This window comes from Melanotaenia boesemani, chromosome 10 (genome assembly GCF_017639745.1).
Source record: "Melanotaenia boesemani isolate fMelBoe1 chromosome 10, fMelBoe1.pri, whole genome shotgun sequence".
Classification (NCBI taxonomy): domain Eukaryota; kingdom Metazoa; phylum Chordata; class Actinopteri; order Atheriniformes; family Melanotaeniidae; genus Melanotaenia; species Melanotaenia boesemani.
Window position 1 is genome coordinate 4378480 of NC_055691.1, and position 144179 is coordinate 4522658.

General features: G+C 39.1%; 4 protein-coding genes and 2 long non-coding RNA genes across 10 annotated transcripts; 3 read left to right on the forward strand and 3 right to left on the reverse strand.

The window, feature by feature from the left end:
- Window positions 1–8460: 8460 nt before the first annotated feature.
- Window positions 8461–17605, forward strand: asb15a (ankyrin repeat and SOCS box containing 15a). 2 transcript variants are annotated; one of them, XM_041997022.1, is made up of 9 exons: window positions 8461–8508; window positions 8838–8994; window positions 9434–9565; window positions 11216–11374; window positions 11478–11723; window positions 12408–12579; window positions 13263–13806; window positions 16089–16242; window positions 16330–17605. In XM_041997022.1, the coding sequence occupies exons 2-9, from the start codon at window positions 8853–8855 to the stop codon at window positions 16485–16487; spliced, it is 1707 nt and encodes a 568-aa protein (XP_041852956.1). In that variant the 5' UTR covers window positions 8461–8508; window positions 8838–8852; the 3' UTR covers window positions 16488–17605. The 2 variants fall into 2 exon arrangements, with proteins under 2 accessions (XP_041852956.1, XP_041852955.1); XM_041997021.1 differs by lacking the exon at window positions 8461–8508 and having other exon boundaries at window positions 8538–8994.
- On the reverse strand, window positions 14220–41182 carry LOC121647512. The gene is made up of 3 exons (XR_006011855.1): window positions 39204–41182; window positions 22297–22301; window positions 14220–14498 (listed from the first exon to the last, which is right to left on the reverse strand). It is a non-coding gene; the product is annotated as an uncharacterized LOC121647512 (long non-coding RNA).
- Window positions 18845–23042, forward strand: lmod2a (leiomodin 2 (cardiac) a). Of its 2 annotated transcripts, none has more exons than XM_041997026.1 (3): window positions 18845–19275; window positions 19776–20918; window positions 22852–23042. In XM_041997026.1, the coding sequence occupies exons 1-3, from the start codon at window positions 19006–19008 to the stop codon at window positions 22870–22872; spliced, it is 1434 nt and encodes a 477-aa protein (XP_041852960.1). In that variant the 5' UTR covers window positions 18845–19005; the 3' UTR covers window positions 22873–23042. The 2 variants fall into 2 exon arrangements, with proteins under 2 accessions (XP_041852960.1, XP_041852961.1); XM_041997027.1 differs by having other exon boundaries at window positions 19782–20918.
- On the reverse strand, window positions 23007–31303 carry LOC121647509 (zinc finger protein 2 homolog). Of its 3 annotated transcripts, XM_041997024.1 has the most exons (4): window positions 31000–31303; window positions 28966–29172; window positions 25711–27068; window positions 23007–23017 (listed from the first exon to the last, which is right to left on the reverse strand). In XM_041997024.1, the coding sequence occupies exons 1-3, from the start codon at window positions 31106–31108 to the stop codon at window positions 25723–25725; spliced, it is 1662 nt and encodes a 553-aa protein (XP_041852958.1). In that variant the 5' UTR covers window positions 31109–31303; the 3' UTR covers window positions 23007–23017; window positions 25711–25722. The 3 variants fall into 3 exon arrangements, with proteins under 3 accessions (XP_041852958.1, XP_041852957.1, XP_041852959.1); XM_041997023.1 differs by lacking the exon at window positions 23007–23017 and having other exon boundaries at window positions 25006–27068; XM_041997025.1 differs by lacking the exon at window positions 23007–23017 and having other exon boundaries at window positions 25008–27068; window positions 28966–29154.
- A 1232-nt stretch (window positions 41183–42414) lies between the features above and the next one.
- smpd3 (sphingomyelin phosphodiesterase 3) lies at window positions 42415–85642 on the reverse strand. The gene is made up of 9 exons (XM_041997020.1): window positions 85207–85642; window positions 84802–85053; window positions 83758–84709; window positions 59866–59941; window positions 55519–55680; window positions 52927–53016; window positions 49005–49068; window positions 47278–47446; window positions 42415–45167 (listed from the first exon to the last, which is right to left on the reverse strand). The coding sequence occupies exons 1-9, from the start codon at window positions 85506–85508 to the stop codon at window positions 45066–45068; spliced, it is 2169 nt and encodes a 722-aa protein (XP_041852954.1). The 5' UTR covers window positions 85509–85642; the 3' UTR covers window positions 42415–45065.
- Window positions 85643–85803: 161 nt separating this feature from the next.
- LOC121647696 lies at window positions 85804–93637 on the forward strand. The gene is made up of 3 exons (XR_006011876.1): window positions 85804–85953; window positions 89030–89186; window positions 92336–93637. It is a non-coding gene; the product is annotated as an uncharacterized LOC121647696 (long non-coding RNA).
- The last annotated feature ends 50542 nt before the right edge of the window (window positions 93638–144179 follow it).

Below are 144179 nucleotides of genomic sequence, written 5' to 3' on the forward strand. Positions count from 1 at the left end.
CATGGTTGTCCAGCCAACTCGACTCATAGCAACAGATCCAACCTGCATGTTTCAAGGTACATGTAGTGTTGGTCTGAATGCCCTGTGAAAAATAAATGTTTTTAGGATTGGGTTTAACTTATGGGTGCCACACACACACACACACACACACACACACACACACACACACACACACACACACACACACACACACACACACACACACACAAACGACCATGTATGCAACATGAGATCCTCTTTATCTTGAGAATGATTTACTGTGTTTAGGATGGAGCGTCACTAATTCCAGTCCAATAGTCAAATCTGTTTTTTGGGAATCTTTATCACTGATTGGAACAACCTGGAAGTACATGAATAGCAGCCATGTCAAAGTTCTCCAAATACTAAGAAAAAGAACATTTCCTTTAAGATCTCCATCCTGGAATAGACAGGACTATCTTTGATGACAGAAAGGAGATACCTTTGTCCCACAATTACTTTCAGCTACAACTTCCAGAGGAATGCTTGACTATGTCCATCCAGTCAGACAGGGAGGTGGATGTAAGCAGACTAACAACAAAATGTTTGAATTTCTTTGACTTTTTTCTTTCTTTATTACAAACCTTAAAAATGAAATAGTATTTTATACCTTCACGTACTAATATGATTGTATTAGATCACGTATTTCTGTAGAATAATCAGTGAACATCTGTCGTGTCAGAGCTGCATCTCAAATCAGTGTGTGATCTGACTCATTGCAACACCATCTTTCTTTCCCAGTCCTTTTGATTTTCTCCTAAAAGAGCGAGCGAGAGAGAGAGAGAGAGAAAGAGAGAGAGTTTCAGACTGACTTCTCCTTAAAGGTTGTTATCAATCAGGCCGTTCAACCGGTGCTTCTGCTGTGCTGTACAGTATACTGATAATAACTGTTTAAGATTTCATCTGCAGTGGTTTATGATTTTGAGAGGTGATCAAATAGTTTTGTTAAATATTTGTATACTTATAAGAGTTTTTATGTACAGAATGTCTTTTATTTAATTCATTAAAACTATTAAAATTTTAATAAAAATGTCTGCGTATTCGCAATCTATATCATGGCAATTGTGTGCGAAGAAGACATCAAAATATTCTTTTTGTTCATAATGATGTTTCTAAACTCACTACGTTGATTACTTTTACATGAGTAATGACTCAAAACTAAACTAGAATTTGCTGTTCCTGCAAAACAAGTGGCTGAATGAATGCAGCCTGTAATGCTAAAGAAAGAAGTCTTGCTTAACCCCTTAAAATCCTTCCATTTTCTAACTAAAACAGTTTTTTATGGATAGAAGACTCGTTGTGGACCAACTATTTTACTGAACTACTTTTACTGGACTCTTGCTGATGTAACAGGACTGTTTTTTTATCATCTGCTACTGGAATACAGGCTGGTTTAAAAAAGGTAAATTGCATTTGCAAATGGTCTGAAATAAGGGTTAACTGAATCCACAGTTATGATTGTAGCCTGGAAGGGTATACATCATTCAGATTTCGGGAATCTTAGCTTTCCAGTGGTGTATAACGTGTGTGTACTTGGAAGGGAGATTGAGTAAAATACATATTTATTTGTCATGTCTGGAACCAAGGGGTTAAAAAGCTGAAGACCTGATGCTGAAGTTTTGCAGAAGCAGTTCTGGAGGTGAAAAGAAAATAGAAAATGTTCATTGAAAAGAGAAAACAACAGAGCAGCCCATTGATCTCCACAATTCAAAGAACAAAAGTTTGAGAGAGTCAATTCACTGACTTGTGAGTCATGATTCATTGTTTCTATTAACTTGTTTGCTGACTCATCACTGCTACCGCTAGCCAGCTATCTGTAAAGACAAGACTAGACATGACATTGTTTTGTGACTGCAATTCTACTGCATTTGTATAAAATATGTCAAGGTAATCGCTGTATTAGTGGGAAAAGCAGCAGCTCTGTTTCCCTCCCTGGTCTAGGCAGTGAATGAACAAATCACTCAGTTGCTCACATCTTTTTCTTAAAGGTGATCAGTGGTAGTTTTAGTGGAATGGTACGAGCTTATGTTCACATATGGATTTCTACACACTTTTGATGACCAACTCTGTACAACTCAAAAGCTGCTTTATGGGGCTATTATTGTAGCAATATTATCTACAAATCCGTGTTGAAAGTCACAAATGCATACAGAGAGTCGTGTATCCGTATCTTAATTTGTGTGTGCACAGTTGGATTCGCAAATGTGTAAATAAATCCACAAATGTGTGATGAGATTTCTGTGTCTGTACAAGAATCTGCAAATGTGTAAAACAACTTGTGTGTAACCCGGTTTGCAAATGTGTAAAAAAATTCCACAAATCTGTATTTAAAGTTGCAAATGTGTAGACCAATCTGTAAATGCGTGCTAAGATCTGCACATGTGCAGACCGATCTGTATCCACAGAGAGACATGAATGCCTGGAGTATTTCAGCTACAAGACCCAGAAATACAGACAAATCGCTGGTTACGAGTCAAGCAGCTTCTGGATTGGCTCTCTCTACACACGTGGATTTTGCTACACTTGTTCCGTGAGAAATCCACAAATGCGTGTCAGGATTCGTATCCGTAACGCTTGGGTTTGCGTGCCCTGACCGCTGGCTCACAGGCTGCCTCACTCCGGCTGCCGTTGGTTCGCTTGCTCTGCTGCTGGCGGTAATATAATTACTGCGGTCAAGCCAGCCGCCTTTCGTTTTCGCGTAGTCAAGCCAGCCGCTCCTACATTTTCAGTGCGCACCTACCGTCAGTTTACGGTAAATGCAAGCGTACTGCTGCAAGGAAATTATTTCCGGTTCACAAAATAAAAGCACGAATTTAAATGTGTATTATCAAGTGATGTTTTAAGAAACTGATTCACGTTAACTGTAAACTATCGGGGTATACTGCTAACATTTACACTAAATAAATACCTTAGAATGTATGGAGTTGAAAACAGTTTTATCTATCTATCTATCTATCTATCTATCTATCTATCTATCTATCTATCTATCTATCTATCTATCTATCTATCTATCTATCTATCTATCTGTCTGTCTGTCTGTCTGTCTGTCTGTGCTAATAAACATATACTGAGGCCTTAAAGCAAATACTAAGTGGTGTATGTTGACCATCCTTGACGGCACTATCATTCTGGACTGCTTTGGGGTCAATAGGTCACATGACCTCAAAGCTATTGAGCAAAAATGCTCATATTTACACTTTAAAAATCATTTAAAATATATTAAGACCTTAAAGCAAATACTAAGTGGTGTATGTTGACCATCCTTGATAGCACTATCATTCTGGACTGCTTTGGGGTCAATAGGTCACCTCAAAGCTATTGAGCCGAAAATGCTCCCATTTGTTATGTAAATTTGATCAAAAACCAATAGAATAATGAAATGAAATACAATATATACAGTGGTCACACAGTAAAAGGACTTCAGATATCTCAAATTCAAACCTTTTTAAAACAAAAACAATTCTTCAACATGTGTAACTTAAGCATTGTGGGGAAAAAAATTATGATAATGATATCTAACATTAAAATGACCTCAAAAACAACATCAATAAATACACAATGATAATAAATAAAAATCATACTAGTAATAATAACAATTTGAATTAGGAAATGACCATAAAATAGTTAATATATACATTTAACTATTTACACATGTCACTCTCAAAATGTCTATCAAAATATATATTTGGAAGTAAAGTAGATCTAAAACCAATAGAACAATAAAATTAAATAAAATAAATAGAATGGTCAAATGGTATATGAACTTTTCAAATAGTTTTAAAAGAAAAATAATTCTTCAACATGTGTAACCTCATCACTATAAGAACAACAATAGTACCAATAAAATTGAAAATAACAACAATAATAATAATAACAAATAAACAAAGACAATAATATTTAAATGACCAAAAATGGTAAACATATATATATTTACTGTAACTATTTACACATCAATATCAAACTATCTTAAAGGCACTTTTCAAATAGTTTTTAAAAAAAAAACATTTCCTTAACATGTGTAACCTAATTACAACAACAAAAACAAAACCTGTTCCTCCTCTCTTGCTCCTCTCATTACCAACATCATTCATTCCTCTTTACTTTCCGGAATCGTCCCTCCTGCACTTAAAACGGCTACAGTTACACCTATCCTGAAAAAACCCGGTTTGGACCCCACCAATTTTAATAACTTACGCCCTATGTCCAATTTACCTTTCATTTCCAAAATTCTTGAAAGGTCTGTTGCCTCTCAGCTTCATAACCACCTCATCACAAACAATATTTACGAGCAGTTTCAGTACAGTTTTCGTCCCCTCCACAGCACTGAAACGGCACTCCTCAAAATCTCCAATGACCTTATAGCTTCAGATTCTGGTTTACTGTCCATTCTCATCCTTCTTGACCTCACAGCAGCATTTGACACTTTCTCACCGCACTCTTCTTGACAGACTGTCATCTATCGGTATCTCCGGCACCCCTCTCACCTGGTTAACTTCTTACCTCTCTGGCCGCACACAGTTTGTTCAACTTAAATCACACAAATCCAACCCTTACCCTGTCTCTGCTGGTGTGCCCCAGGGCTCGGTCCTGGGGCCCCTACTATTCATCATCTACATTCTTCCACTTGGCTTCATTTTTCGTCGACATAATATTCATTTTCATTGCTACAAGGACAACACCCAGCTTTACCTCTCTACCAAACCATCTTCCTCACTTCCACCAACCTCCCTTACCCACTGTCTCCAAGAAATTCATTCTTGGTTTTCTTCCAATTTCCTAGAACTCAACAGTTCTAAAACAGAAGTCCTAATGATAGGCACGCCCCATATTCTCTCCAAATCTAATAGTTTCTCCATTTCCATCAACAATTCAACCATCCTTCCCTCCCCTCAAGTAAAGAGTCTGGGTGTTGTCCTTGACAGCACACTCTCTTTTCAGTCCCACATTAATAATATCACTCGGTCAGCATATTTTCATCTGCGAAATATTTCCCGTCTCCGTCCGTCTCTTACCCCCCATACCACTGCCATTCTCGTCCATAGCCTTGTCACCTGACGAATTGATTACTGTAAATCACTTCTCTTTGGTCTCCCCAACAAAGCCCTCCAAAGACTGCAGCTCCTTTAAAACTCTGCAGCTCGAATCATCACCCGGACACCCTCCACTCATCATATCACCCCCATCCTGCAACAACTTCACTGGATTCCCATAAAAAAAAGAATTAATTTCAAAATACTCCTTATCACTTTCAAAGCACTTCACAATCAGGCTCCACCATACATATCTGAGCTTCTACACATTTCCATTCCTGTCCGCTCACTCCGCTCCTCCACCTCTCTTCAACTTTCTGTTCCCCCTGCCCGCCTTGTCACTAAGGGGAGTAGAGCATTCAGCCGCTCTGCTCCCCGTCTTTGGAACTCCCTCCCCCCTGATCTTCGTGCCATAGACTCTCTCCCTCTCTTTAAATCTAAACTGAAAACACACTTGTTCAGACAGTCCTATGCCATCTAGTTTTTCACTCACCATTACACTGTTGTCGTCTGTTTTGCTTGTTAGTGCTTTGCTTGTTAGTTTTTTGTATACTTCTCTCTCCTATGTTTTTAAATGTTTTCATTCTCCTGTAAAGTGTACTTGGGTTTTTTGAAAGGAGTTTTTAAATAAAATGTATTATATATATATATATATATACACACACATATATATTTCATGTTATTTCAAAAGTTATTACAATAACTCCCAGGTCATGTGACCTATTGACCCCAAAGCAGTCTAGAATGATAGTGCTATCAAGGATGGTCAACATACACCACTTAGTATTTGCTTTAAGGTCTTAATATATTTTAAATGATTTTTAAAGTGTAAATATGAGCATTTTTGCTCAATAGCTTTGAGGTCATGTGACCTATTGACCCCAAAGCAGTCCAGAATGATAGTGCCGTCAAGGATGGTCAACATACACCACTTAGTATTTGCTTTAAGGCCTCAGTATATGTTTATTAGCACAGACAGACAGACAGACAGACAGATAGATAGATAGATAGATAGATAGATAGATAGATAGATAGATAGATAGATAGATAGATAGATAAAACTGTTTTCAACTCCATACATTCTAAGGTATTTATTTAGTGTAAATGTTAGCAGTATACCCCGATAGTTTATAGTTAACGTGAATCAGTTTCTTAAAACATCACTTGATAATACACATTTAAATTCGTGCTTTTATTTTGTGAACCGGAAATAATTTCCTTGCAGCAGTACGCTTGCATTTACCGTAAACTGACGGTAGGTGCGCACTGAAAATGTAGGAGCGGCTGGCTTGACTACGCGAAAACGAAAGGCGGCTGGCTTGACCGCAGTAATTATATTACCGCCAGCAGCAGAGCAAGCGAACCAACGGCAGCCGGAGTGAGGCAGCCTGTGAGCCAGCGGTCAGGGCACGCAAACCCAAGCGTTACGGATACGAATCCTGACACGCATTTGTGGATTTCTCACGGAACAAGTGTAGCAAAATCCACGTGTGTAGAGAGAGCCAATCCAGAAGCTGCTTGACTCGTAACCAGCGATTTGTCTGTATTTCTGGGTCTTGTAGCTGAAATACTCCAGGCATTCATGTCTCTCTGTGGATACAGATCGGTCTGCACATGTGCAGATCTTAGCACGCATTTACAGATTGGTCTACACATTTGCAACTTTAAATACAGATTTGTGGAATTTTTTTACACATTTGCAAACCGGGTTACACACAAGTTGTTTTACACATTTGCAGATTCTTGTACAGACACAGAAATCTCATCACACATTTGTGGATTTATTTACACATTTGCGAATCCAACTGTGCACACACAAATTAAGATACGGATACACGACTCTCTGTATGCATTTGTGACTTTCAACACGGATTTGTAGATAATATTGCTACAATAATAGCCCCATACTGCTTCTCTTTGGTGAATGATTAACTTGAGTCAGTAAAAATCTAGTTTCTCCTCACTAAAGGACACTGCTTTAATGCTCTCCAACAAATTAAGAGAACACACAAGTGGTGGCCTAATATAAGCTTTTTATAATGCAAACCTGTGCTTGTGTGCAATGTGGTCACTGTGGTAATCTGTGATCCTGCATGTGACTTCACTCATTGTGCAACTTTGCCCACAAGTCAGAGTTATTCCAATCATTTTAAAGCAGCTGTAGCGACTATCTGGTCCTATCCTTTTAGTCGCACTGGGTGTGGGGGATCCATGTCATAACGCGCTTCGTTAAACCAATGTCCAGACTGAAAGGTAAGTTTGGGGTGTGTTCCCATATATTGAACAAATGACTGATGATCTGAGGTCCAAGATGGCGGTCTACGGCAACAGAATGGATGGAGGTATGGTGGAAGCCGCGTGGAAAAGCATTGAGAAGCGGAGAAGCGGTGGAAACGTTAAGAAGCGGTAAAAACCGTGCAGCCTCCCACTACCCAAGCACCCCATGCACTGTCACCTCCATGCCTATATGCACTTCCCCTCAACACCGCCACCAATGGTCAAGGGGAATATAGGTCACCAGTGCCATTCCAAACATAAACAAACACCACCACCTGAACCTGAAGAGAGGAAAAAACAAAAAAAGTAAAAGAGGAAGAGATAAGTGTCATCGTTGTACTGGACCGGCTGCAAAGAGCTCAGAGAAGAGACAGTGTGCAAGATGGATGCTCTACTAGGTTTTACAAGGGGCCACCAGATTGAGAAAATCTGGTAAAATTCAGGAATTCTTTTTAATGCTTCAAAATTTTAGAAAATGTTCAGACTATAAAAGTTGAAAACACTACAAAGTCATAGCCTAACTCCCCAAAGATACCCTGAACATTTTAATGTTTGAATAGTTTAAAAAGCAAAAAGTATGCAGAATTAGTCTGAAAAAGTCAGTTAGCTTCGTACTGGTCATGGATGATCACAGCTACGTGAAAAATATCACACTTTGAGCTTGTTTTAAGGCTAATGCTTACCTTTAAGCCTTTACATGACTAAGTAAAACTTTAGCCTATCAGTCTGCTACAACTCATTTTTTAGAGGCCATAAAACTTGTGTATTTTTTTAAAAGTATGAGCTTAAAAGCTATAAAAGCTGTTGCATGGTCTCTGTGGTGTATTTAAATGCTATTTAGTTTATTTTCTCTGACCCTTTTTTCATTGTTAGTTTTGTAGCTGACCTCTGGAGTAATGTCCCTGCTCTCTGTTGAATCATAATGAGAATAAAAATTCATACAAGTGGCCAGCTGACTATTGTTTATCATCAGCTGATGGAAATGTGTACAGAATTACACTCCATTCGCTGCTGTAGCATGACCTACATGTTATCTACGCTTGAACAGGTGATACCTATAAATAGCTTGGATCAGTGCTTGTGTGTGTTGACTGTACGTGAGGGTGGGGGGCAGTTCAGCCATGACACAGTGTGCTGCTGCTCCTGCTTCGATCTTTGACTCCAACACTGACACATTTAACAGGTGAGGCAGACACATTAATCCCATTTAATCTTTGTTTCAGTGGTAGTTCCGATGGGAATATTTAGCTGCTGATGTTAGAGCAAAGGTCAAAGAAGCTGAAGGAAACTGTTTACTAAAAATATATCCTGCATTTGACCTCAGGTACTCAACATGTGTTTGTAAACAAGCATTGCACTTTTGTCCTGTTCGCACAGTCATGCATGGCCATTTCTAACAGCAAAACTTTTAGACTTAAATCAGTCAATCACCCAAATATCATGAATGGATCAGCATTTTGGACATGGATGGGCTGATTTCCTGTAAAGTTGAGTTTTACATGTTTCTGCCAGTTTAATGTCTGAGGGATGGATGCAGCTGATGGCATGGATGAAGATGAGTTTCTGGACCACGACGTTCAGCTGATCATTCAAGAGTCATGCCAGAAAGAATATTCCATTTCCACATGTAGAAGTGAAGATCTAGAGCTTGTACGAGCCATTAAACAAGGTAAAGTCCTGATGTACGGTTGGTTCCACGCTGTCCACTTTTTCCAAACTTTAGGAGATTTTTGTTTATTTATTAATTTTATAAATAGAGACTAGGCATATTATTGTACATTCTCATGTAAACAATGCAAGATTATTATTTTGTTTTTATAAAACATAAATAAATAAAATAAAAAAATAAAATAATGCAAGATTATAACCAATGACTTATTTCCATCTTTAGATGGACTAACAATAAAGTACAACGACATAATACATAAAGAATATATAATAACATAATAAAGATAATGAAGAACAACATGGCGGAAGCATAACTAAGCAGCACTGATGACAAATGAGAATTTTAAATAACCACTGGCATAAAACAGATATAATTCATCCTAACTGGGCTGACGTGTTAAAACCACTGAAAATAATTAACTAACTTTCGCTCTCTGAAGGGGACGTGCTGGCTCTGCAGGAGCTCTGTGATTTTCCAGCAGCCTTCAATCAGGCAGATGAGAACGGGTGGTATCCTCTGCACAGAGCGGCGGTCCAACCCCTCGTCCCCGTCCTGGAGACAGTGCTGCATGGTGGGTAAGATGTCCAAGCTTATGTTTCACACAACAGAAATGAGGTGAGGTAATACACAGTTTATGTCAGGTTCACAATTAAAGGAGATGGCAGTCATTACCTGTACAGTACAGGTACACGTTGAGATCTTAGACACTTCTTAGTCCATCAACTGAAAATGGTTTCTTAAAGATGAGATATTTTCTGGATGATAATGCATGTTGCCATGGAGCTAATAGCACTAAAACAATTCTTTAGACAATAATTTAGAACTTAATGGAAATGGCCAGCAATCAAACACTTCAGATCTCTATTAAAGTTCAAATTAATTGTGGAAATTGAAGGTTAAAGTTCCTTGATATGATTTTACTTTGCAAAGTGGATGATGGAAGTCGACATATCGCAGAATAAAAGCCGTCATAAACGTCAGAGGAGCTGAAAAAACTACGGTGTTTTGTTTATTGGTTCATGATATCCCATTTTCCTTCTTCGCTGGTGATTGCAATATTTTTCCTCTACTAGATTAGCAATTTGATTTTTTAAAAGTATTTTTAATATAGAAGAGAGAGCAGACAGCAGCCCAGAAGGTTCAGCTGTTAGGTGAAATAGTTCTGTCTCATACCAGTGATTTGTGTAATAAACAACCAGAGTGGTAATTCTATAAGTGTTTCCAGGAGTTGTATAAGAACACTAATATGGTCATGCTACTGTATGGTATATGTCCCTAAATAGCTACTCTTTGCCTTGGAGACAGCTTTGCTTTTACTTAGTGATATCTTCAGCATTGTGATGTGTTAAAGTTTTTGTGCATTTAAAGCAACCAGCTTAGTACGCGATCTTGTTATGAAACAACCACCACTATCATATTAGTAAAGTAACATTATATAAGCTACCCTGTAAAGAAATTGTTTTGTACATCAGTTTGTGTCAAATCTTGTAATTTTTTATTTTATATGAATTGTATTTCATTATGAAAAACTACATTAATACATGACCACTGATAAACGGACTGGTCTCCAGTAGCACCAGACTCAGGAGGGGCAGATCTGCTTCAACTGATTGGGGGTCGACAGGAAAGAAGGGTCAGCCAAGGATGACTGCTGGGAAAGAAGAAGAGAAACACAGCAATGAAAACAATATCTTACATTTATACAAGAGGGAGCAGAGCTCAGTAACCTACATCATGGACGTCCCCCAGGAGTCCCCAGAGTCATCAAGCCGGACCTAAAGCAATGCTTGGGGTGGGGTTTCGCTGACTCGGTAGAGCAGCCACCTCAGACAGAGGTTAGAGCTCCGCAGGGCACCAAGAATTCTCTACTGCAAAGTTTAAAGCTCTAATGGAGCTTCTTCATTAAGAGTTTTATATGTGAAATATATGGATTTGATCATCCAGAAAATTAAAAAAGTGATCATTCAATTCAATGTATTTATTTCCACTCACACTGGGGTGATGGAGTCGGTCAGTCTCATGATCCAATCTGATGATTATTTGAACATGTTGCCAATGATTCTTAGTGTCCAACATTGCACGAGGTTTTAAATATATTTGACTTCATCTGCAAATTTATTCTGTCAGTGTGTGCTGAAATAAAAGTGAAAAAAGTTTCAGAGTGTTGTTTTAGAGGTGAGTTTCGTGAAATAAAATGAAACCTTTTAAAAATCTTCTTCAGCATCTTTCAGCCTGACCCTGGAGGAAAAGACTCTGGAGGGGGAAACCTTTCTGACACTGGCAGTGAAAGCTGGTTTGGTGGAAAATGTCAAGATGTTGCTGGCACATGGAGCTTCTCCTCACACCACCAACAGCAAAAAAGAATCCCCTCTGCTCTTAGGTCAGAACCATGACACTGACATGAGAAGGGGAAAATAAAGAAGAAGAAACCTAGCTTGTCCTCTCTCATCATCACTTCCTCCTCCTCTCATTTCCTCCCACAGCAGTCAGAGCTGGATCTCCTCAGATAGTTTCCAGTTTGATAACTGGGGGTGCTCAAGTGAAGCAGGTGTGTCTGAAAAAGTGGACGGCCATGCATGAAGCTTCCAGGGCCGGATGTGTTCACGTTATGGAGCTGATGTTGCAGAATGGAGGTCAAGTCACAGAGCCAGACCAGCATGGAGTGACTCCTCTGGGCATTGCTGCAGAGTACAGTCATCCTGACGTCATGGAGCTCCTCATCAAACACGGTGAGCTATATACAAGCACATAGCAGCTACATTAACTACTGCACTAATTCACATTTTCATTTCAAGTATATTTCAAGACTGAAGACTAAAGACTAGTCTTTTACACAGGGACTAAAAGTCAGATTTCTTTTCTATTAGGGCTGTCAATCAGAAGTTTGATTATGATACAGCATCACATCAGTTTGATGGACAATGATTTGATGTTTCACTCAATTAAATGAGAGAATTAGTTTATAGCTTGTTCTTCTGCTCCTCTAAATTTCAGCATTCAGCTTTAAAAAAGTAGCTTTTACACTTGAGTTATGTTTCAAATGATGTTTTATAGTCAAAGGCTGAGTATACCTTGTACAGTATTCTTTGTTTTGCACAGAACAATGTTGATCTTTCTGGAAAATAATACAGTCATACAATACATTTGTGTGATTTAGCAAAAAGGGATATCCATCAAAGACCATGGTGCTTTTACAGTTGCTAGAGTCATAACTTTGAAATGTCAACATCACAACAAATCAAGTTTATTATCTTAGACTTCACAAAGAATGTGCAGCTTCTTCAAAGGCTGAGTGAGACCCTAACTTCATCTTTATGCACAAAACAGGAGATGTGCTTATAAAATATCTCTTATAGGAATATTTCAGCTGCCAGACGAGCCATTGCATTAAATCTTTTCCTTTTGTGATTAAGGTGCTGATGTGAATGCCCAGGCGCCCAATGGCGACAGTGTCCTGTATGATGCTGCAGGTACAGGGAATCCAGACTGTGTCAACATCCTGCTGCAGCACGGAGCAAATCCCAACATCCGCAACCTGAGCTCCCAGCTGCCCATCCATCGAGCTGCGTATGAAGGACATTACCTGTGAGTAGGTTGCCGTTCCATAGCATCAGCCTGATGATCATCAAGCTTTTGGCTCATGGAGTTGTTCTCCCTGTGTATGCATGAGTTATCTCCAGGTACTCCAGCTTCCTCCCACAGTCCAAAGACATGCATGTCAGGTTAATTGGTCCATTTCTCCCTAGGAGTGAATGTGTGAGTGGTTGTTTGTCTCTCTGTTTTGGCCCCATGATGGACTGGAGACATGTCCTGGGTATACCCTTCCTCTTCCCTGCTAATTTCCTGGGATAGGCACCAGCTTCCTTGCAACCCTGAATTGGAATAAGTGGAATATAAAATAAATAAAATTTTTATCTTGTGTGTAGATAACTGTCATTGCGGGGTGGGGGGAGGGAAGGGGTTGTTATTGTGTGCTCTGCTATGTTTCTTGTTTAAACTTATAATGACTTATCTAAAAGAAAAATAACTATTTGAAATGCATGATTGATCCGCGAGACTTTCTATGCATATTTAATTAAGTGTCCCTGAACTGCAACAGTTTTCTTATTCCTGAAAAACATAATTTCTTCTGGTTCATTAAGCTGCATCAGAGATATGTTGCATGGAAGGTTTCTTCTACATCCACATGCTGAGAAGCAGTTATATCCAATTTTTAAGCCTTGTTTCTGATTGATTTCATCAAATAATTTATCATTTTTCTTCCTCAGAGCTTTAAGGATTTTGATCCCGATCACCACTCGACGAGCGCTGCGGCTGTCCGGTCAAAGTCCCATTCACTCAGCTGCAGATGGAGGCCATGCCCACTGCCTCGAACTTCTACTAGAAAAAGGGTTTGATGTCAATGCACTTTTAGCCCCTCACATGTCTGAAAACTATGGAGACATGAGAAGAAGCCCTCTCTACTTTGCTGTCTGCAATGGAGATGCTACATGTACTGAGATACTGCTGAAGATGGGGGCAAAACCAAATCTGGACCCTTTAAATTGTCTCCTAGTGGCAGTCAGGTCCAGCCGTTATGAGATTGTAAAACTGCTGCTGGCAGCGGAAGCTGATGTGAACTGCTACTTCACGGTGGTGAACAACACAGTGTTTCCAACAGCGCTGCAGTACTGCCTGAAGGACGAGGTGATGCTGAGGCTGCTGCTCAACAACGGCTACGATGCAGAGAAGTGTTTCTGTTGTGATCATGGTGACATCTGGGATGACCTTTTTGAGTCTGGGCACTCACAAGATCAAGAGACAAAAGTTACTGTGAGTTTCTTTTATTTATAATTATCATAGATCTATTCAGAAAAGAGTTTAATAGAAACTCCAGGTATAGGCCAGATGCTGTTATTTTATTTTACTTTTCTTACTAAACATGGATTCTTACAACACTAAATACTCTGAAACTGATATCAAAGCTCATAGGAGGTGCCACTTTATGAAAAATAGCACTGAAATCACAGTATTTTTCTACAGACTGGATTCAATTCAGCTTTATTTGCATAGCAACAATTCATGTTCAAGTAATCTCAAGGCACTTTTACAGACACAGTCCAATTCAGTCATTTACTTTGTAGTCCAGTTATAATCACATTAAATAAATCCATTATTTGATCTACAGTTGTCCAGTTTACAATAATTATATTCATATAAACCAGTCAATAAAAAATTACCTACCTAAAGAAACCAGTAGATTGCATTGAATCTTCTGTTTGATTCAATCCTCCATCCTGAGCTGCACTAGAGACAGCTGAGAGGAAAACTTTTAACATGAAAGAAAACCTCCTTCAGCAGAACCAGGAACAGGAAGGACAGCTATCTGCCTGAGTTATTGCTACTTAGCTCCTCAGGTAATCTCTGCATGAGGTCTGGAGCACATATAGCAGATACAGTACCAGCCAAAAGTTTGGACACACTTTACTATTGAATCTAATTGGACAATATGTCCCAACTTGTAACTGGTAGTGTATCTGCATTCTTTTGTAGCTCCACTAAAACAAGTGGGCTGCAATGATCTCTCATTCTCTCATTCTCACATACTGAGCAGTGAGCAGAAGAATTGCTGTGGTAACCCTACATTGTGTAACTGTTCAACTTTGAGCAGAACCTGGTGAGAAACTCTCATATTTAACATTTAATCAGGGTTATACAGTCTCTCCACATGTACAGACCTGTTGGTTCCCTTCGGTTAATGAAAGAAAAACTCACAATGGTCACAGAAGTAACTTAAATCTGACAGAAGTAAAAATAAATAAAAAGTCTATTAAATCTAACCAATGAAAGTCAGACATTGCTTATCAACCATGCTTCAACAGAATTATGTAAATAAAATAAACTCATGAAACAGGCCTGAACAAAAATGATGGCACCCTTAACTTAATATTTTGTTGCACAACCTTTTGAAGCAATCACTGCAATCAAATGATTCCTGTAACTGTCAATGAGACTTCTGCACCTCTCAGCAGGTATTTTGGTCCACTCCTCATAAGCAAACTGCTCCAGTTGTCTCAGGTTTGAAGGGTGCATTTTCCAGACGGCATGTTTCAGCTCCTTCCAAAGATGCTCAATAGGATTTAGGTCAGGGCTCATAGAAGCCACTTTAGAATAGTCCAGTGCTTTCCTCTCTCCTGTTGCAAGACCCCTGACCTGCAACTGAGACCAAGCTTTCTGACACTGTCCAGCACATTTCTCTCTAGAATCCCTTGATAGTCTTGAGATTTCATTGTACCTGAACAGATTCAAGACACCCTGTACCAGATGCAGCAAAGCAGCCCAGAACATAACAGAGCCTCCTCCATGTTTCACAGTAGGGACGGTGTTCTTTTCTTCATATGCTTCATTTTTCTGTCTGTAAACATAGAGCTGATGTATCTTGGCAAAAAGTTACATTTTTGTCTCTTCTGACCATAGGACATTCTTCCAGAAGCTTTGCAGCTTGCCAACATGTAGTTTGGCTTTTTTATGGTTTGTTTTCAACAATGGTTCCTCCTTGGTCAAAGTCCACTTTGGCTCAAACAACGACGGATGATGCGATCTGACACTGATGTTCCTTGAGCTTGAAGTTCACCTTTAATCTCTTTAGAAGTTTTTCTGGGCTCTTTTGTTACCGTTCGTATTATCCGTCTCTTTGATTTGTCATCAATTTTCCTCCTGCTGCCATGTCCAGGGAGGTTGGCTACAGTCCCATAGATCTTAAATTTCTGAATAATATATGCAACTGTAGTCACAGGAACATCAAGCTTTGTTACTTCTGAGAAAAACCTGCAATAAACAGATTGTTTGAAAAAAGAAGAAGAAGAAGGAAAGAAAAAGCTCATGTTATTCTACCAAAGACTGGATAAAAAGAATAGAATTAATCTTTAAAAATTGCCAAATCAAATTCCCATTCTTAATTCAAGAATAATATTTTAGGAATTGTCTTCTTATTAGCCAAAATTAGCCAAATTCATGCGATACAAATTCTAAAAGTGACATTAGCTGTTGTTTTTTTTCCAGATGTCTTCAAACAGTTTGACTTGTTGTATCATTTGAATTTTTCTGTCCTTAAGTTTTGTGACTTTGTTGGTGTCTCCTGGCTGGTGAACCTGGTGGGCAGAATTGTGTCAATCCTCCTTGAATATGTTGGCCAAGTTTCTCTCTGCGGCAAACTGGCAAAGATGCTGAAAAAACACAAAGAGTGGCCTGACATCTGCAGAACCACCTGTGAGTTACCTGCAGGGAACGTACCTGCTCTTCCTTCTTTGTTTGAAAAAGCACGGTTTGTAAAATCTGCTGTTCTCTGTGATCCAGGTAACCCGCGCTCTCTGTCTCATCTGAGCAGAGTCGTGATCAGGAAGCATCTGCACTGCAGCAGCCTGAAGTCCATCCAGCTGCCCAACAGACTGAAGGACTACCTGCTGTTCAAGGAGAATGACCTGTACAGCAAAATAATTTGTAGAGAGGAATGAGGATGGAAGTCTTGATCCTAAAAACTCTTAAATATCTAAGATTGATCTAAGATCTAAGATCACTGTGTTGTATACTATATCAGCGCTTATATTAAAAAATTGACTAACAAATGACCTATTTAACCAAGTTAGAAGTAAGATTTTTACTTAGTGAATTTGAATTGTAACTCATTCATAAAGTTACTTAGGAATAATTTTTTCAAATCTATTTTTGATCACTGATTAAAACACATGTATAGTTAAAGAACATTCAAATAGATGCAAGACTTTACCTTCTATCAATAAACTTTCTGGTCAGCATTACATGTGTGTTACCTGCTGGTAGCGATCAGGTAAAGTAAGTGTGGGTTCATTTAGTTTGACCGTTGCTCACACACTAACTATCAAAACAAAACAGACAACTTATTCGGTTTTATTTACAGCTTGTAGTGCGGAAATGCAACCCTTGATTGTAGGAACAGACCCTCCTTTCAGCTAAAGCCTGGTCGTAAATCCCTCGTTGTACTGGCTCTTTTTCACCCAGCAGTCTTTGGTGACGATACACAAATACAAACGTTGGTGCAACTCTGTGGCTGGCTCCCAAAAGCCAGCTCCATCCGTTGCTGTCTGACTGTTGTTTCCTTCAGGTATTTGAACAAATGTAACTTTCCCTCACAGCTGAAGAAGCGTTTCCTGTGTGACATGTTGACACTGAAAACCACAGCAGTGTCTTCCGCCTTACACTGAGCAGTGAAGCCTTTCTTCTTGTGAAATGTGCACAACCTGGAAAAGATGACCAACCACTGAGTTCATGAGAAGCAGAAACCTGTGCAGCAGATTACCCGTTCTCATTTGTGACAACAAAAACAGATCAATATTAAAAGAATGCTGGTTTAAAGCTTCAATATTGAAACAATTCAGTTAAAAGGACCCTGACCTACCAATCTGGCCTACATTATGATCCCAAAAATTGGAATAAAAATTATAACCAAATAGGGCTTATAAACATTAGAATGTAAACTGTAATAATTTATCCTACATTCGAAAGGTTTCACATCATTGAAATTGAAAAACTTTGTCTTTATATTTATGATAATGCTGTCACTAAGAAGCTTTTTACCAGCTCAGAAACATCAACAGAATTAAAAGTTTAGTCTCCCAAAAAGACCAAGAGAAACTCATCCATGCATTCATCTCCAGTAGGCTGGATTACTGTAATGGTCTTTTAACAGGACTTCTTAAAAAGAGCATTAAACATCTGCAGCTCATCCAAAACGCTGCTGCTAGAGTTTTAACCAGGACTAAGAGATCTGAACACATCACACCAGTTTTAAAATCTTTACACTGGTTTCCAGTCAGTCACAGAATAGATTTTAAACCCTTCTGCTTGTTTACAAATCCCAGAATGGTTTAAGTCCAGAATACATCTGTGCTATGTTCAGAGAATATAAACCTAGCAGAGCTCTTAGATCCAAAGACTCTGGTAAACTAGTCCAGGCCAGAGTCCAGACTAAACATGGAGAAGCAGCATTTAGCTGTTATGCTGCAAACAAATGGAACAAACTGCCAGCGGAGATTAAACTTTCCCCAAATGTAGACATTTTTAAATCCAGGTTAAAAACATTTCTTTTCTCATGCGCCTATGCATGAAATCTGCACAGTAACTTTTTAACTTATCTTGCTTTTAATAATTTTAATGTAATTTATTATTTTATTGTGATTATGTGTTGCTGTCTTTTACTATTTCTAAATATCTGTAATGTCTTTGTTTTATGCAAAGCACTTTGAATTGTCCTGTACATGAAATGTGCTGTACAAATAAACTGCCTTGCCTTGCCTAATGTCTTTAATGCAGTTTATAATACCTGGTCCTTTCTTTTCCTTTGTTTTCTAGAAAGCCTTTAACTGGGTTGGATTCCTGCTCTTCTACGTTTTGATTATGTCCTACATAATTTTGTTGCTGAGATAATTCTTATTACATGTTTGTAAACAGCAACACTGTCTTGTGTTGCATCTCTACAGTGTGAGCCAAACCTGCATTTTGCACATTCCCATCATCCTGCAGGGAAAACAAGTGGTTCTACAAAACCACCACAACCAGGCTGTGTCTGCCTGTCCTGACACTTTACATAACCCTGCCCAGCTTCGCCTCTGATGTTGATCAACAACTTCCATTCATTCAAACCACAAGTCCCTCATTAGCTGCCAGCACAGGGCACTAAGAGGGCTCACATTCCTGAAGTAAGCTTATCTCATTGATCCCTTGACCTCAACATCCTAAATAAAGACAGGCCCATCAGAGGCATGGCAGCCCTCCCCTTTCTCCTGCCAGAGTTCTTTGGAAGCTGGATCCAGTAGATAAATGTGGATTCGTCTTTTACGTACAGCATCCTTTATATTAAGCAATCTAATAGAAAATAAGTTACAGAACAAATTAAATGAAGTGAGAAGAACCTAGGGAAGATTTTATCAACTGGAACTTATAAAAACAAGAAAAGAAGAATTAAAATCTTACAAGTCTTGCAACCTAAGTTGGACTATGAGTACCTTTGGGTACCGCAGAAAGCTCGATAAGTACGAGGAGGTGGATGAAGATAACCTCCTGGCCACACTGTCCTCTGAGGAACTCCAAGAGCTGGAGAGGGAGCTGGCTGATCTGGACCCTGATGACAATATCCCTATTGGTCTGAGGCAGAAAGACCAGACCACCAGAGATCCAACGATGACGTTTGATAGAGATGCTTTGCTGAAATATTGGGAGGACACAAAAAATGAGCTGGAAGAGAAGGTGGAGTCCAGGGCTGTTCAGGTGAGCAGGGACATGAACAATAATCTTTTTTACAACACCAAGAGTGTAAATGTCACATCTGCTGTTCAACGAATCAGTGGAGAAACTAATTTATAGTACTGCTATTTTTATTTTTATTTTTATTTTTGTGATCCTGAGGCTCTGTTCACCTTTTCAAGCTTCTTGTGTGGTTTAATGGTAATTTATTGTCTGGGTTAGACTCACTGCAGTTCTGTTTTTTGGACTAAATAAGATTAAAGGCAAATATTGACTGAATGATTGTCAGAGATATGAAGAAAGTGACTTTGATGAGGCTTTTTAAACTCAGACCAAAGTGAGAGTCCTTAGACACATCACATGTATCCACTTTACTTGACTGTGTTGCTGGACAACGGTCTAAAAATATAGACTGTCTGAGAAATGCCAGCATTAATGACTGTCTGCTGGTGTTGGAGGGGGTCCTTAATTAAAGAGCAGGGGCTGGAGAATGTCAGGGTCAACCTAATTTTCTGTTCTGTCAGCTACAGGAGGGAGAACCAGATAAGAGCTTGACTCTAGTGAATACCACTGATGTCTGTGAGGCTGTGGACAGAGCCGGCAAAACAATTTTGTACAAGGGAAGGAGATTTGAAAAATGTGTGTTTGACAGAAGAGGTGCAAAGGAAGATGAAATGGAAAGGGGAGATGACTGTACAAAATCCCTGTGGAGTGGGCTGTCAAAAGGCTTGAGGAGGACTGAGACCACAAGCCAAAAGCTGGGTGTGACCCCTGAAAGCCCAAGTGTGAACCCCACTGTTATCAGCAAGGCTCTGGAGCAAATTCTAAGCAATGATCCCAACATGACTGAAGTTAATCTCAACAACATTGACAACATCCCCCAGGATACTTTGCTTAGTTTTGCAGAGGCCCTGTGTGTAAACAATCATGTCCATGTTTTTAGCCTGGCTAATACCCACGCTGATGACAGGGTTGCCTTTGCCATCGCCAAGATGCTCCTTGAAAACCACTCTATCAAAAACCTCAACATTGAGTCAAATTTTGTGTCAGGTCAGGGTATCCTGGCTCTTATTGCAGCGCTTCAACACAACAGCACGCTTGTGGAACTTCGCTTTCACAACCAGCGACACATCTTCGGAGGGAAGGTGGAGATGGAGATGGTCCAGTTACTAAGCCAAAACACAACTCTGCTCAAGCTTGGTTACCAGTTTGATCTGCCGGGCCCGAGAATGACCGCAACCACCATTCTGACGCGTAACCAGGACCAGCAGCGACAGAGGAGACTCCAACAAAAGAAAACTGTGCCGTCTCCCACAGAGACTTCACCAGAAAACAAACCACTAGATAATTCCTCACAACAGAGGAGAAATCCCTCTTTTACATCTCTGGAACCACCAACAAGGAAGATTGCTGAATTGGTCAAACAGCGTGAAGGCTCAAGCAGCATAAAGGCTCAGCTGCACCAGAGGAAACCCAAGATGAAGAAGGTAAAGAACAGTTCTAACGAAAAAGAGAGTGCAGTTATTTTCAAAGAGCTAAAGAATTCCTTGAAGCCGTCACTGCAGAAGAGACATGATGAACACCCTAACCTGCAGCCACCACTGAGGTCAACCCATGACGACCTGATGGCAGCAATTCGAGGGAGCAGTGTCAGCTCCTTAAAAAGGGTAAGACTTCACACCGGTCTGCCACTGACTAATCTATGATTGTGGTTTGGGGCAATTTTGCTTTGCTGCATCACAGACATGATTTATACTTTAAAAATCATTAGACCCCCACTGTGTGAAAGCCTGCTGTCATCACACAGCAGACTGTCTGTGTCACAGATTATAAATAGTTTGACTTCACAGCTGTTTGATAAGAGTGAGAGGTTGGTAAGTCTTTAGGAAAACAGCAGACAAGCTGCATTAAAAAATATTGTTTTGGTTTCCATCTTGGTTAAAAGACAGTTTCAAACTGAAGCTGTAAACTTTATCAACACATGTTTAGTCTTTTATTTGCATGCAGCAATGTGTTCACATCATCATCATCAATGTATATTGGTTTCCAGGGTTGAGAAACCTGTTTGTTGCTAGGCTGCAATGTTTCTGGAACCTCCAATGCAGAGACAGTTCAAGAGGTCAAACTCAAAAGATCAGGCTATAATAGTCGAACAGTTCCTAACAGCAGCTGGAAAAATTACAAAAACCAAGAAAGATTAACCAATCATGAGTCAATTTACATGGCAGGTATGGAAGGTGGCAACAGCACTGGCATGTAAACTGAAAACTCAAGAGAATGAGCTGAAGCAAGAAAGCAGGTGTGTATCTCAAACCAGGAAACCTAAATATGAGTTAGTCAGCTGTGTTAAAAGGAATTTGTTGCAGGATGGTCTGAAAGTTTAACTCATAAGTATTTTTTTTTACTGCAAAAGCTGGATTGGTTTTCCTTTTGTTTTGTTTTTTATCTTAAATTTATACTTGAATTGCAAAAAATGTACACTAACTCCTGATAAACAAGATTAATGGACAAAGTTAAGAGAAAAGAGAACTCTGGACTTATTAGGGCGTTACGGTATTTTGTTGTCTTGAATGAATCATGAGAAAAGAAGAGTCCAAAATCACACCTGTTTTAAAATCTTTCCACCTGCCTCCAGTCACGCACAGAATAGATTTTAAAACCCGAATGCTAGTTTACAAATCCCAGAACGGTTTAGGTCCAGAATCCATCTGTGATATGTTCAGAGAATATAAACCTAGCAGAGCTCTTAGATCCAAAGACTCTGGTCAACTAGTCCAGACCAGAGTCCAGACCAGAGTCCAGACCAGAGTCCAGACTAAACATGGAGAAGCAGCATTTAGCTGTTATGCTGCAAACAAGTAGAACAAACTGCCAGTGGAGATTAAACTTTCACCAAATGTAGACATTTTTAAATCCAGGTTAAAAACATTTCTTTTCTCATGCGCCTATGCATGAAATCTGCACGGTAACTTTTCTTTCATCTAGACTGCTGTTTGCTTAAAAAAAAAATCTGCTTTTATCAAAACAACTGTTAATTCCTCACACTGTTACTGTGACATTTATTCTATTTTAGATTTGTTTCTTGGCATCCATTTCTGGTCTGATCTTTATGCTATTGCAGCTTCTACTGGGGAACAATAGGGAAGACGAGGTGACGCATGAAGTTCGTTGATCCTCGCGTTCAGGTGTCTGCCACACATTGGGTCTGACATTCGTTTTTGTTGTAAAAACAGAACTAAGACTTGTGGCAATGACTGCATTTTAGTCTAATTTTAGATAAGGTGTTTCTGCTTCTGTTCACATCATTCAGAAGGGGAAACATAAACTGCAAATGTGATGATAAAACAGAAGAAGGTGGAACACTGGAGGGCCAGACTGGGTGAAACCTTTGCAGAGATGGCCAGATCTATATTTGTTTTAATTTAATTTAATTTGTATTTTAGTATAATGAAACGATCATTTACCATAACAGACTTCCATTTATTTTTATACATTTTGTGCTGACTTATTTGTTATCAGAAAATCATTTAAATAAAATGTAATTCATTCGTTGTCGTTAGGTCTGCTACTCATGAACGTTTATGTCTTTTGCTATTTCAGGTGGATCTACCTCAGACCTGAGCTGCCCGACTGACACACACCTGAGCTGATCTTTGACCTGAGATTTTATATCACCATCACTACTTTTAATCTTCATTTTGGGAACACATGGAGTAGCATGTCTGTAGGCTTCAAATAATACGTTATTTTATTACTGTGTGTGAACCTACTGTAAATACACGTATATAGAGAAATAAACTCAGTATATTAACCGAGATACGTTTTATTTGGTCTCTGTAATGTAATTTGTAACACCTTTGATAAAAAGGTTGTTTTCAGAACTTAGTGGCATGTGTATCTGCCTACAAGCAGTGTGATGGCTTTTTATGAGAAAAAAGTCTTAATTTTTCAAAAGAAACATTTGTTTTCATTTACTTATTCTGAAAGTAAAGGGATGTAGGCTTCTTGATTTAAAAAGCACACATATTAAAGAGAGAGCACACATATTGATGCCTCTGACACACATGTACACACGAGTCTAGCAAAGACCATCATCTTATCAGGTTAATATGTTGCCCGGTGACAGACGATTGAACAAAAGAAAGTATGGAACTACTGCCTCAGCTAAATTCCTGGTTTAAGCAGTTATATCATCACAGAGATGGAATCTGACTGGTTTCTTCCAGTATAAGCCCTGGAGGAGGCTCCTCTTCATTTGCTGCATTCAAGTGCAACTTTATACTGTTTTTATTCTAAGTATGAAACAGTTGTTTTTGCAGTGTTAGGAGAGCAGTCAGGCACTGCAGATATCAAAATATGACTCAGGCAATCATACTATGAGGATAACATTATGTAAGTTATTGCACCTACTTAAGTTTTGAAGTTGTAGATGCCATACAACCACTGTTGCTACAGTTTATACCACAGCTTCACTGAGAGCAGCGTCAAGTTCTTTACTAAAGACCAGCCACACAGGGACTCCTTCACAAGCACAAGCTGGGAGCAGCAGCAGCTGCTGCTGACTGTCCACTGACACACAGATGAATGACGGGGAAGACAGCTCTACACTGTGTCCTTCACCTTTTAAACTACTTGTTTTGTAAATAGTTTCTAGTGACTTTCCCTTCACTGTTTATTCAGTAAATTCTGTTATTTTGTTTTTAATTTTGATTTCTTCCTTCATCAATGTAGATAGCTGAATTCTCTCATTGTGGCTTGAACTGTTTTTGGATATTAACAATATTGTGGTACAGAGCTGTAAATCACATCTTACCAGTGTTTCTCAGTCCAGATAAACATTTTTTATCTAAATGCAGGTAAACAAAAGAAGTTTCAAAGTTGAAGCACTACTGCCCTCGTGTGGCAGAGGAAAGCTAAAACAGATTTCCTTGCTGAGGGAACTGTTGCGAAAGGGAACAGAAACAATCATACTCGTTTCGCTGTAGTGGAAAAACACTGGTCTTTATCACCTCAAAGACACGCTGCTTAACGTCTTTTCCCTTTAATCTCACACTGTAAGTGTGAACATGGATCAAAGATTGGCTGAATTAAGATTACATTCAGCTACGTTTGTGTCTTTGATCTTCTGAATCCAAATCATGTTTGGATCATCTCGTAAACAGAACTAACGGGACAACAGCTGAGTTCATTGTATGTATGTAAGTACCATGGACAGTGTTGGTACAGTGCTGTATTCAACTTCATTTCTTATAAAACTAATACCTGGAGACACAGTTTCCCTAGGAAAAGAAGTTAGTAGAAAAAAACGTGTCACACACTCCTGCTCAAACGGGAACTATATTTACCTTCACTGATACAAACATCAGCAGGATCCTCAGTTTACACTCTGGAAAGGAGCAAAATAATAGTCATCTCATATTCCTAATGATCTTCACTATGCCACCATGACACCACCCACATTAACCCTTTATTGCTATGCGTATCATATGTGATATCTAGCCTACAGTTTCTAGAAAATATTGCGTCATTTTACAAACACACCCGTTTTACATGATCTGATACTTGTAGTACTTCCACTAGTAAAACAGCTCAGCACTTCAGACTTCAGTGTGAATCTGGTCTTCTTACATTAAAATTTACAAAGCTTTATTATTGCAATGAACACAAGAGATAAAACAAAACAGACAAAAAAAAAAAAAAAAAAAAAACAGCGTCCACTGATCGATGTGTGAATTAGATAGATAGATAGATAGATAGATAGATAGATAGATAGATAGATAGATAGATAGATAGATAGATAGACTTTATTAATCCCAAGCTGGGAAATTACAATGCGTACCATTTACTACTATGAATTACTACCATTATGCTCATCATTTATTTCATCAAGCACTGAGAGAAGTATTCTTACAAACTTCTGTAGATGACACAAACTACTTGTACAGAAACGTTTACATCATATCATACATCATCCACAGTATCTTAGTGTTGCCTCCAAAATTTATTCTACTTAAAAATACAAAGAAATATAACATGAAACTAGAACATTTCTAAATCTTAATGGTTCACACGGTACCTATTTATTAAGTTAGGGTGTTTTGCATTAACATGGTACAGTAGGTACAGTTTATTTATAACCATCCAAATCCTTTTCTTCACATTCACAAACTCAAATGTCTCAGGCAGATTTTTTATTAAAGGGTGACAACTTAATTTTCACATACGAAGTCTGAAATCTTTAACAAACAAATTTTCAACTGAAAAATGGTCATTTTACATGATGGTCACTTTCACACCTCTTCGGGTTCTCGTTTGTGTCAACAAATAACTACTTGTGCTTAAAGATTTTCTAAATACTTTCTTGTGATGGAGCAAACTGCCATTCATTCTGGTAAAACGTGGAAAAAGTTTGTCACGTGTGTGTGAATTGTCACGCGGAGCAACAATTTGTTGTAAAACTTGCTCCACGTTCTACGGCTTCTTCCCTGTGTGAACTTTTACGTGGGATGTTAAATATCTATTTGTCGAGAAACTTCTTCCACATGTTTTACAAGAAAACGGCCTCTCACCTGTGTGAATTCTCATATGGTCCAACAAACTACTATTTCTTGTGAAACCTTTTTTACATGTTTTACAAGAAAATGGCTTCTCGCCTGTGTGACTTCTCATGTGGGTAGATAAATTACTATTTTTACTGAAACACTTTCCACATGTTTTGCAAAAATATGGCTTTGCACCTGTGTGAATTTTCATATGGGCTGTCAAACTACTATTTGTGGTGAAACACTGTCCACATGTTTTACAGGAATATGGTTTCTCACCTGTGTGTGTCCTCATGTGGCACAACAAACTGCTATTTTTCATGAAAACTTTTCCACATGTTTTGCAAGAAAACGGCTTCTCACCTGTGTGAATGTTCACGTGGAACCTCAAAGCGCTGCTCGTAGTGTAACTTTTTCCACATGATTTACAAGAATACTGCAGCTCACTTGTGTGAATTCTCATGTGGGCCGATAAGTTATAACTTTTATTGAAACGCTTCCCACATGTATTACAACGATACGGCTTCGCGCCTGTGTGTATTATCATGTGGGCAAACAAACCAAATTTTCTGGTGAAACGTTTTCCACACGTCTCACAAATATAAGGTTTCTCGTCTGTATGTGTTGTCATGTGACGCAACAAATTACTATTTGTTATGAAACATTTTCCACATGTGTTACAAGAATACGGCCGCTCATCTGTGTGAATTCTCATATGGGCCAACAAATGGCCGTTTTTCATGAAAGGTTTTCCACATGTTTTACAACAATATGGCTTCACAGCTTTGCCAGTTCTCAGCCAAACAGTTAGTTTACTCTTACTTGTCCTGAATTGCTTCCCATAGGTTTTGCCAGACGACTGCCGCTTATCTATGTGCTGAGTATTACAGGGATTTTCTAACAGAGGGGAGTTTTCTCCATTATTTCTAGTTCTTTGGTAACTGTTCTTTGGCTTCAGTTCTGCATATCTTGTTGGACCGGAGCTTTCAAACATGCTTCCCTCTAAATGTGACTTTTCATCCACAGGTTGGTCCCTGTTTGGTTTTTTATCACTGTGGTCATTTTTCTCATGAGTAGGAGTAATTAAACTCTCCGCCTCTTGCTTCAGTACAGGTTGCTCTCCCTCCTGACAGGTAAGGAGCTCTTCCTGTTCTTCTTTAATATGCAGAGGCACTGCTTCAACCTGATCAGGACTGGGGTTGGACTTCTGGGCACACTGCTGCTGCTGCTCAGCTAGAAAAGCCACCTCCTTACAGGAATGTTGACGTGAGATGTCTGGAAGGGAAAAGTGGGGGAAATAAATGCTGAGTAGGCTGTCAAAAACAATAAAAACAAGAACTTGCAAATATGCTTGAAGTGACGATTGTTTTCTTTTAAATTGGTTTCATATCTTTGTAAATGCGTGTTGTGAATGGGAGACTGGAGAGCAATTTTCAGCTCGTCTCAAAGTCAGAACAAGAGGCTCGGAATAAATGAAATTTAACGGTTGGCTGTGTCTGGCCAGTGAACAACCTATAATCCTCCTGCTTCACTTGAGCACTTAAACTATTGATTCACTTCTCAGAAGAACTAAATATTCAGAGCTGTAACACAACAGTGCAGAATTTACAATGCTTTGTTTTGGACACATTCATGGTGGCATATAAAATACCTTTCAGCTGACTGGTCTTGTTCAGGCAGTCAAAGAACCTGTTTACATAACCATCAAAATCTGATATGTGATTAATCAGATCATAGTAATAATCTGATCTATACTTCAGGTTTAAAAAGCCCTGGTCTACATTCACTAGTCTATTATCAGATTCATTTTTGATGTAACTTCCTGTTATTTTCATCTTTGTAGTACATGGCGATGCCTGCGGTCTTAGCGTTATCTGCTAATGTAGGAGCTAAGCTGCTAATTAGTCAAGAAGTGAATGTTTTATTACATTTATACTCCGACTTCCTGCTGCATCATGTTTTCCTTTTTTGTTTATGTTGTGACTACATTGCTTCTGTCTTTTTAACAGAAGACCTTGAAAAGACAGACGTGTCAGCTTTTTGCACATGCAGACGTGAAAATACTAAATAAATTAGATATACGAGTCTACATGCACAAAGATATTGGAGTATTGGGGAGAAATCTCCTTGTGTTAAACTGATCTGATAATGGTAGTAAAGTGATAAAGGGTATGAGACTCTGCTGTCTGCATGACCACTTGAATAATCTGATGACTCCAGAAATCAGGTGATGATCAGATTTATGGTGCGTCTGTAAACAGGCTTAAATAGAATTAATAGGGTGTAAGAACCTTTTCCAATGGAATTCAACTACTACTGGAATTTACCACCAGTAGTACTTACAGCTATAACTTGAAAAAAGTTACTCAGATGCTGCAGGGAACTGAAAATCTGACATTATCATAATCACAACAATTAAAATACTTTTAATCTGAAACATGTCTCCTTTACAATGGAATTAAGGTGCAAAGTGGATTGTTGCTGATTTCACTAACTACACAATAAAAAATAAAATATCCGCTTGCTAGCGCGTGACACGGTGCACAAAGCAAAAATCAGCTGCAACGTCACGCAGCATCCAGGAAGGAAAACATGAACACGGTTCCTCAGCCTCGGGAAGCAGCTGGACAGCGACGGCTCCAGAAATACACGATAAATGTCACTGTGCCATCAAACAAGCCTGGAACACAGAGTTTTATGTACCTAAAGATACATACCGCGTCATTAAGAAGGTAAAAAATATCACCGAAAATGAAAATAAGTAAAAGCCACTCATTTCATCGGTACAATATGTTGGAAAAATATAATATATTTATCATTGAGGATTTTATTATGGTCTTAAATTGGAAAAAGAAAACATTAAAATCCTGATTTCAAAAGCTGTAAATTAAGTCTCAGACTGCATGCGGTTAAGAGTGGAAACAATCTTGAACAATTAACTCAGATCTTTTCATTCAGGTTTTACAGCAATTCAGTCACTCTTCTATGTCTTCAACATACTGTGTGTTTTATGCTAAATGTTTCTGCTTTTAGGAAGATAAGCTTAGATGGTATTTCTGTTTAAAACACAACTGTGATCCTAAAAATAAACGTAAGATAGACCTCTGATTAGTATGATCCATAGCCCATATTAATGTGTTACGTTAATTCAGACCATTGAAGTGTTACAAACCTATTCTGTGTATGACGGCATCTTTCTCCTGTTTCAGTGAAAACTGCTCTCCTTCCCGACTCGTATAGACTTCATCCTGTTCCTCTTTAATCTGTGGAGCTTCTGATTCTTCTTGGTCCAAACTCGAGTTCCTCTCTTCCTCACAAAGCTGCTGGTCCTCCTCCTCCTTACAGGCATGTTGTGGGAGTTCTAGAGGGTCAAAAGAAACTAAAAAAGTTTACTTAAGTGATTATTTAACATTGAACAGGCCTCCTTGTTGTCTGTTCTTAAAACTCTACTTAAAACCCACTTATTTTAACATTGAGTAAATGACAATTTTTTTTGCCTGTGTTTAAGCATTTTGAGATATTAATCTGTCAAGTTAGGAAGTAAAACTTGTGAATCATTTCCACCTGCTGTTCTACAAATAAGAGGCTGTTAGAAAGACAACCTCTATAAAAGGAATGCTCCTGCAGGTGGTGGCCACAGACTATTTCCCTGTCTTCATCCTGTCTGGCTGATTTTTGGTCACGTTTGCATTTTGCCAGTGCTCTCACCACTAGAGGTAACATGAGACAGTGTGCAAAGGTAGTGCAGCTCATCCTGGATGACACAACATTGTGTGCTATGGTAAGGTTTGCTGTGTCTCCCAGCAGAGTGCTGAGAGTAGCAGAACCGCTATCTGCTCCTTTGTGCAAGGAGGAACAGGAGGAGCACTGCCAGAGCCCTACAAAATGACCTCCAGGAGGTCACAAATGTGAATGTTTTAAGCAAACTGGCAGAAACAGACTTCATGAGTGTGGTATGGGGGCCCCACATCCACAAGTGGGGCTTGTGCTTACAGCCCAACACTGTGCAGCCTGATTGGCTTTACCGGAGAACCCCAAGATTGGCAGATTTGCCGCCCTGTGCTCTTTACAGATGAGAGCAGGTTCACATTGACGACATGTGACAGACGTGAGAGTCTGGAGACGCTGTTCTGAGAAAGTTATGCTGCCTGCAGCATCCTCCAGCATGACCGGTTTGGTAGTGGGTCAGTGATGGTCTGGGGAGACATATCTTTGGGGGGCTGCACAGACCTCCATGTGCTAGCTAGAGGTACCCTGACTGCCTTTAGACACAGGAATGCCCTAATCCAGGTCTGGGAGGAGATCCCTCACAAGAACATCCATTGTCTCATCAGGAGTATGCACAGATGTTGTAGGGAGTGCACACAGGCCACACACACTTCTAAACCTCATTTTACACTGTCCAGAGAAGTTGTCCACAGCCTGTGATCTGATCTTTACATTTTTATTTCAAGTACGACTCTGAATCCAGACCTCCATGGGTTAATGATTTTTATTTCCATTGATCATTCTTATGTTATTTTGTTCTCAACACATTCTACTATGTAATGAATAAAGATTTTCAGCTGGAATATTTTATTCATTAAGATTGTTGTTTATGTGTTCCCTCTATTTTTGGGAGGTGTTTATATACTTACTCCGTAGCACTGAGTGCTTTATAGATTAATTGGATGATAGGAAACTATACTTCTAAAGTTGTGCATTAAGTGTGGTATCTTTCCATAGGGAATATGTGTCTTACTGCTCTGAAACCTAATATAATCATGCTAGAAGGTCCAATAAAGTTCTGTGGTCGACAACAGTTTCCTCTATGACATGGCTAAAACAAATCAGTGGAACGGCCTGGATCCGCTTGTGCAGCTGGTGTTTGTTTAGAAATAAGTCTGCTGGAGATTCTTATTTTCATCTACTGGATTATTCAAGGTTTGCATGGTTGGTTGTTTCTCTGGTGGACTGAGGACTCGTCCAAGGGTGACGAATGGGGGCGTGAAGACCTACATATGTTATTTTTGGGCTCGTGGCTAAAAAAGTTTGGGAACCACTGATGTAGAGGAATCCCACCAAACGAGGATAATACCCACTAAAACAAAGAGGGCTGGCTTGACCACAGAAAATTTCCTGTGTGAGAATAAGAATGTAGCATTGAGCTCTGACTAGATTTCCTTCAGTTATCCTCATGTTTTTGTTCATTGAAACCATTACATACCTATTCTATGTAACGTGATTCTGGGGTTCCAGGAGCTATCCAGCAGTCTGCGCTGACGACCAATCTCTTCCTCGCTGATAAACTCTGTCAGACACTGAACTGAAGACATTATTGCTGCACACACCGAAATATGGATGAGATACAACTACATAACCATCTCTCAGTCCACGAGAAAGTTCTTCTTCTTTGGCACACAACGATTTGGTGCATTTCTGCCACCAACTGGTCAGGAGTGTGGACCGAAATGTCTTCTTAAGCCAGTTTTAGTAGTTTCTGCAATCTCTTCTGGCTCTGTGTACACAACAACGTTTCCACGAAAAAACGCAAATATTGATTTAAGTAAAAAAAAAAAAAAAAAAAAACTATGTCCGTGCACGAAGAAACGCAGCAAGGACCAGAAATGATGTCGTGCGCATGCCAGGCCTCTAGTGAGCAGTGGAACTTTGCAGCGACACGCCCAGGTGTGTACAGCATCCTCATAAAACCGCAAAACACTACACAACAAGAAGTGTTACGTGTCAACCGCTAGTTATCTGGCGCATGCAGCTTATGCGTCTCCGCTGACAGTAAGGCAAGACAAGGTAACTTTATGTGTATAGCACATTTCATGTACAAGACAATTCAAAGTGCTTTATATAAAACGTTGCAGCAGGGTGCAGAGAGCAATACAAGTGCATTATAAAAAACAAAGATTAAAAGAAATACAATTAATTAAAAAACATGATCATGTTTAAAGATTCCAGCTTAAAAGAAACAGATGCAGATTTGGACTTCTAAATAAAAAAATATGAAATGCAGCAGAGAACAGGTGGGTCTTTAACTTGGATTTAAATAAACTGAGTGTTTCAGCTGATCTGAGGCTTTCTGGGAGTTTGTTCCAGACATGTGGAGCATAGAAGCTGAATGCAGCTCCTCCATGTCTGGTTCTGACTCTGGGAACTGATAAGAAACTGGAACCAGATGAGGGTTCTGGCAGGTTCATACCGGGTCAAGAAGTCACTGATGTATTTTGGTCCTAAACCATTCAGAGTTTTATAGACCAGCAGCAGAACTTTAAAGCGTATAAGCAAAATGTAATGGTTCCTGAAAGTTGTTCAATTGCTTATGTCCATGCCCATGCCTTATTTAGTCCTACCCATTGTCCCTTCTCTGCCCTCTGCTGGCAGTATTCAGCCCTTAATTAACCTAACCTGCCTCACCTGCTCCTCTCTCCTTATAAGCTATTCTCTCCATTTTTAATTTAATTTTTTTTTTTTTGCCAGATTGTTAACATGCCGTTTAGTACTGATGTGCAGAATGATACAAAAATACCGATAGTACTGATACCAGCTTTTTTATGTTCTAGAATCAATTTTCATGTTAGAATATTAATATTTTAGTGTTTTGGAGTAAAAATACAGTTTTATCATGAACTGGAATATAGTGGAAAGTAACAATAATATCAGGATCTTCTCTAAACTATACCCCGTTCACTGGGTATACTCAGCATCACATGCAGAGCTGAATGGGAGCAACGGTGCGATGTATGATGTGTGTGTGTGTGTGTGAAGGCTTAAGGTGGATTTATGCTCACATGGCGTTTGTGTGTGGTTGGCCATGGTGTAGCTGACGCTGGTGAGTTTGCTCTCGCACTCGAGCGTAGGGGGTACACGTAGTTTTGGTGTTGTGTTGCAGTTTCTCCTCCTAATCTGAAGGTGGCAGCGTCTGGTTCTTTTGATGGTTCACTTCAGTTCGGTAGGTATTTTCTGTTTTAAAACAACAATGGCGTCCAGTATGGTTCAGTGTCGTTATTAGCTTGTGGAAGAAAATGAAATAATTCGATCAGCCTCTCATCAACTTGATCCATTGGTTGTTTTTTTTAAAAACGGTAGTTACCTCACAAATTCAGCAAGAAGATCCAGCTATCCAACCACACGGGATCCCAAAATGACCAATCACAAGTGTGTACCTACGCGTAACCGTCTGCGTGCACGTCGAGCCTCTGCAGATCTACGCTGAGCCTACGGCGGTTACGCAGACGGCGGACGACCATAAATCCACCTTTAGAGGTATTGTAGCAGCACCACAAACCTCCTTAAACATCTGAGAGTCGACCATAACACAGAACATAATTCAATTATGGTGAGGAGGAGAGGAGAGAGACAGGTGCTATAACGGTGAGACACGTCACTCTTGCCCCCAGTTTTCACCAGGTGTGTGTGCGCTGAGTTACGGCTGTGCTGCGGTTTTGTTCCGACCTCCATGGCGATCCTCAATGGTTGCGGAGCGCCTGCTGGTGCAGTCCGCTTAGGTGGATCCGCAAGATCACGAAATCACAGAAGAACTGGAGAATCTTGTGGTTCTCCGTTTCCCGGATAAATCTCTCGTCGTCCATGATTTAAAATAAAAACAAAAAACACTGACCGATTAATGATGTAATGTTTACATGGTTCAGCAAGTGCAAATCTGCACGAGGGCTTTTATTTTGAAAAGTACCAGACACTTTTACATTGCTTACACTGTGTTGACAAACATGCAATTATTGCAGCATTTATGAATTTATTTATGCATTTTACTGGTAATTTCAGTTTGAATCACAAAACATTTTATGAAAATGTAACTACCACCTCCTTTCCCCTCAGCATGGGCTGCTTTCAAAGCGACTTTCCAAACACATTAAGTTTCTGTACGAGTTTTGGTATCGGATGGGTATCGCTGGTACTGGCTTGAGTTTTACTTTGTATCAGATGGTAAAGAAAATGAGTGGTTTTGCTCATCACTACCCTTCAGCCATCTGCACCCTGCACCTGTCTGTTAATTTGATTTAACCTGTTTTCGACCTGATCCTCATCTTTGCCTCTGGCCCCTCTGGATAACATAAGTTTTGATATCTGACCCTTGAACGTTTTCTAACTAGGATTTTGGATTTGTAGATTTGCACTTCCAAACTGGTTCTGACCCTGGACTTACTCATTTTGTAAGTATACTACTATTTGGAGTTGGATAACCTTTTTGTCTACCGTGGCTTCTGAACCTGACTTACATTCTGGATTAAGGATTTGGATATTGCCTAGGATATTTCTCACTATTTGGATCCTGGTTAACTTCCTTGATTTTCACCCATTTACCCTCACAGCAGTTCCTTGTTTTTTATCTCCATAGCTTTAACCTGAAGCTGGTGATCTTTTTCATTCCTGATCACACATCCCTCATGATGTTCTGCTGGATCTGACTTTCTAACTTTCTCCTGTAGTTCTCCTTGCACTTTGTTTTGAGTTCTTGTATTATCTTCAATAACTCCCTGTGTATCTCCCCTGAAGGCTTTCTTTTACATTTTTTGCAGCTTTCCTAAAGGAGGCAGGGCAGAGGAGCTTTATGAATTTTTAACATTTAAATAAATCCAATTCTCTGGTGGAGCAGCTTACAATTGTTGGAATGTTGGTACTGTAGCAGAGACGGAGATGTTAAAGTCTCCAGAGATCGCAGTGAATGCGTTAGGATGGTGTGTTTGTAGCCTAGCAACGACAGAACTGATGTCACAGGCTGCCTCTGCAGCGCCGGTACCATGGATAATATAGGCCACTACCAGAATAACACAGACAAACTCTCTGGGTAAATGAGGACAAAAATATACAGCTAACAGTTTAATGTCCTTTGTGCAGGTGGTCTCCTTCATGGTGACGCGTCTGAATGGTACCAACGATGGTTAAAAACCACTGCAGTCCCACCTTTGTTTAGCTTTCCTCTGATTTTCTTGTTGGTCTGTTTGTACAGTCTTAAGGCAGTGCACAGACACATTAGAGTTGGGGATGAGTTCATGCATCCACGTCTCGATAAAGAACACAATACTGCATTCCCTGTATTTGCTTTTAGACCAGTCCTCAGAATGACTTCAGTATGTTCAAATAATGACACAAGACACAATTCAAGAGGGAAAGTTCTTTTGTTTTTCTTTTTTTTCTTACAAAAGCAGAAGAAAATAAGCAGTTGGAGAAGCTTAAAAAGAGAAAGCTAGTCATCCCTCTGCCATGTTACAGAGACCAAGATAGACAATCCCATCAAGAAACAATCCCCAACAAAGACAAGAATTAATAATAAAAAAGATAGAAAATCAAATAAGGAAAAGATAGCAAAGTGAGGCATTACTTCTAAGAAGACTACAAGCCTGAAGCATTATTAAAGTACATGCAGCCATGTAAGCTTACAGCTGAATTCTTTGATTAACTTCTGAACAACTCTGTCCTTGACACAAAAGGGGAGAAGTTTTCTTGTAACAAAATACTCAAATCATTTCAAGTTTGCAGTCAGAAACTGATGCACTGGATTCTTGTTTCCAGAAAAAGATACAAAAAAGAAAATGATGAACTTGCATGAACAGTCTGTACTATAATGGTCAGTTTCACAGATTATGAAATAATTGCGTTCTACACTGTTTCAGCATCTTTACTGTTTTCACTGAATAACAAGTCAAGTAAATATTAGGATATTCAAAATTTTCTCTAAGTGTTGGTTTCAAAATAGCTGAAATGAGACAAGTTGCCCTGCTTGGGTTATTATGACAGACTTTTGATCCATAGGGTCAATCAAAACTTGGAAATCCTTCAGTGGTTGCTTGATTGTCAGTAACAGTGTCATAGATACTGGGTTAAAGCCAACATTGTTGTACTCTGACCAAAAAAAAATCAAGTTAAATTATAACACACTCAATGTCAACACAAATCAATAATGGCAGCTACAAGGTCAGTTTTTGATAATACACTTATTGTGTACAAGATCAATCACTTTAAACCCTGTATAATACTAATTTATTATCTAGCTGATGAAATTACTGTACACTTGGCAACTCACAAATCCAGCCCTGCTAGAGGACCATCAGTAATTACTTTATGTACATTACTTTTTGAAATGAGCATGTTTTTTTCAGAGGACAACATGTAAATAATCTTACAAACTGTTTATTTTGGTTATATGCAGATGACACACTCATTATCATACAGCTCGTTCTTAAATTACAGATTCAAAGCTGTCTGCAATCAGGATCTTTTTATCAATGAATATCTATGAAACTTGGTTGAAATTAGATGTTTAGGACTTTAAATCAACATAATTTACTTATAATTCTTTTACCCATTATATGAATTCCAATCTAAGGGGTCATTACCAGTTGATTAATTACCCCAGTGCTCAGGTAAGAAAACAAATTGTCTATCATCCCAGAACACGTGCATTTTACAAAAAAGAAAAAACCTGTAGATTTGTTGTTTTAAATTTAAACATTTACTAATGCATTTGCATACTGTATGTCTTGCATTTGCACTTAAAACCACCTTTAATTTAATTTAGGTGATCTTATTAATTTATCTTTATTTATTGCTGTGCTGTTTGTTTTTATTGTCTGTCCTATAGCACTTTGGTCAAAAGCACTGACCTTGTTCTTAAATGTGCTATAGGAATAATTTTGACTTGACTTTACTAGAATTAATGTCTTTCCTCTTAGGCCTTTACTTGTTTTTAATCCGGTTCTCCAGAGTCCTCTGCTGGAATGTGGAAAGCTTTGGTTTGTGCACATCTGATATAGAATTGTGCAGTGAGAAAGGTTTGAATTGTCAAAGGGCAAAATTTGGTACCATTTTATAATTGACAAGACAATAGAGTACTAAAGATAACGGTGATGCAAATGAAGGCGTTTTTCTTCCCATGATTTTTATCTATTTATTTTTTATGTATTTGGTCCCAAATGACTGTGCATATGGTGAATTTATATTGAGGTGAAGCAATTTTTATTCCCACCTTAAATTATGACATTCGATAAATGTGACTGAAACAAACTTGATAATCTCATATAAGATATATAGGCATTTATCACATTTAGCCAGTTTCAGCAAGTAATTATAATATTGACTGGAGCCATTAGTAGTTGTTGTGATCAGACTGCTACTGATGTTATTTAGTTCTAAAAGTCTTTAAAGAATCAATGTCCTTATTAACTTTAGGATTTATAAATATACAAAGTGTAATGCACGGTTATCAGCCTTTATCAAATCAGTTGCAGACTTTATTAACTTGGACTTTGCTATTTCTTAGATTATACAAAAATAAAGACAAAAAGGGAACTGAGTGTCCCGTCTTGTGTTGTTGTTATAATTTGACTTGCAGTCCTGCCTTCGTCACAGGCTAAATGTAGGCCACAGTTTCTTATCATGGAAACTTACTGTAAGGATTCTAAAGATAAAGATGACAAGTAGATAGTCAACAATACATATCTACTTCTTCCTAGGCTGATTGCTTAATTGATTTCTTCCATTTGATATAAAACATATTTTGCATACATCTTCAAAATGTTTTAACAAGCTTAATTATATTAAAGGGGTCCTGCTGTAAAGCTGAAATAAAAATAACAGAATTTCACTTGGGCTTTGTTTCTGTCCACCTTTGTAATAGATTTATTTTGTATTTATTTTCTCTTCCAGCTCATTCAATACCTGGTTGACTAAAATGTCACCGTCCCTCTGGTTATAGTTCAGTGCTGAAGCTTTGCAAGAACTTTAGTTTTACACCTTTAAATCAAAAATATGCAAAGACAACAATGCAAAAGGCAATATTTATGACATTGAGGATATCCATCTCTTGAAATTACAATGTCTGACATTAGTCCTTCCGTTTATCTCTCCACACTTGCTAATGAAATGTTCAGCAGTGCTCAGGTTTCATGTAAAAAGTGAAGGTAAAATAAATAAATAACATTAGTTTAGGCTGTACTTCCACCCAAAAACCATATTTTCTTTACTTACAGAGCAGATCTGCAGGTACACTGCAGCACTTTTCTGTCACATACATGAGTTTTAACAAATACTCTGGAATTTGATCAAATTTATTTAGCTTACTGTAAACACACAACTGATATTGTGTTTTGCTAAATAAAAAAACACGAAGAACAGAAGCAAACCTCAGTGATAAGAAGAATATATTAGTCATCAGAATAAAAAGTCAAAAAAGACAGATGTGACTATGCAGCCAGATGGCTTGTGGACTCATACTGTGTGTATAAAAAAAATAATATACATAACAAAACAGCTGTTATGTTTCTGGCTTTGACTCAAACATACTACAGGCAAACATTCGGATACACCCAGTCTCACACCTGTACTTCAGGTCCACATTTCTAAAACATTGTTCATTTTATTAGATTCTACTGAAAACGTATAAATCCATGAGCTGCCCAAATGAACACATGTGCAGTCATGTTGGTTAAGTGACCAAGAAACAGGCAGAGTTAAAAAACAGCTGTAAACATCGTTCACCCTGCAGACCATAGAAATCAAACAGCATCTGTAAACCTAAACTGTTTCTGTAGAGGATGTTTTATTCAGAGAAATAAGCATCCAAGACTGTTTTACAGAAAATCTCTGAGACAAATATATAGCAGGAATTGATGAGAGAATGGCCTCAACCCAGGACGCTGGAGATTTCTGCCAACATGTTGCCAGTGGTGGGTCAGGACTGGATTACCAAACATGGCACGTTCATTGAGGCCTGTTAATACTATAACAGCTACAGAAAACATGGAGCTTTTGAAAGCTATTTGAATACATCAGTGCCACTGAGGCATTGTTTTAATGCTGCTGAATTTAGAGCCTGGTTTAGGTCAAAACAAAAGATTTCCCAGATCTCATTTGGTCTTGTTGATGGAGTGTGCAACATATATAATGTCACTGAAAAGTGTGTCTATCTTATGGAGCTTAATGGTTGTGGAGCCATTACTGAATAACAAGTATATGGTAAAGAGAAAGAATATCAAAGCTATTAAAGGGTTAAAGCAAGAATATGCGCTAAAAAAACAAAAAACAAAACAAAACAATATCACATTACCCTTCAAAGAAATTTAAAGGTGAATTCATAATCATTACCAAAGTTTACTCAAGTTCACTCACCTAGCCCACTAACAAACTGGTTTTCATCTGTTTAACTTAAAATTGAGAAATCACACATTTTTGGTAGCCAAATGTTCTGGTTTCTTAAACAGCACCATCTGAGAAAAAACTGTTTGGAAAGATGGTGTCAATCTAAAAAAAAAACAAAAAAAAAAACAACAAAAAACACTTGGTTGGAGGTTGAAGAAACAATCTTACTATCAGTGTTTATCACAAGTGATGGTCACACATCTTTCTCACCAAAAGATGTGCTCTTTTAATTATAGATACTGGATGATACTCTGTTTGTCAGACACAAACCTTCACATTAGTTTTTACCATAGACGTGCCCCTTTTTGACACAAATGCAGCCGCTCTATAGCTGCGTCTTGCCAATAGTCGTGCAAGTATGTGACTCATGTTGGAGTTCAGTCATGACACTGTTTTTCACTCTCATTTTCTTTTTATTTTAGCTTCCGTCGCTCATCTACTTGGTTAATACATCTTCCATACAACTATGTTGTGACCGTTAGGTTACCAGTTCAGAAAATCCTACATGTTCAAAGGTGACCCTTTAGGAAAACCCTGTGGATTTAAAACAGATGAAATGAGCTGCAGCAACTGTGGTAACTTTTTCTTGAGCTGCCATTGCTGACAGTTGTAGGGCACTGGTTGGTCTGAGCCACTGTGCCTTGTCCTCAAACAAAACTGTGATGTGATAGAGAGCTGAGCTGAGAGGCAAAGCTTTGATTTACTGGTCTCGTACCAACCCTTGTCAATGGTCAGAAACATGTGATCGCTGATACAAATGGGCGAAATGAGCCTTTTTCGCAAGGTGGCCGTACTCAGTCAGAGATCAGGTAAAGAGCACAAACATCCAGAGGGAGTTTGGTGTAGAACCGCTGCTCCTCCGTATTGATAGGAGGGGTTTTAGGCACCGGATTAGGATTCCTTCTGGTCACCTCCCCTTGGATGTTTTTCAGGCACATCCTACTGGACCGATATGCTGGATAAGACCCAGAACTCACTGGAGAGATTTTATCTCCCTTCTGGCCTGGGAACACCTTAGAATTCCCCAGGAGTAGCTAGAGAATGTCACTGGGGACAGGGGCGCCTGAAAGTGTTCTAAAGTCCAAATTTTTCTGATGGAAAAGCAGCGAAAGATAAAAAAACAAAAACAAACTTATCTGAAGAAAATCTATCAACAAGAGTTTTCCAAATAAATGACATTACTGTGATCTTTTAAACGCAGTTTTATCATTTTGAGTCATTGCTGTTCACACCCCTGCTCCTGTTTGTCACCATGGTCTATGTGGCTCCGTTACAGACTGGGAGACAACACAACAGATTTATTTAGCGTAAATAATCTGTAAATTGCAGACTTATTACAGAGTAGGCATGAATTTACCTTTACATTACCTGATGTCCAAATAGAGGTAAATACTGTAACATAAACACACACACAGGTAAAAGAAGCATACCTCAGAAGGCGTGTTTGAACCGAAGCATGTGGTGAGAATGTGACTGTTGCACTGTTTGATGTCAGTTAAAATCAAATCATGCCTTTTCCCATAAAAAAATCTCAACAAGTAACAAGTGCTCTCCGCATTTAGACCTGCTACAAGGCAACATTTGTGATTTTAAGATTAATAATTTCAATATGACTTATTTAAGGATTCTGAGAACTTTTACTCTTTGTTGTTCAGTTCTTAGATAGCAGCTCCTAAAATGAGGTGAATTTAAATACAGATTAGCTATTTTCAACTGTTTATAAGAAACCAAATTAATAAAACATTTTTCTTTTTAAAAATGTTTTTGGGAAATAGAAAATATAGAAATGGAATTTGTCATTTTTCATGAATCAACAGATTTTTATGTGGTCCCTGAAGAAGTTGTTTTTTGTGAAATATGTGCAAGATCTGATTTCTACGGAAGCCGAGAGCAACTGGGCTCACATGTTTTTCTAACATAATTTTCTCGTGATAACAGGATAATTTATCTCGTTATCTTGAGAGAACAAACTTTGTGTTCTTGAGATAAGAGATTATTCAAATGTGGAGTTGTGAGGGGTTCTAGAGCTGCTCCTGGCCCATCACAGAACCAACACAGAGACAAACATGCATGTCTTTGGACTGTGGGAGGAAGCCGGGAGAGAATTCACATGCATACATGGGGAGAACATACAAGCTCCACACAGATTCCCCAGAGAAACCTACTTTTTGTTAACATCCATCCATCCATCCATTTTCTGCCGCTTATCCGGAGTCGGGTTGCGGAGGCAGCTGCCTAAGCAGGGAAACCCAGACTTCCCTCTCCCTGGCCAGATTCACCAGCTCATCCGGAGGGATCCCAAGGCATTTTCAGGCCAGCCGAGAGATGTAGTCCGTCCAGCATGTCCTAGGTCTTCCCTGGGACCTCCTTCCGGTGGGACGTGCCCAGAACACCTCACCAGGGAGGCGTCCAGGAGGCATCCTAACCAGATGTCCGACCCACCTCATCTGGCTCCTCTCGATGTGGAGGAGCTCTACTCTAAGCCCCTCCCGGATTACCAAGCTTCTCACCCTATCTCTAAGGGAGAGCCCGGCCACCCTGCGGAGAAAACTCATTTCGGCTGCTTGTACTCGCAATCTTGTTCTTTCGGTCACTACCCACAGCTCATGACCATAGGTGAGGGTAGGAACGTAGATCGACCGGTAAATCGAGAGCTTTGCCTTTTGGCTCAGCTCCTTCTTCACCACAACAGACCGATGCAGAGTCCGCATCACTGCAGACGCCGCACCGATCCGCCTGTCGATTTCCCGCTCCATCCTTCCCTCACTCGTGAACAAGATCCCGAGATACGTGAACTTCTTCACTTGGGGCTGAACCCTATTGCAGACCCGGAGAGAGCACTCCAACCTTTTCCGGCTGAGGACCATGGTCTCGGACTTGGAGGTGCTGATTCTCATCCCAGCTGCTTCACACTCTGCTGCAAATCGCTCCAGTGAGAGCTGAAGATCACGCCCAATGAAGCCAACAGAACTACATCATCCGCAAAGAGCAGAGACCCAATCCTGAGGCCACCAAATCGGATCCCCGCAACACTTCGGCTGCACCTAGAAATTCTGTCCATAAAGGTTATGAACAGAATCGGTGACAAAGGGCAGCCTTGGCGGAGTCCAACCTGCACTGGAAACGATTCTAAATTACTGCCGGCAATGCAGACCAAGCTCTGACACCGGTCGTGCAGGGACCGGACAGCTCGTACAAGTGGGTCCGGCACTCCATACACCCGGAGTACCTCCCACAGGAGTCCCCGGGGGACACAGTTGAATGCCTTCTCCAAGTCCACAAAGCACATGTAGATTGGTGGGGCAAAATCCCATGCCCCCTCAAAGACCCTGAAGAGGGTGTAGAGCTGGTCCACTGTTCCACGACCGGGACGAAAACCACCTCTCCTCCTCAATCCGAGGTTCGACTATCTGACGGACCCTCCTCTCAAGCACCTCTGAAGGAGCTCTGCAGGGCTGTAGCTACGTTTACATGAACAAATATTTCATCTATCCGACTGAAATCAATCTGATCAGAGATTCCTGCTGACATGTTTACATGGGTGCCAGATAAAGTGATCCCGTCATTTGTATTTACATGATGGACAGATTTAATACGATCATAATGCTTGACATGTGCAGTGCCTGCTAGTTGGGAAAAAGTTTTTTTTTTACATTTTTTTTAACCTTTTGAATGCCAAAATCCACAATAATCCTTAATTCGTTCAATTTCTATTAAGAACGTATCCACCAAAGTCCTGTGTTCTGCTGCCACCATTGTTCAAGTCTTCCCGGATACTCATTACGTCACATAACCCCCACGTGGTTCAAGCATGTGCAGAGGCAACATCCACCACAAAACTATCGGATTGAGTGTAGACATGGTTAATTTTTCCTGCTGATCCGATCGTGAAAAGGTTTTAACCGCCTCTCCTAATTGGATTGGAATCATGTTTACATGAGGCATTTTCATTCTGACTGGATGTTCGACCGGATTAAAAGTGCTACGTATAAATGTAGCAGGTGTTCGCGGGGGAACAGAGCTGTTCTGTGCTGGGATGCCTCAGTACAGCAACAGACGTCTGATGTCAGATCGAGTAACATCTATCACTGATCAATACGTCCGATTTTACTTCTATCAAGTCTGACAAAGGCTGAAATTGTGACTGTTTAACCAATCACTCATTCACACAGTTGCACATGTACAAGATGATGTAGTCCTTCCCATCAGGTGTCATGGGGTTTGTTTTGATCATTGAAATCAGGTGTCACACACTTACTTTTGAGCACAGCTTAATCATCTCGTTATCTCAAGAAAACAAACTAAAGCATCCTGTTAGCATGAGAAAATGTTCCTCTTTATCTCGAGATAACGATTAAAAAAAGATATTAGCTGATAACAACCACTCTTGGCTTCCATAGATTTCAACTCTAGTTCTTACTCTGAATTTTTTGCAGATTTTTCTTTCCATCTTTTCACAACAGTCTGTAAAAGTTTGTTTTGATCCCAGTATGAACACACCTTAAACTGTGTTGTTTGCTAGTTTGACACTTCATCATCCATTTGTGTGCTAGGTTTGGATTTTTTGTGTATTTTTGCGTGGGCTGTGTCAGTCTTTGCAACAGTTTTGAACTACATAATGTATGTGTTTGTTAACGTGTTATAGTGCACAGCCTAAAGGTGTTCAAATGTTACAGAGATTTGAGGTTTTGCAGGTGTGTCAGTGTTTCACAACTCGCTGTGCTCAAACAAAAGAAAGATGAAAGAAAAAAGAAAAAAAAGGGCTTCAAACTGTTTCTGCACATCAGCGATGGCTTTTTAACCACAGCTATAGCTGTTTGTTGCTGACTAAAAAATAAATAGAAAAAAAACAAAAACAAAAACTAAATTAACTCTCTCACAGATGGCCAAGTCACTTGATGATGATGACCTCAGATATGGCCACCAGTTACATCCCCTGAAAGCCCTCTGCACAAGAAGCGTTTAGCTGTGTAAAACCTTGTGTATTTGTGCACAACTTTGTGTGTCATCAGCAGGGTGGTGTGCACATGCAGAGTGTGTACTCCAGGGCAAAATACTTCTTGAGGCATCCAATCTCAAGTCAGCATATATCAAGCCACCGTATTAACGCTGTAAACGGAAACCATTTCCCCTCATGCATCTGCAAAGCTTCATCAAAAAAGGGATTTCTAATTTGTTTTTATCAGTCATGGCTAAAAAAAACATGCTATAAGCACCACATTGCATCAAACAAACAACTTTTTTCCTCTGGTTTCACGTCCCTTCATACAACACATCTTTTTAGAAACATACTATTTAGTATTAAACAGGCATTTAAACTTCCTATAATATAAAAAGTGTTGTGGCAACAATAGAAATTGTATTTCATTTTTCTGCTTTTAGAAAGACTTGTTTTGTTGTTTTTTTTTGTTTGTTTTTTAGAAAAGAAAAGACACTTGTTGAGGTTCCTGGGACTGATGTTGGGGCAGTAAGGTGAATGATTGACAGCAGAACTGACCAATAGCTTTTCAGGAAGAAGTACAACACAAGGACACACACGGTCAGTGTAAAGGCCAGTTAGTAGCTGTATGCTTCACTTCAAATATATGTTTTCCTTTTATACACTAAAACAACGAGCATCCAATTGTCCCTGAAGGTAGAGTCATTAAAAAATAAAATAATCCTTACACTACGGCTAAAACAAATCCGATAAAAGGAGTGTGTGTATTAGCTACATGAAACACTTCACTGTAAATAAAACCCTCAGGATTCAGTTCAGCAGGGTGTTGGAGGAGAGGCCAGGTGATATTCAGCAGTCTAAACGTCTCCCGTGGTTGTTGCAGTATTTAGTGTGTTTGTGTACGTGTGGGTGATTTACCCAGGAAGATGAATATCTACTGGCTTCCTAATCTGAATTCCTCCACTTATCTTCCCTCTCCAGAGTCTTCCTTTCTCGCATCTCTCCTCTGCTTCCTCTCATCTTCCTTCTTCTATCTTCTAAGTGCACCTCTGCTGATTCATCCATCTACTTGCCGTCTCCTTCAATCTTCAGTCGTGCTGCCCCATAAACTAAACTGAGAACCTCCCCTCTTGGTTGTTAGTCATTTCTCCATGGCAGTATTTAGAATAAAAGCTCAGGTGGTCAATCTAAGGCTCCTCTTCCCCGGTGGAAACAGCCAGTCGCATGGCCACAGACAAGTGATCCGTGAGGCCGGCCAGCTGGGTAACGAAGCTGTACTCCTCGATTTCCTGTAAAACAAAGAAAGACAAAGACTACCTTTTATTCTGGAGAACTTCAGATTACATGATGGTTTCCAAAGTGGGTGGGAACAGGCTGAGTTCTTTGATCAGATATGTGGGGAAATAACTGAAAGCTGTATCATGAGCCACAAACAACTGCTTTGTTCACTGTTGCTCGCAGCGCCAACGACTTTAAAAACATGTTACAATTAGTTTCTAAATGATCAATAATGTTTTGAAAAAGTTATTTTGGAAAATTTTGGACAATGCCATGTTAGTTTGATGAATAAAAGATGGTTTGAACAAACATAAAAGTTGTGAAAGATGTGAAGATACAAGATAAGCAGATATAATAATGAAGCTGAAAACAGCTGTTAACTTTTCACTGTGTTCTCTTGGGGGAGTCGGTGGTCTGTTCACCTTTTATAGTGTTTGTTGTTTTTTTGCTTGTAGTATTTCTCTTGTTCTTCAATCTTTTTGTTGTCTCTTCACCCAAACCTATTAAGACAGATTCTCTATCCTGGTTTGGCTCTGTTGAGACTTTCTTAAAAGGGATATTTTTAATTTGATAATGATGGTGCATGAGTTCTAAAAAGGGAGAAACGCAGATGTCCGACACTCTGGCTCATCCTGGGCTGATCCCAAGGTATTCTAGGTTAGAAGGGAAAATGTGATCCCTCTTGCAAGTTCTGGGTCTGCTTGGAGTCTTCTTTCAGTAAATCAGATGCCTGAATCACACTCCCGCTGGATGCACGCTCTCCTGACCTTATCCCTACGTCTGAATCCAGCAACACTCTGAAGGAAATTAATTTCACCCATTTGTATCTTATTATTATTTATTTCTACTCGTTTATAGCTTATTTAACATTTTACAAACAATTTTATTTAATTTTAGGTAGTGCTGTGGCACTTGGTAGAGTGTTTTTTTTAGAATGGCTGTGGCATGATTTTGCTGACAAATAAAAAGCAAGCCGTCGAACTAAATGATTAAAATAATAACTACTCTGTAGAACTGCCAACTCCACCCTCTGTTACATGAGAAACCTTTTTGCACTTGACTTGTTTTTTGTGCACTTGACTTAATAAAGGCATCATCATATTTATCAGAAGGGCCTTCCCCAAGCTGCCGAGTTAAATGTCACTGCATTGGTTTTTCTGAAGGGAGTTAAGCCTAAACAAACATAAAAACCTCTGAGCAAAAGAATGCAGATAGTGTATCTTTTGGTCATGTGGGCACTTTCCAACAAATACTCATCAATAAAACAGTCCACTGGATTTGTTTTATACTTTCTATATTCTGCCACAAGGTGGTGCTAAATTGCTGCAGTTTGAGAGGAATAAATAAGAGCCAGGCAGAAGAAAAGGAGAGATGCCCATGCAAATCATGTGATTTGGTTTTCTAATCCCTTGCATTGACTTCTGATACATCATTGTTCTTATTCCTTTTCTCGCAAATTGTGTGGCTGTAAATGAGAAACTGTTCACACATCCAAATCAAAAGAGACATGTTGATGAGAGATACACTTTAGATGAAAGGCTGTGCTCTTTGTAGAGAACAGGGAGTCATTTTGGTGCTGAGTTCTGCTGGTACTGTTGTGCCTGAAATGGATGCAGTATTTATTGTGCATCGGGGTTGTAGATTTCATTATCTGTGGTATTGATGTTGTAGAAATCAACTTATGAGTTTGAGCTGCTGCACTTCTGTTCAGATACAAAAGTAACCATGCATCTGCAAATCTGTAAACAGAATTTTAGCTTTTGTGTAAATCTGCTGTAACTTTAGTCATGCAGCTCGACTGAGATTGAATCAATGCTTTTAAAAACCCTTCTTGCACTTCACTATTAAACTTATTTTTCTTTGTAGCTAAAGTTATTAGTTGTTTTTGTTTGTCAGCATGATTACTGAAAAAGTTTTGGTCTGAAAACTTTATCAGATGTGCTGCAGGATAAATGCTTGATGATGATTCTGGTAGAATCTGCGTATCAGCCTGTCAGAGCTTCTGAACAACCATGAAGCATAGAAATGAGGAGGCTTTGGATAAGTGAAATAAAAATAAATGTCACCAAAAAGAACATATCTGCACATTGCCAGCTTTGTCTGCAATCTTCTGAATCGTACCAGTTTCCAGTCCTGCTGCAGGCCCTCATCACTGTGGAGGATGTAGTCAATCCGGCGTCCGTTGCCTTTCAGTGGGATCTTCCTCCCCTTCTGACTGCTGGCAGGACACTGGTTCTTACTGGGAGGAAACACCAGGTACTCCTTCCTTCCCTCCTCATTCTCCATCAATCTAGAAGAGACATTTGCTAAAGTTTAGATACAGATACACTGGAGGATACAAAGTGGTGCACAGAGACAGCTCCAGCTGGCTGTGTGCCTTTCACCAGCATCATTTTCAAGTTGGAAGAACTTAGTGACAAACACAATCCTTTTACAGTAACTTCTGCCAGAGTGCATCTACTGCAGGCTGGATTACCAACTGTGTAACCAAAGCAATCCTCTAAAACCCTCCAGTGCATGCAAAGACATTCTGACATTTTTCACATATTTTGGATTATCACTAAAATTGTCTTGGGTTGCATGTGTCATCACTGTTGACCAGGTTCACATAAGTCAGTAGTGTCCCTTATATTATCATGGTTCATGATGCTATTAATGGATAGGATATTAACAAAGCCGGTGGTATGGACTGCATTACTGCAGCACATTTAAAATATGCCATCCATAGACTCAGGCCGCTGTTTACTGGATTTCTGGTTATTGTCTGTAATGTTGATGCCTGTGCTGAAGGACAAGGCTCTATAGTATAGACAAATATCAGCCTATTGCATTAGCCAGTATCTTGTCTAATGTACTGGAGAGAATACTCTTGACTAAATTAGAAATGTATATTCTTACTACTGACAATCAGTTTGGCTTTAAAAGAAAACATGGTACTGACCAGTGTATGTGTGCACTTAAGGAAATTGTATTTAGATGCGCAAGCCTTAACTCATCAGTATTTCTATGCTTTATTGAAGCGTCTGAGGCATTTGATTGAATCTACCATAAAAAATTACATTTTAAATTACTAGATAGAGGTGTTCCTACATTTCCGGTGAGTTTTAGCTTTTCGGTATGCCCATCAAACATTCTGGGTCAAATGGAAGAATGTTGTATGTTCTCCATTCTCTGTTAGGAATGGAGTTCGTCAAGGATTAATCTTATCCCCTATTTTATTTAATGTTTATATGTAGGAATTATCCTATCAGTTAAATAGGGAAAATGCTGTTGTCCGTCATCTTATGTATGCAGACGACCTGGTCCTGCTCAGTCCATATAGTGCTGGTCTACAGAAAATGTTGAAGGTGTGCTCTCAGTATGGCATGATTATGATATAAACTATAATGTTAAGAAAAGCCAAATAATGATAGTTAGAAGCACTGGGGAAAATACTGTGGTCAAACTACAGGATAATGAGTATGCAGATGCTCAATGTAGCCTACAATGACGCAATGAGGTTGCAACTTTGTGTCCCTAGGTGGCATAATGCCAATCAGTTGTTTGTGACCACAAGAGAGCCAGCTATTGAGGTGCTCTTAAGGCAGCTAATGTTTAGTTTAATGCATCGAGTGGATAATTCAGACAACCACATAACAGAAGCCCTAGTTAGCCCTATGTTCACTTCTAAACTGAGACAACACTGGTGTAACAGTTTGTATGTCATCTAATGTGCACTAATCTTTTTCGGTATTTCTTCTTTTATTTATTCTGTATGTTGTGTGTATATTGTAGGTTTGTGTTGTATGAACCTGTGTCTGCAAATAGTTTTACAATTTACAATTATAACTTAAAAAATTGTGACTTACTTTTGTAAACTTTCAGGTGAGCTGACATCGTCGTCATAAAGGCCACTGGGATCCAGCAGAGTACCTATCCAAAAACACATTAAAGTTGTTGATTGTTGTCATTGTTGAAAACACAGTAAAATAAACTCTTTGATTCTTTGCTATTCTTATTTGTCTTTTTCCAATGTGCCTACTGAGAGAGGATAAGATTCGGTGCCACATGAATGAGTGTCTAGAACAAACAATCTTTTCATCCTGCTTGCTGTGTGTTTAGTTGGACATTTGCCAATCCTGCATACGGGATCTCTTCTCTGTTACTCTGAAAATTTTCTCACTTTCCCCCCCTCTTGTGTAAAGAGTTTTGCTAAACCTTCCAGCTGAGCTGATCACTTTCATATTCATCTGCACACATATCTGTCTGTTTACATGTTTGAGTTTGTAGATAAATTATGGTTTTTGTGCATCTCCATCTTATTTTCTGAAGCAGAAACATTATCAGGAAAGCCACTTTTTAAAGCAGCATCATCATGAGCTATTCATATTCAACAACTTGGATTATATCCATGTACATATGAAGATATTCCAAGTGTTGTATCAACAGATGAAACCTGTTGCAGCAAACACTCTGCCCCTCAGAGCACCAGCTGTTTCTTGACTTTTAGCATGTTGAGTTGTCTTTTAATCTCTGGCTCAGTCCACTATTTCTTTGTGTTCCTGTTGTGTGGATAAAATGCAGCCATGGTGATGGTGTCACCATGGAGAAAGTCAGCTTCAAACACATTAATAAACCAGCTGGTTTTGATGAATGTACTTGTGATTAGTTCAGTAGGCAAACATAAAGGGATTTCCATCAGTGATGTAGTCAGAGTAATGCCAAAACAAAGGTGGTTAATCTTTACGATTGCTTTCTAAAATTAGGGTTTAAGTCATTTGATAAGCAATTTAGGTACAATCATGTCAAATACAGAAAGTAAATTGTCCTTCACTTCTAAGCTTTTATGTATCAGGATGTAATTAAAGAATAATCTGTCCCTTACCAGGTCTTATATGGTTACAAGTTCAGGTCATTATTCATTTAACAAAAACTAAGCTTAAATGCAAAAACTAAGTACACATTTTCCTTTTTTGACTAAAATTATGAAGGTAAAAAACAGCCAAGTATTGCAAATCCAATGCACTTTAATAACTAAACATCATCAGTATGAGCACCTCAATAAAAGCAGAAGCTGAGGCACACATTCAGCTCTGTGTTTACACAATGCCAAGGAGGAAACACATCAGCAATGGTTTTAGAGAAGCAACTGTTGCTGCCTATCGATCTGGCAACTTCCAAATACAGGATACTTCCAAAGTATCAGGAGTCCATTGGACTTCATGAAAGCTGTACATAGACAAATGTTGCAAGCCTCAACATCGTAAAGAACAACAGATCACCAGATCTAACAGATGGTTTTTTCTATTTATTTATTACCGCCGCCAAGGCGGAGGTTATGTTTTCGGAAGCATATGTTTGTCTGTCTGTCTGTTAGCAACGTAACTCAAAGAGTAATGGACAGATTTTAATAAGATATTAAAGAAAAATCTCCAAAATGGAATGATAAACAAGTGTTTATATTTTAGGGGGTGATCCGGATCACTGTCTGGATCCAGCAGTTTTTCAAAGGATTCTTTACTATTGGGGCATGGGGATAATTTTGCCATCAAAGCTTCTAACTTAACAGATAATGTCCAGAATCTTTGGAATAAATAAATAAATAAATAATTACAAGATGGCACCATGGTAGACGGTATAATCCGACATTGTTTGACTTGGATCATGTTAATATTCTGGCTCTGGTGATAGAAATATAGAGGGTACTGGGTGGGCTGTCGGGTCTTTTGGGGATTCTCTCAGTGACCCTGTGGCTTGGTGGAGGTCTGTGCTCTAAATGCTTCTAGTTTATTATGCCCTGACATGAAAAAAATCTTAGAATTCAGAAAACATATTTTCTATTTCACATCACTTGAGGTTCAGGTGTACAGGAATTTAGGGCAGAGCTTTTTTTTTGTTCAAATCAAGAGTCCACAGTTAAATTAGGTTGTATCTTCAAATCTCATCTTATAGAGAACTACATAAATTTCCAAGCTGACATGTTTAAAACCACCCAGTGGTTTTACTTTGATTCATTTCACTGGTACCTTGTGAATGAATTACCAGCTGAGCACTGGTATTTGTCAGTTGAGCAGTGATGTGTAGAGTCTGAGGGGCTGTCAGCAACAGAAACGTTGTTGTGACAGTGTGAAATTGGTGGGTGGGTTATGTGTCACTGTTTTGAAGAGCTGTCAAACAGCTGCTGCTGCACCACAACATCTGTATGACATTTGATGCTCAGATGTCTGAGGTTCTTCAACCTTTATTCTAATCTCCAGAAGTCATAATGAACAAGCTCTTGATTTCAGAACAATACCAATAATTAAAATAAGAAGTGAGAAACAAACAGCTGAATGAAGCTGAAATCTTGGCCAATAACACATTTCAGGCCACATAAAGAAACACTGAAACATTTTCCCTCTTTTTATTTGTAGCTACATAACAGCAAACCATTTCCGCTGCCTCTTTATTGATCCAGTGTACAGTTTATAATCCTCCCCTCACTATGGTGACCAGCTTCTTTCTTCCAGTAGAGCTATTCACAGCCTGGCATCAGCGGATGCTGTTCAGAGCACATACCCTCAGACCACAATCTGTTATCATACAGCAGCGAAACATAACAGCAAGTGAGAGATGAGCACTCATGGATCCTTTTGACAATGAAACTGCAAGGCCGTAGGCTGGATAATGTGGTTAAAAAGCTCCATATGAAGTGAACATCTCTCTGAAGTCACTCCAGTCAATTCATGAGTGCTGGGAGCTCTTATGAGAAGTGGGAGTCTAATGTGCAGACAGCATTTTTCACAAGTCTAAAAGCAGGTTTTCAGACTACAGAAATAAAGATGGTGAGCTGTAAGGTGGGAACGCTGGTCTGCAAAAAAAGGTGGGTAACATGACCTCAGCTTCCATGGACACCACCTGCGAGCTGCACAAAATAAATGTTCCTTCACATCAACTCTAACCGCACTTCCTAAAATACACGAGAAGCCACAATTGCAGCGCTCCATGGGTTTCAGCTTGTTCACTTGAGCATGAACTCAAATGCATCATGAAAAGAAAGTGGAAATATTTTAAAAACTTTCATTTTCACAGCTTCAACCATCCATGGATTTTATTTTAGCCCTAATTCCCATCTGATTTCAGTGCAGCACAAAGGCCTTTATATGAAATCTCCGAACAGATTGTCTGTAGAGCATCTGAAAGCAGATGAAGACTCCTGCATTTTTTTCTTTTTTGGCTCACCATTGCATTCACTTAGGCCTAATCTGCTTTGGATAATCTTTATAAAATGGAATAATCTTCCTTCTCATTCCTTCATTGATTCCTTGACCCATTCCTGTTTTCTAGCTTCCCAACTAATAACGGCTACACGGGAAGAGCAGATCTGTTCTTCCAGTACAGTTCTTTTCAGTACTGTGAAAAATATTCCCATCCAAGCAAATAAGCTCTTTTTAAAAATGAGCCCTTTCATTCTGTCCTGCCCACACTCTCCCTGAAATACCGCTGGCCTAAATAACGTTTCACATTCAGACCAAAACCCTCCAGTCCTTACGTCACTAATGCCTGTGTATCAGCCCAATGTGCTGGCTGTATTTTAATTCACACAGTGGGAGCATCCTTATTTAGTCTGACAGAGCCAGATTATAGTGTCCTCCACTTTGCAGTCACTGTATGGATCTGAGTGTGTTTACTGTAGCAACACCTGTGCTTCAGAGTGCTTGTGGTGTTTATGAATATTTTACTACAGTGTGTGTGATGTCTGGCAAACTTGTGTGCTAGATTGTGTGGATTTCTTTGTGTGTGTGTTCTTACCCAGAGCCCATGGTTTGTCCTCCCCTGGCCCCAGGCGACATGGGTCCTTGTATTGAGTAAAAAGTGCATGCTGCTGCTCCAGCTTGTCCTCTGGAAAAATACCAGCAAGTACACACACACCCACACACACACACAAAGTGCAGAGTTATACACTGTTTCAGTATTACTCCTGTAATGTAGCAGAACATTAACAGCACCAAAATAACACATAGAATCCAAAATCTCACTGAGAATTTAAAAAAAATGGAAAGAAAACCCCACACAGCATGACAGTTTTTACTCGATGTTTAGTCGCGGTAGCCAGCTATGTTATGTTAAATTACATAATTAGATCTACTAAAATGCATCCTAATAATCCAGTGCATGTCATGATCTGTGGGTTTTTGATTTAAGGTTTTGTAGTCCTGTCATGTTTAGTTCTGTTTTCCTGTTTTTATTTTGTTGAGTTTTCCCCTTGTGTATTCAGTTTTGCTTTCTGCTTCCTGTTCTTAGCTCACCTGGTTTTAATTGTTAACTCACTCCACCTGCATCTCGTTTGTGTTTCAGTTATATACCCCTTGGGTTCAGTCAGTGTTGGTCAGATCCTTGTCGTGTGTTCCCTGAGGTTTTTTGGTTCATTAATTGTTAAAACTTGTTCGTGCACCAGTCTGCCTCCTACCTGCCTACCTCCTTCTATTGGGACCTCACCTCCGCCGCACTGTGATAGTGCATCAGATAACCACTACGACACACGCTTTTTAATTTAATTTAAAGCTGACATTGATGGCTACTTTATGCAAAAACATGTTAATATGAGGGAAAACACTTGACTTGAGAAGTTTTTGTAAGAATTACTGACATCTAGTTGTAAAGATGGACATAGCAATGACTCCAAGCATCAAGCACAGTTGTAAATGGACGGTGGCTGTCAGTGGCCTAAATTCTTCTAGACACAAACATGTTTCATCTGCAAGTGGATCCAGTGGCCTCAGGTGCAGCGATGACTGCACTACAGGTAACAATACTGCTCAAAACTATCAAGGGAACACACATCTTGGATCTTGATGAGTGAAATATTCCAGTTGAAAATCTTTATTCTTGACATGCTGATGTGTTAGGTTGTGAACCCAGCCTCTATTTGTGGATGTGGGGCCCTCATACCACCATCATGGAGTCTGTTTCTGACAGTTTGAGCAGAAACATGTACAGTAGCTGGAGGTAATTTTGTAGGGCTCTGGCAGTGAGCCTTCTGTTCCTTCTTGCACAAAGGAGCAGATAGCAGCCTTGCTGCTGGGCTGCTGTCCTTCTACTGAAAACCTTTTTGCTACTGCTCGCGTTCATGTGCCATCCTGGATAAGCTGCACTACCTGAGCATTCTGTGTTGCAGACACCGCATCATGTTACCTCTGGTGGTGAGGGCACTGGCAAAATGCAAACGGGACATCAGCCAGAAAGGATGAGGACAGGGAAAGGTCAGGATCAGGACAGGATCGTCTTACTAATTGCCTCTCATTTTCACCTGTTGTCTGCTCCATTTGTAGAGCAGCAGGTGAAATTGATTCACAATCAGTTTTACTTCCTAACTGGACAGATTGATGTCGCAGAAGTGTGACTGACTTTGAGTTACATGGTAATGATTATGAGTACTTAGTGTGCCTTTTTACAGTATCTTAAACATATAGCTTCACTCTGGCTGGTGTTGTTGCTTGTGGAGAGTAGACAAACACATAGAGAAGTCTGTCTTTGTGAAAGATACAATGTGATGTCAAACATTGTCTCAGTAATATAATTTAACCTAATATGCATGTAAAATAACCTCAAGAAATAAAAAATGATTAAGAATCTTACTCATTCTGCTTTTGCCTATAAACCTTAAAAAAAAAAAAAAACGATCAAGAGACTTTTTGGCTGGATATAATATTGTTTTTTTATTTATTAGACTCGGTTAGATAACCAACTTTTGCAGCATATTAAGTGATGCCAGGATACCTAACAGCCTCTAAGTTAGTTTCCGTGTCCTCCTTTTTTTCTTAGTTTTCAAATGAACCCTTTCACGAATAAGAAACTAAACTTCTTGGTGCAAAAACAATTTTTAAAAACGTGTTTTATAGGACAAAAACAGCCATTATAACAGACTAATTTAACAGAGTAATTTAGATTTCTCGGCTTGATTTGACTGAGAGAGTCGTCAGTAAAGAAGCAGGTGTGAGATTTTGTTGCACATTTCCACATAGTCCAAACATGAACAATAAATAGATATAACAGTAACTTGACAGTTTTTCATTAGATTGTTTCTGGCTGTAAAGAACTCGGCATTGATCATATTTAAAGAAATTATATTATTTAGTTACTGTGATATTAAGGTCAAAACTATAAACTAACACATTATTCTTGTGGAAAAAAGGGGTCAGCTGTTTCTACAATGTAGTTTACCTTCAAGGTTTTATTATTAATGAGAAGTACATCAATATCTTATGAGTTTCCACAGTAGGAAAGCTGGCACTCTGCACCTACCATCTGTCTGCACTGAGTTCGGCATCATGTTGGCGGGTAGATGATTATAAATGACAGGTGGGTTTGGATGATATTGATTTAGCCTTGTAGACCACATACCTGAAGAACAGTTGTCAAAATTGAGGTCTCCCAGGATGACATCGAAGGCTACCAGGTCTTCCAGCACCTTCTCACCTTCAGGTGGTTGGGATGAGGATTGGCGAAACTCGGCCCCCCACTGGAGCAAGAGGTCCAGCTGCTCACAGCGGACTGACGCGTCGCCTGGACAGAAACACGAAAACAAAATTCTTTATCTAATTATCTGGTTTGTCAGTTTACTTGTAATGTTACTAATATTAGTGACATAATATTGAATCCCTTTTGGTGCTGCATTGCTTTGGCAGCGCTTGCATTTGTCCGCTGCTGCCAGTAAATCTGATGAAGTGCTGTTAGTTATGCAGGGAAGGGGGGTGAGCAGAGAGGCGGCAGGTAAGAGCATGCGAGGGAACAGATGAATAGTGGAGAGTGTGAGAAACAAAGAGGTGTCAAGATATTGGAGGGCGAGTAGGTGGTTTTGGCTTTGATTACTCTCGGCTGCAGCTCGAGTACATGTGATTTTGTGTGTGTCTCTGTGTGTGTTTTTACTGATTTCTTTTTAAAAAAAAGGATGAAACTGAGGGATGTGGGGGCGTGTTTGCTGTACATTTGCCTGTGTATGTGTGAAAGAGAAAAGTTTAGTGTGAGCAGAAATTTGTATTTAGAACTGAATATTAGAATTTGTGCACTTGTAAGGAAACATAATTATATTTTAATCAAATACCAAACCTATATAAAGTTAATTTATAAAGTTATATAAGGCTTCAAATCCAGATGTTTCCTCCTTTGGAGGAGGCCTCTTGTCGTTGCTCACAGCTTCTGAAATCTTCACTTCTTTTTACAGTTTTTAAAATTTTTTTATTGACTTTACACAGAAATCAGAAATTTTATTTATGGGTTAGAACAGTGTTTTTATCAATCCTGGTCCTAAGGGACCCCCCCTTGCTTTGCATGTTTTACAGGTTTCTGTACTGACACACATGATTGAAAAGAATGGCTCATTAGCAGGCTTGCCAAGAACTTACTGATGTATGTCACTACCTCACCGTCAATCCTACTTATTACCTGTGCAATAACCTGTGCAATACTAAACTATGTGCAATACGAATTCATTTGAAGCAATATTACCACCTGTCAAATACTCTACTTACACCTTATTTAGTCCTACCTGCACCTTGTATTTTATTATATTTTATTATATCATATTTTATTATATTTTTACTATATTGTTTACTTATTTCTCCTGTATTTTTGCAAACTCTTTTTACCGTGTACTATTAATGCATGCTACTAGTACTTTTTGATTATTTTTTGTCTAGAAAATAATTAAGTACCAATTTTAAATCTATAACTAAAATATTTAAGATGTTTTGCATAAACTAATGGATAATGGATTGAATAATATGAACTGGACGCCTGGGATTTGTCATATGAGAGTGAACATGTTCTCTAACACCTTTAAAAAGTAATAAAGTGATCAGGGTGCATAAAGAAACTAAGTGTTTCACACACAAACTTGTATTCTTTCAGCATATATACAATATGTTGCACATTATGTTGTAGCACATCTTTCTTGGCAAAACATCTTCTACCACAGTGAAGCCTGTTTATTTAGCTTTTGCCACATTTGTTAGGGAACTGCATCTGTGGGATGAAAGCAGAATTGAGTATTTGGGTTGTACCCATGAGTAACTTGCCAAATCTTCTCTAACCATTCCAAATAGATGATTCTGCTAGTGATTCCTCTTTGGTGTCGTATATATACTTTTTTATTTTAATGATTAAAGTCTGTAGAAAAAAGACATACTGGCAATTTAAAAATTTATTAATACAAGAAATGGAGACCTCAGGAGCATGTGGAAGGCCCATACACAGCCACAAAAGCCTGGCACCTCCTCCTCATGCTTACTAGCTTAGTTACACACCGCTGAAGGATGACCTCCCATTCTTTATCCAGCATTTGTCAAAAGTCAGCCATGGTGGCTGTGTTGGTCACTGGCATGAACAGCACACCCAAGCTGATCCTACAAGTATTCAGTGCTGTTGAAGTCGGGGCTGCTGGTAGGCCATCCCGTCCTCTTCTGGAGTTAGTATCCGACTCCGCTTGGTGGAGCTTAGCTTCATCTTGGAGGACAGAGTTCAGTCCCAGACAGTGATTGCCACTGTCTTCAGAATCTCATCTTGACATCCCTCTGCAGTGATATCTCCTCCAATGATGGAAAACCTTTCTTTTCCAGTGAGGTAGATGCTGCCCCATACCATCACACTGCCTCCACTAAAAGCTGTTACACTATCAGTGCAGCAAACAGCATACTATTCGCTGACCACAGGAGCAGGCCCCATGCTCACAGGTGCAGCTAATCAGGCACCTGATTGTCATCACCTGCATACAAGAAGCTCAAAGCAAGAACCAGCAGCAGAGTAAACAGTTTGATATTGGCAGAGAAGATTTGGTAAGTTCTTCATGGATGCAACCCACACACTCAACTCTGCTGCTAATCCCACCGGTGTGACAAACGGGAAATTAACATGCTTACTAATGGTTTAAGATTTATTACCAAGAAGAATTGTTACAACAAAGAAATTATCCATCAAACAAGAATGTTCTTACTTTTAATGCTTAGTTTAGATGTTGTTTCCTCCGACAGCAGAATGGGTATAAATACACTGAGGTTGATATGGTATATGATGCGAATTTCAACTCTTTTTTATCTGTTTTATTTGTCCTTTATTAACTCAGGAAGGTCCTTTTGAAAGAGAGTCCTGGTCAATATCACAGCATAAGACACATAATAACTATTGTTTCTTATAAATGATAAGGTTGAAAAACACAGAACCACACTGATTAAAACTTCCTCCAGTTTAATCTATGTAACATAGCAGCACATCCCATCACCCAGCCTGAACACCAGGAACATTTAAAAGATCTTTTATGATTGATCTAGTGTCGTATTTGCTGGTGGAACATGATAGCAGGCTGGAAATGTCAGTAAGTAGTTAGATAAACACTATCTTTTCACCAAAAAGCAACATGTGGATATTCTTCTCTACTCTGGAGACGCCCATCATAAAGATTCTTCCAAGCTGGAATTTTAAGTGCATCACTCAAGTTATATTTTTGGGTGAAGGTGCACACAAATAGATAATACTCCTTTAATCCAAGAAAGAAAGAAATTAACACTGTATATTTTTCTGGCCCTAAAAGGAAAAAACAACAGTAATCTACAGCAGCAACATTAGTAAAATGTCTTGCATTGCAGAATCATCTGCATTCACTTTTTGTTTGCTCATGAGGTAATCAGCTGATGGCAATTATGTCTAAGTTGTCAATAACTTGCCCAGTAATTAACAACCTAATACATCTCAGACTATTTTAAGTGGGAGTTATTGGATATTTAAAAGCATCAATTCTGAATAAAATGAAAATGAGATAGTTTCCGATGCCACAGACTTGAGTCTGGAAGCATCCTTCATGTGATAGATTTTGTACGCATCATTATAGTGTACAAACATTTAAACAAGAAACTTATTCAGTGGCAGTAGTAATGGTTTACTCTTTTATGAGAGCTCAAGCAAAGAAAAACTTTCATTTCAGTATCTTGTGTCATCAACAGGAATCCCACTTGTTGGATCGCTCTGGGCCCAACAAACAAAAACTGTAGCTTGACAGTTTTTAGTCCATTTTTTTAGTAACGAACAGGTGAACAATAAGATAAGTTCTTGACTCACCAGTACTAAAAGTGAACAGTGACTCAAAAGGTGAGGCAAGTGATGCATTATTAGGTTCAGTTTATGTTTTGCTATACTGGCAATTTCTCTGCATCTTGAATCTTGAACTCAACCCATAAAGTTGTTTCATAGACAACTCCAAGTACTCTTAAAATAATCAGGTCTCTCCTCCCTCTTTTCCTCTCCCTGTTCTCCTTTGCTTACCCTCACATCCCAGTGCCCTCACCTCCAAGGGCTTTATCTTTGATGTATCTTTAGAAACAGCCCTGGCACTGCTATATTTAGACCTGCAAAAAGCGTAGGAGAAGACCAGAATAGCAGGCAATAAGGGGGATGTGTCTGTGGTAAAAAATGAGGGTGGCATCAACCGGAGGCTTTAAATAGGGCTGTGACGCCTTAAACAGCTTGAGGCAGTCACTATGGGAACAGCGGAAGGAGGTACGCTCAGGTTTTGATCCGTTCATTTATGTACGTATCTGGATGCAGATGAGCACACAAATAGGAACAGTCACACATAAAACTGAGATGTTTTCCCCCTCAGAACAAAATAACCCTGGCAGGTGAAGAGTAGTTTCACAGAAACCTTACAAATACTTCCATTTGTGAAGATTTTACACAGACAGAAACAACACAGGACTGTACCTTCTATGGCATGGAGGTGTGTGCACGCGAGGTATCCCACAACTCTTTGCTCCTGATGAGAGGTGCCCACGTGAACCTGCAGGGACCAGAGATGAACATGAAGTCATGCTGCTCTGTTCAAAGGAGCATCATGGAAGCCAGTTTAATGAGTGTGTTTGCATCATGCCAAGTAACAACATGAAATCATTCCAGACGAGCTGAAACCTTGTTGATCCTGTGGAAAAAGTCATCTTTACAACAGTAATTTAATCTATGTATTATGGAAGGAGTGTAAAAAAAATGGAAAAAAATCAATACAAGTAGTCATTACCAATAATTGTGTATAGATTGTAACACAAATGGGAGAACATGCTCACACTGACATAAATGATGGCCTAATTTCATCATAGGATCTTTGCTTCAAAAGGAATATTTTTACATACGTTTGAGTGTCTGATTTTATGGTCAATAAAAGAACAGAAAGAGTACAACCCTGTCCCTTTGTTTGGGGTAACAATAGATCTCAAAGCGTCTCATTGGGTTCACTGCAGTGGATTCTCCCGGTTCATCCCAGCTCAGTCTGGCCTAATCTCCTTCACCTCCACCCAACTTCAAGTTCAGATCATGCTGCATTTGCTGTCCCTCTAAAGTATGAAATAAAACTCTTAATTTTTGACTCTGGTAAATATGTGCAACGTCATCAACCAGAGGACAGAAACAACACCCGTGTTGGTTTGTTTGGCAAACAAGAGACAGACAGGACAGTTATCTTTATCAATTGGCTAAAGAGATGGATAGAAATTATTCAGAGTTGCAAGCAGCTCACACTCCTTATTTAATTCTCATCAGACAGAATAAGGTGTTTGTGTAGCTGACAGAAAATCTTCAGAAGACTGGATTTTTGAGGATATTTGCATTCTCTTGTGCAGCCCATCCAGAACATAAGAAAAATTCAAAATCACATCTGAATTTAAATCTCTCATAATGTTCACATTTCAGTATCTACATATTTACGATTTGTATGGAAATGGACTCGGCCAGTTTGTTTGCAGTCCTCGCCCTCTGCACTGATTGCGCTCTAATAGCTGATCTAATTGCCGGCGGCTGCAGCTGAAACATTAGCAGGTATTTTGCTGCAGCTGACTGATGTTACTAAAAAAAGACAGAACGAAGCAAGCATAGCTAGAGGCACTGTCCTCTATGAGCCATGTAGTCTCAACTCCAGTATACACTTGTGCTTAGTTTCAGACAGCATAAGCATCTGTGGTAACGAAGTTGTGATTAATTCCTTAATTATTTCCTCTTATATGGCCAAGCTCGCCATTTTTTTTAACTACATTGTGTCATGATCTGTGGGTTTTGATTTAAAGTTTTGTAGTCCTGTCATGCTTAGTTCTGGTTTCCTGTTTTATTTTGTAGGTTCATTCCTCTTGTGTATTGTGTTCTGTTCTGCTTCCTTTTCATTAGCTCACCTGGTTTGATTTTCTCATTCACTTTAATTGTACCTTCTTAGACCCTCAGTGTATTTATACCCCTTGGTTTTCAGTTTCATTGTCATGTTTCCCTGTTGTGTGGTCCCTGAGGTTTTTTTTTGGTTCATTCTTTAAAACTTGTTCATTCACCAGTCTGCCTCCTACCTGCCCACCTTCTCTGTCCTGCTGTTGGGTTCTCACCTCCACTGCACTGTGACTGATTGACTTATTCAGTCCAGACTAAGTAATACTAACTCTTTACAAAGCAAGGGTTAAGCCTCTGAAAGCAAGATCTGGTAAATCTTAAGATGATAGTTTATATTTGTCTGTCACCAGCCAAAACTTATTCTATAATATCAAAGATCATTCTGCAGATAGAAACTTAAGCAATACAACTTAACTTTCCGACCTTTAAAACTCATGACGAAATGAGAAAATGGCAGAGCAAGCGATAAGACAAAAGTCAACATTGGCCTGACTTTTACTGGCTGGAAGAACTCAGAGAAGGGACTTTATGCAAGACAGATGCTGAATTAGCCTTCGTTAAGAGTGAAAATTTGTCAAAGTTCAGTATTGTCGCTTTAAATTTGACTTTTCAGCTCAGCTATGAAATGGTTTTGACATTTAAGCGACGGAACTGTTTTGCCAGCATGGAACCCTGATGGATTACATAAGTCTAAATGATCTGCTGTTTCTGGCAAACTGCAACAAACTGAAGTAATCTAAAATAATAAAAATACAGCAATCCTTGTTCATGTGATTCCACACACCAGAAAACTCCTAGTTTAAGCTTCACTCACTGTGAGCCTTGAAAATACTCCTATAGTAGAAATTCTGTAAATAGTAATATTTACTAACGGTATGTTTACATTTCACTTTGTACATGTTGGTTTGCTGACATTAACATTTGGTGCAAAGCACCACTTTGCTTAATTACAGCCTTACAAAGCTGTTTTAAACAGCCAGCAGCCTTCTGGGTCTCTTATACTGTACATATTATCTTAACATAAGAAAATAAGCAGTAAAGAAGCCCTTGTCTTGCACAAAAATAGTGCTGATCAGTATTTGATCAGCACCCACTCCCCCTAACAACAGCACTCCTGACATTGTATGCAGCATTATGAATGGTCTGCCATGGTCCCAGGGGCAAGAAATATTTTTGTCAGCAATAATAATAATAATAAAAAAATAAATAAATAAACACAAAAGATGTTTTTCTTTCTTTCTTTCTTTCTTACTAATACTACAGCTATATTTTCCATTTTTGTGAGGTTCTTAAACAGAACTAAACTAAATGATTGGAATGAATGGAAAAAATACAATGGGATTCAAGTGTCATTTGAAAGATTTAGAAGCTTGACTGAAGTGATTCAATCAGTGTGAACAAAACATGCTACTCAGGATATTATTTTTTTAACACCTCCACATACACTTTATAAATTTTTAATACCTCTTTCCGACCTCAATTCACCACTTCCTAAACAGTAGATATAGTGAACAATGCTACTACAATGCTACTACAACAAAAGACTACTCGATGTTTAATCCGACACCTTCAGCATCAGTGTTGAGGAGTCCTGAAGGACAGGCAGGCTGTGGCTGGCAGATTTGAAGTGTCAGTGGGTAGATGCAGACTGATGATGAGGAGAGATAAAGGGTTGTAGAGAAAAGGGAGGTGGTAATTGTGGGGTTGTTAGCTTAAAGTGCGCATATGTCTGGTTGGAATATATCTATCATAGACTGACTAGATTCCTGCTGGAGTTCACAGCTTAAAAACAGCTCTAAACAAGTGTATTAACAAGATAAACTGATCTCAAAACATCCCCAGCTTCATAATCATTGAGGAATCTGTAGAGCCGATCATCAGTCATCGGTTTATATTTCAAAGTAACTACAGACTGTTGTGATGCAATAATAAATAAAAATGCTGCAACAAATGAAGCCTTTACATGATTGCTCTAAAAGCTCACTTGATTTCAGTGTTTTTGATTTGAACAATCAAATCAATTTTAATTTCAAATTTTTCTTTTACTATTAAATGTTTTTATTTCTTAATACATCTCTAATTACCCTCCTATGTGCCCACCACCCAAGGGAAGGTCCATGGAGGTTGGGTGCAATGTAAATTGCATGGTGGCCGAAGGCGGGGATCCCGGTGGTCCGATCTTCAGCTGCAGAAGCTAGCTCTAGGGATGTGGAATGTCACTTCCCTGATGGGGAAGGAGCCTGAGCTAAGGTGCAGGGTTGAGTGGTTCTAGTTAGATATAGTTGGACACACAACTTGGGGTCTGGAACCAGTTTTCTTGAGAAGGGCTAAGCTACCTTCCATTCTGGAGTTGTTTCCAGTGAGAGGTTCTGGGCAGGTGTGGGCATACTCAACGTCCCACGGCTTGTTGTCCGTACGTTGGGCGTTACCCCTGTGGATGAGAGGGTAGCTTTCCTCCACCTTTGATGGGGGGTGGTGGGTCCTGACTGTTGTTTGTGCCAACACCTCAAACAGAAGTTTAGAGTACCTGCTCTTTTTGGAGTCCTTAGATAGAGAGCTGCACAGCGCTTCTCTTGGGGCCTCCTTGTTCTGCTTGTGGGCAATGCTTACATGGGCAATGACAATGAAACCTGGAAGAGTATGACTGGGAGGAACAGCTCCTCCGATCTAAACATGAGTTGTATTCAGTTATTGGACTTCTGTGCTCATCATGGAATATCTGTGATGAACACCGTGTTCAGGCATAGGTGTGTCCACAAGTGCACCAGGACACTCTAGGCTGCAGTTCAATGATCAACTTTGTAGTCATATCACTGGACTTGCACCCACATGTCTTGGGCACTCAGGTGAAGAGAGGGGCGGAGCTGTGAACTTATCACTACCTGGTAGTGAGTTGGCTTTGCAGCATCACGTGGACATTGGAGACAGTGCCTTTAGACTGACAAACTGGGGTGATGGTTTCCCTCTTTAAGCAGGGGGACCGAAGAGTGTACTCCAGCTGCAGGAGGATCACACTTCTCAGCCTCCCTGGTAAGGTCTATTGAAGGGTCATGGACAGGAAGGTTCATTGGATAGTAGAACCCTGGATGGAGGAGGAACAGTGTGTTTTGTGCACTTGGAAAAGACATTTGACTGTGTCTCCTGGGGTGCTCTAGGAGTATGGAGTACCAGACCCCCTTGTACAAACTGTCCAGTCCCTGTACAACCAGTTACAGAGCTTGGTTCACATTTCCCACAGTAAATCAGATATGTTTCCGCCAAGGCTGCCCTTTGTCACCAGTTCTGTTCATAACTTTTATGGACAAAATTTCTTGACACAGCCGAGGTGTTGAGGGGATCTGATTTAGTGTTCTCAGGATTGGGTCTCTGCTTTTGCAGATGATGTGGTTCTGTTGGCTTCAGCAGGCTGTGATCTTCAGCTCTCACTGGAGTAATTCACAGCCGAGTGTGAAGCGGCTGGGATGAGAATTAGCACCTCCAAATCCGAGACCGTAGTCCTCAGCCAGAAAAGGGTAGATTGCCCTCCTCAGGTTGGGAATGAGGTCCGGCTCCAAGTGGAGGAGTTTAAGTATCCATGGGTCTTGTACAAGAGTGAGGGAAGAATGGAGCGGGAGATTGACAGGCAGATCAGTGTGGTGTCGGCAGTGTTGCACTTTCGTGGTGAAAAAGGAGCTGAACCAAAAGGTAAAGCTCTCAATTTACCGGCCGATCTACATTCATACCCTCACCTATGACCATGAGCTGTGGGTATTAACTAAAATAATATCACAAATACAAGCAGCTGACATGAGTTTCATCCGCAGGGTGGCTGGGCTCATCCTTAGAGATAGGGTGAGAAACTTAGTTATCTTAGTTATGGATTCTGCAATTACCAGCTGGCCTCTTTTTGTGTTGTTCTTGTGCCTGCAAGACTGTACTTTAATTCAGTCCAAATACATGTATGTTGGGAAACAATTCCATTGTTCATGTGCATCAATTCCCTACAAACTTCATTAATGCAATCTATATAAAGGATGGGTATGTACAATATGAGGAGCTTGATTTTTGACAACTTGGTGCAGTGTGTAACAAAATCAAAGGTCAGTGAAAGAAATTTTTAACATATAATTAAAACATCTTTTTATTGGTATCTAATCACTTTACTGAAATAACTGTTGTGGTTTTCGTTTTGTAGAATGAACCATTTATATTTACTTGCTGTGGGTCCAAATGTGTGCAATGAAAACTCTTTAAGCTTTAAACCTGCAGCGCCAGCTTCATTTCATAGGTGCTAGAACACTATTTGGTTTAAGTCCTACCTTAAAAGGCACACAGAAGAAAACAATACACAAGTTAACAATTTTGAAGTAGATAGTCATTGCTGAAGCCAGGGGATCCACTCAAAGATGAAAACATGTTTATGTCTGGAAGAATTTGTGTCACTGACAATTACTGTCCATCTATAACTGTGCTCGGCATTGGGTGTTTAATGTCAAGAGATTTGAATAAATTCAGCTGCTATATTTGTCTGGAGTTGGGAATAAAAAGTTTAGAAATCATAACTTCGTAACTTTACTAGCAGATTTAGCTAAGACAGTTTCTCCCTATAGAGATTATAAATATTTAGCAAACTTGTCCAGAAAACAAAGAACTACTTTACAATTTGTTTGGGGTTGTGTTTTTTTATCTGTGTACTTTGTAAAGCTGCATGGAGCAGAAAAGCCAAGCAGTAAGTCATATACAGGAGATAAATTGAAAATTACAGTGCAGTTTTGAACTGTGCAGACAAGAGCCATATGCCACATTTCAATGTTAGTGGGAGCTGCTGGGACAGCTCGGAACTTGGAAGGTTTCTCAGGGGCAAAAATGTTCAAAGGAGTTCCTTTGTAGAGCGACAACATCGGGAAAGTCAAGGAGAGAGACAGCTGTGCAGAAACAAACTGCACAGTCTGACTTTAGTGTGAACTTGCTGAGATGTTTTTCACATGTGAATCCTTCTCAATGTAGCAGGATGACACCAGATTGTCTGGAAATGGCCTTATGACCCTTTCCAGATTGATGGGTGGAAATATTTTCTTCTCTAAGATCATTGCTGATGTCTTTCATCCTTGGCATTACTGTATATTAACACCCACATGGATGCAGAGACCAACAAACTACTAAATCGTCATTTGTAGTTAAATTACATGGTTAAATATTTTTAACTTTCGTTTGAGGTTATATTTTTGTCATTTAAAAACCTATTAAGGACTAAATGATTTTTCTAAATTTTGTTTTGATACAAGAAGCTTTGAGAAGGCCTGAAAAGGAGAATTGAAAGATGGTGTACCTACACATGAGCTTGAAACCACTCTGCTTTTAAAATGCTTCCATTTTTTATAAATATTCACAGAGGAAGGAACAAACATCAGACAAAATGTCAAAAACCATCATCTTTTGATTTCGGCTTCTTTTAGAATAAATGTCCCCTCACCTTTTAAAAGCCCAACATTTTTAGCATGGTTTTGTACTTTTTTCATATTTTGCTTTTAGTGTGATATGTGTTTATGAAGTTGTTAATAACAATAGTTATAAAGCTGTCAAAATATTCAGCGTACTGGTTTTTTAAAACAAAGTTTAGAAGTGTTGCTTTAAGCTAGCTGTATTTCTGTTGAACCTAACAATTAAAACATAATGTGTATATGCAACTTATTTGGTAAGATCATGTGTTGAAAGTTCTGTGTGTTCTAAAAAGGACTCAGATGCAGAAAAAAACAGAAACATTTTAAATGTGGGGACAAGGGCAGCTGGGGAGTCCATAAACTAAAAATAATGATCACAAATAGTGGAACACAGTCAGCAAAGAAGGTCTTGCTCATAACTAATGTGGGAACGAGACACAAGTTAAACAAACAAAAACAAACAAAAAAGAAACAACACAAGGACCGGAAATAAAATCAGACAAAACAAAAGTGCAAAATGACAAAAGAAGAATAAAAAAGGAATGAACTGAGACACAAACATAAATAATCTGAATAAAACTCAAGAAAAGAGAACAAGACACAAGAAAAATGCATCTACAACAACTATTCCTACTTTTGATTTAACATAACATTATTCTTGTGTGAAGTGTCTTAAAAAGAACGTTGAATGTACATGATGCAAGATTTAGTCACTTCAGCAACAAAGAGGAAATAAAACATTATTTTCCTGTCCTGTGAATTAGCCACAGTGTTAGAGACGCTAGCTGAGTAGAAGACATCCGTTTAGACATTTTGGAAACAGACTGCCAACAACTTGATGGCTGATTTCAGCTGGCAGCTCTGCAAACCCTCGTGCACACACACACACACACATATATATATAAATATATAAATATATACCTATATAATAACTCTGAGAGCCGCACTATCCTAATTACCTGTACTTTAGTACCAAACACAAGCTAACACTGTATACTGAAGTACAGAAAGTATACCTTACAGCAAAGACCACAGATTTTCCTCTAAATGTTTGAGGCACTAATTTAATTACTTTTAATGGAGAGAGTCTTTTGTGAGAGTCAGTAGAACTGCAGAGAAGACCTGTCCAATTTTCTTAAATGCTTTGAAAAATGGTGCATTAACTCCTCTAACAGTATAACATGAAATAAATAAACATTTTTGACATTGTACACTTTTAGATTTGATGTTTAGTCATCTTTAGCTTATATTTAAAAAAGACGTTCAGCACTTTTCGGGTATAATCCTCCTTGTCTGACTATGTTTTTAAAGTTAATTTGTTAGATACTTTTGTGTTGTATTCCTTCCTTTTTAAGTGCTGCTTTTCTCTCTGTTCCCATCTTCTCTCTATCTTGCCCCACTCGCATTAATATTTCAAAAGCTTATGTATGCTTCAGTACGTGTGTGTGCAGCCTGAAACTGACAATAGGCCCGGGAGGATTGTTCTGCGTGTGGATGTGTGCACTTGTGCTTATTAAAAAAAATGGACTCTCAGTATATCTAGAATTTGAAGCCTGTGTAGAAGATGATGTTCACGCGGTGCTGAGGCTTTTCTCTGTCAGTACGAGCTCTGTGTAGTAATGAAGAAAAGTCTCCACTGGAAGCCTTTTACACTGACGATGAGAAGAGGGAAGTGTTTCTTCCCTCTTCTCTGAATGAGTAATAATAATACAAAGTAAAATTAACTGGGTTTCATTTAAAATAAAGAAGCCAATGAGTCAGAATTCAGGATGTGAGATGCTGAAACTTCCTAAGACTTCCTCTCATTGCAGGGAGTTGACAGAGAACAGAGCGGAACTGAAACGTGCTGTGAGCGCCGATTTCACACTTGATGCCAGCCAAGACGGGCGAGTCTGAGCATAAAACCTCGGCACTTGCTGTAAATAATTACTTTAACTTTACCATCGTGCAGGGGGTAAACTGAGATTTCACCTCGCATTACTAGCATGAGTTTGATCACTTCACTCGAACACTAAGCAGCTGATTTGTTGTGATGACCGACAGATGAACAAAACCACACGCATTATTTTGCATTCTTGTTGTTTCTATGTGGGTAGTTGTATCTTTGATCAATGCTTTGCAATCAGCACGGCTGAATTCTAAGTAGTACACTTGTGTTTGGGCTGAATCCTATGATTAGTTGAGTAGTTTCACTTCACATTAAACAATTTGTTACTTAAAGGTACAGTGAGCACAAACTACTGACATTTAGTGGTTAAGATGGGCTTAGTTGTGAATGGATGCGCTGTAAAATCTAACTAAAATATATGCTAACTCGTTGCCTCAAATAAAGTTTTTGTTTGAGTGTAATTAACTAAAACGTTTTTAGTTTGTCTAAGTTTTACAAACTCGATCCCTTTGATTTTACTCTAAGTAAACAAGGTTGTTGAAAAAACTTGGTTTGATAAATTTCGTATAAATTACAAGAGATGCTTTACAAAGTGTTGGTTTTATTTTCAACATACATGATGATTTGAAGTCCATATTACTTCAAGTAATAAGTAATCAAGTAATCGTTCTTGCTTTGCAGTGGAAGCTGGTGTGGTAGGGGTTTCTACTCAAACGGAAGACCACACACATCTTTGTGATGGTGTAGCAGCTACCTGGATAATTGGTTTTAACCACAGCAGAACATGTTGTCTGTACTCTGAAACTACGGTGAAAGGTGGATTATTGCTGATATGAGGTCAATATGGAGACCGGAATGTTTTCCTGTTTGTTTAGCTGAGAACTTTAAACCAGGAGCTTTGGAGCTTAAGATCAACAAGAGTGACATGACATGTTTTTATTTTTTTATTTATTTTTTGGGGGGCATTTTATTTCAAAATAATGCAAAACAAGAAGATAAAGGTAAACTAAGCAAGAAAAAATTTGAGATATTTTAACGTAGATCATTGGAAAATGGACATGAAAGTTTATTTTATAAGTTTTCTGAAATCAATCGAAACCTCCTCTTAATTACACTGATTCAACGTAAGTACCTTAGGTTTTTCAACATTTTGACCTCCAAAGTTCATATAACTTTTTTCAGATTAGTATTACTAACAACTAGATTAAAATTAAGTTATATCCACTAGATAAATTTTACAGTATTTAAACCAATGTTACTTTTTACTGTGTGTTGTCTGTCAGTACAGAATTCTTCCAGACTAAAACATGTCTTTATGCATGAGTGGATCCAATGGCTTCGGATCCAGTGATTACTGAATAACAGGTAAAATTGTGTACATGTGGACTATCTTCTGTGTACCTTTTAAGGTGTTACTTAATCCAAACAGTGTTCCAGCATCTATCAAACAAAGCCAGCGCTGCAGTTTTAAAGCTCAGAAGGTAGTTTGTCCATTCACAGACACCGTAGTAAAAATGGTGGCACAAATATGGAAGCTGCCATGTATGTGGACCAATAGCATATATATATAAATGGCTAAATCTAAGAAAATAAAAACACAAGTTATTTTAGTAAAGTGATTAGATAACAATACACATGTTTTTAATGATATATACTTTGTTTTTTTTTTACAGACCTTTGTTACAAACTGCACCTTTAAATAGAAAAATAAAGTAAAGTTTAAGTTTAAGTTGCTCCTCACAACAGTTATAACCATTCACCGTGTACCTGGCTGTTACAAACTGTCTTGGAGCACTTACAAGTCAAATCTGAAGTAAACTCATAGCCGTTCAACTTAGTCATTGAATCAGTCCTACTCACAACACAACACAAAAGCTTGCGAGGGTTTGGTGACCTGTCCAGGGTGTACCCTGCCTCTCATATGCTAATTTGCTTAGATGGGATCCAGCTTCCCAGCGACCCCTAATTGGACTAAGTGGTACAGAAAATGAATAAATGATGTCACAACACTCCATAATTAGCCACAACACAACACAAAAGCTGCAACAGAAGTTACACCACTTTTTTTTTTTGGAAGTAGAAAATTTTCAGTCTTAGTGGATGAAAAGTTAGAGATTTTTTAAAAAGCTTGGGAAGTGAGTAAAACATTAATAGTAAATATTGTTCATTAATTTTGGTACAGAATGTGATATTATAAATGTTAACTGTGATGTGTAAATGAAGAGTTTTTGCATGTTTTAGGTAGTAACTTTCATCGGTGCCTACTTCGTGTGGTGTGACTCCTGATTAAAAAGAAGTGATGTAACTTCAGTTGTAGCTTTTGTGTTGTTTTGTGGCTGCAGTAGATCCAGAATAACTAAAGACAAGATAGAAATTTTAATCACTTCAGAAATTAAAATGGTGTTAATCTTGCAAGTTTAACTAGATAAGTACAATTTAAGTCTTAGTGTTAATCAATACAGTTTCAAGTTGAGTTTATATAGGACAAAGTAAAGAAAGAGGTCTTCTTTCAAGTGGAAGATTGATTTGATCCCCAGCTCTGCCATGTGTTCAAGCGTCCCCATAGTACCCCTGATTTATTCATTTGTGGTTGTGATTATAAAGTATAACATGCTAGAGATTGTAAATATAAAAAATAGGGAGCCTGAACAAGTATGATAGGATGACAGAGAAACTCATTGTAAAACATAAGGTCAAAAGGTGCTATGGATTATTGAAGTCACAAGTGATGAGTAAAATATTCCCATGTTAATGATAATAAACAGCAACAAAGAAAATATTGAATTTAATCAACCTAAATGCATCAAGACAAGTTAAAATCAATATTATGATGAATTTAAGTAATTTCTTAATCCAAGATACAAAAGTTGAATCAAATCATGAATCAGACAGATTGTAGTCATAAATTAGGACTAATCACTCTTGAACTAATCCAGAATAAAATAAAAGTTAAGGGTCAGTTGATTCAAGCTCAAATAAAGCCTTAAATCCATCACATATTGAAGTCATAGTCAAGTTAAATGAGACAAAATAAAAGTGGATCTTCAAACATCTATTTTCAGCTACTGTCTAAAACAATTCTTATTCTTGTTTGAATGAGCTCAGAGACAGATGAACTGTTCCAGAATAAAACAGGGAATCAGTTAAATTTCAGGACATTGAGACAAGCCATGTGTCCATATTGACATGACAGCATCACACAGTTGCTGCAGGTTTGTCGGCTGTACATCCATGATGAGAATCTCCTGTTCCACCACATCCTGCTGCTCTACTGGGCTGAGATCTGGTGGCTGTGGAGGCCGTTGAAGTCCAGTGAACTCACTGTCATGTTCAAGAAACCAGTTAGAGATGATCTGAGCTTTGTGACATGGTCTATTATCCTGCTAGAAGTAATCATCAGAAGATGTGTACATTGGATGCTCAGGGCCCCAAAGTGTGCCAAGAAAATATCCCATTACACCAATACCAGTCTGAACCGTTGATACAAGGCAGGGTGGACCCTTGCTTTCATGTTGTTTACACTGTACTCTGACTGAAATGGAGACTCAATAGACCAGGCAAGGTTTATCCATCTTCTGCTCACCAGTTTTGGTAAACCTGTGTGGACTATAGTCTCAGTTTTCTGCTCTCAGCTGAGAAAAGTGGCATCTGGTGTGGTCTTGTTCTGCTGCTACTGCTACTGCTATCACTCCACATTTTCTCTTTTCCATATCATTCTCTGTAAACCCTAGAGATGGTTGTATATAAAAATATAAAAAGTAGATCAGCAGTTTCTGACATAATGGGACCAGCCCTTTTGGCACCAACAACCATGCCACGTTAAAATTCACTTAAATCAATACTAGATAAGATTCCGACCTTAAAAATCTGTTTTTCTGACTTGTTTTGATGGTACACTGACATTCATTATGCGTATTCCTGGAGCCATTATTGCCCTGTGTCCTGAGGTTGAGAAACTACACTTGACATCTTTTCTTTTCCAGCCCAGGGCATCATGTGACAGCTGTGTGTTGCTTGAGTGCATCACACACCAGCAAGTGGATATAAACATACTGGTTGTTTTGAAAGTGCACCATATTCAGCAGAGAAAGCCAAGAGGATGGCAGAAGCAATGAAAAGAAAGAGAGTGGCAGCAATAAGACAAAACTTAATACTGGACTAGCTTTTATGGCTTGAGAGAGCTCAGAGGAGAGACAGGATGCAAGAAAAATCAGCTTTCGTTAGGGGGTGATAACGATGCAAAAATCTGCCAACGTTCAGGGGTGCGGCTTTAAACCCTCTTTCTTCCCCATTCTGAAGCTTGATTTAAACCTCAGCAAGTCAGCTTATTTATTTATTTACATCAACAACAGATAGAGAAAATGTTTTTTTTTTACATTTCATTAGTGTTTTTGTTGTTTGTAATGTTGGGTGCCAACAACATTATTTCGGTAAACAGGATCCCCAGGAGGCTATGTACCGCTTATAAATAAGGGGCCACATACAAAATACATGACCATGTCTACATGTCCAAATGTATTGACTTATTGCCATGTGTTAGGATGATTAGATATTTATAGTAACATGCAACTGAACAGGTGTACCTAATAAAGCAGCTGGTGGGTGTAAATGTGTATACCAGAGCACTAATGATTCTTCCACATTAACACAAATATTGTATATGAACAGTGTGAGCTACAGTTTGTCAGCAGTTTCATGTGAATTTAAAAAGAACAGATGACACAGATGAGTGTATTCCAGGTCTGACTTGTGCTATGTAGTGTTAAAAACATGGTACTATTTTTCTCTCTCTGAACCCCAATAGAAAAGCAATTTCTGTCAATAAACTGAGCTGACCTCGATAGTGAATAGAGGTCTCTCTGGTCGTTAGAGGCTGGGGCTGGATTTGGGGAATTCTCTCATTGATTTCCATTATCCAATCTAGATTTGAGCGTGTCCCTATTTTGAGGCCTAATCCATAGCAATGCATTGAGACTGTGTATTTACAGACAAACACACACGTGACTCTTCAACCATGCACTTAGTAGTGTGAAATAATTATAAGAGGGGATAAATGTTGGGACTGAAAAGCTTTAATTACAGAGCCAGCGCTGGCTTTCTCTTCAGGGAAACATTTTTAATTAATATTCTATCTCTCTCTCTCTCTCTCTCTCGCTCTCTTTCTTCATCAATTCGCAGCAGGAAACAATTCAGATTTATGTTGCAGACCTGCAGCTGCTCTCCAGGTAAACACATCCACAGGGAAATCATCAGAATATGTAAGTTTCTTTGAGCTACATTAGTAAAAGACTGACTCTAAACTTTAAGTGCATCACAATTGGAATAAACTATTCAGGAGAGAATAGCAGAAGATGGCTGGTGTAGATTTTTACTTAATGGTCTCATTTGGCAGAGAAAAGAGACTAACCCTTCTGCCAGCCTGAAATGCCAGCACTGACTGATTATGCAGAGCCATGAATAATGTTCAGTGGCAATTAAAATGTTCCAACTTCTCTATATCTGTGAATGGTAATGTCAGTAGGCTTGAGTTTATGGAAATGTTGCAGAGAGAAAATTTAGATTAGCGATTTGCTTATCTACAAACACTCAGGTCCTGCCTTACTACACACCAGTTTCTAAACACTACAGAACATCTGCATTTGCTCAGCTGAAGAGGAAAGTTCTGTTGTTGTAAAAATACATGTCAAGCAAAGTTAAGTTTGACAAATAAGTTAACTCGATTAAATAAATGTTAAGCCATGTGCATGCCTTTTCCTGCTCACAAACTGCAGGCAGTTCATGACAGAGCCGTTCATGACACAAAATGAGTGAGGATATCAGGCTTGTGCATGTCTGTGCAAATCCAAGATATTAGAGATTTATGAAGGTGAACCATAAGAATGCTGGACTCTGTATATCTTTATGTGCAAATTAGTCTTTGTGCATGCATACAGTTTTAATCCTGAAACTACAATTTTATGCATTGGTGCCCTGTTCGGCAGGTTTAAAGTAACCATTGTATTATTTAATACCAAAATAAAGCAAATTTTTTCTGTCTTTATCATCAAGTAAATCCTATGGAAAACTATGAATACCTTTTTATTGGGGGTTGCCATGTTTACATGAAGATCCAGCTAAAAAGATCTGGGAAAAATTTGGTATTATGAACATGAATGGCTGTGAAATTTGTGTCACTTGGGACATCAAGCTTTGAATATCTGGCAGATTATATTACTACACCAATATACAAGTCATATCAGGAAAAAGAAGAAGCAAAGCAAAGAGAAACACAAAAAACAGAAAGCAGCAAAAGTAAGAATTAACAACAATGTGCTTTATATGGGTGAACAATCATTGTATCTGGTAGGTGTGAAGAGAAACAGAGTGAACATCAGGTACTTCAAATGAACTGTATCTAATGAGAAGCATCCCAGCTGGTGCCAAAGCGAGCCGGAAGTTCACAGAGAGGAAGTGAAGGTTTCATATTGGAAAGCAGCCAAGATGTTGGGAGGATGAAGAGGGACTGTGAGGCGTGAACAGCAGGCACATCAAAACCTGCAGCTGGTAGCAAAACAGCCGGGTTAAGCAGAAGGGTACGAGGGCCAGAGCTGATCAATAAGAACGACAACAGAAAGTCAGGATGAATTGTACTAAAAATAAAACTACTCAAATTGGAATGCTCTAAAAGCACCGGTACTATTAATGGTGAGGATGGTGCAGGCTTTTAGAAGTGTCTCAAATGTCCAATAGTTTAGTTAAGTAACTGACAGAAAAGCACCTGATTCTCAGAGGCAAATGGCCCATGAAGACATCTTGTTTGTGATGAGTAAACTCACCTCTCTTAACTCATGAGTGAATTCAGCCAAAATGCCTCTTAAAGGTCTTGAACTTGTAGAATATTTTTACAATAATTAACACACTGAAGTAACCAGCATGGGGTCAAGGTAGTTTAATAAAAATACATACACTACATGCAATGATCAGTGGACAAATAGAGCAAAATGTTCAGAAATACGCCATAACGTCCTATTTTAAATGAAGTACAGCACTAAAACTACTCAGCTGAGGTATGTACATGTAATTTACCATACTTTATCAAATAATTATAAAATAGATCATCAGATAGTTTACACATTTTCAAAAGAAATAGTGTAATCTTTGCATTACTTCATTTATCAAACATTGTTAGTTACTATAAAGTATTCTGAGAGAAGAGCAGGACCCATTCATTTTCCTTACTCACTATGCCCAGTTTAGGGCCGCAGAGGTACTAAAGACTGTCCCAGCTGCCACTGGGGGTGATGGAGGATGCACCCTAAACAGGCTGCTAGTCCAAGACAGAGACAAAGATCCATGCACACTCTCACTCACAACCTAATGTCAGCATATTAATCAGCAGTTAAGCGAACTTGCATGACTTTGGACTGAGGAGGAAGATTAAATGGAGGAAACACATACCCATACCCAGGATGACCATGCAAACTCCACACAGAGAGACCCCAGCTGAGATTTGAACAACTGGCTGTGATGATGTAAACCACCACACAACCATGTAGCCCTGATAAGAAACTACCAAGTTGTTGTTTATCACAGTTGCGTAAAGGTGTGAATTTGTTTAGCACGTCTGTTTGGACAAAAAGCAGACATTGAGATGAGATTCATCTGAACTTTATTTGCGATTCTGATTCCATTATTTCATCACAAGGCCCATTTTCTGCCAAAATTACCTATCCAATCAAAATAAATGGAGTATATCTTTTACAACCACAATGACTATCTTAATAATCTTGGGCTAAAAAAAGAGGCTAAGATATCTGATATTACTACAGAAGTATCAGAATCAAAATACTTCATTATTTGGATTTTTTTATTATTTATTTGGCTACTCTTTGGCTACTAACTTGCCAAGATTTCATCACAAAATACTGAAATAGACATCTCTGTAATCAGCAGGGACTCTTCTTTCATGTGACGCCTTGTTTGTGTGATTTGTTTGAAGTGGTGAAATTAGCAGAAGCATTGAAGTGAACATGTGCTGTTTGCATGTTTTGTTTTGTTTTTTTTTTTTGTTTTTTTTGTGACATGTCCATATAATTGCTTGCCGTGTGAACTGTCTTTCATTTGGGTGGCAAATTATGCTTGGTGGAGGCTTTTAGCTGAGTTTCTCTTATTTGCCATTTACATTTTGGTATGCTACATATTCAGATTGGTGCTTCCCACAGTGCACATAGATAATTTGTCTCTATACTATACACACATCTCACTCTCTGTACCGTCTCCTATAATGAAGAGGTAGTTAAACATAAGAATCATATGTTACAGCAAAGTCACAGCAGACAGATTTTGTCAAAGAAAGCTTGAATAAGTATTTGTGCAATATTCAGTTAGTATTTTTGCATCAAAATTAAAATCATGATATAGACCTAATTGAATGGTGCTTCTTATGTCTGATGCAACAAGACTACCTCTATAATCTCCTGTTTGTATGGGAGGAATATACTAGCTTAAATATGAAACAGAAAGGTTTTTTTTAGCAACATGACTGGTAGAAAAACAAATAGTACATTAATGTGCACTTATACTCACAGGTGAACCCTAAAGAGGACTTATCAGTGGAATTGGAATCTGTGTAGCCATAGAGGACAATTAATGGTGCTTCAGATTATTTTACTTAAAGCCAGTGGATGTTGATGTTTGTACAACTTACCATCAGTTTATCTGAGCAACATGCAGTAACCAGAAATGTAGCGCACGCACACACACCCACACACACACACACACATACACACACACACACACACACACACACACACACACACACACACACACACACACACACACACAGAGTTTGAATTCCAGCACACATTTATTTGCACTTGTGATTTTTTTTTCTTTTTTCTGCAGAAAATTACCTACTTCAATAGACAAGTTGGCCCTGTTAATAACATATTCAGGCAACAGCAGCTGTAAAACACATCTGCAAAAGAACAAGCAATGAGCACTTAAACTACACGGTTGGTATGTGGACACCGGATGAAGATCTGCTTGTGCATCCACTAAAATCAAAGCTATAATGAGGAGCCAGATCCAGAGAAAGATCAGGAAGACATTCACATCTGACACATGCACTAATGGCAACCGAGGGATCCAGAAGAAGCATGCTGGACGACTGCGGTTCCAAAGGCTGAAAATGAACTTTCACCCGCACAGCTGGTTGATGTGAGAGGTTTGTCATTTATTCTTCTGGTAATGAGTCTCAAATGTGCTCATTTTATTTGACCAGCCCGTGCAGCTAGAAGAAAACAGAAAATGGGAGGCAAAATCTCAAGAGCATAAAAAAAAACCCTTCACTATCTAATAAAGCACCAATTAAATTCACTAAAAGACTTAAATCTTTTTTTCAGTTTGAGGTTATTTGCAGCAAAAGTTCAGAGCTTAGAAAAAGTTACGTATAGGCACAATTCTTAAATTAATTCTTTGTGTTTTTCATGTTGAAAAACAGCAAAAGAAAACCTCACAGTTCAAGGGAAAAACCTGACAGTTATGCAGGGTTTAGTTGCAGAATAAAGAAGGATTCAAGGCTTTTACACGAATTCCGTCTCAGTCACTATGAGGCTGGTTTTGATTTATAGTGGATGTTGCATCTGCCGTGTTGTTTGTGCTCACTGTGACTCTGTTTACATGCTTTCATTTAGGTGATGGAGCAGAACAGTGAGCCACACACTGACAGCTGTCCTACTTCCTTCTTCATTTTGGGAGAAAGCAGGAAATTCATCTGTGATTCTTATTACTTCTGCTAGCTTCTTCTTAGCTTTTCAAGCTGTTGGATTTAACATCCCTGTTCTGGATAGATGCTGTTTATTTTGGTCATTTTCTTTGTTAACTTCCATTTCTGCTCATCCATGCACAAAAGACCTACATTATAACAGAAACTCAAATCTGCATAATCTTTATTTAATATGCTTTTGGTTGAATAAACACCAAATTCCCCCCAAAAAGTTGGAAGGCTGTTTGAAATATAACAACAGGTTGCAATGATTGACTAATCTCACGAATGACATACTAGCTCATCTTGATCTTGATACCAGCAGCGCATCTCAAAATTTGGGACTGTTTGATTCTAGCTGCTCCATAGTTCTGTTGTACTTTGAGCTCCATGATCTACCATGTGAAGCCATGCTGTTGCTCTAATTGATGCAGTTTACCTAAAATAAATACCTTGTCTGGATAAATAATTCTATATATATATATTTCAGCATTGATGATGGGTTTCCAGATGGGCCGGTTGCCAGTCCTAAAGGCAATAATGCAAGCACTCCTCCATACCACCAGAGATGCAGGACTTTGAACTGAATGCTAATAACAAGATGATCCCTCTTCTCTTTAGTCTATGTTAGACAGTATCCATGATTACCAGAACAAATTTCAAATTTTTGATTTGTCTAACCACAAAACAGTTTTTTTATTTCTTCTGTTATGAGCTTTTGTCCAGAGTAGATGGCTGCATTCCTGGATCATGTTTACATATGGCTTCTTTGCACGATGGAGCTTTAATCTGCATTTGTGAATAACACATTAATTTTTAAATGTGCATATATGTGTTTTCAGAAGTTTAAACGATGCTTGAGGGAAGATTATAAAATATCTACCAACAGTGAGCTTGTGTGCGTTTGAAAGTATCTTCTTATTTTTTATCAGTTTTGGACACTGTTGCTAAGGTTGACCAACTGTGTACCTCTATGGCAACTCGAGAAGTTGTTCCACTTTCCAGATTTGTTGAAGTGTCAATAAAACTAAATGCAATTAAAGACAAATACTGGTAATCATTCCTTCTTTAATCAGTCTACCTCTCAACAAGCACAACCAAGATTAGAAACAAACAGGAGAGAACATAAGTGCTCACACAGTTTGTGCTGTCCCTGCATGTTTTCACTGACCCTGATCCCCGTTGTTCAGTATATTCCCAAGAGATGCACCACAGGTGCAGGCATTTAATGCAGAAGTAAATCCAGTTTACGGAGACCCATTTTGTTAAAAATTCTTCTTTTCTTTCTCTGTCAGCTAACAGCATTAGCAGCTTACATTAAAACATGTGCTTGCCAGCTGGTTCACATCCAGCTTGTCAATGAGACCTGGAGTGACCTCACATGAACGGAGGTGGTGAAATGTAGAAGTAAAGGCAGCTTGTAAGCCGCAGCGACAGTCAGCAGGCAGCTGGGAAGCAGGGATAAACTGTCAGCATGCAAGCTGTGATGTAGTGTGTCTTTATTACATCTAGTATACATAAGGGCATGGAAAGGTGTGCTTATATACACATGCAGGTACCCATCAGCAGCATCAGGTCGCATGAAGTAGACCCAGCCCAGCAGGGACTGGATCAGATCCAGACTCACATCCTGCCGGTCACAGTATGTGACTGATTAACGAAGTCACACACCATCAAAAAGCACTGCATACACATAAAAATGACACATAAACCACTGTGGCTTGCTGCAACTCTGATTAATTACTGAAAAGCTATACCCTCTGCACTGCTGCTTTTTCTAATGCTGTGTTTGGTTATTACGTAAAGAAGAATGCTATGGAATGAAGCTCAGACAGAATAAAGACAATGGAAACTGCATAGTCCCAACAGTCCTTCTTAACAGGTTTGCGTTTTTGCATTAAACTTTCACAGCGTGTCCTATCCTAACTACTAAAACTGCTTTGTTGATGCTAAAACTAGAGTAGAGTTGTAGGGAAAAATGTTAATTTTCTGTAATGACTTCCATCACAGCAAAGAGTATCTGGCCTAAAAGTGGCCGCAGTTGGGCCATAACAGGCCCGTACCTCGCCCAAATGAGGTTTGCATGTGTTTCCTATCTGGATTGATATGCAGCAGTTATTAAACACGACACAACAATCTACACCACATTGCCTCACTGAAAAGAACCCATCTTCTCATGCAGCACCATGGTGAGGACTAAACTAATGAGCATGAAATTTGTTTTGTCTTCATTAACCAATGTTAGAGGTCTTACATGCTAAACTAAAAATGGAAACATCTTTATGTTAGGGTTTAGCTCAACAGTCTTTAGCATTGCTGTTGATGCAGCGGAAACATTTGTAATGTTCATTGATTCTTTCTCAAGCTTGGTTTGATCTTTTTAAGAGGTCAAAATAGCTCTTTATGGACTGCCTTAATATTCTGGGCTGGGAGTGGAGATGTGTTGGGGGGTGTTTCATTTAAACCCACAATTGTCTTGGGTGGCATTGAAGGCTGGATGCCAGCATATTTTTTTCCTATGTCTTACATATTGCTTTGTTAAGAGCCCTTTGAAACAGGTTTCCATGTACAGGAAATTGTATATTGCCAATTATTCTTGTGTGGCAGTAAGAAAGGGACCAGCTGCTCCAATCATAAACAGTGAAAGGAAAACTATGTCCGATAATGTTGACTTATTGACATGTAAAACTGAGTTCATAAGAAGGCGGAAGGAGGACAGACTCATGTTTGAGTCTGATCTTATAAGTTCAGATGTATATTTGTTTTTGTTTCTGGTTTTATTTTCACTTCCTTTGCAGTATTACGGTGATATGCATTTTATGGATGCTGCTATTTTTCACATTGACATGACTTCTGGGACTGGTGTGCTACAAGTTCAGGAAACCACAAATGGCCACAAGTGACTCTTTGTGAGTCACCACGTGAGTTCAAAACAGACCCAGAGAGATCCTGTCCAAGCGTGGAGTATATATTTAGGGTATGAAGAAAGTGTTTGTAAAAAGGTTTCAAAAGAAAAAATGCAAATCTCTTTTTAGATCTTTAGATTTAGAAGGAAAAATTAAGGTCTACATTAGTGCACAAGCAGTATCACTCTCTAAACCTAATTTCCACGTAAAAGCTGCATCTCATACTCATTTATAGAAAAGGAGATCCAAAAAAGGAGAAACAAGCCCATAACGTGAGAAGCGGAGAATGCTCTCATACTAAGCAGCTGATCTGTAGGGGGTCACCAGTAGCCAGTATCTGGTGAATCAAATTTAGTCATTATTAACACAATTTATCACACAGAAATTTCTCGAACATGAGTTGTGTAAAGAACTTATCTTTGGGATTTTAGTTGGATAAAATAAGCAAGTTTCAAGACATACATTGGAATTTTTCACAATTTTCAATTGGCTGAAATATCAATCAGCCAGTATAAAAAGCTTGTAGCTTAAGCAGCGAATCTACCAGGGAGCACAAAGTGTGTGAATATACACAGACGAAGGACGAATGCTGGAGCAAATCTGATAATCCATCCAAATATATTAAATGTATAAACTTCCCAGTTGTGAATCATGGACAGTTGCTAATTGTCCATGATTTTTTTTCTGATTTATTTGCAAATGTGTGAAACGTGTGGAAAGGCTGTAAGAGTCGCTGACGGTACAACGTAAGATGTGCTGTGTGTGAATAGATGCAGATGTTGTATGCACACATTTATACAAAGGTATTAAACAGTTATAAACTTTCATTATTTTAAAAAAGTCTAAAAGCTTTAATAAGATGAAGAGAGAAGTAAAAAAATTCTATGTCAAAATATTTTGCTTCACATATGGTTTTTTTTTTTATCACATTATGTAAAAGCCAGCAAGTCATTTAGACACTGACTCTCCGGTCTTCTGTCACACATTCTTCCAACAAATCTATAATACGGTACTTTAGCATGAACAAAGTAATCGTGACATTCAGTTATTGCTCTGCCAAGGTCATACAACAGTGTATAACAGATGTCAGATTAGAGTTTAGCTGAAACGGTGCCAAGCAACGTTTAGAGCACATTTCTGCTGCAAGTGAACCATAAAATTTGCCTCACAGTGACATTTATACTTAAATTTAGCTCAGAGGGGAAACACAGGATGCCCTTTATTACATATGTAGAGAGACTAAAAAGACTAAGTGTGACTTGGAAATTATTCTAAGAGAAGGAATAGAAATTCCAAGCTATGTGAAAGCCCCTGAAATGTAGATAATTCTAAACATGAACTGAGCCATTAGTTATGGCATTTCCTCATTTCCTTTCTCCACTGACCTTCTAGTCACAACAATTCTGAATCTAATTAGTGAAATCATTGCTAAAAAAGCTTGTCTGTGATAAATAAAGAAGTTGATGTAGCAGCAATAATATATTTTCCATGCAGGACTAATGAATGCCACATCTTCAGGGAATAAGAAAAAAAAAAAACAAACAAAACAAAATAAAAAAACTTTTGTGATTATGTGATTTTTTTTTATTTTATTTTTATTTTTTTTGCAGTTACAGATAGCATAATGGGGTAATAGGTGTAATTAAACCAGTTTTGGGTCCCGGGCCATTAAATACTGGAATTTAATTCAAAGCTCTTTCTGTATCCAAGATACACACAGTGCCTCTCTGAGATCAGCTCCTGACCCACTGGTGCTGCTTACAGTAAAGACTGTGCATTGAAAAAGTAACAGAATCCAGAAAAGAAGTCTGGAAATGGAACAAATGAATGAAAGAAATTAAAGGAATGAAAGGAACATCTCAATTCTGTTTATGTTTCATCCACTTGTTCTGTTTTGGGCAGCACAACTACTTGCTGTAGTTTGATCACTAAAGTTAATTAGTTAGGCTTCAGAGGCAAAATTACTTAGTTAGAGTTTGACAAAAAAAATCCATGTGACATCATTGACCTTGACATAATCACAGTAGCCAATATGAGATAATTAAATGTCCACTCATCATGAGATTAAATTTAGCTTAGCATGAAAACTTGAAGCAGATGGAAATAGCTACCTTGACTTCCACTTTTATAAAAGTTTGCCAGCTCCAAGGCTTACTTAAAGCAATTTATTAATATTAATTCCCCCATTATATGGGTATACAAAAACCATGTTATCTAAAGGTTTGTGTGACTGACCACGTTTGGCTAATGCTATGACACATTTTAAAGCTTTTCACATCACAGAACCAGAGCAGAGCTAGGTGTCTCCTGTTTCCAATTTTTCAGCTAAACGAAGCTTAATTCGAACCTCATATTCAAAGGTATATCACAAAGGTTGCATACAAACCTACTTAAATCCTCTGAAAATGTTTTACTTTAACACTGACTGAACCCAAATAGGAGCATGAGTTCTAAAAATCAAAGAAAAGCAGCAGATAAAAAAGAAAAATGTCTGACCTTAGCAAACAGCGCCCCCTTGGCTGCTAGTGCATCCTCTCCTCTTCCGTTTGGGTAGCACTCATAACGTGCATCCAAGATTGGGTAGCGACTGGCCAGCATCAGGCCGCTGTTTAAGAATTTGAACCTGGAGCAGCAACCTTTCCAGCCGTACCGCCCAACATCACTCAGCACATAGGGGAAGTAGCGATGCAGCTGCCGCCGCAATCTTGTGGTTGCTCCATGGTCAAATACCTCCTGTAGAGCCAGGAAATCCAAGTTGGCAGGGAAAAAGGCAGAGATCTCATGGTCGAATGTTTCATCTCCATGGCGACGTTTCCGCCCTGGACGCTTGAAGATTGATGTACGTGGGACGTGAGAGAGAGTATTATTGGAGGATATCCCAACACCACCATCACCACCATGGTAACGAGTGAGGGACTCCCTCGATGCAGTCATACTGCCTGTGTCTCCTCCTACCTGGTCCCGATGATTCCCCGTCTCGGCCTCCTCCTCCTGAGGTTCCGGCTCTGGAGCACTAATGCTGATTTGAACCCCTGAGGTGTGAAGCGGGCAGTCTGTGGAGGGCTTTTGCTGCATCCCTTCCCCATGCATGGGGCAGTCATGGTTGCCAGGGCCACTCTGGCCTACTGTGGAATGCATGGGACAGTCTGCAGCCTCACTTGAAATGTGAACAGGGTAATCTGAGGTGCTGTTAGCCCCCACAGGGTGGACGGGGCAGTCTGCTGTGTTATCAGCTCCATCATGGTGAACAGGGCATTCAGTGGAGCCCTGCTCTCCTGCAGCGGGGTGAACAGGGCAGTCGGTGGCACCTGAGGGATGAATCGGGCACTCTGTGAGGGGTTCGATTTCAGTTTCAGCTGGGCCATTGGTGGTGTGTATCTGTTCTGGACGCTGATCCAGAGAGGAGGTACGACGGAAACCAGTAGCAAGACTGCTGAAGGATGCAGCACTAAATAAACAGAAGAGAAAGGAAGATATTTTAAAGTGAATATATTTACCTCACAAACAGACAAAAGGAGCCCATCAGTGAACTCTCCCAACCTGATGGAAGTGTTTGTCGGTGAGTCGATGTAGATTTTTATCTGGGGTCGACTGGCACCATTGCGAATTCGTTTCCCCACCTCGCGTGCTCTCCTGTGGGTGTCTGACAAGTTGTTGAACCTGGCCAGAGAGTCTGGCAGGAGGCAAACATTGGCACTACAGAAACAGAAGCTTCTGCCCTGTGGCCTCCATTCCCCAATCCCAGCACCCCCTGGTCCAGCCTGACCTTGCTCTGCCTGGTGCTTGTCTGGCCTGAACAAAGAGAAAATGCCATATCGAGCTAAGTACTACTTACTTTTTAAAAGAAAGAAATCAAAAACAAAGGTTTTACAATTGGAGTGAAATAATTTAATAACATGAAAAAAAAAAATACAATTTTGTATAGAACGCTGAGTAAAACCTTACCTGTGGTAGGTGTACAGGTATGGTTGGCGGACAGCCTGCAGGGGAGCCCAGATGATAAAACCCAGAAGGGCAAAAGGCAAGGAGACCAGAAGGAGAAGCAGATAAAGGGGTGCAGAAATTAGGACACACAGACTTAGGAAGGAGCAGGGATCCTGGGAGCGCTGGCGCTTCTCTAGCGATGTGGCCACACAGGAGGCTAGGAGCCGGTCCAGGAGCCAGTAGCAGGGAAACACCAGGCTCCATGACAAGCCGTCCAGGAAGTGCAGACAAGCACTGGAGTAAGGGGTGGTGTGGAGGACCATCTCTTTCCTTCTTTCTCTTTCTTCCTCTCAGTCACTTTCTCCTCACCTCACACTCTCTGCCCACATCCACATACACTCAAACAAGTGTGCACAAATCTGTCCCGCAAATTACATGAAAAGAAATGAATAAATAATAGTAATAAAAAAAGAAATCAGACTCAAATGGATACCCTCCCCCCTCCTCAGAGAAAGGAACACTACATGGTTTGGGTGATTTTTATCTAAACTCGGAAGATCGTCACAACTTGACTCACAACTTCCTGCCTCAGCAATTACACCCTGGCGAGGAGGGATCACGCAGCACAGTCTGGAGGTGGAAAGTTGCCATGATGAAAGCCATTTTCTTGATGCTGAATCTATGATTGCAAGGTCTCCAATGAGCTCTGGAGGGGGTATCCATGAAACACCACGATTTCGTCTGGACCTGGAGAAAGTGAGCAGATCGGTAAAGAAGGGAGAGAAAGAGGAAGGAGATCAGTAACTGACTCTGATGTATGCATGAAGGGAGCAACACACACATTTTGAATTGTTTGTGTATAGTATATTCTGCCTCAGGCGCTTGCATGTCCAAAGGCTAATATTGCTGTTATCTTCTGTAGATGAGAATGTCCTTTAGTTTTCAACATTAAGGTGTTAAACACCTTGATACTTATGGAATATATCTTGTAAAAAAAATATTGCTATTAAATACACTGAAACTGATGTCTCAGCCTGCCTGCTCACAAAATTTCAGACTCAGTAAATGCTATTTATTATGGCTTTTAATGCCGCAATGCAGTTGGAAAACTTCAAGTAGCCCTTGGAATATTTATATCAATATTAACTGAAGTAATGAAGGTTCACATGTATATTTAAATGCTGGTTCAAAGATTAAAAAAATAAATTCTACAGATCTGGTAATTTTCACATTTTGTGGCTCTTCACAAAGAAACAAAAGCATTGCATTTAAAATCTAAGCAAGACTGCAAATTTTTAAATCATAAACTAAACTCCCCATTAAGCTTTGTTTAATAATATTTGCATATACAGAAATTGTATCTTGATTATTCTGACAGTGAGGATTAAGGTGATTGTAATAAGCTTTAACCTACCATTAGGTTTGTTAAGCAAAGGTGTAAAACTGTGTGGCAATAACAAGTCAGAGCACATGCACAAATTCCACTATAACAAAGTTTGTGCTCACCAGACTTGAATAATTAAGATACATTTTTAAATATTTAGTTTTGAAATAAGCTGTGGAAACTCGCCCTCTGAGTGCAGATGATGAGGATGAGAATCAGTATGAAGCTAAATGTTTCTTCCTTTCTGCCTGCACAGAATCGGAACTGACAGGATTTTCCGTTTCTTTGATGGTCTCGTCACGTCTTTCATGCACTGCTCTTCTGAGGTCTCTCCACAGATTTGATGATGTTTCAATCAGGGAACCTTAAGGTCCACGGGACAGCCTTCAGCTAAATCCCTTGAAGTGGTCCATTGTGGATTGTGGGGCAGGATTTAGATCATTATTCTATGGTTGAAAACCATTTCTTCCTCCCTTTTAAAGACAGTTTGGTAGCATTTAAATTAATCTATTTAATATTAATATGGAAATAAACATCTGTCTAGTCTTGTTATTCTGCAGCCTTTTTTCCTCTAAATTTTCCTGCATTCTGAGTTCTGTTTTATCTTTGTCAAGCTGTTACAGCTTTATGTAAAGAATATGTTTCTGTGTCAATGTCTGGAGCAAATAAACACCTGGATGAGGGAGAATTTTCTGCAATTAAATGAAGACAAAACTGAGATTATTCTGTTTGTTAGCAAAGAGAAGAGGGTTAGCATTGGTAAACACCTGGAGACTCGGGTTCTTAAAATCACCGAAAGTGTTGATAGACATAGACCTGACTTTCAGCAGCCACATCAAAGCTTCACTAAGAAGCTTTTAACAAGCTCAGAAACATCAACAGAAGTTTAGTCTCCCAGAAAGACCAAGAGAAACTCATCCATGCATTCATCTCCAGTAGGCTGGATTACTGTAATGGTCATTTAATTTAATGGTCATATAAAGAACATTAAACATCTGCAGCTCATACAAAACGCTGCTGATAGATTTTTAACCAGGACTAAGAGATCTGAACACATCACACCAGTTATAACATCTTTACACTGGTTTCCAGTCATAGAATAGATTTTAAAACCCTTCTGATCATTTAAAAATCCCAGAACAGTGTAGGTCCAGAAAACATCTGTGATATGTTCAGAGAATATAAACCTAGCAGAGCTCTTAGATCCAAAGACTCTGGTCAACTAGTCCAGACCAGAGTCCAGACTGAACATGGAGAAGCAACATTTAGCTGTTATGCTGCAAACAAATGGAACAAACTGCCAGTGGAGATCAAACTTTCACTTTTAAATCCATGAAATCTGCATTGTAACCTTTAATTTATCTTGCTTATAATCATTTTAATGTAAATTAAGATTTTACTATGATTTTATTGTGACTTTTTCTATTTCTTGTTGTTGTCCTTTTACTACTTTTTAACACTTTCTTTGCACCACCTGTAATGCTTTTACTGTTTTAAATAAAACAGTTTTAATTGCCCTGTATATGAAATGTGCTATACAAATAATCTTGCCTTGCATTGCCTTGGCTTTCCAAAATACATAAGGCTTGTTTAAGTGTTTATTTACAAATTACAACATTTACAGCTAATTACAGGAACCCATGCCTGCAGGCTGTTTGGACAAATAAGAAGCAAGAGCATTCATAAAACCTTGATATTTGCATTACCTAGCCTTTCCAAATAAATATAATGAACAAGCAATTGCCCGAAGAAGAAAATTAAGGTATGAGACCTCCTTAAAAGGTATCTGAATTTATTGAAGCAGATTTTAGCATGATACTGCTAATGTTATGACTTAGAAAAATAAACGCACTTTATATCTTTTTAACTATCCAGTCATGTGCTTTTAATACGCTCAAGAGACACTACAGAATCAATTACTCTTTCAAAAATAAATTATGAGCAGCCTAATTCCTTCATGTCAACAGTGGAGGGTTTATGAAGACACACAGAGTGCCCTGACCTCGGTGCAACCTAAAATACCCCATGAGGATCAGCAAAGCAACAGTACAACAGTTTTTAAAATAAGTGTCTGTCATGACTAAAAGACTGTAATCCACCAAACTTCACTGCAAAGTCTCAACCATTTATCATAGGCACATTTATAGATTCCATATAAAAGCAAAGCCTAAAAAGTAAAGATTTTATTATACAAATGTAATTTCACTCTTGATATTGGCAAAGAAATAGTTTTTAAGATGGAATGTTTCTCTGCGACACAACTCTGCAGGAGTCATTTGTCACTACAGTGTTATTTTCTTCGAAAATGATGCTAGACAGGCTCGCCGTCTGAACAGCACATCTTTCTCAGATGATGAATAACTGCCGGCTCCTCCATGCCAATAATCATCTTCTGTTCATTCAAGACCTTTGTGTACAGTAATGATTCTTGTTATGACAGAAGTGCTGCCTGTTTTGTAGGATGCCAGACTTTTCGAATGTTACATCCTGGTGTGCTGGTTGAGCCCAAGACGGAGAGATGACCTGCTGACTCATCGGTTGGGGCGACTGAAGTTTCTGCAAGTTTTTGAGCAGACTGGCTGAGTTCAAACACAACCAGAAGACAAGTTAAACACAGGTCAGCCGACAATGTTAGAATTGTAGTCCAGTCTCAGGACAAATCCTTATATAGCCTATCGCCCTTGGAAACAGTTGTCACAGCCACTGGTGCTGGACTCCATAGTCAGGTTTCACGTTGACCAACCACAGCAAGAGGGTAATAAAGTCCTTTGATGTGTTTTACAACTGTATTCACTCCATAAGGGCACTGAAGATAACAGTCCTGTAAAACAGTTCTGATCACAATCATTAATGACTAGCTGTGTCTCTCACAGATGGTCACTATCTCATCAATACAGTCAATACAAGATTTTTCCATTAAATACATAACTTGGCAGCAAAGCAGTATGTCCGACCATGCTGTCTAATTTTTTTCAAGACAACCACTATCAAATTGCTTTTTGGTTCGAAGGCTGTGCTGCTCAAGTGTACTTTGGACTCTTTCAAGATTTGTTATGATGAGTTTCCATGGCAACAGAAGAGTTCTTTACTAGCGGGATTAACTGATGAAGCCTCCAAAACCTAATTAATGAGTGAAATAACACATCAAATCCCAAACAAGTTAAAGAGGAAGCAAAGGGAATGCAGGGCAGGAACAAGACTAAGGGAAAAGTGGTGGACATCCAAACCTTTTCTACCAACCTTTCTAATGGGAAAACGGGGTTTACTAGCTAACAAAATGAATAAGCTCTAACAGCTAACAAGGACTCATAAAGAGTACAAGAAATGCAGCATTATGTGCTTCACCATCTGTATACTGGTTTAAGACCGTATGTGCAGACCGTGACAGAAAACTCAGTGGAAAGATATGGAAGGTGGAATTGCAGTGCTCTTTGACCACCATGAAGGAGATCTGCAGAAGGGACATGGAACTGTTAGCCATGAGTTTTCATCCAGAGTTTACCTGTGTTATTCTGGTAGTGATTTACATCATACCTGGTACCAATGCAGACAAAGCCTGTGTCATCAGCTTTGTCATTGCTAGGCTACAAACACAGCACCCTAATGCATTCATTGCAATCTCTGAAGACTTCCACGTCTCCATCTCTGCAACATTACCAACATCTACAATTTGTCAGCTACTCCACCAGAGAAAATAAGATGTTGGACTTATTTTATGCAAATGTTAAAAATGCATACAGCTTCCCTGCCCTGCTTACTTTAGGAAGATCAGACCATGATCTGGTTCTTCTCACCTCCACCTTCAGGTTCATTGTTCAGCAGCAACCAGTCATCACACAGATTATTAAAACCTGGGCTAATAAAGCTGAAGATGCTCTGAGAAGGCCCTTTGATGACACAGACTAGAATGTCCTCTGTGAACCAGAGATGACATCAATGCCATGAGTGAGTGTACAACAGATTATATCAACGTCTCTATGGACAGCACTGTGGCAACAAAAACTTTGAGAAGCTTTTCCAGTACCAAATCCTGGATCACCAGTGACCCAAAAAGTTCCTAAGCATCAAAGAGAAAGTCAATGGATGGAGACAGGTAGTTACTGAAGACGAGGCAAAAACAACTCAAAACAAAGATGTGCAAGGAGGACTACAGGACAAAGCAAAACAACCTGAGGGATGTGTGGTCAGGAATGAAAAAGATCACCAGCCTCAAGTTAAAGGGGGGTCAGACTGATAGAAGTCTGGACAGAGCTAATGGGCTGAACATGTTCTTTGGATTCACTTCAGCCCCTTGGCTCCAGCCCAACAGACCACACACCCTCCATGAGCCCACAGCTTTCCTGTCACACCTCCACTCTGTCACCCTGCAGCTCAGTCATGGACCTAAACACAGCCTCATCTTCCTCCACATCAGAACATACTGAGACCTCTTCTGCTTCCATCTCTAGTCTGCTTGTCTCCTGCAGTCAGATGAAGAAACAACTGAAGAAACTGAACTCGAACAAGGCTGCATGTCCAAATGGTTTCAGTCCCAGGATTCTAAATACCTGATAAACTATACTGGATTCTTAAACACCTTTTCAACACCGGCATGAGTCAGAAAAGGCAAGGCAAGGCAAATTTATTTGTGTAGCACACTTCATGTACAAGACAACCCAAAGTGCTTTACATAAAACATTAAAAGCATTACAGCAGGGAGCAATAACAAGTGAATTAAAAAACCAAAACATTAAAAGAAATAAAATAAATAAAAACAGAAAGACAAAGATAAGATAACATAGATAAAATGCAAGAAATAAAGTTCCAGTGTGGGGAAAGACAATATCAAAAGATGATCAAGTTTAAAGATTCCAGCTTAAAAGAACCAGATGCAGATCTGGACTCTAAATAAAAAAATATTGAAATGCAGCAGAGAACATGTGGGTCTTTGACTTGGATTTAAATAAACTGAGGGTTTCAGCTGATCTGAGGCTTTCTGGGAGTTTGTTCCAGACATGTGGAGCATAAACTGAATGCAGCTTCTCCATGTCTGGTTCTGACTCTGGAAACTGATAAGAAACTGGATCCAGATGACCTGAGGGTTCTGGCAGGTTCATAATGGGTCAAGAGGTCCCTGATATATTTCGGTCCTAAACCACTCAGAGCTTTATAGACCAGCAGCAGAACTTTAAAGTCTATCCTCTGACGAACAGGCAGCCAGTGTAAAGACCTCAGAGCTGTACTGATATGGTCCACTGTCTTGGTCTTAGTGAGGACTCGAGCAGCAGAGTTCTGAATAAGCTGCAGGTGTCTAACTGATTTTTTAGGTAGACCCGTAAAAACACTGTTATAATAATCAAGCCGACTAAAGATGAAAGCATGGACTTGGTTTTTCAGATCTTGCTGAGACATCAGATCTTTTACTATCATCTTATATATTCTTAAGGTGATAGTAGGCTGAATTTGTAATTCCCTTCATGTGTTTCTTAAAGTTAAGGTCTGAGTCTATCAATACAGATTTCTGGCCTGGTTGGTGTTTTTTAGGTGTATAGACTGAAGCTCTGTGGTGACCTTTAATCATTTCTCTTTGGAAGCAAAGACAATTATCTCAGTTTTGTTTTTGTTTAACTAAAGAAAGTTCAGAAACATCTAGTCATTAATACCCTCAATGCATTTACCAAGAGCCTGTACGGGGCCTCGGTCTCCTGGTGACATTGTAATATATATCTGTGTGTCATCTGCATAGCTATGGTAACTAATTTTGTTTTTCTTTATGACCTGTGCCAGTGGGAGCATGTAGTTGTTAAACAAAAGAGGCCCCAGGATGGAACCTTGGGGAACTCCAAGAAAAGATTGTGCTGTGGAAAACATCCTGCCTTGCTCAGGTACCTAAAAAATCCCAACCATCTAAACCAAATCACTACAGACCTAACATCTCACATCATGAAAGTCCTACAGAGACTGTTATAGGCTCACATCAATAAGCAGGTGAACACCTTTTCAGGATCCATTACAGTTTGCTTATGGTAATGGTCTTGGGGTGGAAGATGCCAAGAAGTTCTTCACAAGAAGTAAGTACATATAATTGGTCAGTGAATTTGTGAGGTGATGCAGAAACAATCACCTCATCTGGAACACAAACAAAACGAAAGAGATGATTATTGACTTCAGGAGGAACAGGAGTAAACAAAGCTGTTTACATCCTGGGAGAAGAGGTGAAGTTGGTGGAGGAGTACAAGTACCTTGGAGTTCAACTGGGCAACAGACAAGACTGTAAATACAACAAAGAGGCATGTACAAGAAGGGACTGACCAGACTAAGGAAGCTAAGAACATTCAATGTCCGCACCAAGATGTTGCATATCCTCTATAGATCTTTTGTGTAAAGTGCAGTCAGCTTTGCAACATCTGTTAAGGCAGCAGCATGTCATGCTCCGTGGTTCGGAGCCGGCTTTTCCCAGCTACCCTGAAGGCATCTTCCCCGCACGCTGGCTTGATTACTGATGCGCTCCACCTGCGCTGAGCACTTTATATACCTGCCTGTTTCATCTCTCAGTTGCCAGATCGTCTTGGTTCTACCCTGTACGCTTCCAGCCCTTATTTCTCAGCCTGTTTGCCCGTCTGTTGTTGACCCGTTTGCCTTGGATTTGGATTCTGCCTCAGCCTGCCCCTGTCTGGTACTCTGCCTGTCTCTGTTTGGATCTCCTGGCTCTGGACCTCTGGAATCGATTATTGGACTTGGATTACGGATTACGGACTACTCCCCCTAACCCCCACGAGGATTCTCGTTTCCCACTCTGTCAGCCTGGCCGGCAGTTCAACCTATCCAGATACTAACCCCTCTTTTGCTCAGCAGCTTCTCCTACAGCACGCAGCAGATTTCCCCCCCGGATTCCCGTGGCTCTGAGCTTGAGGATTCCTCCCTCTCCCGCTGGACCTCACTCTGCTGGTACGTCAGCCACACCATTACGCACTGTAACCTGCCGCCCCCTGCTTACTAACATCTGTCTCCATATTCACAGAAGCCTGAACTTAGAAGACCCGGATTGCACATTCCTTACATTGTAAACAAATAAAAGTTTGTACCCATCCCTGGAATTCTGAGTCATCTTGAGTCCAAACCTATTAGCATCATGACACAGCATCAGAACCAGAGACTTAAAGAAGCTGAACAAACTGATCAAGAAATATGGTTCTGTGCTGGGGATGCACTGTAGGCTAGCTTTCTGGAGGCCGTTCAGTCTGCATGTAACTCTGTAAAATCACAGTTTATTAATCCTGCTTTTAGAGTTTTGTACAGATTAACTATAAAAAACATAATTAGTAAGATTTTGGGGTGTATGTTTGATTCTTAATATGTTAAGACAGAGCATGGCTAACTGGTTCACAAACCTCCTAGATAGCAATATATATATAAAAAAAATGTTTAGCCCAGTTTGAATTATTTTGTCAAAATTTGATTTATGATGTTGAATAATTGTGAACGTAACTGCACTCAACACTTGCCAGCTCTGTAACGAAGCTATAACCACCACATGTAGTCCGAATTTGGCCAAACATGTCTGCTATCTGGGCTTTACCTTTATGCTAAGATAAGCTAAGTGCTACTTGCTGTGATAATAGCATTCACTAATTACAGAGGAACATTTGGAGTCTTATACTTTTCAACATCTAATCATTTCACAGTATGTCTTTCAATCTAGTTTTTAAATTAGATTTCATATAAAATAAATAAATATGTGGTAATAGGTACAGTGTGGGCTGTAAGCCACTATTAAGCTTATATTTGCCCAATAAGCTATTAGTTAAATTTTTGCAGTTAAATCTATTACTGATTAAGAATTGCCTGAATATGGGATCTGCTACTTTGAATATTGTAATTTTTTTGTGTTTCTCACTTCAAGCTGGTTTCAAAGCACAGAGAAAGATGAATGTCAAGCGTCTGAGGGTGAAACTGGCCAACTGTGAGGGAAGAGAGGCTTCACTCCACAAGCTTTGTTCATTGCTAGCTGCTTTTATGTTCCCCAGAGTGTTAAATTCTTTGACCCACAGTGTGTGAAGGTTTCAAATTTTCAGTATGAATGTTTCCCTCAGATCTTGTGAAGGGATTTAAGAAAAAGACAGCATCAACAACAAAACACCCATAAATCACAGCTGATTTATCAGTGAGCACAACTGTCAATCTTGGCCTTATCACAGGAAACGCTGTTGTGCATAATTCATACCCAAACGCATGTACTTACAAGGAGAGACAGGAATACACAGCCTTGAAGAAAGAACCAGAAAAATATCATCAGGCATTTAACGGGCAGTTACACAAAGAAATGTAAACTTAGACTTAAATGATCTTTTGAAAATAGTTTTGTTTTTTGGTGTTGGTTGGAGAGACTCTCAGGGGTTAACTGTTCAAATACTTCTGAGTTTATATGATCAAACACTCCAGAAAATAAGCAATTAAATGTATGTTATCATCTGAAAACAGCTTCACAAAGTTAATCTTAGTTTTTGTCTCTCGCATAGATATTTTGCTACAAACCAGTTGTTTCACAATCTTACTGAAAGTTGAATAAGGGTCTTACAGAAGGTAAAAAGAGACGTTAGCTACAATGACATGTTTTTGTTAAAAAAAATTAGATACCTCCATCTAAAATGATTAAAAAGGCTCAAAACACCTATAAAGCGATACATAATGGCCACAATACAACAGAAGTAAGACACAGGGGGATGAGAAACAACCACAGAGATTCAATGGGGGAAAGAAAGATAGAAAAATACCATCAGATGTAAAACAACCAATGACAAAGTAACCAAAGTCAACATAAAACCACCTAAATTATATACAGCTGATTAAAGGTTGGCAACAAAGACATGCAAAATTATCTAAATGTGTAATTACACTTTAAATGTTCCAGAAAGGAGACATGACTATGGGAACTGCACAGTTAATTGTGAGTTGTATTTCATGTTAAAAATAGTCACATAAAACTATGGATTGGTGCTGTTTCAGCATCTGGGTCAGGCTGAGCATATTACCCGGCCCTGGCCTTGATCTCAGCATCTAGCTAAAAAGATTTCAACGCAGCATCAATAAAGGCAATTAATGGCAAACGAAGTGATAAGAAAAGTGTTGGACAATATTAAATCTGTATTGAGCAAGCATTAGTGTTCATGCATGCTTGGTCATGATCAGAATAGTCATTTAACCTAAACAACTGGTTAGTTCTCAGAGGTGCACAGAAGTCAAATTTAGTCACTTGTCTGAAGTGTTTTTTTAAAATAGTAGATATTGTGGTGTCGTGCCTCCTGCTATTCACGAATCCCTGTCTTGTTTTTTTTGTTTGTTTTTTTCCCTCCCATTTGCAGCTAGTGTACAACTCGAGTACATAATGATGAGTGGTGCTTTAATCGTAGAGCGGTGTAGGAGTTTGCATTCTATTTAGACAAAAAAACAATGACACTTCAAAATGACTTTTGAATAATTTGCATGCATATTGAAAAAAATTAAAGAAAAAAACAAGAAAAAATGCTAAATGAAACTAATATGACACATGATGAGGAATAAAACCTCACTGTAACAATATAAAGAGCAAATTTCCTTAATTTCCTTAATATTCTCAGTTTAGCTTCTAGTGTATGAAGCCAGTATGTGTTTGCAGTGTAATAAATATATGGAGTAAAGTTTGGACCTACAAAAATACTGTCACAACACTAACTAGATGAACCCAAATAAACAACCTGAAAGGATGCACACCTCATAGTACATTTGGACCTCATTACGCAGCACCGACTGACACTCAGGGTATCAGTGACAAATGACTGTGTCGGTTTAGGAACTATATTAAAGTTCGCACGTATTTTCGCCTCAGAGGATTTCCACCTCAGACTGAATCAATAGAACCTGTCTGGATAAACAATAGAAAACATCTTTAAGCGAGCACTCACATTCTACAAGTGTTTCTATGTCAATCTGAAAAGTTTAGTTAAATTGTTAGTGTATGTGAAAATTGTCATATTTGTATGAATAGTGTGCATATTAATTCAGTGTGAAACAACCACACTGAGACATAAAGTACAAAGGCTAGAGAGAGATAACCTTATGCAATATGCCTTAAATGGGACATGGAAGACATAAAATAATACACAGAATGAGTCAAAAATCAAACCAAATGCAACACAAAATACCTAAAGTGGACACAGAGTAGCTACAAAAGATGCAAAAGTAATTAAGATGAACCACTGAACACCCATAAAGAGGTGCAAAATGATCAGATTACAGGTGAAACTAGTGAAATGTAGTGCGAAATCAAAAGAAAAAGGCATCCAATAATTCTTCATTGTGTAGAAAAAAATGATCAGTATTTATTACAAGTAATTACAAAAGGATTGATGCTTTATAAGATAATCATTTGTTAAAAATGACCACCAAGAGTAAATAATGAAAATTTGCAAAACAGCCAAAACATAGCCAGAAAATGTTCAAAAGGCAATAATAACTATCTTACATGAGATTTATGCAGAATATTTGCAACCAAGCTGTTACAACAGCATGTTTTCTGGTGCTTTTATGTGTCACTTCTGCAGGAGATGTGGGGAACCTTCAACTTATAAATGTTTAGAGGTCTATTGTTTCATAATCCATTTATGAGCTTCAGGCAGCACAACATAGCACAGAGGCTCAATATGGAGTATAACAGTGATCAATAACCTTTTGTTATTTAGGAGTAAGAACGCCAAGCGACACAAACCGACGCAACCACCACACATAGCTCAGTTATCTGTGATGAGCCAGAGACGAAACAAAAAATCAGGCCATCTGGCAGAAACTAAAATAGTACTGGAGTTCACATAAGAGTGATTGCATCCTTTAAAAATCTATGAATCTTTTAAATTTCCACAATCTGTATTTTGTCTCATCTTCGTTTCTGCTTCTCCACTTGTTTCCCCTTTCCTCTCTGCCTTTTTAATGTCTTTTCATTCCCTTCATCTGTTTCTGTCAGCATACTCGAGCAGCTTCTGCAGGACCAGCAGAGCTACATGCACTGTACACACATGAACACACACAGGCCTGCAGAGACCGGTGACGTCACACCGCTCACAGCATGCTCTAGGGAGTGCTGTTGTCATGGTGACCTAGTCACATGCACTCAGTAACTGTACTACTGTGGCTGGTCATCACTGTATAGGGAACACACACACACACACACACACACACACACACACACACACACACACACACACACACACACACACACACACACACACACACACACACACACAGTCAGGATGTAGTTCAGCTCTCTAAAACACAGAATGTTTTTATATGAGGTGGAGTGTTTTACGTGGGCTACAATGAAGCATGTCAGGTATTTACAGTAGCTCCTGTTTTATGGTCCAAGGGCGGGCTGTAACAGCAGCAAGAGATAACCATGTCACATGTCCTTCCCTAGATGGTTATTTTCCAATCAATTAAGAATTATTGCTTCATGTTTCCATCAACAAGAGCGCAATCTGAGCTGAAGACAGGCCTGTGGGAACTGCTGGGTGGAAAAACAACTCCCATGAGTGCTTAGACGTCTTAACTGGACTGGATAAAGTGTCATATAAATTATCAGCCTGAATAGAGCTGACAGCTGATTACCCTCAATATTTTGTGTCAACCTTTTAGCTCATCAAAGGAATTTGTATGATGAATCATATACATGATGGTACAAAATTTGTGTTTTTGTTGGAGGATGTAGCTTCCTTTTGTCTCAGCTTTTTCCAGCATGGAAATTCTATTCTACTGAATAATAACAGAAATGTATGTAATGTCAACTTATAGGGTACTGGCTTCTCACTTTGAACTCCTTCAAAAGCCTCAACTCTTAAAAAAATAATCAAAATCCACATGATGTAGTTTACATTGAGCAGAGCCCTCCACCAGGTATACAGTTTTTGATATCGGTTTTCTTAAAAGATTAGATTGGGGTAAAGTCTAGTGATACAGTTGCAGTGCTGGCCTGTCACAGTAAAGAGAAAGCTAAGTTGAAAGATGAAGCTGTCAGTGTTTCATTTAATCAATAATCTAATTCTCACAAACACTTACAGGTTGTGAATATAAACCAGAGAATCAGATCATTAATATGAGTAGCTGAAATAAGTTTCTGTCGAAAATTGTCAGGCTCAGTTTTCAGATATGGGCTCAGAGGATAGATCTGCTTCACCACATGGGAAGGAACCAACTGAGGTGTCCAATATGTCCCACTGGAAGAAAGCCTCAGGGAAGATTAGGACACTCAGAGATTTTATCTCTTTGCTGGCTCAGCTGGTGTCCCTCTGGAGAAAATGGAGGAAGTGACAGGAGAAATGGATGTCTGGGGAATGCCAACGTGACCTGGTCTCAGATTAACATCAAGAAACTGATAGAAATAGGTGGAGTAATTTATTGAAATATGTGCACACAGAAATGTAAATACAGTATGTAAGGCAAAAACAGAGTTTGTACAATTCACACCCTCATACATAAGCTGCTTTGTAATTTCTTTAAGAGTCTTCAGCAACAGATTTCCAGGCTTGTTGAAGGACATTTCAAAGCTCTTCTTTTGGTTGTTGGCAACCCTTTGCTCTGTTCTCTGTCCCACAAATCTTAAAACAATTTAAAAAATGTTGAGGTCATCACTCCATCAGACCTGTTGCCACTGATTTTCAGCCCGGTTCTTGTGCCATTTGGCATATTTCAACCTTTTCTCCCTGTTTTCCTTTGCTAACAAGGACTTCTTTACTGCCACCTTTCAAAGGAGATCATCTGTAATAAGTCGTCAGCCAACAATAGATTGACCAACAGCTGTCAGGTTTTTTTTTTGTATTTCTTAATGGAATCACTTTCATATACTGTTCATCTACTGCGGAGTTTATTTTGTTTGATTTTAGGCCCGACACTTGTTCTGTCCATCACTTGTCCAGTTTCCTCAAAATTTTAAAGTACACTTTGCACACCATATCTGTTTATGCCCATGAGAAGATACAACTAAAAATCTGCTCTTCGCAAAGTTGTCTGTTACTTGTAGACAGACATTTGTTGTGTAAACACAACTGTGGGTTACCTATTGAGGCAGGGCATTTTTCATGCTTTACAGACTCATAAATTATTGTTTAAGTGGCCTAAACAAACAAACAAACAAACAATCAAACAAACAAATTAAAAACTACTGAAAATGATTATGCACAAGGACTATACAGAAAATTTGTTGAAAAAAAGTGCTTTGAAACTCCTCCAGAAAGCATTAAAAATTATTTCTCAAAATCACTTTGAAATATAACCATAAAGTTTGGCTGCTTGGAAGTAAAACAGAAAGACATGTGGGCTGGATCAAGACTTTAGCACAAAGCTGTAACTATCAGTTTCTGACACTAGTTTTAAAGATTTATCACTCACACTCTGTGTTGTCATCAATTTAATTTACAGCATCTTTTATACTTTAAGTACCTGTGAGTGGCTTTGGCAATCAAGAAATCACACCTTCCTCCTCCTCCACCCTCTCGGTTTCTCTGTCTCCTTCACCAGAGTGGTTGTGGTTATGTAACAGGGTTAGTGGAGGCCTATAATGCCATCACTATGAGGCACAATATAATCAGCACAATAATTCTGTCAGGACCTGCTGCCACCTGCTCTCCAGCAACATTGGTGCTTTCATAACAAGAAATGAGCTGGACAAGGCTGAGTCACTGCAGGAGGGAGCGCAGGAAGGTTTGCTAAACATTGGCATTTGATGTCTGCACACATATGATGTGGAAATAAATTGTACATATTCTAACAAGAAGGTCCAAATTCACCAGTCTTCAACTGCGTAATACTGGTTGTGATGGATGATGATGTTAGCAAAACACTGTTAATAAACAAAACTGGAAGCAGCCAGAGGAGCATGTATACATCACCTGAATTAGATCAGACTGAACATTGCTGCAGTGCTCCTTTAACTGAGTGACATTCTTTGATTCCAACCTCATGACCTTTTGTTTCATGTCATATTCTCCTTTATGTCTCATTCTGGCTCTCCCACATTTACTCTATCTGTTTCTTATTCATCATCTAATAAACTGCTCTACAGGGCAGGAGAGTCTCAACTCTGCACTTTTACATATCACAAAAGCTGCTATTAGCGCCATTAAACCGCTTTTTATTTATGGTCTGCACCAGTATGTCATCAGTCATGCATGACAGCTGCCATGACATGTTGGTACAACTGAGCACTTTTAGCTCATGCTATGATATTTCCAGAGATGGGAGTGGAGTCTAGGCACTTCCAGTGACTTGAGACTTGACTAAGGATTGAGATTTGAGACTTGTAAACAATCTTTTATTTTTAATGGTTTCGTCATAATCCTCCTCTCTGTCTGATTTCATGTCTGCTGTATGTGATTAATTTCCCCAGACGTAACATTGACGCAGTGTCAAACAAACACACACGTTTCACATGCACATAGAATAATGCCACGGTTTCTGGGTTTTGGTGGGTGTTTTGATCATGGTTTAGGATTTTGGTTTTTGTCATGTTTAGTTCGGTCTTGTTCTTGGTTTATAGTTCATGCTTTAGGTTTCAGTTTTGTCATGTTTGGTTTTCCCTCTTGTGTTCCTGTGATTTCTGTTCTGCCTCATTAGATCACCTGGCCTGATCAGTCATCCACTTCACCTGTGTCTTGTTACTCCCTCTGTGTATAAGTACTCCTGGTTTTCAGTCACTCATTGTCAGATCCTCATTTGGTCATGTGGTTCCCTGTCTTGAGTTTTGGGAAATAAACCTTGTCACCTGCACCAATTCTGCCTCCTGCCTTGACTGCCTGCATTTGGGTCCTCACCTCCGCCCGCTGCTTGTGACATAATAAAACAATGGCTGCCCCAAAGAGCTACCTGTTCCTGCTGCACCTTTCATTATAACATTTGGGTATAAAAACTTCATAGAAGGGGCAATAAAACAGCAACAAACTATTGTGACTGTGATATAAAAATGCACAACGCTGTATCCACTACATCCAACTTTATCTGTCACCTTGAAACACACCTGAAGAAGTTAGTCACTTGAATATGAAAACTAATTGTTAGCATCTATGCTAGCAATGAGTTAGCTTGTTACTAGCTTTTTACTAAAATAGTGTTAACTCCATTAGATTGACATTCACAGAATTATCTTGACCTTTGGGCCCCGTTTAATACAATGAGAAGAGGAATCACTGATGTTAGAAAAATTCTCAGTGACATTCAGATCGATGAGAAGACAGCTGTTTACTGCAATTGTGAGTTCACAACACAGCTAGGAGACAAGTTGAACACAGGCCAGCCGACAATGTTAGAACTGGCTTCTAGTCTCAGGACACATCTTTATATACCCCTATCACCCCCTGGGTGTTGTCTCATCCACTAGTACAGGACCGCATATTCAGGCTTCACGTTGACTGACCACAGCAGGAGGATAATAGGGTCCTTTGATGTATTTTTACAACTGTATTCACTCCCAGAGGTTGACCTTAAAATAACAGTGTCCTGTGAAAACAGTTCTGGTCACAATCAATCTCTCACAGATAGTCACTAACTCATCAGTACAAGACTTTTCCATCAACTGGATAAGTCTGAGTTAAGGAAAGATGCAGGTGATGATGTTCTTGTGGGTTGGATAGGAATTTAAAAGATGTTTGATCATGCAGGGATGACACCACACAAATGTTTTTTTTTTTTGTTTGTTTTTTTATTGTGTCAGATCTATTATAGGTTTTATAAAATTCAAGATTTTCTTAATCATAATAACCCTTTTGAATTAACCCAAAATGTTTATGGATTTGGATTTAGCACCACTTAAAACTAAACCAACACAAAAATGGATGTTTCTTAAGTGGCTAATCTGTATTCACATGAGAGGGGCTCATGTTTTCTTAGATGATGTTTAATGCTGAGCAAGGTAGCAAAGTAGGATTTTTAACCTTTTTGCCATTAGAGGACTGAAGATGAGTCAAAATGATAAAACTGGAGGCTAAAAAATTGAATGCCATCAAACTGCTTCACATAACACTGAGCGTCGGTAGGCGGGTGCCATAAGTGATATTTATAAAAAGACATGACATTTAGCAAACAAAGAAAGCACAGATTTTATCAGGGAAATAAATTTTTCTAACTCTTTAAATTATACTTTATTTATTTATAGTACATTGCTTTGAATTTTGTAGTAAAATAAACACATCTGAACTGCCAGTGTGACAATGGTTTATTGCTTTATAATGAGTTATTTTACAATGATATTCTGCTTTCTATATGCTAGTTGCTAGACTACAGACAGTCTACCATTCATCTCTGTGCATGGCGACTGTTTGTCGGACAGTTTTTTAATGATCTTTTATGTAGAACTCCAGGCCTGACCAGGCTGCAGGCTTGCTGAAGACCTGAAGCTAACCATTTCAATTTACTACTGTATTCCAGATTAATTTACTCCAACACAGTAACAGAGGGTACATTCTGACACTTCCATAGTAATCTCACATCTTTCTTTTAAGGCCAAGATTTTACATCCAACCCTTGTAGTTGTGAAGATATACTTCATTCATTTTTTGTATGTAATTTCCGACAGGAGATAGAAAAATAGGCTTTGTTAAAAAGAGGTTAAGTATCTGTTAAACAATCTTCAAACGACATGGCAGCATTGCTTTTAGTACTAGTCGTGACTTCACATAAAGGAATGGTTTGGTTGAATAATAAGTAAGATGAGTTCTTTGCCTACAGCTGTCTCACTTAAACAGATCATGAAATAAACATTCAGCAGCAGCTTCTTGGATATGGTATCTTTTTTCAAAATCTCTGTAAATTGAGATCAAGATTTAGGTTTTTATTTAAGACTGTTACCATCCGTCATGTTCTGCATCCCCTTCCTTCAGCAACCTGTTTCCAAAGTCATCTCCTCTCCTTTGTTGTGAGAACTACATGGGAGCCAGAAGATTCTGCCCACCAAAAACATCTTCTTCTTTTGACAAAGGCGCATAAACACTTGGTTCATTTTTCAGGAGGTGAACTTGTGAGGATGAGAAGAAAGGCCCATTCAGACCTGCCCTGCTACTTTCACATGCAGCAGATTTACCTCAAAGTCCTTTATACAGCCAACAATATGTGTTTAGAGCAGGAAGCAGTGGGGCTCAAACCAACAATGTATGTTTGCGTGCGCATGCCCTCTGCCTGTGTATACATCAGCATGAATGTGTGAATATGTGCAGAGCTGCTGCTGTTTGTTCTGCGTAATCCAGGTCAGCTAGTTTGTAGTGGATCAATACACTGATTGATGTCAATGTAGCACCAGCCTGCTTGGTGTTACGCAGCAGGAAAAAGAAACAGTCGTGCACACTTTTTTTTATTTTAACTTCACAACACAGACTGTTTAAACCTCTAAAGACATTAGAAATAAAAAGTAGGTACTATATTAAAATTGTATAAATTCAAGGACAAAAAGTGGGGTAGAATCTAATAGATGAAGATGTTCATAACTGGACCTCAAAAAAAATTCTTCAAGATTATTTGTATTTCAGCTCATACACAAATAATGAGAAAAAAGTAGCCTTAAAAGCTATATATATATATACATATATATATATATGTATATATATATATATTATATTTTTTCAAAGTCTATCTATGTTTATCTATATTTATATCTATATAGACAGATAGATAGGTAGGTAGGTAGGTAGGTAGGTAGGTAGGTTTTGCAGCATACGGCTGTAAAAATTAAACCAAAATATGAATACAGACCTGATGATGCACACATACACCCTGGTTTGCTTTATAACTCTAACATAATTCACATTTTTGAGAGCGGTGCTTTTATTGGGTTAGCATTGGCTAAGCTGTATTATGAATGGATGAGTTATCAGGACAGGAAACTTCTTTTTCTGAATGAAAATAGCTGCACATTTGCATCAGTATTTTTTACTTTGATCCTTTCTAGAGTTAGTCAAATATCACATGCATCAAGTGTGTATGTTAGAAAAAAACTCTCCAAGCAAATTCATATCTTAGAAGCGGCTAACTCCATCAATAATTAGTTGGAGAATCACAGTGCCTTCGGGTTAAAGAGTCCTAACTCTTCCCAGTTTCTTCCATATAACCTCTTTTTGCTGAGAGCTCCCTGTATAGGGGGCAACATGAGATGTATGGCTAGATGCATGTTTAGATGAAAGATTCTACCAAGCATCTGATTAAAAAAAATTATCTAATTAATTAGAGGCTTTGTAGTTAATTAATCTCGATTAATCACATTTTAATTACATAACAATTTTTTTTCCAAAAAAGCAACAATTTTTATTTGTAATTTAAATGGATTTTAGCGGACAACTGAATCAAATAATAGACACTGACATTAATATTGTAAACTCTACTAATGTCTGGAAAAAAGCATTTAATTGCATTTCAATTCCAAACAGTAGAAAACGAAATAGAAAATATCCCTGGCCAAAATTAAAACAGTCCTAAAGTTAAAGTGTCATTTTAAGTACTTTAACTAACAGATACGGCTTATTTCTGATTAAGAGTCTACAGCATGTTACAGTACTTTTAACTTTTTAAATGTTTTAGTCCACAATCTTCATTAATAGGCATATGACAGGAAGCTAGGGCGGGATCAGACAGCAGCTGATTTCCATGTTTCATTTTCAGTCTGACCATCGAGCAGAGGTGAACGTCTCCTGCTCTGACTGCAGCTGTGAGCAATTTTGGATGAGGGAGGGGTTTCCAAAAGTCCCCAATAACACCAGAACAAGTTGCTAGCTTTGTCGCTGGTCACTTTTTTGAAATAGAGTTGCTAGAGGGGTCTGTAAACTTCCTCAATATATAACAAAAATTGGCAACACTGCGTTAGCCGAGCTCTGACGTAGGCATCAATGTAATCGGTGTACCAGGAAATTGTGCCTTGACAAATGAATGCATTATTTTTAAATCGTTTATGTTTTTGTAATTAATTAATCAGAATTAATATGTTAAAGTCCCACCACTAATGATTATTTCTTTGCCTTGCCATTATGTAATGACAGTAAAATAATGCAAGAAACAAAGGAGAAGAAGGAGATTTTAGCCCACACTTGTTATGTTAAATGTGAAAAAAGTGTTTTCTTAAAGCTCTGCATCTATGGTATTTGTCAAAATGGCTCCAGAGATTTCTTTGTGCAAAGCCTCTGTTTGCACAGGCAAGTGGCAAGGACAAACTCATCTAAACAAGAACGGCGTTGTCAAGAGTGACGCCAGCAAACAGCTGATGGATAAATACTGAGAAACAAACACATTCGTGAGCCTCTGCAGACATGCTTTTACCCTTTTCATTTGCTCCTCCCCTTTCGTTTGATTCGCCTGCTTTTATGTCCATTTGAACTCTGACCTTTGCTGCCTCCTCCACATCAGTCTGTGTACACCAGTTCATAGAGGCACACATTACAAGACAGAGAAACATGGACGCAGACACAAGACAGTGCATCATGGCATTAAAACTCACCAAAGGCATTAAAAAACAGATGAAGCATGAATGCATATTATATAAAACAAACACATAAAAATGAAACACAACTTGAAAGAAATCTGTCACGTAGTTTATGTTGAACTCAAACACAATCATACAGTTTTCTTTTCTCTGACCTGGCTGCAAACAAAGCAGTATAGATTGGTTAGTATTGATTTACCATAAGTTTGTAATGGCAACAGGATCTATGCTCGTGCACGGTCAAAACACAATCACACAAGATCAATTTCACTTTGAATCCGACAATAGCAAAGTATCCTATTTCCATTTGCCACCTGGGCTGTTTCACAATTATTCACAAGACATATTTTTAACAACATGCTTGAATGTTTCTGATGACCCCAGTCTTTAGTAACTTACCATCAAGTTTACTCCAGCTAAAAAACAGCAGCTTCATACTGAACATGCTTCAAAATAATTTGGTTGTAAATTCAGAACTTTCCAGGTTGCAAGGAAAAATGTATAGTTCCCCAAAAAACCTAAAAAAATTCACATTTCTCTGTTCTTCAGTCTCAAGCAAAACAATTAGAAAAGGTGGTGCATTGTCAGCTATTTCAGGTGATTTATATGGACTATTTAGTAACCTCTGAACAATCCATTCGCTCTTAACTAAAATGAGTAAAAGCACCAACACTGTAGTGAATCTAAACTATCTGAACGTGACAAAAATGGTCACTGACTGAAGACGACTAGCAAGATCCGAATGACTGTAGAATACCTCAGATGTGAGGAGCTCAAGCAACTGGTGCAGTATTTTATGCCTTAAGGTTTTTATATTAGTGCAAGGTTCACAGTAGGAGAGCTGCCTTTTTCTAACAATATACAACTTCCTACATATGCATGAATGAACACATACATGCAGGATTAAAGAATTTACATTTTTGAAAAGCAGAATAACAAAGGTCAGATTACTCCTCCTGAAATTCCAGATAGGTGTTTGTTAGCTTACACATGGTTGCCTGAGGACGTTTTTATATGTGCACACAGTGATACCAAAGACAAAGGTGTTTTAATGATGCAATTGGTATTAGATTAAACCTTACGAAAGGGAATTAGTTCAGCAAAGAAGTCCAACCTAAATTTATTGTTACTTCTGGAACATCTTTCAACTAATTTGTTTTGCTTTACAGGCGACAACTTTAACATTTTGACTGCTGAAAACAAAACTACAAAATCTCCCCAGCACCAACAAACAGAAAAACAACAGCTATGTATTTCCTTCCTGGATAACAGGTGATGCGTGCCAGGCAGCCCAGATGTTTCAGAATTTATTCATCAAAAATGAAACAAATTTTAATTTTTCATGCACTTTGTCAGACTCAAGATTATTTCACTCCAATTGTAGCACTGCAGTCCTAAAACAACAACCTGGGTTTGAATGCTGCTGCACAGAGGCTTTAATATATGGAATTATCTGCATGTTTGTTTTCTTCATTTCAAAACATCCATGCATTTTTGGTAACCCCGTTTTTTAAAGCAAGAACTGGATGTTCAGCAGTGTATTGTTGCCTCCTTGCATGGTGCACTTACTGCCTGGCTGAGCTCTTTCTCATGACAGCCTAAACCTCTTCCTGTCCTACTCATTATTTATCATACTTGTGACAGCAAGTCCTGCCTTGTGCATAATGCATCCTCCATATCTCAGTCAAGTCATATTCTGTTTAGTGTGCTTCAATCTCTCTGGAAGACAGATAGAGGTATAAGTCCAAAATCATTTTCATGGTGAGTGTGTACACTTTCGAAATGCTCAGGGAAGATTAAGTTGCTCAGAACAAATAAATAAAAGAAAGGAAAGAGAAGAGGATGGTAAATGTTGAGAGAGGACAGAAGCAAATGACTGCATACTGTCGCCGTCATCAAGTGTGATGAATGTTGCTATGGAAACAGCCCAAAGTTCAGGCTATGGCAAACACAGGTAAGTGTGTACGCGAGTGAGAGGAAACAAGACTGAAAATAAAATGCATGTTAATGCTTTCATTTATTACCAGTGATGTGGAAAGAATTATCATTTCATGCAAGACATTCACATTTTAATGTTTCTTATTTGAAAATGATATCAAATGACAATAGAACAGTATTTAGTGAACACTGGAGGATATGATACACATAGAAATATGTACACATTACAGAAAACAAAGCCTGTTGGATGCTTTGTTTTCATTTAAGATGCCTATGGATGCACAAAATGACATTTGGGAGGAAGTGAATTTTAACTACACGTGTTTTACATGACTGCACAATACAGTTGGTTACAGTCAGGAGATCCAAGGGAAGAAGCGATAAAAAACTTTGCAGTAATTTATAAATATTCTTTGATGCTATTAGAATAGCCGACATAATACAACTGCAATGACAAAAGTAAGAAACGAAAAGGAACTAGTTTCATACATTAGTTATCAGGCAGTTATGGGGGCATCTTTCCTTTTATTCTGTTTGTTTGGGATGGGGGAAACACTGTTCACTTCCTAGGGAAACTCTTTTCTGGGTGCCCTTTTACTGTCTTAAAGAAATACAACCAGGCATCTCTCCTGATACTTCACAGGCAAAATCTCCCAGCATTTATTCACTTAACACCTGAATATAATTTTGAATATATATATTTAGTTCAGGTGACATCATAGTCCCATAACACGCACTAAAGTATAAAACAAGATTGCCCCTTTTTTTAGCTTCACATTTATGTAAGCAACAGCAACCTTGATCTTGGGAAAGGAAACACAAAATGTCTCATTTAGATCAGCCTACCACATATTTCTAAGACAAACCAAGTTTTTCCAGCTTTGTGCACCAAACTCTTTTTAAGTTACCATAAACTTTAGCTGCACAGTTAACATAAAATGTCATGTACATGGCATTAGTTCAAAATATTGTGCTATATGTTGTGATTTTGCACTTCTTGCTCTACTTTTAGTTGAGTGATAATGAATTTTAAAGAGAACATTGTTTTTCCACACTTCTAGTATTTATGCTTTGCTACGTTCATGGCCTACCAAGGACAAAAAGATACTGCCGAGTTTCTGACTCTCAACAAGAAAGTTTGTAAGCATTTTCTAAATGTTGGGCTATTCCTTTAATTAAAAGCAAAATTTCTCCAATTCATTAACTTGTATCTTTTGAAAAGAATTCACCTGCGCTAACATTAATCAGCACCTATGCGACAGACCTCATGTCTATGAAAGGGACATTCACGGCTTCTGATTGTGTCTAAGTGAGAGTCTTTCTTGATCTAAATGTTGCATCTGCGGCTCCACACGAAGCTGAGACTACTGAAGCACTAGAGCTGTTTAATTTTTATGAGCTCGCTTTATTTTCAATACAATGTTCCATGTGTTTCCATAAAGTCATCTTGAATTATGAATCCTGGAATGCTCTGTAATCCTTGCAGGAAATTACAGAGATGTTAACAGGACTTGTGGGGGAAGGGCCCTTCAAATCACCAACAGATTAATGGACCCGTATGCAGCTGAGAATCAGTGTATTCATTCTTTTAAATCTTTTTCATTTCTAACATTGCACATGTTTTAGAAATTAGACCAGACGGGAAATTGTCAGCGTTGTGGATTTGGATATTGCTTGTAATAACAGAGACATGCTTCTCCAACAATAGATTTTAACTGATGTGATATTTTTTCTTCACCATTTCCTGATTACATGGGAACATATGCATATTCTCAGTGAGAACACAATGTTTTCCTAACCTTAACCTTTTAACACCTCACCTTAAATGAAGGCACTATGGAATGATATTTTCTTGTTTTTCTTCTAAAGCTGCAAAGGGATAACTGGCAATAATGCAGCAGTAACGCATTTTCCTGATGTGTCAGAAAGTGGGAGTGAAGGGGTATCCCATGCATCAAAAGCAGGTGCAAGGGGCTCATTATTAGCAACTTCATATGGCACGTTGGGAATCATAGTGTGTTGCTCAAGGATGTTCAACTAGGCCTCTTCTTGAAAATTGCATATACAAAATGTAATGAGTAAATCTCTGCAACCAAAGGGTCTGTTTCAATACTTTTGGAGTATTGTGTAACTGTAATTATCAGTAGCCTACATGTTTTTAAAAAAATAATTAAAATGGCACACACCAAAAAAAAAAAAAAAAAAAAGAAGAAATTTGCTAATTTTTTTTTGTCAAGAGGTGAAAACAAATTAAATCCCATATATGGGCTTTTTTAATGACAAGTAAATTGCCGTACAGACATTAAAGCTATCAGTACAACTAGTTTAAAACCCACCCCCAAGCTCAATGTGGACTACTGTAATATCAACTAAAGACAGGTTCTCTTGTTGTTTATGATAAGATAAAACTTATTTCCCCTTTAAAAGGGAGAAATGTTAAAACTACAGCTCAGCTACAAAAAAAAAAAAACAGAGTAAGAAAAGCAGATTAACAAAATATAAAATACAAATATTAAATACAAATGCAATAAAATAAGAACTGTATGTTATATACTATAACCATATATAAACTATGAACCATTCTATTTTCATATTTAATCAAATTTGTGCCATTAACAGCATCAGAAATATGCTATTAATAGTTCCTGATTGTAATGAATTGAGGCAGTCAAAAAACGATGATACCAATGTCACGGAAAAACCATTGGTGAGAAATAAACCCATAAATCTCCAGTTGTTTTTTATGTCATTTAGTATGCTGCAACAGGTTCAACAAAGTACAGGAGTCTGCAAAAGTTGTTATCTTCCTCCAAGAGCATTTCTACTCTACTCACAGTCTTGGCTCAGACCCTCTCAGCCAATCCTGTGAGTGCTGAGCATGTGGACAGTGCGTGCATGAAAACAGTTCAAAGTAGTCTAAAATAAAAAATAACTCATCTAAGACTGCAGCTGGAGTCGGACTGTAGCCCAAACTAACCTTTGCCTGGAGCTAGACTGGATTCTGCGGAGTCTTCGTGAACATATGAGAGCAATCTGTCGGTCACTACTCTCAGATAAAGCTTAACCTTAGCATTAATGTGAATTACTGTAATAATATGAAGATAAATGTAAATGAAAATGATCAGAACATAAAGTTCCCTAACACCAACTTCAAAGTTTAATCATTCCTGGGCAAGTTCTGAATACTTCATGATTCATGAAGTTCATCAAGTTATTAGCTTTAATTAACAATCAGCTAGGACACAACTTTCACTCTAACATCCCATATATCATTATTAAAGATCCATCAATTCATACAAATTCAACCACAAACAGTCACCAACATCGATCAACAAATTATCTTTGGCAGCATTAGCCTCTCTGTCGGATCACCTACACTGTATTAACTAATGGGAATGGTGGGACTGATTGTGGTCTGCCCGAAGGAAGATAAAAGCTCCCAAAGGCCTTTTAACAAAAAAATAAGAGCTGTTTTAAGTCATGCTATTAAGCTTAGGCTCTATGGTACAGTTTTGTAGGCTACTGCATTATGTGTGGAATCCCCTTTTGGTCATGTGCCACTGTCCTCAAAAAAAAAAAAAAAAAAGCTGTGATTCATTAAATCTTTGTTGCAGTTTTGCAAGATGACAGCATATCCTAAAGCACACACTCAGCATTTAGCCTATTTCTTTGTGAAGCTGACAGCTTGATTAGACTATGACTGACAGACCGATACTTGGCTTTAAGTCAAGACAGAGGCTGTCACTAATAGTGACTGGAGGTCCTATTGCATGAGGTCTTTTTTCATAGTTAAAGGCATAAAAAGCTAATCTAGTACTTGGATTTATTGATGGTTAATTCCTGACCTTTAATAACATGCATTATTTGACCATTTGCAAAACAGTTTTACCTTGAAATGGTTTTTATTTTATGCCCATGCCTCAAGAAGGATGAACATGTAAATGTGGCCTAAAATGTCTTTAGGTTTGGCATATTCCAACTGAATGCTTTGGATGACAGGCTGAAATTGTCAGAGTTTATATAACATATAATCCTGTTGGTTGTGCCTGTGATTTACTGCTCAGTGCCCTGTATGTATCAGGGTCCCACATGATTGTTTGCATGTGTGTTATATTAGGTACTAAGAGAGAGAGTGAGGCTAGGAGGTGGTGCAGCTCACATTTTCAACCACTTAGCATCAGACAGCTATAAGTCTTTGGTTTAGTAAAATGTTTTTCGTAATTCTTCAGCTCCTCTTTCTCAAAATTGTCTGCAGTAATTTATCCACATACAAACTCAACAGCTATATTTGCCTATGCCCACACCACCATGTACAACTAAAGCTTAATAGAGAGCTGGTGAACTAGCATGTAGTGACACTAGCATGTACTAGTGGTGGTGTAACAAGTTTTTCACAAACACTGAGATTATATCATCCTTTAAAGTTGTGCACATCAAACACAACAGACAGAAACATGTAAATATTACCTTCAACACTAATTCTTCTTGACAATGTTAGCTTGTTTGTTTGCTAACTTCATGTCCACCATTTGATCTTGCAGAGATTCATGAATCATATTTGTGTCACATTTTAATTTTCTGATGACTGCTTAAACATTTTCCAACATATAGGGTATGATACAGCTGCACATCTTCTCTTTCAGTGATCAATAAAGCCTGTATTTGAAGAGCTAGTGGAGCAATTTATTCCCTTCATTAATCCACAACTAGCTTACAGCTACTTCATTTTCTTCATTAGCAGGGTGACATGTCTGTTTGAGATATTTTTGCAATTTTTTATTAAGATATTTTATACATACTTGTGCCTTCAATAATTTTATTGGTTTTTGTGGAACACTTTGTAACAGATAACATATACACAGATAATATGTTTCAGTTATTTTTGTTATCTATATACCTTTTGTTAACTATATACTTCTCAATTTTGACTAATTGTCTCAGTGAGGCCCCCCCCAATCGCTGGCTAATTGGGCATCCATCTTGCATTCTAACTGTACTCTGAGCACTCTCTAGAGAGTAAAAGTCAATCTGAGGTTGACTCTTGTCTTATCTTTTGCTCTGTCCCTTTCTGTCTTTCTTGTCCTTTCTTCCTCTGATAATGTTTCTTGCATTTCTTTGACGAATCAACCATGGTGTGCATTCAAAACGAGCAGTGGGTTGATATCCAGGTGCTAGCATATGACATGGTGCATGAAGCGAAACTCAGCTTTAACAAAATGTTCCAGGGTGGAAAGAAGAATTATGAAATGCATTTTCTCAGCCTCAAGATGCTTCAGGGCAATGACTGTTTTAGGATACATAGTAAATGTCACTGTGCAATCAAAATGTGTCAAAAACACATTTTTAAGGTTAGAAAGTTACATAGTGCTACTTTAAACAGATTAGTTCCCTTTATAAGAGGGCAGAGTAGAGCTCATGGAGCAGGGATCACCATTTCCAGACCTCTTGGGCCAGGTCCTGCAGGGTTTAGATGTTGCCTTTCTGCAACACTCAAGAGGCTGGTGCAGAGCTGGATAAGAAGCTGTTGAGAACTACTTTAAGCCCTGGTTGCTAAAAGGTTAGAACTGTAGTAAATATAGCACTTAAAGCCAGTTTGAAATCTACATTCCAAGTCATGTTCAACCATCAGTCTCTAAAATATTTTTAAGGGCCAATGCATGGACATGCCTCAAAGAACTAAAGAAAGTCTCCAGCTGAATTGTTATTTACTTTCTCATATTAATTTTGATAGAAATAGTGAGTGGGTTGAAGAATAAAAAATCCACAGCTCATACTATGTAAACAGACAGTGGCCTAAATAGAACTGAGGTAAATATTGCAGGTCTCACCTGCACTTTATTATCGATTTATCCATTGCAGGGTTTCATAAAACTCTGTGCTCTTGTGTCAAATAAAACAATGAGCAAATGATTTTAAAAGAAAAGCTATTAAATGCTTAGTTCTGAAAAGTTCTTTAGAAACATGTTTTTGTCCTTTTTCAGCTTTAGTTTCACAGAATGAATCTAAGCAGTCCTAACAAAGCAGAGTATGTAGCCTGACAGGTTGTGACCAAACAAAACCATGTCCACTTACACTCTGTTTTGTTTTCTTCCAATGATTGAGGCTCAGTCTATTTTTACCAAGTAAACCAATACACCAGATGCACAGGTTGAGTCTGTAATGTTAAATCTGAACCTAAATTTAGCCCAAAAACAAACAAACAAAAAACTTCAACTCATCATGGTACAAATAGAAAAGAGAATGTGGAGGAAGTTGAAATTAAGTTAACATTCAGTACAGCCCACCCAACGTTCATGTCATCTTTAACCTCATCACCTCGCTAATTACCAAACAGGGCTGTCTCTCATCTGCATCCGACTCCTCCCTACCTCACTCACATGCACAGATGCCTTCATTGAGGTCATAACATGGCCTGTAGTCCATGCAGGTAATGAGAGACTGTGTATGTAGCTGCCACACAAGCTCTCATTTTGCTCCCTCGGTAATCAGTGTGCAGCCTTTTCTCCATGCATTTATAAACCATATGGTTCAACTAAACCACATCTGACACACACACACACACACAGCTCCACCCAAATCACTTTTTTCCAACCTCACACAAGTAGATTAGAGCCTTTGGGAAGCGGAGGGCACTCTTAGGGCAGACAGAGCGGCATCACAGCTCCAGCTGCAGCTAACATGACGCCTTGTTGTTCCTACAGAATGAATAAGAATTGTGATTATCAGTCAACACAGCTTAGTCTCTGAATGATGTGGGAGTCTGTCATCTCATCAGTTAACAGCAATCATGACTGACAGCGCCCACTCATTTGTACAGTTTCCAAATATAAACCTCAGACTAAAAGATTAACTCACAAAACCCAAATCCTACTCCCTGCATCTTCTTAACAGAGGTAACCAGCGGTGGAAACATAATCTCTCCATGTTCCCAGAATCAGTTCACACTGACCTGCTGACAATAACAGACAACCAACCCTCTTTATTACCTCCACGCACTCACTATCCACTGCACAGCTGTCCACTCTAAATGATGCTTCAGTGGCATGCACATATTTCAGCAAATAGAGTATAATCCAGAGTAAACATCATTCAGCCAATCTCATTCAAATGGATTACAAAGAGGAACTGTCCCCTTTTTTTCCCCCCCAAATCCTTCTTCTAAAAGACCCAATTTGAACATGTTCATGCAATCTAAATAATCTTTGAATTGGTCAGTTTGCATTAAAAAAAGTGAAGTTACCAAAACTGTGATGTCAAAAAAGTCAGGTCAAAAATAAAAAAGTTAGCTATGTAGAACAATTGTTGATAAAGTCAAGATTTCTACCTATCATATTTTAGAAGTATGGCTTAATTCTATGATCATACAAATGCTTTTATTTTTATTTTTTCCCTAAGCAGACTTGTCCTCAGAGTCTAAATTTTCCATTTACCTTTTGGAAAAAATGGTGTCTTTGCTAATGACATCCACATGAATTATTTTTGCAAACCAGTCACATTATATTACCTGCTTATTATGCTACAGGCACCACTGTAGTGGTTTGGAGCAACCATAATTCCTATTATGCTCAATGGCCTATAATGCTAGACAACTTAAGTGGGACAGGAAGTATGTTTTGAAGGAAAAGCAATTCCAACCGACTTTCTTTTAATGTTCTTGGGAAATATTAATTATATATCAATATTATTTGGAAGGAGGTGAATAATTTATATTTCTATAAAACAACCACAGAATCACTTACCACTACACTAAAACATTTCCCTCGTTTTACTTCTAATTGACGATTTTAATTCCTTACTGTATTAAAGAAATCCCCCTTGAAAGTTAGCAGATGAGACTGAGACTAAATCAGGTTGTCCTCTTTATTGTCCTTTATTGACTGTGAAATAAACAAGAAGTCTGTTCAAAATCAAAGAATATTTAAACCCCTTTAAACTCCATCGGCTCTTACAAGGGCTGGAAAAATGACAGGCATAATCAACTACTATAATGAAAAAAGTAATAAAACAAAACAGTGATGTTTATTTGCAGATGTTACTGTTGCTGAAGGTGATCAATGCATCTGTGTGCATGGTGCTGTCCTCTGTCAAATTTCACATTTCTTTGATGTTTTATTGCAATTTACCCATGTATAATGACAAAAGCAACTCTTTATTTACTTTGGGTGAGTGTATATTAACATTTAAAGCAACACTACTAAATTTTGGTAGCGGTTTGCACTTTGGCATCCACTAGTAAAGACTAATTTGGCATCAATCTTGCATAATATCTCTTCTCTGAGATCTCTCAAGCCAGTAAAAGTCAGTCTGATGTTAATGTTGTTTTATCTCTTTCTCTGTGCCTTTCTCTCATTCTTTTCCTGTCTTCCTTAGATAACATCCTCTTGCATTCTTTTCTGAATCAACTATTGTGCATCTTCAAAATGGCTAGTGTGTAGATATCCGTTTGCTGGTGAGGGACAAGGTGATGCAAAGCAAAGTACAGCTGTACTGTGATGCACTGGGCTGGAGAAAAAATGTTGTGAAGTGCTGTTTCTTAGTCTTGGGGTGCTGCAGAACAAAGATGGCCCCAGGGCTGTGCATAATGACCATCACTGCACCATCAAAATAAGTCAGAAGCACAGAGTTTAAGTCAGAAAGTTATGCAATTGCTTTAAGAGGTTCATATAAATCAATTGCAACAAAATGAGATGTTTGTATAATTTCATTCCTAATGAATTAGCGACATTGAGTTTTTTTTTAGCATTATTTGTCCTTTATGTCATGAGATCTTTATTTTCTATTTCTTCTGTATGTAACGCACTAATATAAACACACTGCCACATTACGCGTCTAAAACACAAGATTAAACCTGGACCCATTGGGCCTGGAAATGCCTCAGGAACTTCAAAGACTCTAGTTGGGATAAAGTGGTGGAAAAATAAGTTTCCTCTTGTTGAAAATGCCTGCGTCTTTTCAGCCATCATGTTTTGTAATGCAAATTATCTGGTTTGATAAATAAAAAATTAAATAAAAAGAAGAACTGTGTAAACTTAAGCTCAATGTGAAAACCCATCTACTGATGATAAAGTATCAGATGTTATGCTAGACTTCCACTGTTTGTATGTTGTCAAAACAACAGTCTAAAAACCAGGTTTTTGAGGTGACACATTGTGAAAGATGTTCAGGGACAACATGACAGGGTGTTAAAAGGTAGCACAGAAACAAGGAAGGACACCACTTCAACCCACGGTCACAGAATCATTTCTGCTCTCCACTTTGCTCCCCAATTGGATTTTGGATCATCACAGCAGAGCCATTTGTAATAGACAAAGAAGAAAAGTGTGAGTGTGTGGTTCTATGTATGACGCATGAGCAGATTTATATAATCCCCTCTATGTGTCATAGAGCACAAGTGAGGTTAATGTGTATCTGTGATGGGAGAGTGTGTGTGAATGTGTGTTAAGTCATCATCCCTGCAGCAGACGGATGACCTTGAATAGGTTGTCTGGAATTTATTCCTTAGAGCCTCTTAATGCAACTTAAATTTCCCTTAATGGTGTATATGATGGGATGTTAATCCCTCTGAACAGTGGGTAAGATATAAGATATGAAGAGTGTTTGATGAAACAGAGGTGTTGGCTGACTTCTTCGATCACATCCCGCTCAGCTTGTTTTTCATATTGTTACATTTCTCATCCTGCGTGCATCTATGTTTAATTTCTAAAAGGAAGCTGAAGATAAAATCAATCGGTGCATATTGTTTATTAAATGTCAAACAACTAATAGTCTTATTTGGGAGTGACAGTCATATCCTTTGGTCGGCAGGATGTTTTCTTCACCTGAAATGGCCCAGGAGTCCTAGTCAATATCACACCACTATCACACCACTCTTTCAGAAATACCTCCAAAAATACCAGATTTTAGATATGAGGAGCAGGTTGACCATTGCTAGTGTTCCTAAAGACCCAGCAGTCTATGATGTTTTTCCTGACCAGCATGTAAAAACATGTTGAACTCTACATTTCAAGTGCCAGTTCAATGCTTGCTCTGCAAGAGTCTGAAGCTGAGTTTGAACCAGTGGAACAGAACTGACAGTGCTTGATGTTCATATTTACTACTGAGTGACCAAAATGATCTATTTGCTGCTTCTGCAACCCCTCACTCAAGCAACCATAGTTTGTATTTATGAACCCCGACATGCACTTTACCTCGTATGTATAGGGAAAAGTCTTTAGCATCTAACCCCTCAGTTATCAATGGCGCATTTAGAAAAATATTTATTATTTCTTGGCAGTTATTTTCTGCCTGACACACATTTTGCCACACATCCCGCATCTGGACACATGAGACTACAGAAAATTTACATACAGTGAGGAACTGAAAAAGGACATAATTCATATTTGTTGCAGAATTGCAGGTAATTAGCATAAAAACCAAACAGAGATATCCGGTTACAGCCTTTGATCTGGCCGATCATTGAGTTGTTCACCTTCATTTTCTGGATTTGATTTTGTCTCAAACAAATACAGCTGGATTTGAGGTGATGTTGCACTTGACACAGCATGCTTGTTATAATAATAATAAAAAAAATCTAAAATAATGGAGACCAAGAATTTTACAATAGATCTAGATCTAAGCAGGGTCTTATCATGGTGCAATTAACAGGTCATTAAACGACTCCTTACTCTGCCTGAAGCAGACCTGGAAGCGCTCGTCATACAGGTGCAGCTCCTGGATGGGTCAAAGCTTCTGAACTCCTGTCCTACCATGAGGATATTGCAGTAATATAACTCATGAGTTGATGAATGAGAGCATTATTGAGAATTGTAGTTTGGTGGTTAGGCTCCGACCCCATCAGTCCTTATGTGTATATGTTTTTTACATCTATTAAATATTAAAGTGAATACTGAATAATGTTGTAATGTGGTGGAGGGTCTCAAAACAAAAAGCAAGCAAATAACAAGGGAGGAAGTGTGCAGCTTAAATGGACAACCCAGATTGAATGGGTATGCTTCATATGTAGCATGAATATTTAAAGCAGATCACATGGGATGCAGCTCAACCTGCTTCCCTGAACCAGCTCGCTTCATTATAAACATACAACTTCTGAGCTGCTGCTTGTCGTCCCTTTCTCCATAAGCCCTAACATCCATGTCTGCACTAGATATAGATATCCTGGCTCCTTCCTGGATGTTTCCAGTTGCCTTGTAACTAACGGTAGACTTAAATGTCATTTTTATGTGTGCACCTTATTATTTTCAATGCACAGGATTCACCTTTATCATAATTTCAATTTTATTCAATTTTATTGTCTTTCAACAACAGAAATGACATAAATAATGATTCCTAACCCTAACTTGGTAGTTTTCTTGCCTTCAAATGAACAATGTTTAATGTGTAAATGGGGAAAGGAAACAGCAATGTGAAAATAAAGAATTGAAAAATATCTGTCAGTCATGCTTGGTTTCCTGATTAATTTTTGCAGTTCCTTCCCTTGTTAGTTCTAGTTTGCTTCTGTCATTAGTGCACCTGGTTTGGTTAAGCTGATTCACTTCACCTGTTCCTTGTTAGTCCCTCAGTGTATTTATAACACTTGGTTGTCAGTTTCCTTCCTTCAGATCCTTGAGGATTTTGCCTGCCGTGTGGTTCCTGTGACTCCTGAGTTTGGATTAAAACATTTGTTCCTGTGTTCTTCCTGCCTCTGATTCCTGTGTTTGGGTCCTCACCTGCACTGCACCCTGATACACTGATATCATGAATGTGGAATCTGTTAGTTTAATACAGTTAGAGGATCAGAAGGAGAGAATTGTTGTTATGTGGATCCTATTTTCAAATGTGAAAGTATCAGTAAGATGTCATCAACCATCAAAGCCTCTAAATCCATGTGTGACATTTTCATTTCTGAACCACTCATGACCCAGATGGATATTGTCAAGCAAGTATGTTCTAATCACATTAACAGAATATTCATAAATAAAACTGACTTGCTGAATTGGTTTTTCTACTTCAAATTTGTTAAATCTTAACTGGATTAAAGTACTGCGCAATGAATAAATAAAATGTTTTGCAAGTTCCTGCAAAAAAGGGGCTGTAGGAACTTCAAAATTTCTTTGGGGTATTTGGAACAAAATAAGTAGATAAAAAGAACGGTAATAATGTTTCAACCTGCATCCATCACTCAAAAATCAATATATTGCTTCTTTCTGGACGATATACAAGCAAGAGCAGAGGAGTTTAGCAGACATCTGACCATGCTGCCATGCTGGCACACACACCTTCCAGCATGGATGTCAGGAACAGATAGACAGATGGAGGATACACAGAAGAGGGGGATGATGGCAAGCACACAAGAGTGATGCAGGAAAGAGAGACAGAGATGCAAAGAACAAGGCGGCAGAGTGAAAAGATGAAAACCAGGAGCAGAGGGCGGAGGAAAGGCAGGTCTCTAATCAGCTCTCCAGGGTAACTAGAGCTGCAATCATATAAGTCCTTCTCATGTGCCATAAGTATAATGTATATGCTGCCTGTTGAACACCACCTACATATTTTGGCTCAGGGTGGTTTTACTCATCGACCTTGAGGTACGCTTTATAAAGCCCCGAAGCCTCGGGCTATTTTTAAGATTTCTGCATGAAAAAACATTCAGTCAGAAACAGCTCTACAACTGTGAGGCCAAACTGAACAACCTTGGGCTGCATGAAAAATAGACACTTGGGGCAATTTAAAATGCAGGCAGTCTCTCTCACAAGACTAGAAAGAAAGCTCTGAAATTATGCAGCAAAAATAACTTCAGCCTAATCAAAACAGACATCTAAATTAGAATGTAAATCATATCATATGTGACAGTGAGTCCGTGACAATAATTCTATATAGTCAGATTTATAACTTGACAACATCAACGCAAACAGTAAGCATAACAATGCTACAGCCATCTCAGTCACAGTGGTACGAGACAGACTTTTTACATGCTCATTTCAATTTACAAGCAAACAAGCAGAAGCACTCTTTTGAATAAATGTTAAAATGTAATTTGAGACCATCTCATTTCCATGAACTGGTTTGAAGCAAAAAAATAAGGCTACCTTGTGTTGCAGGAGGGTGCTGGTATATGCTAGGTTATTTGTGGTTGCAATTCAGTAAAGGTAGTGGCTGTCCTAATCAGAAACAAATGTAAAAAAGGAAGAAAAGTGGCATCATCACTAACAACTGTGGTGGATATCCACAAGGGAAAAACAATGATCTTTACTGATATACAGGAATTACTCATCTCTGGCAATAAGTGGAGTTAGCAATGTCATGATATCAGATTTGCACTGCACACTTCCCACAACAAAAATCATATATATATGTTACAGAGCATCACAAAAAATGGTTATTTAAGGTTAAAATGTGAGACAAATTGAACTCATTCTTTCTAAAGTATTTGCTCATGCTGTTAAGGCAAAACTTAAAATGCTGGAAACAAGTGTAAAAGCAAGTAAACTTCTATTTAACTGGAAAAAAACACAAAGCTAAAAAAACTCCAGGTTATCCAGCTGTGGGAAACCAAAGACTAGGGAGGCTGAGGCAATTATGGAAGAAACAAACAACCACAAAGTGCATGTATGAGTGCTTGGGTGGTTACATGTGAGTTAATAAGAATACTAGTCTGAAACAGGGGGTAACAGGCAATAAAGAAAAGCAGAAATCCAATGACAGGACTTAGATTTTTTTTTTTTAAAAAAAGAAAAACAACAACAAAAAAAAAAAACAACAATACTAAAAACAGAGCAGAACCAAAACCCATAAACCACAAAAAGCATTTTCTGCTCAAAAGAGATTCAACAAAAGGGATCAAAATAAGAAACAGTCATGTTGTTATTTTAAATTAAAAAATTCTCTATTTTCCATAATTTTATTTTAGAAACTTTTTCATATGTCATTAACAACATCAGGCTGACCAGATGTGGTCGTAACTAGGCCAACCTGACCAAACATACAGGATCAGGGTGACAATCCTAGCTGATCCTACAGGCTTTCAGTAGCTGCCTGGCTGACCTGCTTCAGGCTGGATTCTACAGACGCCATGTCACCATCGATCCACGGTACATTCAGCAGGCAGCGACAGCCTGACATCAGAGAACCTGCAGTATGAAAATCTGCTTTTCTTATTGCACTCATAAGTTCCAAATGTCATATAAAGAGGAATTACAGCTGCTGTCTGACATGTCTGACTCTGGACTTCCAAGAATGAGAAGCTAAGTAAATGCCTCCCCATGTCTGAGGCTGAAAAACTAACTGGACAATAAAACGCAACTCTGTCCTGTTTCACCCACTTACTGCCCTGCTTATCTGACTCATAGGTGTGTCTTCATTGATTTATGTGTGGACGTCTGCTGCTGGGCTGAAAGGAGATTAAAGTCTGACTAAGAAGAAAATGGCCAGTTTCATTTTAAGTTAAAGTTGAGGTGACTTAAAATGGTTTTAATGCTGATGCTGCTGAAGTTCCACTGGACTGTCAAAACCTTGTAAATCCTGACAGTGATCACTGTCAGCCAGCAAGAGCAGAGAGAGAGAGAGAGAGAGAGAGAGAGAGAGAGAGAGAGAGAGAGAGAGAGAGAGAGAGAGAGAGAGAGAGAGAGAGAGACAGAGACAGAGACAGAGACAGAGACAGAGACAGAGACAGAGAACGAGAGAGAGAGAGAGAGAGAGAGAGATTTTTATTCTTATTCTTTCTGATTATTTTTTTTCATTTCACTTTTCTGGTCTTATTCTTAAAAATATGATGTCAGAGTTTCATTTATGAAGATGCATGAATAGCTTCATATACAGGTTGTTTCTGACACTCTTACTCACCTCACCTCTTAATAATAAGAACTTCTGAGATTTCTCACTAATTTTATATTTTATTTAACTCATTCTTTAAACTAGTGTTGGACAATAGTTTTCCAACCTTTCTGGAGGTCTTTCAAAGTTTGCACCTTAACATTTTTGTGGAAACCTTAACATTTTAGTTTTAGTGTTTTTACTGATCTATGAGTCATCTATGCACACATAAAAATAGCCCAACTCAAGTGATGAACCAGTGTTGTCTACACATTACAGACAGCTTAACAAAGAATACATTTTAAATGGTATATTTAGACACTTTGTAGCTATCAGTTTGAAACAAAGAAGACTTCATTCCCACTTCTCTAGTTTGGCATATTAAGCTGCATGGTATGTAGCGGGTCCTTAAAGAATGTGATGGCAGAAGAGTTGGAAGATGCATCTGGACCATAAGTTGATCCATCCAAGGTTGAAGTATGCTAAATGACACAAGAACTGGACTGAAAATCAGTGGCAACAGGACTGATGTAAAAGTAGACACAAAAGTTATTACTTGCAACAGTAGGAAGAACTCACACTAAATATGATATAACTCATCCAGCAGTGTTTTGGAAGTTGTGGCAACTCTTTCCTTTTCTAAGTGGAATAGACACATTTCTTTATCATTGTGTCTGTTATTTGTGATTAAATTGTGAAAAAATACCCCCATGAGATCAGAATGGAGACTTTTCTAAATGAAGAAATAATTGCTTTTTTATGTCTGATTGTTAAACAGGCTGTTCTTAAACACATTTGCTTTTAACTGAATTGACTGAACATATTCATGTGTCTTTTCTAATGTGATACCATCCATCCATCCATCCATCCATCCATCCATCCATCCATCCATCCATCCATCCAATCATCCATCCATCCATCCATCCATCCATCCATCCATCCATCCATCCATCCATCCATCCATCCATCCATCCAATCATCCAGCCATCCATCCATCCATCCATCCATCCATCCATCCATCCATCCATCCGTTATCTATACCGCTTTGTCCAGTAAGGCTCCAGGAAGCTGGAGCCCAACCCAGCATTTAGGTGAGAGGCAGGGTACACCCTGGATAGGTCACCAGCCCATCGCAGTCTAATGGATAATTAAGAATAATAAAAATAGATTGGATTTAGTGCTTTTAATCAATTAAAAATGTTATAAAGTAAAAAATGACATAATTTTGCATAACAAAAATTTGCATAAACTTGAACATATTATGAGTTACATATACTAAAGTAATGGTATTTCAAATGTTTTAAGAAATGAAGTTGCATTTTATAGCAAGATTAAGTAAAATAACAGGAAAATAAAATCAGCATGAAATAGATTTATATGAGCATAATGCCCTCCTGGATAAAGAAAGCTGGATATTATTGTTAATGAGAGAATCATTACAGCGTGGAATCGACTCTCCAATTGAGAAAATATCTGTACTGGAGCCAGTTACGTCTCTCTGTTTTTTAAATAGTCAGCCATGACGGTCATATTTCACACCATGTTTGTATCCTCATGGTTTGAAATTAACAACATAAGCCAACAGACATCACACATCCTTGAAGGTTTGCAGTTTCTGATTCAAATAACAGCAGGCCTCCACTCAACTGTCCACAACAAGCCTCTCATCTCTGCTGCAGACCAATCGTTGCTGCACAGAGCAGATACACACTATAAAAACAAAAAAGAATATTTCCTGCAGCTTGCATTACCTTTGTGTGGTTTCTTTGAATCAAGTATTTTGTCTGACTATGAATCTGCTGCAGTTGTGAGAATAAACAATTCTGGTTGTGTGTGAGGGCACCAATAAAAGGAAAGGGCTGGTAGAGTGATGTACTGCACTATGAAATATCAGCTTACAAACAAAGAATAATTTTGCATCAGGAAGACGCAAAAGAGTGATGGGACACTTATTCTTACTGGCAGAGATCTGAAACTAGGGGGTAAACCCTGAGGGACTCTTTAAAAGAGAAGGACAAAAGCTAGCTGCAGCTAATTATTCTAATCATCAAATAATCTTTTGTTTGATTTTTCATTGCACTGAACTAACAAAACAACATCATTTTGTTTTGTAAAAGGAAAAAAAATCATTACAATGGCATAAAAACATTACCCCTAAACCAAGATGAAGCAGTGCTTTTCTGTCTTTCCATTATCAATCCTCATCAATCGATTACATGTTACAGATTTACAGACTTCCCTAAAATATCAGCACCGCTCATTATCGCATTATCGGAATCCAGCTTCCTCAGATGGAAAAGGGTGGATTATTTAATCAAGGTTATGAATAATGGGCTGCATCAAGTGGAGAAGTGGATCATCTTCAGTGATACAGACGTTGTACGGATTTGTCATACTAAATAAAAAGCTGCTGGTCCATGGGCAAAACAAGGATGTCAGGGTTCACACTTAAGGATACCACGAGTCCAGATACAGGTTTAGAGCAGATTCACTGTTCTTTCACATTAACGGAGGCCAGCTGAAGGGTTTCAGGCATCTCTTCCAGACATCTCACAAGGTTGAGGACTCAGAGAAGACCCAGAACCGGGTAAAGAGATTATGGCTCAATCCCAAATCCTTACTTTGAAATGCCTCTGTTTTTCAGACATAAAGTGTCCCTTTCTTTAAGGACTTGAGGAGCAGTGGTAATCAAACCCTTTAATGGGGGCTTTGGGATGCATAAATGACCACTATTCCTTGATCCCTAAAAGAAACGGGAAACCTTACCTCTGCTAAAAGGGGGGAGTGGGTAGGGCTAAGAAGTATGTTCAAGAAGAAGAATTTGAGATTAGTCTTTTATCTCTTTTGGGTGTTTGGTAGTGCCTCAGAGTTCCTCTGGAAGAGCTGATGAAGGCGAGGAAGATGGAGGTCTGAGAATCACTGTTGCTTCCACATCTGGTTAACTAGTTGCAATAAACCAGCCTGGGTCAAAGCACCATTAATGACAAACATCCATCTTATTGAAGTGTCCTGCACCTGTGGAGCAGAACAACAGAATATCTCCTTTGGGAGCAAATATAAAAGAACTAAGTGAACTGTGCTCTCACAGGAAATTTGTCAGGATGTTTTGTGCCAGTTAGGTTCAGATGGATGAGATGACTCTAAAATATTGCTTTGAGAGAAACAAACATTGCTCCACATTATACACAGCTAATTTTACTGACATCTCTCCACCTGCTTACAGGTAGAGAAACCAGATCCGCCACTATCAGGTGTCACCTGAGTCGCAGCCCCCACCTGCTTGCCCTATCGACCTGCCAGCTCCACTCAACCACCTGCCTGCTCTGTCTGCTGGACACACACAGAGCCTCCATTGGTGGATTGGGATAGCATAAAGGAGGAGGAGGATGAAGAGGACAGTTGACCTCCCCCCGCTTACTTTTTTCCATGACAGAAAGAAAAGTTAAAAATGTGTGTGCAGAGGGACCTAGTAGGCAGGGTGAAGAATATATAGTTTTCTTGTATAATTTTGAACCCACATCATGACAAGAATTCAAAGCAGCCAATCAATAGCACTAATTCTGCCTTCAAGCTAATTCTGAGATATAAATCATCAAAGCTTTGAGCCACCACTGTGTTTAATGAAGCCACTCACTTGAAAGATTACACATTTAAGAGTCACAATAAAAAAAACCCAAACTCCAACAATTCGGAAGCCACTCAGAAGCTTCTGACTAACAGCTTGAATTAAAAAAATATCAAACAGAAGGTGGTTTAAACAATCAAACTGGTAAACGGCGACACATCCTGCCAGCCAGACTGAAAAGGTTAGTCTCAAGATTCTGTTTAAGGATGTCGGCATATTGCGAAGACTTCTGCTGCTCTGACAAGCTGGTCTAAAGCCAAGAATGATACTGAATAAGCCACAGAATCAAAGGCAAACTGGGTGTTTTTTTCTCCAAATGAGGGAACATTTCACTAAAGAGATAATTGGGATAATGTAAGAAAAGCTGGGCTACATGGCTGTTCTTTACAGTATATTTAGATATTTTTGCAGCCCTCTCCTAATGTCAGTTATTATTTATCATCATGCTGATTTCCCAAAAAGTCATGGTAATGGCTTATATAAATAAGACATTATGATTGCTTGAAGAACATCTGATGGGGGGAAAACTGCTTAACCTATTCTACACTGACCATATGTGTTTAAACAGAAACTCCATTGGATTTTTATTTTAATTTTTCAGTAAAAGTGACAGAGGCAGATAGCTTCTACCTCTTTCTGCACATGTCGATGCCATGAAAGGGTTGTAATCAAAGCAACTGCTTCAAATTTAATAAAAAAAAGCATAAAAAACCAAACTGTCAGCAGAGTCATGCCTGTCAAACGATAATACTTCCTTACAGCAAATGAACCATAAACCAGGTTTACAGCAGACAGAAATACTTTTATTATGAGTTTAAGCATCTCTAGAATTACAGACTAATTTAAATGGGAAATATTTTACAATAAATAAATTGTTCCTGATTAATTAATTGCTGGTGAGGTGAAGAAGAGAGGAGGGCTAGCACCTTATTCTTTTATCTGTTGAGACAAGGGCGGAAAACAGCAAACTAGAAGTGGACACAATTAAGACTCACTAGAAAAAGTAGATTCCACTGAGTCAGTTACTTCAAGTATCACTACCACATTTGTTAGCGTTCAAGTTGAGCTGAGAACAAAATCAAAGACAGAAAAATTGATTACTAGCTTATTTGCTTTAGATGTGTACAGAAGGAAAAGAGAGACAGTTTTACAGCTCGGGCTGGACTCTTTTTCACAACATCAGCCAAAGCAATAAAAGAGAAATAGAGGGGTGTAGCACGGAAAGCAAAAATCTGAAAGAAGAAGTAACAGAAAGGGGGAAAAAAGAGTAATAAGGAGGAAACAAGAGACAAAGGGAGAGGTTGAGATATAAGATAAAAGATGGGATGAAAGGGGTGGGGTAAGCAGGAGGAGGAAATAACAGGGAAGAAAATAAAGTGCATTTAAGAAAGAAGAAGAGAATGGTAAAGGAGGAGGTAGGATGAGAAAAAGAAAAAAGGGGGAATTAGAAAAATGTGTATAAAGAGATGAGGAAATGGAGAACACAGCAAAAAAAAAAAAAAAAAACAAACAAGAAAAAAATACAATTAATAAAAATAAAGAAGAAGAAAGGAAGAAGAGAAGTGGAAGAAAGAAGGCACAGGATGAGAAAAATAGAGGAATAGAGGGTAACAAGGGAAGAGAGGAGAAGCCAGCAGGGCCACACCTAAATGTTAAAGAAGGAGCGGGGGAAATACTTCTTTCTCAACAGATTCTCCGGCACTTTCTGCCACAAAGTGTGATTCTATACCAGCTATCAGAAAACACAACAACAAACATGAACACCATAACGAACCAGTTCTCCCAGGATGTCTCATGATGTGTAAAACCCGCCAACCCAAACAACCACTACATGCAAAGAGTGGGTTCATCACACTGGAAAATGTCAAAGTGACACATTTTAGTCTCATTCAGTTGCAGTGAACCAATTTTCAGGCGCTCATGCAAAGACAACAGTTTGTCTGCCTCTGTGTGTGCGCGCGCATTTGAGAGAGAGAGACGGAGAGAGAGAAAGCAATGAAAGCGAGAGGGGGAAAGAGTGAGCATGTCGGACTATTGGATCATGCAAATATGAGTCAAATGTTTTACCCCAGCAGGCACAAGGTAAGATTTAGGCGCGGCTGCGAGACACACATGGGCTAATAGAGACAGCAGGGACTACACAAATATGTGGCTGATTTTACACAACTGAGAGTAATTCAGCCAGGAAAAAAAGGGGGAAAAAGGCATCACTTCTTATTTACTCCCGTTTCTAATCCAGTTATGATGTAGCCTAGATTATCCATCCCTGCTGCTGATTTCCCGACACATAACACAGAGAGGTGGCGAGAAAAGAGGCGGCTTACTTTGTGGAAATCTCTTCCACATGGGCTTCTTCAATGTCCTCCGGTGCTGAGCGCTAAGAAACAATCTTCAGGGCGGTGAAATCCAGCGTTCACGGACCAGCTGGCGGCCGCGGAGCAAGCAAAGCAAACCACCGAGCGAACGAGCGAGCGAGCCGCTGGCTGTCTCACTGAGCGGCGAGCAGAGTTGTCTCTTCAGCACCACCGCACTTTGAACAGCTCTCGCTGACGTCACTGCCTAGTTACGACGCCACGCCTACTTTCCCTAGCGACCACCTCTGAGAGAGAAGGAGGCTGGGGTCCTCATATCATAGTCTGTTGTGAAGAAGTTTCAGCCATTGAAGTGGTTTTTAAATTTTTACGTACATTCTCCTTAGTCATTTTATTAAATACTAAAAAGAAGGTTTCCTTCTTTTTGTTAAGTGGTCTACCTACATTTCACACTAGACTACTAAACCCAGAGGTGTCACACTTCACACAGAAACACAGTGGAGTTAAAACTATTTTTTCACTTTAAACCTGAATTAAATTACTTTAACTGAATTATTACTAATTCATTTATTACTAAATCAAATGGTGTCATTGACCTTTCTCTTAAGCAGCAGTGATTGAAACTGATCATTATTAATGTGCAATAGTTTCAAAATCTTAATGTGGTCAATGCTTTCACATTACATCATATATTAAGCTCTATATTTTCGCACCAACCTCTACATACTTGATGCCACAGTTTTACTATGTCACAGTTTTAACTTTTATTACAGTTTAAAAAAAAAAATCTCCATTACATTTTGAAGTGTTGAAAATGGACATTTGAACATGTGTGGTTTGAGAACATTTTTTCTGGTCCCTGATTCTTTTGTCTTCAGTGTTTAAAAGGGTTACTCCTTTTTTATGCATCACAACTATAATTTATTGTTTATTTCCAGTAATTTCTATACGAAAGGTGAATGTTAATTAAACAGTCATTTAAATCTTATTTTGGAGTTTGAGTGTGTTCACTGACAACAAATAAGACTTTTTATGAAGCCCTTGTTTGGTGTTGCTACAAACTGTGATGAGTAGCTTACACATAAGCACTAAAAACACGTAATCATTTCAAGATGTTTGCGTTATTTAGGATATTTTCTATTCTTGTTAGATTTGATTATTTTAGTAAACCTTGGTCCCTGATCTGTTACAGAATTATTTCTTCTATTTCTAAAAGTCTAAATGCAGCAGTGATGAGTGTTGACAGAGTCAGAACAGCATTGAAAAGCTCTCCTGTAAAGTTTTTGAAAGTGTCTTTTTGTCCTTAAAGATCAATATCTCTTCCTCTCTCGTTTTGTTCAGTATTATTTTCATTGTCATATCACTGAACTGGATCTTTTTTTTTTTTTTTTTTTTTTGTCTACCTGGTCAAAATCTTGCACACTTCATGAAGTAGAAATAGGGAACACAGAAGACAAAACAGCCAACAACTCTTCCAAAGCGCTTGCTTTCCACTCCAGTGACAGTAAGTATAGATATGATCTTCCTGCAGACTGTGAGGCAGTGTTCACCATCCGTTAGGCTGGTATTGATGCTTCTTCAGATGTCCTGCTGCATTCACTTGCACCAAAATACTTATTGTGACAATCACATTGCCTTACAAAAAATAGTTTTTTTTTAATAAGGTGCAAAATTGTTCTCTTTCTGCAACACCACATGGTGTGAGGGTGCTGTTGTTTACAATTTCATAACAAATGACTCAGGTTGCCCATCAATTTAAAAATGACAGCTTGCAAAATTTAAAGCTGTATATGTGAAAACATATTAAATTATATGTCTCAAAAGCTTACAGACACAATCTTTTTAAATGTTTTACTGCATATGAGCTTTTTTCCTTCAATATAGGAAACATTAGGCTACATGCCAATGGAATGATGTTCTTTTCATACTTTTAATTTTTAAATTGTGTTTCAAGAATATATAAACATAAAATGTAAAAGCAATGTCAGCTTGTCAGCAATAGCCAGGAAATATACATGTATAAATGGTAATCAGCAGATCCATGGAACCTTTTCAAATATGTACACACCCAAACACACACACACGTTTCTATACCTGCATAGACATCTGATCACATACATGTGTGCTCATCTGCTCAGCAAAATAATATTCTTGAATTCAGAACCCCTTTCGCAGAAATGTTGGGAAATTTTCTAGCATGTAACAGGATTAGTCCAGCAGAGGATGTCAGGGACTGGTGCGGGTGTGACAGTAGTCTTACAGATGTGGTACTTTTATATTCTGTAAACATTTTTGGCATTATTTGCCTCTCTCCCAACCTGTTTGTGTTTTTCTGCATTAGCTTTCAGATATGTTTTTCTAAATGTAATCAAGTTGGTCAGTAAAAACACCAAATGAATTCTCTTGGATTTTTTTACTCATTAGAATAATAAAAAAAAAATACAAAAGTAAGTTTTTTATACTTTAGAAAATCACAACTTTTCAGGATTTTTTCTCCCTCCCTTTTTTTAGGCTCTTCTCTTTTAAATAAAAAAATGAATCAATCTCAAACTCTAAATAAAGTCAGGGATGTATGTAAAGGTATGAGAATTGAAACCATCAATCCTGGTTATTTTATCTAAACATGAGCATAGTGAGTTTAATTTTAGGTGAAACCAATCCTAAACACTAACTTAAGAAATAGTTATAAGCTTTTAATGAGATGGTAAGACACCACTAGAACTGATCTTTTTACATTCCAGTAAAAAGATAAGGTTATCAGAACCAAAAATATTGGAGCTGTACTTAACACAATACTTCATTACCCACAGTGCTACTTGATACTTGGGCATTTTGCTAGCAGTTGCTCATTATTTCAGATAGGTTCAAGCAAAGTTTACTACAATCATTTGCCAAGAGAAGAAAAACAAGAAAGAGAAAAAAGAATTCTTTAATATTTTTAAAAGTAAATTAAAAAATAAGTATAAAATAATGAGGCTCATTATGAGTAAGATAAGGAGAATGATGAGATTAGAGAATAAAGCTTATTGAATAATATAGTTAAATGAAAACTACATTTTTTTCCAAACATATGCACAATCACACATTAAGGTCCTTTCCAGAAGTTAAAACATGTGCAGCATGTGCACGCTTTTCTTTTACCTCTTCAAAATAAACCCTTAAAATTAGCTTCTCTTGAAAGCTCTGACTGTCTTTTTAGAAACTGGGTCATACTGGAGACAACTTCGACTACGGTGCATGAATTACATATATAAATGAGTATGTTGCTGTACCCACATGTCTGAAAGCTTTCATCTAAATAAACCCAGATACTTCCTCTTATTTTTATTTAGAAATAATCCTTCTAGCCATCCTCTCGGTAGCTGTTCTCCTTACAGTGATGAAAGACAAAGCTTAAAATAAAATATGAAGCTAAGAGATGCTAAGGAGATCAGAAAAAAACAGCAGATGGATGATGCATGTTTCCCAGAAATTACACCTTCCTTGTGAGTCACAGCTGGGGGGGGGGGTCCTGATAGATCAACATGAACTTGTTAGTCATTATAGGTGTGTTTGATGTATTTCAATTTCAGTGTTTGCTGTCTTGTGCATTATATCAATAATTAATACACCATTTATGTGTGTTTTAATGATTTTTAATACAGTCAGGAGGATAGGAGGGAGAGAGTGGGATGACATACAAAAAAGATGTATATGATGGGGTGGAGGACATGGGTAGAGAGGCGAGATGGAAAAGATGAGCCAAACATGCACTTTTCCCACATTTTTTTTCTTTAATCCACCGATTTGCACCAATGCTCTAGTGCAGGGGTAGCCAACGTCGGTCCTCGAGGGCACCAATCCGGCAGGTTTTCCAGATTTCTGTGCTCCAACACACCTGACTTAAACTAACGAGTCATTGTGGAGATCCTTATAGGCTGTTGGATCCATTTAATTTGAGTCAGGTGTGCTGGAGCAGGGAAATCTGGAAAACCTGCCGGATTGCTGCCCTCGAGGACCGACGTTGGCTACTCCTGCGTGGCTCTCTGGTTGTCTCTCTTTGTGCAGCAGATGCTTTTTCCCTCTCCTCTCATGTTGTTCAGGGAATCATGACGGCTGTTGGTGATCAGCTGATCGGCTTTTCTCTCTTGTTGCATGTGTTTATAGTTCAGCTGAGACAAAGGAATCTAGTTCATGGTTCACACCGGCATATATTTACCTCAATGTATTGTTTTTGGCAGGACCTTCTCAAACACAGTGTCAGGGAGCTCAGCCTCCTGCAGTCTCCTGCAGTTCCCTGATCTGCCACAGCTGGTCCTGATCAGCTCATCTTCATCAGGACCTATTGGATTCACCTGTCCCACAATAGATATAAGGAGCCTTCCTGCTCTTAGTGATTGTGGGATCTTAACCAACGCACTTCACGGACTCACCCCTTTTCTGCTCCACGCGCCTCATCTCCCAACCGACTCTTCCAGGTCTGTTTACACCCTGATCTTTCCTGGTATTGTGCTTCTCAATAAAAAGGGGTAAACTGCCTATGTCTCAGCTGAGTCTGCGTTACACACAGTAGTTGACTGGTGGTAGACAGGGTTCATACTTCAGCTATGTGGTGGTGGTGGTGACCAGGAAAAATGGGGCACAAATGAGACCTTTTTTTTTTTAGATCTGTTTATTAAAACTAAAGGGATCATCTAATGTAAAAAAGTGAAGAAAAACTTGTAAAACAAACAGCCAATAATCTATTTTATCAACAGGTGTTTACTTTAGGTGATGCTGCTGTAGGACTTTTATCATTGCTGCACAAACACCTACACGTAAGGGATAATGCCCTCCGAGGTGGCCATTATCATAAATTAATGCCTGATGCAAAGGACATCGGACGGTTGCCTCCGTGAAGTCCATTAATTTATGATAATGGCCACCTCGGAGGGCATTATCCCACTTATAACATGGTCCATTAAGAAAGAAAAAAATATTAAATAAATTATTAAGCGTTAATGGTGTTTTTTCGTAAGTTTTTCACAAGAAGCAGCTGAGTGGACTATTTCATTGCGATGCGTTGCCAAGGTTACGGGCTCTGACACAGAACCTGCAGCTTGGTCGGCCACAGTTACGTGACACAAACATTTCAGAGGGCGGGTGAAGCTCCTACAGCTTGTGTGTGTCCAGAGGATGATGTGACATTTTGTTTCAAACAGTCAAACTCCACAGATAGTTTCCTACATCGTTTAATAAGCCTGCAGGTTGCTCTCATAGTGACGCCCCATCACGGATGTGATCTGGTGTGTCTCCAGAGGCAACTCTTAACCGGCTCTAACACAGAACCTGCAGCTCGGTCGGCTCCAGCTGTTGAATTAGACCTGATCAGTGGAGGGAAGGAAGGTGACTGCTTAACGTTATGTCAATGTCAAAGTCTACAGATAGTTTCCTACATGTTCAATAAGCCTGCAGGCTGCTCTGATCTGGCGCATCTACAGCCCGGCGTCTTGGTTTCTGTTGCCACGGTTACCAACTACCGTTTAGTCAGCGCAATAATTTACAGCAATAAGGCTATTTGGCCTGAACTTCTTTCATAGGTGTCCATTATCACCCTCCAGCCAGTCAGAATTGAGTATTCACCCAGACCACGGTATAATTCAATGATGAAAGTTGTTGTTCTTTTTATCCAGGTTATCAGCTGAATCAGAGTTTCTTCATCAATGTTGGCTGTTTAACTTCACATCTGATGGTTTTATAACAGATGCTATTAGCATGGAGACAGTTGGTGAGATGATGATATACGAATTCTGAATTATAATCTAGAACATGGTAGAGATGATTTAGAGCGACACGATTCAGGGTCTGCACACTTCGAAGTGCGGATTCATTGGCCACATACGTCATCGCGGTGCGTAAAGTACTGTCCCAATTCACAGAATTTGAAGGACCCTCCGAATCCACCCTTCTAATCCGCACTTCATTTGGCCTCAAACAAAGGCTGCTGGTGATGCATCCTTCGCAGCCTCTTTTCTCCCAGAATTCATTGCGCACAAGGCGGTGGCGAATCCTATGAGTAATTTCAGAGGTTTAAGTGATTCAGCATCCTGTGTTGTTGCTATGGAAAATTCTTGTTGAGTAGGTATGCTGTCCAGTGTGTAGACTACGGTGGACACTGTAGCCTATGTCTTTGGACATGCATGTTAAGTTTAAAACTACTACTGACTGCAACATGTTGGAGGAGTACCTGGAAAGAACCCATGCGACCTTCTTGCTGTGAGGCTGCATTGCTAACCACCACACCACCGTGCAGCCCATATACATTAACGTGTTAAAGTCCCACCCCTATTATATATATATATATAATAGGGGTGAGACTTTAACACAGTTTGCTTTCCAAACAAGCGGAATATTAATGTGTCACAGGTGGCAACATGGCCCTGACAAAGGCCGCCACCGCGGGTTCCTTTTGGAATCGGGGGGGAGCAGAGTTAAAAAGCCACAATAAAAAGGAAAAAAGGTATTAAAACAGTCTATTATTATAAAAAGGTGCGCGATCTCCCAGACTTCAAAATGTTCACTTCTTGGGCCTTCAAGTACTCATAGAGTGTCCAGGCATGTAGTTTCTGGCAGCGTTCTGGGCGGGATCTTGCCAGCACTTCCTCTGTGTCCATTGGGAGTCAGTGTCTGAGGCCGCAAGGTGGGCGACCAGGCGGACCACAAAAGTGGAGGCGGCCTCAGACACTGACTCCCAATCTCGGTCGTCCATCGTCCCCAGCCGTGTCCTCTCCGTCACTTCCGCCGCCTTGCGGCCTCGGCCGCTGCCTCAATCCAGCCCAGCTCCTCTCTCTGAGTCAGTCTCCCTCTGTGCCACTGCGGGCTCCGCCTAAATCCTCTGAGAGCTGCCCACACCTGTCTCTCGTTGGGCTAATTAAAAGGGCTGATTGGCTTCCAGAGGGTGACAATAAAACCATAAAAACCAAGGTCTCAAACCAGTAAAACATGCGGTAAAAAACAGTAAATTAAATTAAAACATGTGGTTAAAGAAAATAAATAAAACATATCTTAATTAGAATAAATCATGCACCCTCCTTAGCCCCGTCACAAATGTACGAGTATCTGGCACACTAATTAAACTGATGGACACGTCAGAGCTGGCTTTGAGGAGTCACAATCAGTGCTGCTAATTTAACTTCTTTGGCACTATATTTGGCGAGTTGCGAGAGCAAGGCCCTCAACCCGCAACTGCTCCCCGGGCGCTGGAATCTGGCAGCCCATTGGTCCTAGCAACTAGGATGGGTTAAATGCAGAGAAAGAATTTAATAAATTATAATAATAAATTTAATAAAGTATAATAATAATAATAATAAAGTACTGTGACACGTTTTATCTTAACTATAGAACAGCCAAAGTTGTTAGTTAAAGTGCTCAAAATGACACTTTGACTCATCTGTTTATTCTTTGGGCCAGGGATTTTTTTTTTTTTTGTTTGTTTTTTCTTTTTCAACTGTTTTGAATTGAAATGCAATTAAATGCATTTTTCCAGACATTACTAGGCAAGGCAAGGCAGTTTTATTTGTATAGCACATTTCATGTACAGGACCATTCAAAGTGCTTTACATAAAACAAAAGCATTACAGATATTAAGAAATAGTAAAAGGCAGCAACAAATAGCAAGAATCACAATAAAATCATAAATTACATTAAAATGATTAAAAGCAAGATAAATTAAAAAGTTACCGTGCAGATTTCATGCATAAGCACACGAGAAAACAAAGGCCTAAACCATTCTGGGATTTGTAAACGATCAGAAGGGTTTTAAAACCTATTCTGTCAGTGACTAGAAGCCAGTGTAAAGATTTCAAAACTGGTGTGATGTGTTCAGATCTCTTAGTCCTGGTTAAAACTCCAGCAGCAGTGTTTTGTATGAGCTGCAGATGTTTAATGCTCTTTTTAAGAAGTCCTGTTAAAAGACCATTACAGTAATCCAGTCTACTGGATATGAATGCATGGATGAGTTTCTCCTGGTCGTTCTGGGAGACTAAACTTTTAATTCTGTTGATGTTTCTGAGCTGGTAAAAAGCTTCTTAGTGAGGCTTTGATGTGGCTGCTGAAAGTCAGGTCTGAGTCTCCCAGGTTACCAACTTGGTCGGTGATTTTAAGAGCCCGAGTCTCCAGGTGTTTACCAATGCTGACCCTCTTCTCGTTGCTACCAAACAGAATAATCTCAGTTTTGTCTTCATTTAATTGTAGAAAATTCTCCTTCATCCAGGTGTTTATTTGCTCCACAAACTGACACATTAAGTCTATTGGGCTGCAGTCATCTGGTGACAAAGCCCCATAAAGTTGTGTATCATCTACATAACTTTGATAATTAATACTAAAGCTCTGTAATATTTGACCCAAAGGGAGCATATACAAGTTGAACAGAAGAGGTGTAAAGACTGACCCCTGGGGGACTCCACAAGTCATGGCCACTTGCTCAGATTCATAGCTGCTAAGTGTAACAAAATAACTCTGACCTTCTCAAGTTTACAATTTTAATGTCTGTGTCCATTATTAGGTCCAGTCGGCTACTAAAATACATTTAAATTAAAAAAGGTTACTTTTTAAGGCGAATATTGTTATGTGACTACAATGCAATTAATCGAGACTTATTTTTTACAAAGCCTACCCCATAGATAGACAGACAGACAGCCAGATAGATAAGATAGGGTGCAAGATACTGGCAGGCAAAGAATACATGGATCGCCAAGTAGCCGGCATAGTGTACAGAAACATGTCACAATGGGAAACACCTCCCAAGGTGGTGGAGAATGAGAGGGCTAAGATCCTGTGGGACTTCTAGATATAAACCGTAGTGATTGATGTATCCATCCACAATAATGGAAATATCAGGAAAAAGGAACATGAGAAACTGGAGAAATACCAAGGACTCAAGGGAGAACTAACTGTAGTACTAGTGGAGCACTGGGGGCTGTGTCCCCCATGCTGGAATAGTGGCTCCAACAGATACCTGGAGAAACATCAGACATCTCCATCAAGAAGAGCATAGGCCTAGTAACAGTTAAGATACTGCATTGGACCCTCAAGCCTCCCAGGACCTCTGGTAGAGGACCGAGGCTTGAGAGAGATGAACAGCCACCAGGGAGATGGGAGGTTGGGTGAGGGAAGAGTTTTATATATATATGTAAAACACAGGCAGCTCCAGCATTAATGCACAAAGTTTTGAATTTCCCAAATGAACATCTTAATCACAGGAAACCATTACTTCCTCTGCTTGTTGCTCTGGTGACAATGGAAACTCCGCTTCAGGAGTGACAGCAGTTTCAAAACATTATATAAATCTGGTCACTTCACCCCAAATGCTACTGCAGCTAATTTCTTCTCTTCTTATTTTTGGCAAATTTTCTTTTCTTTTACTTAATTTTTATTTTACCATGAAAAACATAATTAAGATGAAAACTTTTTTCTCAAGATTGTCCTGACTAAAACACCAGCAACTAAAAAAAATACAAACAATCAACACACATCCAAACACATGTCACACATGTCAAGCAGGACATACAAACAGATGTCGCCCCTTTAAAGTCATCCAGAATTCCCCGAAGCCTTAGGAAATAGCCTTAGGAATAATAATAATATTAATAATAATAATAACAATAATAATAATAATAAATAAATAAAATCCTGTAAATGAAGATGAGAGGTCCAAGAGCTCTTCTGATGGAGGAAATTGAGAGATAGGAAGGAAGTAGTAATTAAGAATATGGCAATGTCTTAGCCTTCATATTGGAAGTGAGGACCATCCATTAAGCTTGTAAAACAAATGATGATGGGTAAGATCTAACATTAGTGATGGACCTCAGAGCTCTGCGATACACAGAGCATGTAGACTCTTAGAGGAAGCATGCATATACAAAACATCACCATGATTCAGAACCGACAGGAAGGTGGCAGCAATTAGCCTCTTTCTGATTCAATGAAAGACGGGATTTAATCCTGAAAAACAAACAAAGCTGCTCTAATGTTCCAAAACTTTTAACCTTGTTTAAAATGTTTTCACATCTAAAACAAACTGAACAATGCTCTTCTTATTAAACCAAATTTCTCATGGTCCAGGGCAGGTTTTAGAGCTGGAATTTTAATATGAACCAAATTTAAAAAAATGGACATCTCAGACCAAACGTAGCGTAAAAGCATCCTAAAATATCTAATTTAACTATTTATTCTCAACTGAAATTAATCTGCAGTCTTGTTTTTTGTACTACTGTGTAAACCTAAAATTTAAATCAGCACGTCTAAACTTGTAAAACACATGAATAAACTAGTTAAGATTATTATACTAGTAAGATTTATACAAAAGTCCTGAGGTCTGTTTGGAACACTTTGCTCATATCTTACATTCCATCACAGAAGATGCAGACTGAAAAGCTTCTGTCCAACAGGGAAACACATTTATTTAACAGATGAAGAAATATTTATTGGCTTATTTTTTTTAAATTGTACTTATGTAGCTGTGGATATTACTCAGCTTTTCAAATGGAGCTCGGTTTAAAAATGCACTACTGCTAATATGCTTTTCTAAAATTGGGAAAAGATGAATAAATCCTGCAGAATGATGAGAGTTGCTTGTCCAGTAGATAGTTCAGATTTGCAGTAAATCTAATGTGACATAAATGTGGCATAATGACCTTCTCCATAGACCAGAGTAGGAAACAAGCATGAATTCATCAAAATGTTCTGACTGGCTGACTCTGATATTTATTATATAAATTTAAATGATCTGAACTTAACCTGGAGCACCTTTGCCTCAGATGTTTGATTCTTGGGTTAAGGAGAAAGCAGAGGAATTGAGAACATTTTTCTATATGATTTCTGAGCTGAAGTCCCTGTGTCTGACCTCTGGAGGCCTGCAGACAGAAGCAGGCGGAGATTACTGAAGGCAGACGAAGAGAGCTAGAACGATGAATTTGGGACACAAGGGATTGTAAGGGCTTACATCCTCATGGTTTGGTGATCTGTGAGTCAGATAGTTTCTAAGGTGATTCACCATACAGTATGTGAGCAGCAGCACCGGGCTTCAGTGGGAGATGGAATAATAATCCTTTGCAATGAATCTACTTTGTCCGAGAAAATCCTCAGATTTCCTGAAAATTCACTTTATGATGAACACAACACAACCATGAGTAATCTGTGGAAAACATGAACAGAAAGTTACAGCGAGTTTTACAAAATGCAGAAAATAAAAGAAAATTTTGAGAATGTAATGTTTACTTTTCATCTTCCACATCCGTTTTAGAGATTCAGGAAACAGGTAGGGGAACGTGGGGAAAAATGGTGTGAGCTTCATGCAATAAAATAATAATAATAAAACCTTTTTTTTTTCAAAATATTTCATTCCAAACTTTTGTCATTAACTCGGTGTCATGCTCTGTGGTGTGTGGCTCAGTTTTTCCAGCCGCCCTGAACGCCTCAGCTCCACCAGCTCTTGATTAGGGCTGATGCGCTTCACCTGTCCCAAGCCCTATTTATACAGCTCTGCAACATTCCTCCAGTGCCAGATCGTCTTGGTTCTTCCCTGCACGTATCCCGCCTGAATTATCCTGCCTACCTGCCCGCCCGACGCTGATCTGACTTTGGACCTGGATTCTGATTCTGCCTGCCCCCTGTCTGGTACTCTGCTTTGGTTGTTGTTTTGGATTACTTGGCTTACTGACCCCTGGCTTGTCTAACAGGATTGGATTTCGGATCACGGACTTATTTATCTGCCCCTTCAAGGATCATTCACATCCTGCTTCTGCGGCCCCCTCATTCAAGCGCTCCTGCCAGCCACCTGTATTCCCCCATTAACCTCTCCTCTGTTCAGCAGCTCTTCTTCCTCAGTCTTCCTCCTGGCGGCCCTTCTCCAGTCACTGGTTTCAACACTCTGCGCTCCGTTGGATACCCACTGCTGGTACGTGGATTCTCAGTCCCTCTCAGAGTACTCATCAGCTGCCTGCCTCCTAACTCCCTTCTTGTGTGTCCACAGACCTCTGAGCGGAGAAAGACCGGATTGCACAATCACATAATTCCACTCTGTACAATAAAGATCTTATACCTATCCCTGGGAAACTGAGTATCTTTTGAGTCCACGCATCTGAATCATGACAGAACGATCTGGCCATACAACGGACTCCTCAGATCTCAGGGATTGGAGAATCAGAGTGGAAAGTGCTATTTGTCAGCAGGAAGCGGGTTTAAATGAACTCATTACACATGTTAAGACTTTGGCAAAAGGAGTCTCCACTCTGACGACGTCTGACGCCACAGAAACCCGCACTCCCGTTAATCTCCCGACAGCTAGCCCGGGCTTTGCCCCTTGTATGGCGCCCCCGGAGAGGTATGCTGGTGATCCAGGTCAGTGCCGGGCTTTTCTGACACAATGTTCCCTACACTTCGAGTTACAGCCCTCTTCTTTTCCCTCTGAGAGAGCCAAGGTGGCCTTCGTTTTGTCCCTACTGTCAGGTCGGGCCAAGTTATGGGGAACCGCAGAGTGGGAGAGAAAATCATCTGTCACCAGATCCTTTCAAAGTTTCTCAGACGAACTACGCAGGGTGTTTGATCCTATACGTCCCGATCGCGAAGCCTCACGCACTCTTCTCTCCATCCGCCAGGCTAACAGAACGGTGACGGATTATGCCATCGATTTTCGGACTTTAGCAGCTGACAGTACCTGGAATTCTTCCGCTTTGTTTGACGCTTTCTACAATGGTTTGTCCGATCAGATTAAGGATGAGCTAGCCGCCAGAGACCCACCAAAGGACTTAAATGCTCTCATAGACATCTCTGTCCGTATAGACCAGCGTCTTCGGGAAAGAAGGAGAGAAAGAGGGAGGATGCGGATCCCAAACACCTTCCGCGCTCTTCCTGGGTCTGTTCCTTCACCCTCTGATAACCCCGTCACTGCATCTTCGCCGGACTCTGAACCGATGCAAATCGGTCGGTCAAAATTATCCCAAGCTGAGCGAGACTGGCGTATCTCTAAAGGACTTTGTCTGTACTGCGGCAGGGCTGGCCACTTCATTCGCTCCTGTCCAGTAAAAGGAAGGGCTCAGCAGGGGTTGGGAGGACCTTGCTGAGCCGAACTCTCATAGATCCTTCCGTCTCCCGTCCCGTCTTCCACATCCAGGTCACCGCAGCGGGTCAGGAACATGAGCTCTCAGTATTTATCGACTCAGGTTCAGATTCTGAATTCATAGATAAGGAACTGGCTGAACAGCTGGGCCTCCACTGCTCCCCGCTGTCTAAACCCGTGCAGGTCCGAGCCCTTGATAATCATCTGTTACATAATGTTACTTTGAGAACTGAACCCGTCCCGGTGCATATTGACAATTGTCATCATGAGACCATCCAGTTCCTTGTCATCGACTCACCACAGGTCCCGGTCATCTTTGGCATTACCTGGTTGCAATTACACAACCCCCAGATAGATTGGCGGGAGGGCAGGATAATTAACTGGGGCACTAACTGTCTGACCACTTGTCTCCGTTCTCTTTTCCCACCAGCCAACACGCCAGCTGCACCCACCGAGGCCAGTTACCCCTGTTTGTCGCAGGTACCAGACCAGTATCATGACCTCAAGGAGGTCTTTAATAAGAGCAGAGCAACCTCCTTACCACCACACCGTCCCTATGACTGCGCCATAGACCTCCTGCCGGGGACCACACCTCCCCGAGGCCGTTTGTTCTCCCTGTCTGCACCAGAGAAAAAGGCTATGGAACAGTATATCGCTGAATCACTTACCGCTAAACTCATCCGTCCTTCCTCTTCTCCAGCTGGGGCAGGATTTTTTTTCGTTGAGAAAAAGGATGGCTCACTTCGGCCATGTGTGGATTACAGGGGCCTCAATGACATAACCATCAAGAACCGTTATCCTCTACCCCTCATGTCTACAGCCCTGGATCTTTTGCAACAGGCTACCATTTTCTCCAAACTGGATCTCCGCAACGCATATCACCTGGTTCGCATCCGAGAGGGAGATGAATGGAAAACTGCCTTCAATACTCCTAATGGACACTATGAGTACTTAGTAATGCCTTTTGGTTTAACAAATGCCCCCGCCGTTTTCCAGGCTCTGGTCAATGATGTTTTACGTGATATGTTGAACAAGTATGTTTTTGTTTATTTAGATGACATCCTCATCTTTTCCCGGAACCCCGAAGAGCACACATTTCATGTCCGTACTGTCCTGCAACGCCTCCTGCAGCACCACCTATATGTTAAGGCTGAGAAGTGTGAATTTCACCGCCCATTCGTCTCATTCCTGGGGAGCATCATCTCGGCTGACGGCGTGGAAATGGATCCGGCGAAGGTCTCTGCTGTGCGTGAGTGGCCCACACCTGTAAATCGAAAGCAACTCCAGAGGTTTCTAGGGTTCGCTAATTTCTATCGCAAGTTTATTAAAAACTACAGCGCCATAACCTCCCCGCTTCACCAGTTGACGTCAGCAAAGAAACCATACGCCTGGACCAATGATGCTGAGTCCGCCTTCCTCCAGCTGAAGCAGCTGTTCACCACAGCTCCTATTCTGCGCACTCCTGATCCGGCCAGGCAGTTTATAGTGGAGGTCGATGCCTCCGATTCTGGCGTCGGTGCAGTTCTATCCCAACGGAGTGTGGATGACTCAAAGGTTCACCCCTGTGCTTATTTTTCCAGGACCCTGACGCCGGCTGAACGGAACTACGACATCGGTAATCGGGAACTGCTGGCGGTCAAATTGGCTCTGCAGGAGTGGCGTCACTGGCTGGAGGGCGCTGCAGAACCTTTCCTCGTCTGGACTGACCACAAAAATCTCGAATACCTGCGCACTGCCAAGAGACTGACGCCCCGTCAGGCCCGTTGGGCCTTATTCTTTAACAGGTTTAATTTCACTCTGGCTTACCGTCCTGGCTCCAAGAATGTTAAACCCGATGCTCTCTCAGAGATTTTGGTGGCCCTCCTGTCGTCAGGACGTTCGAGACTTCGTGGCTGGCTGTCCTTGTCGTAGATAAATTCTTTATCAAAAGGGCTGCTGATATTAAGAGTCTGCAGACAGAGGTCTTTAATGATCCTTTATTCGGCCGACCAGGGGGACACCCCTTCAGGACAAAAGACCACGTACATTCATTTCTTCAAGCTTATATAGCCTGCATGTCACTATTTTCAGACACACAGTACCCAGGTATGCAGCCTTGTAGGGCTGACTGGTTGACATCATTTTGATATCATGTTATAATGTCATACTATTAATATTCTGCTGACCAGAGCTACACCTGTTGTTATTCAACTCAGCTCTGATACATTCATACTTCCACATTTCCCCCTTTCAAATATTTCAGAGTAATCGGCCCTAAGACGATACTCTGAAACTTACAATAGGGAAACCTTTTTTAAGCACACTTGTCCACACACGCAGGTCTCAAGCATAACATAGGAGCCAATCTGAACCTCCCGTACGAGGGCGAAAAAAACCCCGAAGGGAGAAAAAAATTCCCCCGTGCCCCCCCTGTTGGGCGA

Excerpts from the sequence above, each read along its gene's own strand:
- asb15a (XM_041997022.1), top strand. The coding sequence starts at position 8,853 with ATGGATGCAGCTGATGGCATGGATGAAGATGAGTTTCTGGACCACGAC. Across the intron at positions 11,375-11,477 it reads AGAATCCCCTCTGCTCTTAG|CAGTCAGAGCTGGATCTCCT; the intron begins GTCAGAACCATG and ends TTCCTCCCACAG. Across the intron at positions 13,807-16,088 it reads ATCAAGAGACAAAAGTTACT|TTTTGTGACTTTGTTGGTGT; the intron begins GTGAGTTTCTTT and ends TCTGTCCTTAAG.
- lmod2a (XM_041997026.1), top strand. The coding sequence starts at position 19,006 with ATGAGTACCTTTGGGTACCGCAGAAAGCTCGATAAGTACGAGGAGGTG. Across the intron at positions 19,276-19,775 it reads TGGAGTCCAGGGCTGTTCAG|CTACAGGAGGGAGAACCAGA; the intron begins GTGAGCAGGGAC and ends CTGTTCTGTCAG. Across the intron at positions 20,919-22,851 it reads GTGTCAGCTCCTTAAAAAGG|GTGGATCTACCTCAGACCTG; the intron begins GTAAGACTTCAC and ends TTGCTATTTCAG.
- LOC121647509 (XM_041997024.1), bottom strand. The coding sequence starts at position 31,108 with ATGTCTTCAGTTCAGTGTCTGACAGAGTTTATCAGCGAGGAAGAGATT. Across the intron at positions 29,173-30,999 it reads AATCACGTTACATAGAATAG|TTTCTTTTGACCCTCTAGAA; the intron begins GTATGTAATGGT and ends AAACTTTTTTAG. Across the intron at positions 27,069-28,965 it reads TGCCGTCATACACAGAATAG|ACATCTCACGTCAACATTCC; the intron begins GTTTGTAACACT and ends TTTCCCTTCCAG.
- smpd3 (XM_041997020.1), bottom strand. The coding sequence starts at position 85,508 with ATGGTCCTCCACACCACCCCTTACTCCAGTGCTTGTCTGCACTTCCTG. Across the intron at positions 59,942-83,757 it reads AGGGGGCGCTGTTTGCTAAG|GTTCACGTGGGCACCTCTCA; the intron begins GTCAGACATTTT and ends TGGTCCCTGCAG. Across the intron at positions 53,017-55,518 it reads TTTTGACAACTGTTCTTCAG|AGGACAAGCTGGAGCAGCAG; the intron begins GTATGTGGTCTA and ends GTATTTTTCCAG.